Genomic DNA, 135128 nt, shown 5'->3' on the forward strand with positions numbered 1-135128 from the left:
CATTTCTCTTTTCTTCCCTCTTCCAGGCTTCTCTCTTTTCTTATACCTGGTGGGAACTCATGCCCACTCCCCTGGGATACTGTTCCCAGCCCCGCCCCACCCCCAGGGCCTCAAAGCCTGACAAATTTCCTTTTCCTGGGTCCTGCCCCTGACACCCTCCCTCTCCTGTCCTCCCATCTCCCCCCTCTCCAAGCCTGGCCAAGAGAATCAGCCAATCAGGATCCTGGAAAAGTGGGGCAGAGGGGAGGGGCTGCCTTGGGATGCAGTGAGTTTCTCATGATGGGAGGTCCTCGAGTAGAGGCTTGGAATGACCACTTGTCAGGATGTTGTAACTAGGATTCATGATTTCAGTGGGGGTTGAACTAGATGACCTTGGAGGTTCCTTCCAACTGTGAGAGTCCATGACTTTTCTTCCCTTAGGGTGCTAAGGGCTTTGGGATCCTCAGGGAGGGGGAAAAGTTCCAGATTCCTGGAAGATAGAGCTTGGGATAAAGGACATCTCAGTCCCATGCTTACCAAACACAGAGGTTTCTTTCTGGGTCTGAAAAGCGCTTAGAGATCTTGGGGGATGGGAGAGATCTGGAGAAGGGAGAAGTGAAACCAGCCCTGGGGGAAAGAAAGGGTTGCACCCTCCCTGTTTCTGTCACCATATATAGCACACTTATAGCTGAAGCCCCATGGAGCGTATATGGAGGGGTGGGGGTGGGGGGGTGGATGAACAGGACAGACAAGGTGGCTGCAGTCGGGGAGGGCAGAGACCACAACTGTTACCACCCAACCTCCCCTCACCCCCAATAACCTACCTTCTCCCTGCTACAGGAAGCCTGAGCCGAGCGGGGCCCCTCCCTCTGCTTCACCCGCCCCCCATCATGCAGCCCCCCCTCGACCTCAAGCAGATCTTGCCCTTCCCAATGGAGCCAGCCCCCACCCTGAGTCTCTTCAGCAACTTCGGCACGGTAAGGATGGCCCTGCACCCTCTCAAACCCCCTCCCCTCCCCACCCTTCCCTTAGTTCCTACCTCTAACCCCCTTCTCTTTCTTCTAACTCCACCTCTTCCTCTCCCCCTCTTGCCAGCCTTCAGACCCCACCCCTTCTCAGATCCCCGTTTCTCCCCCTCAAGCTTCATTCACACTCTCCCCTTAGGCCAAGGCATACTTTCCTCTCAATCTCAATTCAGTGCTACTTTTATTAAAGACCTACTTAATAAAGATACAAAAAACAAATGATAGTAACTCTAGCCTAAAGCAGTTTACAATTCAGCGAGGAGATGTGAAGCCCCTACTTGATTCCTCAGACCTCATTCCCCACTCTCTCTTTCAGAGCCTGCCATATTTTCTTCCTTCACTGTCCATCTCTCCTCAGGTCTCTTTTCTGTATTAAAAATAGTCATTCCCATTTCTCCAGCACTATGAGGTATACAGAATGCTTTCCTCACAACTCTGACAGGAAGGTATCACTGCCACCATTTAACAGATGGGAAAACAGCTTTAGGAAGGTTAAGTAATTTGCCCATGAGCACAGAGCTAGTATACATATAGGACTTGGGGTTTGAATTCCATTCTCTGGATTTAAAATCCAGCACTGTTAGTACTATTTGAAGCTTATAATGTACCCAGCCCAGTTATAAAGAGTTATAAGAGAAAGGAAGGGAAGGAGCATTTATTTAAAGCTTACTGTGTGCAAGGCTCTGCGCTAAGTACTTTTTTGTCTCACAAATATCTCATTTGATCCTTTTGATTTGAGATATAAGAATAGGTCTTGACTTCAAGGAGTTAAAAGAGATCCAGTTAGCCTAAATGAAACACCAGCATGCAATCGAGCAAACAGTTGCCAGTTAAGTTCCAAATTTTGTGATACACACTACAAGTCCTGAAAAAGTTCAAAGGAAAGGGGAAACCATGAGCAATCTGAGAGGACTTCCTAGAGGAGGAAGGCTTTCAAACAAAGGCTGGATGATTACTGGTCCAGAAGGTGGGAGATGCAATTCTTATTTGGGTACTATTTGAGCCAGACAGCCTCTGAGGACCCTCCCAACATCGAGGTTCTTAAAAAGCTCAATGTTAGTGCCAACCGTATTACAGGAAATAGTTCCATAGGAACTTATTTAAATGGGTGATCAGACTACAAGGTGAGGTTTTGTATTTTTACATTTTTTACATTGGTGTCTGGTTATGTAACGCACAGGGTGAGCTTTAATTAGCTTGAAACTACTCTAAGACTTTAGGGAACCCCTGTACAATCCCAGCTCGTACGTTTCTCTGGGTCTTTACTTCCTGCTCTGTAAAATGAGAGAATTGAACTAGATGACCTTTTACAGTCCCTTCTGGTTCCAAACTCCAAGATTCTACAGGGTTGAAATGTCGAGCATGATTGCTAGGGCCTGAAATTCCCACCCTCAGAATGGCCAGCGTGTTAAACTAGTGATATTCTCAACCCCAATACCTTGTAACCCTTGAAGTTCAAGACTATCACGTGTTAACAGTATTCTCTTTGTTATGCAGAGGGTAGCTAGTCCTAGAGTATAAGTGGGCAAAAAAACCTGGGTTCAAATTCCCCCGCACTTACCAGCTGTGTTACCAATGAGAAATTACTTAACCTCTAATCTGCAAAATGAAGGTGAAACTGCTTGTTGTAACCCTTGTAACCCTTAAAGGGTTGGAAATGTGAGATACACGATGTCTAGGTAGCATGGCTAGAATTCAGGACTGAATTATTAGGTGGGTGACCTGGCAATTGACCACGGAGCCTCAGGAAACTCTACACACTACACTTGTACGCATAATATTTACACTTACACACACATACATTACACATGTATGTATGATATTTATTCATGTCAAAGAAATAGGTTCAAATCCCTGAACTGTTAACGCTGTGTGACCCTAGGGATGTCACTTAAACTTTATATGCCTCAGGCAATTCCTCGGGCCTTATTATTATTTTTTTTGGAGGGGGGAAGGCAGGGTAATTGGGGTTAAGTGACTTGCCCAAGGTCACACAGCTAGTAAGTGTGTCAAGGGTCTGAGGTCGATTTTGAACTCAGGTCCTCCTCACTCCAGAGCCAGTGCGCCACCTAGCTGCCCCCGGCCTTATTATTAAGATCTGCACTTGTGTATTTCTGGAAGGATTTCCCATATCTCAAGTTCTCTATGTGAATGAAACCACAGATTGTGTATTTGTGTATTAAAGTTGGTGAAGGCAACTGTAGAAGAAGTTTACTTACACACTTATCTTTGTACATGTCAGCTAGAGGCTGCTTAAATTGATGGGTCTGGAGTCAGGAAGATCTGAGTTCAAACCATACATCAATTTACTACTTGTGGCACCCTAGGCAAGTCATTTAATCTCTCTCAGCCTCAGTTTCCTCAGATTTAAATGGGGATAAATTATGGCACCTCCCTCCCAGTGTTGTTGCTGTGAAGGTCAAATGAGGTCACATGGGTAAAGTGCTCAGGCGCTTAATAAATACTCACCAACTCCTTGAGGGCAGTGCCATGCTTTATTTCATCTTTGCATCGCCATCCCCTAGCATACTGTCTTTCACAGACAGACTTGGTACTTCATAAGAGTTAAATTGTTCTGGTGACAGAGAGGGAGGTGTCCAAGATGATTGATTACTGGTCTCCATCTTGAATGAAACAGTGGAGGTGACAATAACAGAAAGAGGGGAATTGAGAAGTAGGTACCATGGTGCGGGGCAAGGGGAGCAAGATGATACGCTTAGTTTCAGGCACATTGAGTTTGGGGCGTTGAAAGGACATAGAAGTAAAAAAGGACCCAGAAGACCATTAGAAATTCAGGACTGAGGGCAGTGCTACAGAGGCTGTGTGATGTCTTCAATCTAAAGTCAAAAGATCATGAGACCTTTAGCTGGGGGATCATTCAGACCAAACCCCTCATTTTATACATTAAGAAACTAGGGTCCAAAGATGTTAAGTGGTTTGTTCACGATAACAACAGAGCCAAGATTTCTTTAAAAAAAAAAACAAACCCAACAACAAAACCCACAATTCTCATTCATGTAGCTTGTTTTTAAATCCCCTCCATTTCCAAATCTCTCTCTCACTCTCTCCCTCCCACCCCATGTCTCTCTGTCTCTGTATCTCTGTCTCTGTCTCTCTCTCCCCTGTGTCTCTCTCTCTGTCTCTGTCACTGTCTCTCTCTGTGTCTCTCTCTGTCTCTGTCTCTCTCTGTGTCTCTGTCTGTGTGTGTGTCTCTCTGTATCTCTCTGTCTCTGTCTGTCTCTCCCCTGTGTCTCTCTCTCTCTGTGTCTCTCTCTGTCTCTCTGTCTTTCTCTCTCTTCCTATCCCAGGACAGCTATCTCTTTCTTATCACAAGGAATAAAAATGAAATAAAATGAGAAAGAAAAGCATCTCAATTAGTTCTGACTAACCAATGTATGGATTAAGGCTGAGAGTACTGTGTATACGATATTCTATACCTGTAGTCCCCACCTGTGCAAAGAAGGGAGTCAGGATTCAAACCCAGACCCTCAGACAGCAGATCCTCTGCTTTTCCCATTGTTTCATAAGTCAGAAGAGCTAGTTATTATACTGTAACTGGTCACAAATATCTAATGGAATAAATAAGACATTTGGAGCCAGGAAAGACCCAAGGACAAATCTGTTCTCTGAAGTTCAATAGTTTGTGACTCTGGACAAGTCATTTAACATCTCTGAGCCTCAGTTTTGCACCTGTAAAATGGGAATAAGGATACAAACACTATCTACTCTGTAGAGCTATTGTGGGGGAAAAAAGTTACATAAATCAGAAGCATCAAACATGAAGCCTGTCACAACACTCCTGAGTGGCCTGAACCAGATTAAAATGTAATTGGGAAATGGAAATAAAAATGCAATAAAACACAGATAATATACTTTAAAACTAAGTCAATGTGGGGATTAGTGGCCCCCCATTTCCATTTGACTTTGACACCATTGTGTAAACTATTAAACCTATGGACATATGGACTATTATTGATTTAAACTGCATAGAGGTAATAGTTAATGCCTGGAACATGGAGAGAGAGTGAGCCTTCCAAAACAGGCCCCTTAACAGGAGATGGAAATAGGAAAAAAGAGCTAGCTAAGAGGAAACAGAGAAGGAGAAGCCGGGGATTGGGGGGTGGGGCGGGGCGTGGAGGCAATGCCAGAAGAGAGGAGGGTCAAAGAAGACCAGGAGGAGAGGGTATTGTCAGCAGTATCAGATGCCCCAGAGAAGTCAAGGAGGATTGGGGGAGGGGGGAGGGCAGCACTGGTTAGAAAAGATCAGTGGCTTTAACAATAGGGATTTTCCTACTCTTTCCTGTCAGCTCCTCCTCAGATAGTAGTCAGCTCTTGAGTAGAATACACTAGTATTGGGTTAGAGATGAAAGGCACCTTAGGCCCACCCTATCATTTTACAGATCAGGAAACAGAGACCTACAGAGAGGAAGTAAATTGCCAGGTCATTGGCACATAACGAGGTCACACAATTTATTATTTATTAAACACCTACTATGTACCAGAAGCAGCTTGGTGTAGTAAATAGAGAACAGGCTTTGAAACCAGGAAGACCCGGGTTCAAATCTTTCCTCCGACTATTTACTGGTTATGTGACCCCGGGCAAGAGCAGTTACCCTCCCAGTTCTCTTGGCAACTCTTAAGACTCTAAGTTCTGCAGAGAAGGGGTTGACCTGCATTGATAAAAGGAGCTTCCTTCATCTGGGAGATCTCTATACCTATGAAATCACAGGTTCAGTCTCTATGCCTATCTATCCCATGTGCTTGGCGTTTGGGATCCAAAGACAAAAATGCAACAATCCCTGAGTCCCTGCCCTCAAGGAGCTTACCTTCACAGGTTAATAAGTTGAAGAGCTGGAGTTATTCTGACCCCCAAATCTAATTTATTTTCCAGACCTTTTGGGGGGGGGGGTCCAAGTGATGAGGTCACAACCATTTTCTTTTTTTTTTTTTTTGGAGGGGGGAAGGCAGGGCAATTGGGGTTAAGTGACTTGCTCAAGGTCACACTGTGTCAAGTGTCTGAGGTGAAATTTGAACTCAGGTCCTCCTGACTCCAGGGCCAGTGCTCTACTCACTGCGCCACCTAGCTGCCCATCACAACCATTTTCACAACAATGCTAAGACATTTTAATTTCTAACATAATCAGTAGACAGAACCCACATAAACAAAACCTCTTTGAAGGGTCCTCAACAATTTTAAAATAATTTTAAGACCAAAAAGTTTGTGAGCCGCTCTGCTACCCGATCTGTCAGCTCATTTTCCCTGACCGACTCACTCCAGTTCACACCTGACAAAGGACCCTGGGTCGACAGCCTTTGCTTAACTCCATGCCCTTCCCAAACACCAGCTATCTTCCAGTTCCTAGCCTTCCTTTTCTTCTGTCTCTGCTTTAGGAAGTGATGAAATGAGATCCAAAAATACAGGTTAGGGAGCCTCTATGGTCGAGGTATGGGAAAAGGGGGTGGGGATTGGCCAGGTGCAGATCTGAAGATGTGCATTGGGGGAGGGAAAGAGGTCTTAGGTGATCTGAGGTTACCCTCTGTTGGTTCTGTCTTCCTCCAACACCCCCTCCTCGGGTCCCCGCCCCGCGCCCTGCCACATGTGGCCGCCAGAGGGCAGCACCTGCACAGATCCAGAAGCTTGGTTGGGTCTTCAGCCTGGCTGCTGACCCAGCCAGGATAAGGGAGCCCTAGCCAGTTCGGTGTCTTAGGTCTTCTGCGGCGTGGCTCCCCCAGATCTACCTGACAAGGGGCGGCTCAGGGAGGGGCAGGGGACCTGGATACCTGAGTTCCGTTTCCATCTTCCTCGCCTACAGGTGAAGGATGGTGCGCTCCTCTTTTGTGCCTGTTTCCTCCAATTTAACCGGGGAGCAAAAGGACCCCCAAGGGGAAGCCGCGGCTTGCGTCCCCGTCCCAGAGGGGAGTCAGGGCCGGACAATGGATGGGGAGGATGATCGTGGTGAGAGGAATGAAGGGCAGGGTTCGAGCATGAGAAACAGGGACGTCAGAGGGGAGTGCAGTGCAAGCAGGCTGGACGCCAGACATCAGACAGAGAAGGGTCATTATCGCAGGACGCGGAGGTGCCTGGGTCCGTCCGCCTGCAGTGGACCCCTCTTTGGCTGAGATCTGGGAGGAGAATGAGACCCTGCATCCCCATCCCCTTGTCCGGGGCTTCTGCGGTCCCAGTTCCCGCCCCCGGCCCGGGCCCGCCTTCAGCCCCTCCTCCGAGGCGGGGCTCAGTCCCCGGCCGGTACCGCCTCCCTCTACCCCGGCCGGCCCGGCCGCACAGCCCCGAGCCGCACGGGCAGCGAGCGCCGCGTCCCTGGCCCGGCCCGGCCCCCCTCCGCCCGGGTCCTCCCACCCCGGGCCATGGAGTCGCGGCCCCCGGGGTCCCGCAGGGTAAGCGACCCCGGACCCCCCCGCTCCCCTCCGCTCCCCTCGGCTCCCGCCGCTGCCGCAACCCCCGCCTGCCCCTCCCCTACAAGCTGCCTCTCCCATCCATTGAACCCCTGGTTCCCCCACAGGCCCCCACAGCCCTGAATCGCTCCCCACCCCCACATCAGATCTCCCGATCCCGAAGAATCCCGCCCAAACTGCCCCCTCCACACTGGATTCCCCAGCAGTCCCCCCAAGATCTCTTTCGGAGCACTCCAGATCTTCAGGCTGCTGCCACCACATCACCAGATTCTCTACCCTTCTGCAGATTCCCATGCCTTCCAGACCCCAGTGCATCTTCTTTTTCTTCCATTCCAGATTCTCACCCCAAACCTGCCCTCTTTGTGCCCTCTACATTTCCCAGGATTCCTTCCTACCCCTCCAAGTCTCCCACCTGCTTCTCTCATACAAGCCCCTCACCCATCCTCCCTTATCTCAAATCTCGATGTCCTTCTCCTCCAGGCCCCCGATCTCTGGCCTTCTCTCTTCCCTTCCTATCTAACCTCCTTCCTGGTCTGTTTGTTTTTAATTCTGTGGGGGTTTTGGTCTGGGAAAAGGGTGAAGAAACCTATAGAGGGGCACCTGGCTTTATCAGTTAAAGGCGATGGAAAGAAATGTAATCAAAGCCCCCCTCCTCAATTTCCCTTTCTGGTTCCTCCCTGCTTTCTTCCCTCCCCCCACCCCAACACACATAGCGCCTTTCCTGATTTATTCCTCCCTAGCTTCTCAAGAAGACAATCCACTTTGATTTTTAATCTTTGAGAGCATCTAGGTGGAATATATTTTGGGAGCCCCCCATGGAGAAGGACCCTGTAACTCAGGAAGAGGCTCAGGGGTGGGGATGGGCTTTGGAATATTCAGAACTGGGAGCTAGGTCACTTAAGTCCCCCTGACCTTGGCCTGAACCATTCCTTCTCTGTGGATAGAATTGGGCCCAGGCATTCTAACACCAAGGCTGACATTTATTCCAGTTTCCTAGGAAGGAAGATACACAGAAGGGAATTGTATGACTTGGGTGTCACTCAGCTTTCCCTCACCACCTCCCTCCTCATCCCCTGCCCCAATCTGGCATTTACACAGTTAAACTAGACCTTTCCTAGAACCTGGGAGTAGAATGGGGGAGCTTCTGAAAAGAAGGTTCTGTCACCCTAGAGAGGAGAAAGAGAATTAGACAGAGCCAGCTGCGGGTCAAGAAAGGTCAAGGGAGGGTAGTTGGGAAGAGATGAAGAAAGGACAGTGTCGAAATCATTGTCAGTACTGTGGGAGTTTAGCATCTAGGATAGAGAACAGGAACCGGTAGGATCATCACCCTGTCTCCTTCACTCCCTCTCCATCCCCATTCCTGTCCCCCCAACACACACACACACACACACACACACTATTCTCTCTACCCCAGCTCATCTGACTTGGGTTTCTTGGCCCATATTGAGTTTCAGGTTGGGCTGAATCTCCAACCCCCACCCTGCATGTAAAGAAGCAGAGAACTCAGGGGGCCAAGGGGCCAGGGTCCCATCTGACAGGGGGAAGGGAAGGGTTTCGGGTCTCAGGGTGAGATGGGTTTAGTTCTGAAGGCCTAGGTCTAGCAAGGGAGTCTGTGTCACTTCTATATTTTCTCTGTCTCTCTCTTTCTCTCTCACTCTCTCACTGGCACACACACACACACACACACACACACACACACACACAGAAATTCATACACTTATATGAATGTCAAATACACATTATACATATACTCAGATAAACACATATGTAGATTACACAACACAGCCGTTCACCCATGTCTATAGCCCTGCACACACAGAGATGGATGTAGATAAGCAGCTGACGTATAAAGAGCACATGATACCCATTCACGTCCCACCCATACACAAAGACTCATCACGGCATGCTTAATACATACCCACACACACCCCCTTCCATTGGTTGGCTTTTCCATCAATGTGGGCTTGGTCTTTTGGGGGGGGGTAGGGAAGGTAAATATTGACACCTGTCAATCAAACCCCCCCTTTTTTTCCTGGATGAAGCTAAGACTTTTTAGCACTACCATTACCAAAACTTGAGGAGAAGACACTGAATGGTGATCACCATGAGTGACCTTTCTCTCTAGTGATCCCGAAGCCCCTATTCCAGCTGTAAATTTCTTCCCTCCTCTTCTGGCAGTTACTGGGGATAGGTAGGTGGGAGCCAAGCTGCCTGGGTTCTCTCGGATCATCTCCCTGATTCACTTTTCAAACTCAGAATCTCTCTGGAAAGAGTGAAATCAAGGCAAGGGGAGTTCAGCCGTGGAGCTGAGGATCTTGGAACCCCGAGCTGCCCGCCCTCACTTGACCCCTCCATCTGGATGATTATGCATCAACCCCAGCTTGGCCCCATTCCTATGGGTGGTCCCTGTCACCACCCATTCCTCCCTATTCCCAGCTGCATTCCAGGCCTGCCACTCCCAGGCCCCCTTCAGAAGAGAAGGGCTAGAAATGGGGGCAGTGGGGAGAAGCTATTGTTCAGTGCTGGGGGGTCCCCTTGCTCCATCCTTTGGCCTCTCCTGGCCCCCTGTGGCAGAAGACAACTTCACAGGAACTCCCATCTCCTCTCCTCCCCTCCCCATGTGGCCTCTTGGCAGGCAGATGAAGAGACATCTGCTGGCCCATCTCTCCCAGGGTAGGGAGAGATGCTTTTCAAATCCTGACCAGGACAACAGTTTGGGCCCTGGGGGCCCTGCTGCTCAGGGAGAGAGATGGCTCCCAAGATCCCTAGCTTTCTCTCTTTAGCCAGAGGGAACTCTGAGGAAGGGCTGAGGCTCCAGGCTTTCCCCTCCCAACCTAGTCTCTTTGCTGAATTCCAGCTACAGATACATTTTAGGAGTTACTCTGGTCACCAACTTTATTGTTGAGACTAAAAAGCCTCAGACGGGGTCATTGGTAACTTATTTTGCCATTCTGCTACCACGTATCCAAGGTCCCCAAGGCATTCCTGGTCCAGAGCAGGGCCTGGAATGAGATGAGGCTGGGAAGAAGGATCTTAATCGGTTCACTTAGGTTCAGTGGGAACTGGTCTGGAAGTTCACCGGCCATGGCTGATGGCAGAGGAGTTGGGAATGACAAGGTTGGGGATGTTGGGGTTGGGAACACTAGGGCTGAAAGTAGGAGAGGACATTGAAATTGGGAGTATTGGGGTCAAACATAGTTGGGGGGGCTGAGAAGGCCAATGTGGAAATTGTAGTATGGAGATGCTGAAAGAGGAGATCCTTTTTGGGCCTTTGGAGACTGGCGCAGTTTGCTAGGGTCCATGACTCATCCCCTGCCTCTGTCCTCAGATGGATCCCGTGCAGAAGGCTGTTCTGTCTCACACCTTTGGCGGACCTCTGCTCAAGACCAAGCGGCCAATCATTTCCTGTAACGTCTGTCAGATCCGATTTAATTCCCAGGTGAGAGGTCCAAATCAGCTAAAGGGAGAAAGAAAGGCAGGAGCTCAGGGGACTTTAGGGTGACAAGGATGGAGGCTGGTGGGACTTTGGTGGGAGAGAGGAGGGATCCGGAAGGACAGTGGGGCAAACTTGGGACAAGAGAAGTGGGAAATGGGGGGACACTGAAGAGAGAGGGTCAAGGACTACATTACTTTGGATATGAAGTTGATAATACATTCTTGATACACAAATAACTATGCCAATTAACTTGCATTATTTCTTGGTCCCAGTAGGCAAGGCTTCTCCCAGGCCCCCTTCAGGCAAGCTGGCCCTTCCAAAGATCATCCTTCCATTCCTTCTAGCTATAATCTTCATGGAAGGCTGGGGAATTTCCAGAAGAAGAGAGATTAGGTTTTGGAAAAAAAAGGAGTCATATGGAGTAAAGGCAGGGGGCTGGCCAGAATGACCCTTCTGGACGTGGCTGGGTCTTCCTGTCTGATAACAAGGAGAGTCTGTGACCTATGATTGCCTCTTCCCTATGTAACTTCTATTTCCTCCATGCACCACCTCTCCCCTCCATCCCCTCAAACCCACTAACACACACACACAAACACAAACACACATATTCCACCCTCCCCAAGGACCCAGTAAGGGCCACCCACAACCCAGGTATCTGATCTTCCCTGACAATCTCCTTTCTGAGTTTCTGCTATGTGAGACAGAAAAGAGATTTTTGTAGGATACAAGTGCTTTGAGATCTTTTAGGGGAAAACAGCAAAATTTCATTCTGCTGAACATCTGAACAGAGGATAGAATGTTTAGTTTCCGTCTATCTTTCTTCTCTTCTTCCTTCTTTGTGCTGCTGGGTTTTGTCTTCTTACTACCCCTCTACACGCAGCCTGCTGAGTCTGTTCTCTCCTCCCCACCCCTTACATTCCTACTTCTATCCCAGGGACCTTGTGGCTCCTGGGATCTTGTTCACCCAGCAGGAGGTTACTGTATTGGGGGAGGGGAGGAAGACAGAGGAAATGGTAGAGAAAGTCCAGGGTATGAGGAGTTCACTCACTCGGAGTCAGGGACAGGACCCAGGCATCCAGTTCCCCTGAACCTCTTGCCCTGGTCACCAGTGGTATGTGGAGATCTAGACGGTGGGGAAACAGCTCCCCTTTCCCCCCATTGCCTTCTCTATCTCACCCTCACCCTCCCACCCCTACTGTGGGTTCTGTTTTGACAGCTGTCTCTGTTTCTGTATCTGTCTTTTGAGCTAGAGCTAGAAAGCTGATCTAGAGGGCCAGTGGCCAGGGTCCTCCAGGGTCTCTGCCATGGAGACCTCAGGGGAAACAAAACCCAGGGCAATTGGGACAGGGACCCAGGCGTATGTGTGTGTGGGGGGGAGGTGTATATATATACACCCCAGACCCAATCCTTGAACCTTATGCTGAAAAAGGACTAGGCATGAGGGGTGGGGATATCTGGGAGTTGGGGAAGGTACCAGCTAGAGTGCCATCCAGGCCCTTCCCAAGAATAGATTAGCATTCTGCTCTTGGGGAGGCATGTACTTCCCCCCTCTCCAAGGACTAGGGAGGGGGTAGTAGTCTGAGGCAGGCCAGGGTACAGGAGTGGTATAGGAACAAGATGGGGCTAGGGTGTTACTAACTTCTAGGTAAAGATATTCTTAACTGGGGGTCCTTCAATGTGTGTGTGTGTGTGTGTGTGTGTACACTCACACATAGATAATAACTGTATTTAATATAACTGATTTCCTTTGTGATTCCATGTATTTTACTTAGGGGTCCAAAGACGCCCCTAGCTGGCCAAAGCAGCCCAGGAAAAACAAAAACGGTTAAGAACTCCCATTATAGGACCTGAGAACATGAATTTCTGGGTTCAAGAAGTATTCCTACTTCTTTTCCATCGACTGAACACCCAAAAAAGAATTGGGATAATTTGCAATCATTTGTAAATACAGAGGTCAAAATGATTCTCTAGATTCTCTCTTCCTCTCTCACCTAGTCCCCTAGCAGCGAGACCTCTGGGGGAAGAGAGGGATGGAGAGTGAGGAGGAGACCTAGGCTCTGAGGGAAAGAATGGATTCTCAACCCTTCTTCTGATTTCCCTATTCTTCAGAGCCAGGCAGAGGCACACTACAAGGGCAACCGGCATGCCCGACGTGTCAAAGGCATTGAGGCAGCCAAGACCCGGGGCAAAGAGCCTGCTGTCAAAGAACCTGGAGACTCAGCACCATCAGGCACCAGCCCTCCCAGTGAGGATGGAGGGACCCTTCGTCCAGGTGTGTCTGTCATTCCCATGATACACATACACGTGTACATATCATACACACTTATCCGTATTATATATTATATACATATACATGTTATATATTATATATACATATAAGTTTCTCTGCATCTTTCTGGTTGTCTGTCTCTGCTTGACTCTGTATCTCTATGTCTCAAGTACAAGGAGGGAGAGACATATTAGACATCATTTTATCTGAGGAAAAAAAGATCTGGGGATTTCAGTGGACTCCAAGTGCCATATGTGGCTACAGTGTGATTTGGCAGGCAAAAAGCTAATAGGGTTAAATTTAGAGAGGCCTATCTTCCAGGAAAACAGGAGCTGATAGTGCCACTGTACTCTGCTCTCACCAGACCATATCTCAAGTGGTAATGGCGTTCAGAGTGGATGTTGATAAGCTGAAGACCATCCACAGGAGGGCAACCAGAATGATGAAGCTCCTTGAGACTAGGCCATAGGAGGATCACTTGAAAGAACTGGTGACATTTAGCAAGGAGCAGACTCGGGGGATAGTGTATCTGTCTTCAAACACTTGAAAGGCTGTCCAGAGGAAGAGGGATTAAGTTTGTTCTGCTTGGTCCTAGAAGACAGAACTAGGGACCATAGGTGGAAGTTATAGAGGTACTCGTAAGTGTTAGAGCTGGCCAGTAGTGTGAAGGGCTGTCTTGGGAAGGAATGGTTTTCACCTCATTGGAGAGCTTCAAGAAAAGGTTAGATGACCACATGTTGGGTGTGTGGAATTTTGTGGTGGGGGGGGAGGGAGAATGAGTTTGACTAGATGGTCTTTGAGGTCCCCTTCCAACTCTGAAATTCTGATCTTGGTCATGCTTGGTCTTTTTTTGCCTCTATTTCTTTGTATTCCCTTTCAGCTTCGATCACTCTATCCTCCCCCCACCCCCAACTCTCTCCCTCTCTTTCAGTCTCCGTCTTTGTTTTCCCCTTGCCTCTCTCCCTTCTCTGTTTCTCTCCCACTTCTGTCTCTGTTTCTATCTCTCCTGTTTCTCTCCCCCGTCTCTCTCCCTCTTTTTCTCTCCCTTCTTTTCTCTCCCCCATCCTCTCTCCCTTCATCCCTTATCTCTGTTTCTCTCCCCACTTCTTTCTCTTTTTCCTTCTCTCTCTTTCCCTCTGCATTTCTTTCTCCCCTCCTCTCTCTCCCTCCCCCTCTCTCTATTTTTCCTCCTTCTCTCTCTCTGTCTCTCTCATTCTCTCCTGTTTCTCTCCCCACTTCTTTTTCCCTCTCTCCCTCTTTCTCTTCTGTTTCTCTCCCCATCCTCTCTCTTCACTCCTTAACTGTTTCTCTCCTTTGCTTCTTTCTCTCTCATTACTTTTCTCACTTTGCTTCTGTGTTTCTTTCCCCCCTCCCTCCTCTCTTTCTCTCCCCCCTCTCTCTCTAGCCTCTTCTCTATTTCTTCCACCTCCTCTCTCTGTCTCTCTCTGTCCTCTCTCTACCTCCCTCCCTTTCTCTCTCTCTCCCTTCTCTGTTCTGTCCCCCCTTCTCTCACTCCCTCCCTCTTTCTCCTTTCTGTTTGTCTCCCTTTCTCTCTTGCTCTGTTTCTCTCCCCTTTCTTTCTCTCTCTTTCCCTCACTCTCACTTTCCCCCTCCTCTCTTTCCACCTCCTTTTCTCTCTGTTTCTCTCATCCTTTTCTTCTTCCCTCTTTCTCTTTCTCCCCCCTCTTCTCTACCTTGCTCCACCTTCCCTTCTTTCCCTCTGTCATCAAATATACACACGTATACACATAGAGATAGGAAGTATGCATATAGATATAGAGAGGAAAACACTATATTTATGCATATCTGTATGTACAGTGGTGTGTAAATTGGGATGAAGTAAAATAATAAAATTTATTGGCTCATACTGTTACCCTTACAACTTTCTACATCTTTAAAAAACTTTTAATATGCAAATGTCCCTTTGCTGTAATCACTCGTTTTACATGATTCTGCAATGAGTTTATAAGATTTTGACACATATTCTTTAATTTCTTATTATAAAACTACATTTTAATCACATTGAACATTAAGTTGCCTTACGAGGAACAATCCGTATTTCTAAGTTCAGCCTTAATTATAGACCATAGGTTTTCAGTGGAGTTTCTATCAGGTGAGTTCCTAGGCCACTGAGGCACATACATCTCCATCTCTAGGATAAATTTCTTATCCTTTCAGGATGTGTCATGGCACAAAGTTTGCGTGGAGGTATTCCATTTCCATTTAAGAATTTACGTAATTCCAGAATGATTCCACTTCTCAAGTATATCAATATATTTAATAAAGAATTCATCATTCCCTTAATGGGGACAAGACTTTAGGGCCACTAGAAGTAAAAAACAAAAAAAAAACCCCAAAACCCAAAATATTTTTTTGGTGGATATTTTACAGTCTGGTGAGGAAGCCTAGATTGTACAGGCTCACTCAGACTTCTAATGACAGTTTTGAATGAATGAATGAATTTAGTGAATGAATTCATCCTTGAATGAAAAAGAGTTTCATCAGTAAAAATCACATTTTCCCCAGTTATCTGTAATCCAGTCTTTATATTGTCTTGCCTGTGACAAGCATTTTTTCTTCAGAGCAATGGTTAGCAGCTGTTTTTTTTTTTTAACTTGTCTTCTCGTTTTTCTTCCAAGTTCAAGAAGCCTTCAGAGCGCTAGAGAGGAATCAATAACAACCCATCCAGCTGCCAGGTCTCTCTGAAGGTCTTTGCTTGTTTTTTGAGAATTAATTAGGCTGTTTCACAGCGATAGTTTTTCCATTTCTTGGCATTGATTTTTGTTGTTGACCTCACTTTCCTTTGCGCTTCAGTGCAGCTGATCTTGTTTCATTGTGGGCTTGAATGAATCTTGAAATGCTTGGCTTCCCCACACCAACAGCTTGCTGTAATATCTCTAACAGTCGTTGAAGTGTGCTCATTAAGAGTGACACTTTTGCATGTTTCCTTGGAGTGATATCCACTCTTAAAAACCACAGAATTAAAAACACAACAAAAGATAACAATAAAATATGTATATATAATATGAAATTTAGCATTCAGCTGACAGAATTAACTAAAGGTGGGAAAACCAGCCCCGTCAGGTTTCATGTGATCAAGGTCAGGCATACTGAGGCAGCCCAGAGCCAGCAAAAGCACACAAGAATGATCAGCTCTGTCACAAAATGAAAACACACATCAAAATTATTGCTTGTCCCAAGTAATTTGCACACCACTGCCCATATATAATGAGTGGTTTATCCTCTCTACATTTCTGTTTCAGTCTCTCTCTATTCCCAGCTCTCCCCACCCAGGTAAGCCCATGAGCCAAGCCCAGAGACCCCAGTGATCTAGACTTTCCATCCTGTCACCCCCTAGCCCCACCACACCCCACTCCAGCTTTTCCTAGCACAGAGTCCCTTCTGTCTTCCCTGAAGCCCAACCCAATGACTCAGAGGAGAAGGAGGTAGAATTGGCAATGTCTTGACCTGGCTCCCCTCCCCAAGAAGAGAGGCCCCTTCACAGGGGAGGGGAAATTCAGAAGTCCTGAGTTGTCTTTCCTCTGTACCCCATTCTTCTCTCTTCAGGAACAGTGAAAAAAAGGCAACTAGACTGGCAGTCAGGAGACCTGGGTTCTGGATCTGGCTCTTCTATTAACTAGCTGTGTGACCTTGGGCAAGTCACTTGTCTACGGACCTCACTTCCTCATCTGTTAAAATGGCCTCCAAGGTCCCCTTCAGCTTAAAATCTATGATCCTATGATCTTGAAGGTCTCTCCCAGTTCTGCCTGCCAGCTGCCATTCCAAGCACAGTTTAGAGTCAGAAATCTGAGAGAGAGAGGAATGGGGAGCAGGGGCGAGGAAGGAGACACGTGGACCGGGCATCCTCTCCACCATTATCCAGATATCACAGCATCAGATATCAGTAACAATCTGATCTGAAGGAACCCAGGCATCCCTATGCCTCCTCCCTCTCCTTGACTCAACATCCCCAAGCTAGGTGTGCAGAAGGAATCTAGGCTTGGAGCTGAGAGACTAAAGGAAACTAAATGGGGGAGAGAGATAGAAGGCCTGTGTTTTCCTGCTGCCTCTTCCAGCAGTAAAAGCCTCATGACCTTGGGCCTCGGTGCTCTCATCTGTTAAAAAGAAAAGAGGGGGGGAGGGGGACATAGAGAGGGAGGGCGACGACGCCTTCCTTGTCTACCTCTCAGGACTGTTGTGGAGATCAAATGAGATCATGGGAAATAAAGCTTCGAAAATGGTAAAGTTTGATCCAAATGTCAGCTATGATTATTGTTATTATTAGAGGAGACAACAACAGGGAGAGGAGGGGAGAAACAGTAGGCTGGCTGGACGGACTCTTGCCCTGGAATGCTTCTCTAGGGTTCCCTTCTTCACTCAACCTCCTTCACCCCCAGTCCCGGCCTCCCTCTGACCCGGAAACTGGATCATCTGTAGGAGCTGGAGTTTCCCTGTTGAGAGTTGAGAGGCTGGAGCCCAGACCCAGGACTAGACCCTGTGCATCTTTAATGGAACCATGAATTATAGAGCAGCCCAGCCCGGTCCCTGTTCCTTCGCTCTCTCTGTGTATCTTTGTCTATCAGGTCTCTCGGTCTCTATCCCTGATCTCCCATCTCTATCTCCTTGATCCCATCTCCCCCTTTCTCAGTGCCTCTCCATGCATCTCCCCTTCCTGCCCCCCCCTTCTAGCTTTCCTCTTTGGGGGTGGGGCAGGGCCCTAGGGATCAACCAGGCCCGGAGCCGAGTGAGGCCAGGCCGGGCGGGTCCCGGATCAGCAGTGCTTCTCCAGCCTAGCCAGGCAGCCTGCCAGGACTCTGCTAAGCAGGGAGGGATGTGCTCATTCCCTGCAGGGGAGAACAGTGGAGGGAAGAGGGGAACCACTTGGTCATTACCAATTAGTAGGGTCGAAACCTTGAAAGTCAAGCTAGGTGCATACCCCAGAGAGCCAGGAGCTCCAGCCAGGAGGTGGGGGGACTGGGTTCTTTTGTCTGAAGAAATTCAGGGTAAGAAATGGAAGCTCAACTTTTCCCTGGTGCCAGAGCCTTTTCTTCAGAGGCAAACCCTCGTGACCCCTGTGTTTCTTTCCCCATCCTCCTAGTTGTGGTGGAGAACGGGCTGGGCCTGGCCCCCAGATCCCCTGAGAAGCAACCTGGTGTCCCCTCCCCACCCAATGTCCCAGAAACTGGACGGGCAGGGGCCAAGGGAGAGGGGAGACCTCCAGTGCCAGCCTCACTGCCAGGGGGCAGCAAGGAGGAAGAAGAAAAGGCCAAGAGGCTACTATACTGTGCTCTGTGCAAGGTGGCTGTGAACTCCTTGTCCCAGCTTGAGGCGCATAACAAAGGTAAAGTCCCCACCAACCTTTTGACCTTCCCAGTCCCCTGACCTCAGCTGACCCTGGTCCAGGACCCTCCTCCAGGCTTGGACCTTGGTTACCACATTGGTCCAGCCTTATCCTCAGCTTCCCTGGGTCACCACCTCCTCACTTCTGTTATGACCCTGAAATGTCTTATGTTCTCACTCTGAACTCTCAGCAGTCTCTCTGGCTGTCTGAATTCTCTGCAGTAGGTCAGTCAGTCAGTCAATAAACATTTATTAAGTGCCTAAGATGTACCAGGTGTTGTGTTCCCCCAACCCCAGTGAGGGCCTCCCCTTCCCTCCCTGACATCCTTAGTCTCAAAATTGAGGTACCTAAGGTAACAAGGCCTCAGGAGTTAGGAGGGAGGCGCTGAGGTGTTCATTAGGAACCTGTATTCCCTGTTCTCCCTGGAAGGACTTTAGAGAAGAAATCAGGGGGCCTAGGGGAATCTAACCTCCAGTCTCCTCTCTCCACGCCCCCCCCCAATCTCAAATGCAGGTACCAAGCACAAGACAATCCTGGAGGCACGCAGTGGGCTGGGCCCCATCAAAGCGTACCCCAGGCTGGGGCCCCCCACCCCTGGGGAACCTGAGGCCCCTTCCCAGGACCGGACCTTCCACTGTGAAATCTGCAATGTTAAGGTCAATTCTGAGATCCAGTTAAAACAGGTAAGTTAGCCTTCCGCATTGTCTATTCCCCAGGTTTGGGGAAGAAGTCCTCCCTAGGAAGGATTAAACCCCCTAAAAGTAGAGCTCGGGTGGCCTCGATTTCCATTCTCCAGGGCTAGCATCTTTTTCCTTAAAGAGTAATGAGTGGGTGACTCCACCCTCTCCACACCCCAACATTCTGGGCCAAAGCTCCCTCCTCCCTCATTCTTACCCCCGGCCCAATTTCCTGTTGAAATTCTGACCCACCCCCTATACGCCCCTCTCGTCTTTCCTTCAGCACATCTCCAGCCGGCGGCACCGGGACGGCATGGCTGGTAAACCTAACCCCCTGCTGAGCCGCCACAAGAAGCCACGAGGCGTTGGGGAACTGGCGGTGAGGCAGGGTGCTCAGACGAGCCAGAGGATGAGAGTAATGGGAAGGGTGGGGGGAAGAGGTCCCTAAGGGGAGGGACAGAGGGGCATTCCGAGGCCTGAGGGTGGAGAGGGACCTTCTGCGGGTAGATAATGGATTGGGGAAAGGGTGCCAGGGCTCCAGCAGGCAAGGGGTAACCCCTGCCTCTCCTTCCTGCAGGGCACGCTGACTTTCTCAAAGGAGCTGCCTAAGTCCTTGGCCGGCGGTCTTCTCCCCAGCCCCCTGGCGGTGGCCGCAGTGATGGCGGCAGCGGCTGGCTCCCCGCTGTCCCTGCGTCCAGCCCCAGCTGCCCCGCTCCTCCAGGGACCCCCCCTCACTCACCCTCTGCTCCACCCGGCCCCTGGGCCCATCCGAACTGCGCACGGACCCATCCTCTTCTCCCCCTACTGACCCCAACCCTGAACCCCCAACCTCCCCCCCATTCCTATTGGGACCCAGGCTCTGGGCCCCCCCAAGCCCGCCCCCCTCCTGGCTTTTCCTGGGAAGGGGTCTCTCTTTCCTCCCCCAGACCACCCCGAGGTACGGGGTTCCAGGAATGGGAAGGGGGAAGCGGGGGAGGGGGGCTTCAGAAGGGGGGGCACCCCAGATCTCAGGGAACCCCACCCCTGCCCCTCCCTCTCCCTCATAAAAGGGGGGGCCTCTCATCCCTAGCCCTTTTGGAGATTACCCCCTCTCCCAAAAGCCATGTCCATCCAGTCCCTACCCCCAAACCTAGCACAAAAACGGGGTTCACAAGCCATGTCCAGGGTCGGGGTCAGGGGTGAGGGTCAGGAACGGATTTTCTTGGCAATAATCGGACTCTGGGACTCTGGATCCCATACCCCCAAACCGAAGCGCTTCCGTGAACATCCCCATGGGGGGGGCAGGTGAGATCCGGGGTCCCTCATAAGCACTTTGGCATTTTGGCCTGCAGCCTCACTGTGTCCACCTGGCCCATCCTTCACCCTACCCCCACACCTGTTCCAACCCGTACTGGGGGCAGTATTTGTGGGTGGTGGACACATCCGGTGACACCCCCGCCCTCCCCCCTTATACACACCCAATCCCTAGCCTGTACTCTCTCCTCCAGCCCGGGTTTCCACTGTCTTCTCACCAGCACCCATGGTCCATGGGGGTATTGAGGGGGGCAGGGGGTGTCCGTCCAATCCGAATCCACCCCGGCCCTGCCTTCCGCAAAACTGTGAGCGAGCAAAAAGCAATAGAAGCCCCTTCCCCCCGCTCCCCCGCCGAAGGATTCGCACCCAGAGCTGTAGCCCTGCTCCCTGACCCCTAGCCCAATTACCTCACTCCCCTCCCCACCAGCTCCCTCAACTGCACAACTTGGGCGGGGGCGGGGCCTCTGTGTTTCTCTGTCCTCGGTGTTGTCAAATTCCTGCTGTCCTTGGGGAGGCGGCCCCCCTTCTGCACCACCACCATCACCTGTTTCTGCTTGATGATGTAGCATCTTCCGCCTCCCAACAATAAAGTCCAGATTCGTTCTGCCCTTCGCTCCCCAAACCTCAGTCTCTTAATTTCCTTCTCTTATCCCCACCCCCGGTGACCATTCTCTTGCGTGGTTGTTCCTTGGAGGGGCTACTGAGTCGGGGGAGGTGGTGGTGGGGCGTCCGGGAACCAGAGGGTGGTGGGGGTGGGGATGGTTGGTATCTCCAGCTGAGCATTTGAGTGAGGACCACCTCCCCTTTTCTCCCCACTCCTCCCGCAACTTCTAGTACTTAAGCTCAACCATCCAGGAAAGGCAACTGCCTGCTTTAAGAGACACAGCGGTTCCACAAGGCGGCGTCAGAGACACACAAATAGAGACGAGCTCCAGCCTTTCGAGGCACCGGCGGGTGGAGAAGCCTAGTTAACGTAGTAAAACAGTTACGCCCCCAATTCTAGCAGAAGCTTCTTATCCCTCCAGAGATGCACAACTTCTGAGAGACTGGATAGGGACACACGAGTGACTGAGTTTCTTGTGGGAGACACAATCACACACAGCGATCCACCAGGATCCGCATTCATCTCTACCTAACACAATCAACACACTTTCAGACACTGTGCGTGTGTTTGTGTGCAGGCATGTAACCAGAAGCGCACAAGCACACATTCAGGTTTTGTGAGAATACCCTAATAGTGTCTTCAACCAGGTTCTCTTTCAGAATTCAGCCCTATCTTCTCCCCACCCTGTTTGTCTAGACCCAGGATTCTCGAACTCTTTGGTCTCAGGATCCTTTTACTCTCTTAAAAATCATTGAAGACCCCCAAAGAGCTTTTGCTTATGTGGGTTAAATCTTTCAATATTTTCTCTATTAAAAATTAAAACTAATTATTAAAAATATCCATTAAGTCATTAAAGATGAGCAATAAGAAACCCATTACATGTTGACATAACATTTTTCTAAAACAAAAAAAATTAATGGGAGGAGTGGCATTGTTTTTACATGTTTTTGCAAATTTCTTTAATGACTGACTTAATGGAAGACAGTTGGATTAACTGCTCATATTTGCTCCTGCATGCAATCTGTTGCAATGTGTTGTTTTGGTTGTAATATACGAAGAAAACCACACAGATATGTAGTTGGAAAGGGGATGAGTATTTTAATAGCCTTAGCATCATTATGAAAATAGTTTAACCTGTAGGACTCCCTCAAAGGGTCCAAGGGCTACACTTTGAAAACCACTGCTAAGGATTCTCAAACATTTTGTCTGCTTCCTGGCTTTCAGTAATCTTCCCATATCCTCTGTTCAATATGAAATGAATACATTTTAGAATTTACCATTCATATGCACATGAAATGCAAAGATTGATTTCAATAAGATCATAGTGAGTTGCAAATATTCCCTGACCCCTCTGATAAACTTCTTGATGCCCCTTTGGGGTACTCCAACCATAGATTGGGAGCCCTTGATCAGGGAGATTGGAAACAGAGAGCTTAACTCAGAGCCTCACAAATACTCCTTTACTCATGCCTTAGTGTTAGAGAAAGGGGAATAGGACCAGTGAGGTAGAAAGAGGAAAAACTAGGGGAAAGAGAAAGCAGTAAGGTAAGAACCTTCTCTGTGCTCTTGAGAGAAGGGGGACTTTGTGCCCAGAAATAAAGTCCAGCTATGCATTTGTTCAACCCTACAACGAGAACTAGGACATTGGAGAAAAACAGGAAGGAGCTGAGGGGAGAAGGAGGGACAAGGGCTAGAGAGCTTTGGGGTGGGGATGAAGAGAGGAAAGAAAGGACAAAGAATACTGGAGGAGAAAGTTAGGGGCTGGAGAAATGCCAGTGAGACAGAGGGTAAAGGCTTGAAAATATCCTGGGGAGAGATGGTGAGACACTTCAAAGTGAGGCTGAAGAAAGGACATTTCTGGACACTTGGCTTAGGGCTTGCTCTTCTGTGGAAGCACATAGCATATTGCTGAATGTTTAATAAATGCTCTTTGATTGTGGAGAGAGATGCCAGATTCCTGAATCTTGCCTTAATTTACCATCTTACTGGATCTCCTTCACTAGAAGGACAGGAGGAGGGATTATCCTGGCCCCAGGGAAATGGAAGTCAAAGCTTCCTTAGGAGAGGAACCTATGATAACATCTCAGTGTAATTGGAAAAAAACTGGATTTGGAGGCACCAGTTCAGTTCAGTCGTTTTTCAGTTGTGTCTGACTCTTCATGACCCATTTGAGATTTTCTTGGCAAAAATAATGGAGTGGTTTGCCATTTCCTTCTCCAGTTCACTTTACAGATGAGACAATTGAAGAAAACAGAGTTAAGTGACTTGTCCAGTCACACAACTAGTAAGTGTCTGAGGCCAGATTTCAGGAAGATGAGTCTTCCTGACTCCAGGCCTGGCACTCTATCTGCTGTGCCATCAAGCTGCCATTTTTTTCAGCCTTAAATATTGACTCTGCTATGTATTACCTATGTGACCTTGAGTAATTCACTTTTCTGGACCTTTGTTTCCTCATATATAAAATGAGTCGAGGTAAAGCCTTCTCATGTTGGAAAGACACCTAGTGACCTCCCTTTTCTAGAAGTCTTCAAGCAAAGACTGGATGACCATATGTTGGAAGAGGAGCTATAGAGGGCCCCCCCCCCCCCACACACACAGGTATAGGTTGGACTAGATGGCCTCTGCCACTTTGAGATGTAATTGAACTTAGGAGTCCTACTTTATGAGGTTGGGGTGGGAGGAGAAAGTGGTTATTAAGGGAATGAAGAGTCTGGTTTCTAAGAAGGAAGCAGGGAAGAATTGGAGGGGTCTGGAGTAAGGAAGTGGGTGAGGGGATTTCAACAGAGAAGCCAGCCAGTACTTCATCAGCCCTACCGGAATAGAGGAAAGAGGCCGTCGATGGGGGAAGAGGAAGAAGGATGTGACCAGAGAATTTGGCAACTTTGGAGTGTCCAGATACTTTCTTGGTATAAAATCCATTTCAGATGCTGGAGACTAGACATCATTCACTGTTGTTAATCACCAGTAGATTGTAACTTCGGTAAGTTGGCTTTACATTATATTTGTGTAAAAAGAGGAAATAGAGGAAGTATACTGGGGTACTGGAGCCTATTGGGGAAGATCTATATGTCTATTCTATTCTACATTTTATTCCCCAAGGGGGGGACAGATCTGGGCTCACTGAGGCACTGGAGGTTCTGGTAGAACCTGGGGAATAGTTAGAGGGCATCCTGACTCCATTCCATTGGATGCAGTATTGAGGGAGGGAAGAAGAAAGCATTGGAAATTCAAGGAGTTAATTAGGGAGTCTCTGACGATAAAGAGAATCCTCAGGAAGATGAGAGGGTTAAGGATCTTGGGAGGAATTAGGAAGGGAGAAGAAAGAAGAAAAGGCCTAGGAAGAGGTGTGAGGGAATTTTTGAGTTGTAAAATTTGGATACAATTTGGGTGAATAATGTCAGTGAATTGCAAAAATGGGATATATACAGGATGAGAGCCTGTGCCCCCAACTTCTGATTTCTTCTCCCCTCTGTAGATACTCAGTTCTGACCCTCTGGCCTCTGCACTATGTTGAATACCTCTGATGATGCCAACTTTTCTTGCTACCACCCATCAGTAGTGGACTATCGTTATGTCGCTGTAGTCTGGGGTGTGGTGGTGGCTGTGACTGGCACTGCTGGCAACCTGCTTACCCTGATGATTGTGGGTGCCCAGCCCAAGCTTCGTACCCATTTCAACCTTCTCATTGCCAACCTCACATTGGCCGACCTCATCTACTGTGCTCTTCTGCAACCATTTTCTGTGGATTCCTACCTCTATCTTCGTTGGCGGGCTGGGGCTACTTTTTGCCGAGTCTTTGGTCTCCTCCTCTTTGCAACCAACTCTGTTGCCATCCTCACCCTCTGCCTCATTGCCTTTGGCAGATACCTTCTCATAGCCCACCCTACCCTCTTTCCTCGGATCTTCACAGCCAAGGGAGTGGCATTGGCATTGTTTGGTACATGGGTGTTGGGCATGGCGAGCTTTGCCCCGCTCTGGCCCATCTACATCCTGGTGCCTGTCGTCTGTACATGTAGCTTTGACCGAATCCGGGGGCGTCCTTACACCACCATCCTGATGGGCATCTACTTTGTGCTTGGGCTCAGTTGTATTGGCATTTTCTATTGCCTCATTCACCGTCAAGTGAGGCGGGCAGCCCAGGCACTGGACCAGTACAAACTACGTCAAACCAGCTTCCGACCTGGAAATGTAGCTGGGGCTGGAGAAGCCCTACCTGGGCACTTTCAAGAGCTGGACAGTGGTCTGGCATCAGGGGTGACCAGCCAGGGGACATCATCTGAGCCAGGCAGTACCCTGGAGAGTGACTCATCTAAGATAGGAAGCCAAGAAAACAATAGATTATCTAGAGTAGAAAAGAACAGCCAAAGGGTGGCTACCCACATGCTACCTGCTAAAGTGCCAAAGAAGGCCCAGGATGGCTCATCGGAGTTTGGGAAGGTGACTCGGATGTGTTTTGTGGTGTTCCTCTTTTTTTCCCTCAGTTATATCCCTTTTCTGCTTCTTAATATATTTGATGCTCGGGTTCAAGCCCCACGAGTCCTGCACATGCTTGCAGCCAATCTCACCTGGCTCAATGGTTGTATCAACCCTGTACTTTATGCAGCCATGAACCGTCAATTCCGTGAGGCATATGGGTCCATCCTGAGACGGGGACCTCAGAGTTTCCGAAGACTCCGCTAACACTTTAGGCACTGGCAGGAAATGGGTCCCACCTACACTACCAACAAAGTGGGCATCATGGCCATAGGCACAAGCAGGACATGTGGAGATCTTCATGGCCTGAGTCCCTTCTGTGCCCATCTTTCTCACTTCTCTACCCTCTTTCTTTGTATCAGCATTACTATTAATAAACAGACTTTGTGGTGTTTGTCTCTCCAATTTGGGTCCTGACAAAGAGGAACCAGGATTGGGGCTCAAGCTGGGTTAAAGTTGGGAAGCCTGACCCTGAGACCATCACTTTACCTTTCATTTATATAATCTCTAAGGCCCCTTCCAGTTCTAAAATCCTATAATCTTAGGAGGGCAAGGGAAAGATAACCAGGATTCACAGCTGGAAGATTTCAAAGCCTAATTAAAGCCAATTTGCATAACCATTTGCATACAGTTGCAAGTTTTTTCATTAAAATTTCCAGAATGCCCCACCTTGCAGCTTTAACTCCTTTTCTCCTAAGGTCCCCCAGATGGAAATATCCTGGAAATACCCCGGTCCTGCTCTGGTGTCACTGGCCCTAGTCACAACCTATTCACTTGGGGGTAGGATGTTTAAGTTGTGTCTTTGGAAACTGAGCAAGAAATTTCTGGGTATAGATATTGGGGGGAGGCATGTTAGGGTTAGAAGGTAGAATGTCAAGCTTCCAGCCCTCATTCTGGCCTTCTCATCAGTTTACCCCACCCCCATCGGCTGCAGTCAGCACTCTCTCTTGTGAAAGAGGAACAGTTGGAAAGGAACCTTAGGGGCCAGGGGAGTCTATATAGGGGGCCAGGGCCTCGCTATCCGGAGAAGAAGGAAGTAGAAGGTAGTGTGTCCATGGACCACATGTGGCCACTAGATGATGCTGGTTTCACATTTTCCCACCTACGGGGGTGGGGGTGGGAGTGGGCATCTGCTCAGAAGTTCCACCACCTTACTCAGTTCTTTTCCCATTTCTCAAAGACTGGGGGTGGGGGGGTGGGGGGAAGAAGGTTCCTATTCTGAGACAGGGAGTTGCTGAGGAAGAAAGGTGATTCTCATAATCAAAGTAAAGTTAAACAGACACCAAGATATACCTCTTTTAAACAATCCCAAGGCCCCCCCAGGGTTAGGAAGACTTGAACTCATAGAGAGAAGCCAATTCAGGGAGAATGGAGACAGACACAGACCTTCCTGCCTTCTTTTCTCCACTCCCCACCCCTCCCCCCAACATATAGATAGAATCATATCCAGGAAATCTGAGAAACTCAAGGATCTGACCTCCCAATCTATGGCTTTATCTTCTAGATTCCCCCTTCTCAAAATAAATTACTCATAAACACAGTAGAATCTTCGCTCTTGGGAAAGGTGTGAGAAAAAGAAGAGGAAAAGGGAAGAGAGGAGAGAAGAGAAAGGTGGACAGGGGAATCATGAAGTCTCCAAAGGGCTATTTGGTAGAAACAAGAGAACATGATCTTCCATTGCAGCAAGAGGCTTTGGGGTTAGACTCCAGAAAAGATATCTCAGTTGGCAGGGAGATTCTGAAGCCAACACGGGATAAGAAAGTAAAGTAAAGGGCATAGAATGGCCCTTCCACCCCTTCTTGGGAAACTCCGAAGGAGGATGCCTAGGAAGCAGCAGCACCCTTCCCAGCTTCAAATGGCTGGAGCCTATGTGACCAGGGTGAAAATATGGATGGGAGTGAATGTATGCATGCATGCATAAGTGTAAGCATTATGGATAATGGATGAACTCATTTAGTTCCGTGCGGTTCGGCGTGCATATGTGTTTGTGTGGTGGGAGCATGGCACAGGGTTTTTTTGTGAGGGGCATGTTAATTCCTCTTTGTCTCTGTTTCTTATTTTGTTAGTAGTTCTATGTCTTTTCATCAGAGTCCTTCTCATGCTTTGCCTTTCTTTTTCTTCTCAGCATATGTACATTTCTCTCAGTTAGTCTATCTCTGCATCTCTCTCTCTCTCTCTCTCTCTCTCTCTCTCTCTCTCTCTCCTTCCCTCTCCCCCTCCCTCTTCTCTCTCTCTCTCCCCCTCCCTTCTACCCTCTTCCCCTCTCTCTGCTGCTTTCTCTCTCTCTTTCTCTGTCTCTCTCTGGCAGATTTATGGTCCTTTCAGGGACTGCCATTGGCTAAGCTCTGACAGAGCCTGATTTAGCGCCCTGCCCCATTGGTTGAGCCTGACAGGCCGATTTACGAGTTGTTCTGCCATTGGCCGAGCTTCCCAGGCTCTGATTTATGGTTCTATGGCTGGGGGAGTGGGGGTGGGGGTGAAGGGAGGGGGGCTGGAGAGAGGGTGCTCCTCCTTTCCTCCCCTCCCCCCTCCTTTCTCCCGTCTTGCTCCTCTTTCCTCTCCCTCCCTTTTCAAACACAATCCCCTCCTCAGTTCCCTCCTCCTTTCTCTCAGGGAGAAATATGGAAGGACTTAGGAAGCAAGATGGGGGTAATATAGAGGTGGGGGCTAGAAGAGAGAGATGGAAGAGTAAAGGAAGGCTGAAGGAAGGAGATGAGGGAACTGAAAAGAAAAGATAGGGATTCTGAGGCTGGGAAGGAAAAATGGGGAAATTAAAGGGCAGAGACAAGGGAATTGAAGAAAGATGGGGAGACTGAAGGAAGCTAGCATGGGGGAGGATGCGATTTCGGGGGACTGATGAGGGGGAGAAAAGGAATTTAGAAGGCTGAAGATTTAGTCCCTTCCCATACCCTAGAAATAGACCGGCAGACCAATACTTTGCTTTTCAGATCTGTTAATTCTCCATATACACACCTTCCACTCTGAGAAACAAGGCAGAGATACACAGACACAGAGATAGGAGGGAGCAACAGGGGAGATGAGAAAAGAGAGAGACACAAGGGGGAGAGAGAGAGAGAGAGAGAGAGAGAGAGAGAGAGAGAGAGAATTTAATTAGGTTTGGAAAGCAACTTGATAAGAAGAGGTCAGATTGCAGGGGGTAGAACTCCCCTACCCCCAAACAACCTCCCTCCTCCTTCCCTCCCAAAGATACCCAGTGGGATTTTTCAGACCCCTTGACGCCAGGAGGCTTGGTGAGGGGAGGGGTCTTAGCACCATACCCCTGAACTCCTCTGTTCTGTCCTCTTCTCAGTTAAATGTATGACTTCAAGTTTAGTCTACAGGATTTGGGAATATTTGTGTTCTAGCAATCAATAAGCATTTCTTATTCACTGCAATACTAAGAGTTAGAAATACAAAGAACAATGCTCACCCTCAAGGAGCTGGCAGGAAACAGGGCAAACGACACGTACATAGAGAAAAGCATATAAAATGTGTACCAAATGAAGAGAAGGTAGTTTGGGAAGGGAGGCCTTTGGCAGCTGGGGAGTTCAGGTATTACTTGAGTTTTAAAGGATTCCTAAGAGAAAGAAGGGAGGAGGGAATCACTCCAAATGTGAGGGACAGCTGGTTCAAAGGCAGAGAGGTGCGAGATGGAGCATCATCTTTAAAGACCAAACAGAGGAATTTTCTATCTGATCTTAGTGGTAACAGGAACCTTTACTGAGGAGCAGGGTGATGTAGTCAGATCTGCACGTTAGGAAAATCACTTTGGCAGCTGTGTGGCAAAGAGATAAAAACTTGAGACCCAGAGACCAAATGGGAAAATAGCCTCCTTTTTATAATAAATAGTCCAGGTGAGAAGTGATGAGGGCCTGACCTAGAGTGGTACCTGTGTGAAAAGATTGGCTGTATTGGAGGGATGTTGCAGAATTAGAAATGAAAAAATTTGGCATTCTGTGGTTGGATACCTTGATTCAAAGTTGGGAACATAGGTGATGGGAAAGGTGGTGATTCCTTTGACAGTAAAGGGAAGTTTAGAAGAGGAGTTTGAGAGGGAAAAAATAGTTTAAACATGTTAAGTTGGAGATGCCTCCTAGACACCCATTTTGAAATGTCTGAAGAGAGATTAGGGCTGAAAATATGGATTTGGGAGTTGTCTGCATAAAGAGGATAATGATGATGATGATACTAGGTGTTGAGAGAGAAGAAAAAAGGGTGCAGGATAGAATCTTGGGCTATACTCACATATATCAGGAATGACCATTTTGGCTGTCACAAGAAGCCTTTCTCCCGACCCCCAGACTCTTGGGGCATACTCACACATATCAGCAATGATGTGTTATGATGATCCAACCAAACAGACTGATAATGAGCAGTCAAACAGGTAGGAGAAGAACCAGGAGGGAGTGGTGTCATGCAAATCCAGACAGGGGGGATTATCCAGGAAGAGAAGGTAATCAATAATGTTGAATACTGTAGAGAGACCCAGAAGGATGAGGATTGAGAAAAGACTGTCAGATCTGGCCATCTGAGATCGTTGGTAATTTTGGAAAGAGCCATTTGAGTGATAAAGGAAGCCAGATTGAAAATGGTTTAGAAGAGAGTTGAAAGGACAGAAAGTGGATGTACTTGGAGCAGATGGCCTTTTCAGGGTGTCTTCACGGAGAAAGACAGGAGACCTTTAAGATAATAGCTGCATGTTGGTTGGGGGGCGGGGTGGGCAGTGCTGGAGGGAAACAAATAGCGGGCCATTGTGGGAGTCCCTAGTTGGGGCTCTAACTTAGCTGCTTGCCCCTTCTTCTACTGGCCAGAGAAGTGAAAACCTTGGCTCATTGTGGGGACTGTGGAACTATGGCAGAGGAGGGCATGAGGGGTCTTCATTCCAGAAAATTCCCCAGTGGGACATGGGAACTCTTGGAGCAAGCAAAATTGAAGGTAGAACCAGAGACTTTTCATGGTCCCTCAGCTTGCCGATAGGATGAGGACTGGGCTTTCCAGTTCCCCTCTATCCTCGGAGTTGTGGTTGCTGAGGAGCTGAGAAGAGGCTAGAAACACAGTCGTGGCCTTTTCTGCTGTTGCCCCTCTGTCTCCATAGGAGAGGAAGGTTTGAAACACCTTCTTATGGTCTGGTCCCTGGGAAAAGAGAATGGGAATGTGGGGCCCAGGGCGTGCACCTCCTACAAGTCCACACCTCCCCCCTCTCCCCAGCCCTATGTGACACTGTAACACCACACACACACACACACACACACACACACACACACACACACACACCAACCCATCATCTCCTACTACTGAGAGAAATGGAAAAAAGACGAAGGTCTTTCCACACCTCTGTTTTTGTGTCCAGGTATCCCTGATTCTCCCAATCTAGCCCTTTCTAACCCAAATAGGACTTTTTCTGGGACTGGGCAAACAATGGTGGTGGTAGGAGGCAGATAGATTGGTGAGAAAAGGTACAAAGAAAGAGCCTGGGGCGACGCACTACCGGTGCTTTCGGCCATGTCTGGCGTCTTACTCAGACAGGTCCTCCAGAAAATGATCATCCTCACCCCTAATCCCAACCTTCTCAGTCCCTGAGGCAGGTCAGTACACACAAGAAAACTGGGTTACCAGGGAATGGAAGAGGAGAGTTGGGATCCGGGCTGGCCCTTTAAGAGCCACTTAGGGTCAGAGAGCCTGGGCTACAGGGAAGGGAAGGAGCTGATGTCAGAAGATAGATGGGCAGCAAGATGGGGATTGATGCTAATGGGGGAGCTAAAGCTAAGTACCCAGACACTCTAAGGGCAGAACTGCAGATTTGTCTTCCTTATGCTCACCCCCACCCCACTGCAAACCAGGGCTGTAAATCTGCTGCCTAGATTGGGGAGGGGACCAGACACGTGTCCCTCTCCCTTTCCTTCTCCCTCTCCCTTTCCTTTCCTATCCTCCTTTCCGATTCCCCTCAACTTCTTTTGTCTTTTCCCAACCCTCTCCACTAACACACACATCCATCCATACTCAACCCTACATCCATTGAAATTCCCAGTCTCCAAGGGATCATTAACAGTAGAAAGATTTGAGGGTAGACTGCAGGGAGAACCGATAACTGTAGGTCTGCGACAAGATGAGAGGGGAGGTGAGGATAATTTCTTCCTCTGAGAAGAGGGACCTGAAGGGTCTGTTGAATTCAGTTTCCTCATACTTTTTTTCCCCAGGCCATTTTGACTGGATCACAAGCAGCCTTTCCCCCTGACCCCCAGACTCTTCATAGCTCCACTATGGTGGCTAGAGGGAAAAAAACGGTCTGGCCCCCAAGGTCAAGGGCCAAGGAAAGGGGGAACAGTCTTCAGGAAGCTGATTGTGCATAGAGGGGGCAGGGAGCCTCAGGTCTGCTCAATCACAAAAGTGGGGGGAGGGGGTGGACGGGTGTTGGGGTGGAGGAAAAAGGTGTGTGTGGCTGGAAAAGGTGCGTGTGTGTATGTGTGTGTGTGTATGTATGTGTGCATGTGCGTGCGTGTGTGCATGTGCGTGGGCGTGTGTGTGTGTGTGTGTGTGTGTGTGTGTGTGTGTGTGTGTGAGAAACATTTCCATTCTCGAGCTCTGGACGGTGTGGGAGGGACTCTAGAGGCTGGTTTGATTTGGGAGCCAGCTCGGGAAAAGGCGTGAGCCATCCAGAGAGAGATATATAGTCCAGTTTCTTGGAAACTCCCAGACCAACCCATCTCCCTCCTCCCTGTCCCCCTCCCATTCCCACCCTCACGCCCCCCACCCAGCCTGCTGACAAGAGAATATTCAGGCCAACATTCTATTTACTGTAAAGGCACAGACTCTCCAGCGGCTCCTTTCCCCTTGCCTAGGATCTGGGTGGGGGGGGCTGGGTGTTTGTGGGCTTCTTCTAGGTGACTAAGGTTTGGCCCCAACAAAACCAATTCTATCCCTTTGCCAGCATCCAGGCAGGACCGTCTCTCAGCTTTTAGGGTTCTGGGGTGATCTTGAGAAGCCCCCACCCCAAACCTCCCCTGACTCTCTCACTGCTGCATTACCCTTATTTCTTTTGCCCAGTGTCTCTTTCCTTGTCACGTTCCACTGATGCCATGCTTTGGAAAGCCAGAGGCTGTCATGGTAATACTCTCCCCCTCCATTTCTGCCACCCCGGTCTGAAATCACTCTGGCACCTTTGGCTTTCTAGCCTGGCTTCTTGTGCACCATTGAGTCATTCTCTCCACCCCGCTCCCCCAGACTTCAGGAGTAAGGGAGGGAATGAGACAGGAAGGAATGAGCTATTAGAAGGGAGTAGGAGGCATGCAGTCTCCCAGTATCCCGATCAGTTTCCCCAACCCCAGTCAGGGTCACTGCCCCCAACCCTTTTCTCCAGTCCACTTCCCCACCCCCAACAATAAATCCTGCCTTTGTCTTTCTCTCCCAGCCGCCCCAGTAGGCTGGGGGTCAGAGGTTGGAAGTGAGTGTGTATGTGCAGGGGGAGGGGTCAGTGTGTGTAGAAGAAACAGAAGCAAAAGAAGGAAGGGGGAACAAGAGGGAGAGATGGTCAGGAACAGCTGGTGGGCAGGCACTGAGGGGCTAGGGAGGAGAGGGGGAAAGGGAAGTGCACCCCCTCCCACAGGGAATGGGGCCTCTCTGCTTCATTGATTCAGGCTGCAGCATTTGGCCTGCCAACATTCCTAAAGTGTGGCCCGAAATTTCTGGGAAGAGATGGGAAAACAAGGGAATGGCCCCCATAGCATGAGGAATGCCAGGGAGATGAGGGGAGAGGGGTGGCCTTGAGGCAAAAAAGCTAAGGAAGGTCACCATATAATGGGAATGCTGTGGGAATGTGCTGCCCCTTCCCCCAAAATACACATAGGATTTATGGGCCATCAGAAGTAGTCTGCCCCAGGAGAGCCAACTTTCCCACTGGGCCTTCAAGTCCCTTTTCTGCCTCCTTTCTCAGACTTCCCCTTTCTTTGGTGTTTCTCTCTACCCTATGCCTTCTCAATCTATTCCTTTCCCAATCTCTTTTGTATTTTTTCTCTTCCCTCTACACCCTTTCTTCCTGTTTCTCCATCTGGTAGTTTGCCTCTTCCTTACTCAAACCATCCCCTAACCTTTTCCTCCCTTTCTAACCCCTTTCAACCTTCGCTTCTTCCTTTTTGCTACTCTAGCACCTCCAGCTTCAGGGAGACCCCAAGAATCAGGCACCAAAGGAGAACTTTCATGTTGGAGTCATACAAGGGGTTCAGGCCAGGAGAGTCTGGATCGGAGATTCTTAACCTTTTTTCTGTGTAGTGGTCTGGTAAAACCAATAAACCCCTTCTCAGAATCGTGTTTTTAAACAATTGAAGAAAATGCTAAATTTCAGTTAGAGGTTATTGAAAAAGAAAATGTAATTTTCTTTTCCCATTTAAGTTCTTGGACTCCTGAAATCTATCCATTAACTCCTTAGGGATCCATGGATCCTTGGTTAGGAATGCTCGTCCTAATGGAAGTAGGGAGGCAGAAAACTTAGAGAGGGGTAAGAAAGAAGAGTGGAATAAGAGATGAAGCAGAGTCAGGGTCCAATGGGGTGGGAGGTGATCCCCCAGAGATAGGGGCTGAGAGATATCCTCTGAGTCAGACTGAGACCTAGGTAGACAAACACAAATAGAGAACACAAACCCAGACTCTGCTAGAAGCCAGATGCCAGGTCTGAAGAGAGGCAGGTTTTGGCTGGGTCTGGCTAAACTCCAGACATCCTTGTCTCCTCTGCAGACAGAAACTAAAGCTGCTTGTCCCCTTCCAGACTCCCCCCCCCCCTGCCCTATTCCCCCTCCCCACCCCAATGACATCAGCTTTGGCTGCTTCTGCCCCCAGTGGCCCACTGGCTCTGCTGATGACACATCACTGGGGTGAACTAAAGGCAAAGGAAAGACTTCACCAGAGGGAAGAGCAGGGGCTTGGGGAGCCCTTGGGGGATAATGGTAAAGAGGAAGAGGGGCCAGCAGCACTGGAAGCAGAGGGCCTAGGGCTAAGGGACACTGGGGAAAGGGGTAGGGGCTGTGGGGGAACTTGAGGAAAAAGATCTAAGGGGTTTAGGGAGCATTAAATCACCCTGTGGGGGGGATCACCCTGTCTGTGCTCAGTAGGGTGGGGAAAGGGTAGAATTGGGGAGGGGGGGAGATGAACGGGGGGAATTGCCACATCTGGCAGGCAGGTGTTTGGCACAATTAAATCTGCAGTTGATTTCCCAGCCAAAAAAGCTGGGGGTGGGGAAAGGACCTGCCAAAGTCCCCTCAGGGTTGATGGAGGCTGAGTTTATAAAGCTGAATTGAGGAAGGGTGAGAAGACATCCACAGAGACAGGCAGAGATGCAGTGAGATGGAAAAGAAAAAAAAAAACCCTGAAACAGTGAGACAAAGGCAAACTGAAGATGAAAGGCACTTAGTGAGCTGGAACCCAGGCATTCTGTTCTTGTCTCCTTCCTTGATCCACTGTGGACAGACCTATTTGGCAATACTGACAGCTAAAGTAAGACACAGGTGCCACAATACTGGGGTTCTAGTCCTGGCGAGGGAGGGGAGGCAGGAAAGGGCAGTCAAGGTTTGACTCAGTTAGGAAACTGAGGACAGGTCTGATCAGAACCTAGATGTCTGGGCCTCAAGACTTGATCTTCTATGGCCATAAGTGCAGGGCTTTGGGGGAAGGAGGGGGGCCCTCCACAGGGCAAATCAGAGTCGGGGTTGAAGATGTTTGGAGGGAAGAGTTGCATTTCCTAAGCTCAGACAGGAGAGGGCACTGGTAGCTAACCATCAACCCTGTGGAGCAGCGCCTACCCCATCTTGAGCCCCACATTTCAGATACAGGAGAGGTGGGGAGGGTAATGGGAGTTGGTCCAATTCCTAAGGCTTCCTCAGCTTGCCTCCTGGCCCAGCTATGAGGCTTCAGAACGAGCAGAGTCAACTGCTCAGAAAGCAGTGAGCCCAAATAATTAAGGGCACCCAAGGCGGATCTTGCCCAGGTTCCCCCTTACTGCTGCTCTTCACCCACAGCGGTTTCTCAAAGATCGCCGAATCCTAAATCCAGCCAGCTTTGCGCACCCTCGATGCCAGTCTCATAGTTCCTGTGTGGGGGAGATCCAACTCTACAACTAAATCAGTACTATGGGGGGGGATGGTTTCCCCCCAAAACAGAGAAGAGGGAGAAAAGGAGTGGGAAGAGAAACAAAGCTTACTCTGTCACCGAGGCAACCATAAAACCTCCAGCTAAATCTATCTTGTGAGCTCACCGCCCCATTAACATGCAGGGCCAGGCTCTGCGCCAGCCCGAGCCACATTCATTTGTGAGAAATAAAGGTGGGGGGAGGGAGCTGGCGAGGAGGGGGAAGCAGGGCTCAGGAGGCACAGGGGAGCTTGTGAGAAGAGGTTATTTACACCACCATCCTGACCTTCTGGAGCAGTGCTGGCTCCGATAAATAACCCGCTCAGCACCGTTTTAGGGGGGGTAGTGGGCTCAGAGAAGGGGAGCCTGTCTGCTGGAGCAGCCCCCATGCAGGTGCATGTCTCCTGGTTACTGATGGCACAGGAAGGAGGCAGCTGGGGGTGGGGGGAGGAGGTAGAGGAGAAGGGAAGATGGGAGGAAGTTCTTTGGACCCCAGATAGAGGAAAACGCCACCTCCACCCCACCCCTCCAGCTCATTTCTAGGTGAAGGGACAGTGGGATGCCGAGGGGAAAAAACCCTGTAAATTATGTTTAGAGAAAGGGGTAAGGGGAATTCCTGAGGTGGGAGGAAAGAATGTTGAAAGGTTAGAGCGTGAGGGCTGGAAGAGTGAGCACAGCAGCTATCCAAAAGAGGGGCACCTTCCCCCAAAAATACACCAAAGGCAATTCGGAAAAAAAAGATGCTTTATTCCCAGTCTTTTGTGCAGGGCAGGGTCCTTGGGCAGCTGCCCTCCATTTCCCACGAGCCTGCCCCATCCCCATCTCTTTCTCCAGGTCTTCTTTTCCACTAAGAATGTAGCAAATTAGGGGTGGGCAGCTGTGAATGTTTCAGACTTAGGACAATGGCAGGACAGGGATCAGAGGTCTGTTTCTTAAGGGAAGCTGAGAAGCAAGGTCACACCAAAAGGTGGTGGTCGATGTTCTACCTTCCCAGGAAACCTCAAAACTCACTGATTTAACTGAAGGTCACGTATTTGACAGAGGCTTAGCAATGGGAGAACAAAGCTCCAAACCAGCCCCCTCTACTGTCCTTGAAGATAAATCTTTACTTTGCCCCAAACTGACTCTCCTAAGGTTAATCCAACTTTTTCTCACTGCCTTTATCCGGCCCCCAAAAGAACCCTATACCCTGCTGCCCAGCAGGCCTGAGGAAAGGCCAGTAAGATGGGGAAAGGGTTAAGATCAGGGTCTATAGACACAAGACTGAAACGTTTATCTCAAATGTGCAGGGCCACGATGGGGTCTGAAGGAACCCAGAGGATGAGAGACATAAATCTAGCCCCCACCCAAATCCTAAGCAGAAAACCCTTCTTCCAGAGACTGGAGGCTGAGCTTTCTCATCCAGGAGACTGGCTCTGTCCCAGAATTAGGGAACATGGTGTACAAGACCCCATTTGTGGAGAGTGGAAATTTACTGGAGATTGACTAGGCGAGAGACCCCCAAGATGCAATCTGTTCTCGGCCATGGAATAGCGTGGGCCTATAAATTAGGCCTGGAATTGGGATTAGGGAGAGTTACAGTGAGTAACTGAGGAAAAGCAGTGTCCACCTCTACTGCCACCCTCCTCTCCCAACCCAGTTAGAGATTGTTTCAGATGTCTTGCCTACCTCTCTCTCCAAGCTGCTTTTCTCCTTTCTTTAGAAGGCTGGGGCAGGAATAAGAGGAAATACACAAGAATGATAAAATCTGGAGGCCTCCGGATAGAACTATTCCTCTTCTCCCTGTGTTGGGATGATGGCCAGGGCACATGCAGGGTGAGACCAGAAGAGGAGAACAGCATATTCTTTCTAAAGCTTTGATCTGGGGGCACCATCCTGGTCCCCCTGTTCTGTTCCCAGCTCTGCTAGGGCCTGGGCCACTTCCAGAAACCTCACTGCTTGAATGATAGGAGAGATGAGAAAGCTGGAAAGGACATGACCCCTCTCTTTGTTCAGTCCTAGTTTTTGGTCTTCAGGATAATTTTGAGGAGAGGAGGAAAAGAGGAGAGAAGGCAAAGAAAAGTGGTGAAAAGAATAGAAGGCCCTTAGTCCTCTGAAATGGCCCTGAGACCATCGGTGCAGTGCAAGAAGGGTGAGGATGGGGGGGTGGGAGCATCACAGTAGACAAGTGGTTTGGGGAGGGATGATGGGAGCGGGGGTGTGGGATGGGGCCCAGGGGTAACGAAATCTTCATCGAAGCAGTGACCATTTGATTTGCTCCTTCGCTGATTGTAATACCTGCAGACACAGTGAGAACTTGGTTAGGGAAATGGGGGCCTTCCCATTTTCCTTGGGGTTAAGTTTCCTACTCTCTTTGCCTCCCTCTGAAGTCTAGTTCCCTTGGTTTATAATGGGATATTAAAAAATACCACGAGGGTTATGGGAAGCCATATCCAGCTCTAAGATGCAGGGCAATTGTAGATAGCCTATTAGTTTTCTGAACCCTTCAATGAAAAAACCTTGAGGGAAAAAACCATATAAGCTGGGGAAAATGCCAAGAAAAATGGGCTCTAAGGTACAATTCCTGATAAAAATTCCCAGCAGGCAGAAAACAAAGTCCCTCCCCTGTATCAGGTAAGACAAGTGATAGCTGAAACCAAGGAAGGATGGATCTGTCAAACCCGCACATTCTGGAATGTGCATTCCCAGCTTTGCCCTCATTTGAATAATAAGAGAGAGAGAGCACAAAGACCATCTGCTTAAGGCAAGCCTCTGCTGGGGAGTAAATCACAGGGTGAGGCTGCAGGCTGGGGAGGTTTGAAGGGTACAGAGGAAGGCTGAGAGCCATCGGTCACAGAAACTGGGGTGTGGGTTATAGGGGAAGGAGACTGGGCGATCCCAGTGGAAAGCACATCTAACGTCTCTGCAACGGTGCCGGCTGGGGGGAGGATGGAGGCTGTCTTACTCTGGGGCAGAGATTCCTCATCTCCCATCTCCCCCTCAGACTGGTGAGTGGGAGGTAGAGTACCTAGTCCTAGGTAGAGGTAAAGGAGGGAAGCCAGGAACATACCTGAGACACAGTCTGCTCTGTAAGGGGGACATCTTCACCCTATGACAGAGATAGGCAGTCAGAGCAGAAAGCAACAACAAAACCTCCTGGGGGAAAGGAAAGGAACCTAACAGACTGGGGAGGTTGGGGGGGGGGGGAGAAAAATGTCCTTAAAGTCTAGTTGGAAGATAGATAGCTTTGACTCCATCCCTCTCCCCATCCCAAAGAAAGGGGTATAAAACAGGCTGTACCTTCTCATAGGGACAGATCTGATTAAAGGAATTTATTTTACCCATCCCCCTGCTTTAGGGGCCGATGACCTTATAAAAGAACCAGCCCACCTGGGTTTTCTGATCTCCATTTCCCTCAGCTTATGGTGGGAGGGTGGTGCTGACTTCCCAGTTAGAGAAAATTTTTCCATGAATATCAATCTCACTTGGGGAAGGGAATGAGGGGAAGGCTAGGAGAGCTGGGGGGGGGGGTACAGTTTAATGAATCCTGCAAGGCCTAATGGGTAACGACAGCATGTTAATTTGAATAAACTGCTGCACCAGCAGCCCAAGAAGGGAAGGGGGGAGTGAGGGTGGGGTGGGGGAAGACCCTCCCTCTTCCCACATGGAGACATATGTTAGAGAAGAAGATTAAACTATGCAAATGGAGCCTGTGGCAGTTAAGGGAGAAGATGTTTCCCATTACCCAGCATTGTCAGCTTCTGCTTTTCAGAGGTCAGAGTCGGGACACTCCTAGAATGGGGAGTCAAATTTGCCTCCCCAACCCCTCCATTTCTTCACTATAACTTGCTGTTGTGACGTTCTTGCACCTGCCCCCAGTGCTAAGTACAAGCATACATCCCCTATACTCTAGATGTCCCCTTTCTAGGATTTCTAGCAAAAGGAAAGATGCAGAGAAAGACTTCTTGCTAGAAAGGCTAGAAAAGGTAATTCAGCAGGCCCCTCTGAGCTTCTATCTCAGAAGATTTGTAAACAAAGGAAGAGGTCCCATTTGTCTGGGATGGTTGGGATGCTGTCCCATCTCTGAGTACTGAGATTAACTGTCAAGTTCCCTTTTAGCTCCTTAGATTCACTCATTCATTTAAACATTCATTGAGCAGCTAAGACATGCAAGAGAATGGGATTTAAGTGAGGGAGGGCTGTGCAGAGTCACAAGCCACTTTCTCCCGTGGGGCCAGATGTGGATCAGGAGAACTGGAGAATTCACATGCATGACAAGGGACAAGGCATCACCTCCCCGCCCCCCACTCCCATGTCATGGTCCTCTTTGAGAATGAAGGACAAACAGCAACCTCTGTGAGTTTTTCTCTCTCAATACCCCTCCTCCAACTCTCCACATACGGTATCACCATACCTTCTGGTGTTCTGCCCAAAGGGAATGTAAATTTTAATCTCTGAAACTTTTTGTCTTTGTTTTTTCTTTTAAAGACCAGCCTTAACCCCAAATCACTCTGGTTCCAGACCAAGCCCTACTTGGTCAGTTTGGGCCCGAATTGACTCAGAACAATTGTTTCTGTTTTGGCCAGAAAGCCTGAAGGTCTTCCCCTCCCAGATCTATTTTTTTTTTTTGAAAGAGACCATTCTTTCCTTCATTTTTTTTATTAAGCCTTAATCACTGAAAGGGTGTTGCCTCAGTCAAACTGAGACCTGTTAAAGAGTCTTAGCTCAAAAAGGCCAAGGTCCCCTACTGCATGCTGGGCCATCTTCAGTTGTCCTGATCCATATCTGGCCACTGGACCCAGATGGCTCCAAAGGAGAAAATGAGGCAGGTGACTTTGCACAGCCCTCCCTCACTTAAATCCAATTCACTTGCACGTCATGGCATCACCTCCCTGATGTCATGATCCTCTTTGAGAATGAAGGACAAACAGCAGCAAGCAACAGCAAGCACTGGGCAGCTACTACGTGTAAGGTGCCTTAGCTTTGTAAAGCATTAAAGAGAAACTCCTTCCTTTACCCTTCTATGTGGCACTGAAGGAGAGGGGAACTGAAATGTAGGAAGGGAAGTTTTTTGAGTCTAGGGTCTCAAATAGGGTTAAATCAGAATGTGTTCAGGTGTGGAATGAGTCTGGCCCTACAGGGCAGGAAGGCACTTACCCGTAATGCTACTCTGTGTACCACCTGCTGGGGGTCACTCTCTAGAATCACCCTGTGGAGAGAAAAAGGAAACTTCCACCTACTGTGCCCAGGACAAGACCCACCCAGGAAAGAAAGGGACATCTCTGCTGACACAATGCCTTATTATCAGAGGAGAATTAAGGGTCTCTGATTTGAGAATCAGAACAAACCCAGAGCCAGCCCATAAGACTCACCCTCCATCTACGATCTCATCTACAGCCAGGAAGAGTCCTTCCATGTTCTCTAGCAATGCTCGCTTCTCAACATTCTTCCTGGATCAAAAAGAAGAGAAGGAAGACAGGTCATAGGAAGGAGGAATCTGGGGATGCAAACTGTAATGAGGCCCCCAAACTAGGCTGAAGAGTTCCTCAATCTTTTCAAGATGGGCAAAGCACCCCTCACCCACCACCTACCCAGATGGGGATGGGGGCAAGAAGAGAAAGAGAATGTGCTTTCTCACAGCTGAGCAAGTTGGCATCTAGTTCTGCCCTTTCTCAGACACTAGGATCATATGATTTAGAGCTGGGAAGGACTCTGAAGATCATCCAATTGAAGCCAAGCCCCAAAGTGCTTTCCAGAATGGCTGCACCAATGCATGGCTCTACCAACTGCACATTAATATGCCTGTTTTCCTGAAGCCCCTCCAACACTTGTCATTTTCCCTTTCTGTCAACTCTGCCAGTCTGATGGGAGTGAGGTGGAACCTCAGCACTGCTGCATTTGTATTTCTCTAATTATTAGTGATCTGGCGCATTTTTTTTTTCATGTGGCTAGAGATAGCTTGGATTTCTTCCCTCAAGAACTGCCTGTTCATACTCTTTATCCATTTATCAACTGGGGAGTGGCTGTTGTCCTAATAAATTTGAGTTACAAACCACTTCATTTTACAGATAAAGAAACTGAGGCCAGGGGAAGGTGACCAACTTGCCCCAGGTCAAACGCCTTAGATATCAATAGCCAGCACTTATACAGCACTCTAAGAAGTAGGTACTATTATTATCCCCAGTTTACCAGGAGGGAACAGAGAGTGCCGAAGGTAAAGGGACTTGCCCAGGGTCCCAAGCTCAGGCTTCCTGCCTCTTATCCCCAGGCAGCCTGGCTGCCTTTGGCGACAGAATGAGGATACAAATGCAGAGCTCCTTCCACCATGGCCCCCTGCTTTTCCTTCTCTTCTTCACCTTCCAAACACAGAATCAGGGATCATCAAGCCCGTCCTACTGAAGACGAGGCTGGTCCCTCGCTCTGCCCCTTTCTGCCCCACGAACGCTGCTATCTCTCAAGATCCCTTCTAGGACATTTACGAAAGATGGTTGTTTGGCGTCTGCTCGAGCATTCCAAGAGCCTGAGGTGGTCCAGCTGATTTCAGCCCATTATTCTTGTTCCTTCTGCTACCCCAAGGCCTGCCTCTCTACAGCCTCTGCTCACCGGCCTTACTTCCATCTTCTGTAGCGACCCAGAGAATTCCTTTTCACGGGACAGCCTTTCAACTCTCTATCTGCACACACAGGGCCCCTCATTCTTTGCTTTTCTAGACTAAACACCTCCAGGGTGTCAGCTCATCTTCCTAAGATAGGATTCCGACTCGTAATCATCCTGATGACCCTCCAGTGTGTCAGCATCCTCCTCGGAATGTGGCCCTCAGCTAAATACAATGCTCCAGATGTGACCTGCCTAGGGAAGACTGTTCTGGACTTGCTACTTTTGTCATCATCACCTATGACCAAGTTAAACCTTTTAGCTGCCAGATCATACTGTGGACTCAAAGTGAGCTTGTGGTAACCTACCCTAAGTGGGCATAGAGGGAAAATAAAATTTTCATTTATTTACACTACCCCCCACATGTAGCTCCCCAAAGACCTTATTCAAAAGCGGGGTCTCAGAAGCCCAAATAAGCCTCTAAGCACATTGGTCAGGTTTATGCAAAGTATGAAGGACTCCCAAGTGACACCGGAGTGAAGGCTCCCTGGCCGAACTGAATTTGGTGCTGGGCATATCTGGCCAGTAGCATCAGTCCACTGAATTCTGTCTTTGGCCCTCTCCCCATCTACTCTTTCGCCTGGAAGCCGAATTACCACCTTCCAGAACAAAAGGAGTCATATACCTCCCTGCTTTGTCTATAGTGGACAAAGATAGAACTGAGGACCCTAGAGATTTTAAGGAAAGAAGCCAATGTCTCTCCCTACCCATCTGCTTGATAATGTGGGGCTGAAAGGAAATGGAGGCTATCTATTGAGGAGAGAGACCAGTAGTGGGTACCAAAGATTTATGGGTGCTAATCAGATCACTGTCAACCTCCCCTCCTAAGTCCTGGACTTCCTATTTTCCTACCCCAAACCACAGCCTTATTCTAACCTACATCTTCTAATTCTAAATCTTCCTTTAAAAGGCTTCATGTCCTCCTGTTCAGATCCATATCCTCCACATGAATTCAGCTAGGCAAGAAGAGCTGGGTAAAGGGCATCCCTATTCTACTAAAGGGGAAAACTGAGTGTCAGAAGGCAGAAATGACACAGCCAGATCAGGCCGAGGCTCAAAGTATCAAACCCTAGCTCTTTAATGATTTCTTTGTAACAATCTTTCTTTTTCTTTCCCCGGGACATCACAGGGGAGAGACTGAGACCTAGGGAAAAGGAAGTAGCAGGTAATACAACGAATCTCATAGCAACTTTCAGAGCTGAGACTTATTTTCCTCGTTCATAAAATCGGGATACTAACGATATTACCTCCTTAAAGCATTGGGGAACGAGAGCATATGTAAAACACTCCAGAAACATGAAACATTATTCTTTAAGTTAGGAGGAGCGCTGATTGGGACATACAAAGGATGATGCAGATTCAGCTCGCTGCCGTTCCTGCCTTTAGATGGAAGACTATCTTCATGGCAGATGACACTCTGTCACATCTGAATTGATGGGGTAGGTCCACCTCATCCCTAGGAACTTCATCTGAAACAGTTCCCAGTAGGGCCCTCGGGGTCCTAGAGGAGTCACATGCTTTCCCCCAAACCCCCAGAGATGGCCTGGCTTACCTCAGCATCTGGCTCAAAGAGTCAAAGAGGCAGTTCAGAACAGCCATTAGCATCAGCTGTAGGAGCAAACAGAGGAAGGCAGAAGTTTGAAGAAACCACCAGCTCTTTCTGAGAACTAAATCCTCTAATGTTGTTGAAAAAGAGAAATGGTTGACACAGAGAAATCCCGAAGCATGGGGATTGGGGATCCTCTCATGCAGAACATCTAGGCTGAACCCTCCAGTCATGCCTTAGCCTTCATGGGGGCCCTCAACTGCAGTGACTGGATGGAAGGGCTGACCTCAGCCTGTGAGGAACATTTAACTATTCTCCCCATGTCCCCCCCATCCATGAGATGATATGTTAGGGTGAAACATCATGCTGCAATGAGAGGGGGAGGATTCATCACCAGCATGAACCAAGGAGTAGCCAAACTGACCCAGATTCCAGCAATAGGATCCAAGGGTGGCCATTTCAAAGTCTGGAAAAGACTCATTCATCACTTTACCTTCCTTATCCTGATAAAACATTCTGGTGGTCACTCACCATCAGAGAGCTTGTATATTGTACACAGAAGTAAATGGTTACAATATGGACAGTGCTCAGAGTGTTTTGGGAAGACCTTTCTGGTTGGTCCATTTTCTAAATTTATGAGGCTGACTTCTATTAATGTGGCATAATGGAAGAAACACCAAACAAGGAGTCAGAAGACACGGGCTCACAGCCTGACTGCCATTTATTAGCTACAAGATATCTGGACTCGATTTCCTCATCTGTAAAATGGACAAGATACTACTTGCATTCTTATACCTCCCATAGATCAGATAAGAGAACGAATACAAAGTACTCTATAAGCCATCACGTTGACATAGTGATAGTTATCAATAAAGGCTCTTACAATGTCTCATTCTGGTGGGGAGGTGACCCCCAAAGGTCATGCTAGTAGAGCACAAGTTAGGCCAGTTTGATGAACTCCATCATCCAAGGACCTGACTGATTAAGTCTGAAGAGGCTTGTTAGCAGAAGGTGGGTCATGGCAATTAACGAAGAACAGACAGCAGCTATAATCTAAGAAAGAGCTCACATTTCTATGGTACTCTGAAGGTTTACAAACTGTTTTTCTTACAATCATCTAGTGAGGTAGATGTTATTATATGAATATTATTATCCCCATTCTACAGATTTTTGGAAACTATGCTCAGAGAGGTTAAGGACCTGCTGGTGACTGCTCCAGACAGCTCCTAATCTCCAGCTTCCAGGCTAAACTCTGTTCCCTGGACCTTACTGCCTCTGCTAGTAAAGGCGGGGTAGGGGGGTGGGGAGGACGACCACCTCAGTTGATGAAGGGTACCTGTAACTGGGAAATCACTGATATTTCAAAGTATCGAAGGAATTGTGAGACTGGCTGTGAATACTAACTTCATGGGCCCTGTTAAAAGTAGACAGGGTGCTGAAAGTACTCCAAATTTTCTCCAGGGATGGGTCAACAGGTGGACTCACAGCTAACGATGCAGGGACTGAGGGACCTCACCTCGTTTTCATAGGAGCTGCCGATCACGTAGAAGTAGAGGTCGATGCTGCCTTTGTACACCACAGTCAGGCCTTCCAAGAGGGCAATCTCACCTGGAGAACAGAGGATGACCTGAGGGCCCACGGCAATGAAAGCAGTTGCTGAGAGGAGCTGCCAGGCAGGGACCCAAACATTTTAAGGACCTGTTGGTGTACAGCTGCCTCGAAGGGCTTGAGCAAGGCAGGGTGGAGAGCTTTAAAATCAAATTCTTTCTCCCCTTTGGAGACAGGGATTGGGGGTGGGAGGCTAGAGCCAAGGGGAGTTCAGCCAGATCCTCCCACTGCCTCCCCATATTTCCTTCCTTGTGGATGAGGTAGGAAACCAGTCAATCCTTTGGAGGTGAAAATGCAGAGCGGTCACCTTTACAGACTTCCATTTACCTGCCCTAATGGATGCGGTACAATAAGCAGAGCTGCAGTTAAATTTGTCAAGTGAGGCTCATAAATCCAGGGGGCAGACAGGTAGCTAACAGCCAACCTTCCAGTACAGTATTCCCGAGTGAGGTACACTCACCTCCCCATTCCATTTCTGAAGAGTTTATTATTGGGGAGGAATGGGCGGGGGGAGAGAAGAGAAAGAAAAAGCCAGGAGGCTGAGCAGCAGCTTCCTCTTCTCCTCTGGTGTGGCAGCCTCACCTCTCCGCCCCACTTCCCATCTGGGCTCCAGGGTTGGGGGGGTGGGTTAGGGGAGGGAAACGACCTACTGTCAGTCCGGTGGGTCTTGTTGAAAATGTTCTTCTCAAAAGCCTTCTGCTCCTTGACGCTGGGGTAGGTGTCATCATAGTACTGGCGGGAGGGAAGAGGAAGGGGCAGTTAGAAAAACTGGGGGAGGTGGGCAGGGTGCCTAGGGAAGAATGACAGAGTACTGACTGCTTTGCTTCTGGGGTCTTGGACTTCTCCATTTTAACTCCTCCTCTGTCACCCCCCCCCCCCAGCTTAGGAGAGGGAAGCAGCAAAGGGAAGAGAGGTCATTAAAAACAGAGAGAAACAGACATAACCAAAATAAAGGAGGAGCAAGGAAAAGGCAGAGTAACCTTGTACCCTTCCACTGAAGGCCACAGGGAGACAAGCCCTCCCACAAAGCCCCAACCCAGGGGTCCCACCAGAAGCAATGGCTTCATAAGGCAGTTGAAAAGGTTTGGCTCCTTCCCACACCCCAAGCAAGAGCTCCTGGGACCATTCCAGTCAAGTTTTTCCTGGGAGCTGCTGCAGTGCCGGCAGAAATGTCAGCTTGGCCCCTTCTGATTTCCAGAGAGCTCAATAAACATTGTGTCTTTGTCACCAAGAGGCACAAAAGACCCTGGGAGATAGTGATGCACGTCTCTCTCAGATCTGAGTTCCCACTCATCACTACAGGGAGCTAAGGCTTTGGGAAAGGCTTCCATAACCTCCCGAACAAGAAGCAAACCATTCTCTTTTCTTTCCCATTTCTCCAGACCTTGACTTCTAAAAGCAATTGAATCAGGAGCCAATTTGACACATTACTGAGCCCACTGACAAGGGGGCAGGGACCTGGACTGCTAAACTGTTCTGCTCTTTAGGGGCCAATCCGTCGCAGTCAGCTGAAGACCTATGACAGATCTGGCATTTAGTAACTGGATAACTGTTTCAAAAGGTGTCCTGCATAGTTACATCCAATTACAGGGAGGAACAGCTGGTGAATTCTAAACTAATCTCTACCTGCTGATTGATTTATGCTGTGCTCACCCAGAGTTAATACACCAGGGACAGAAGGAATTTCTCCAGAAGGGGGAGAAGGTGGTTGGGGGTGGAACAAGGGAAGGGAAGTGGCATCCTTTCCCTTCCTGTTCACCAGGTCCAAAACACTATGCTGGGGTGGTCAAAGGATAATTGGGCCAATGCTGATTCCAGACACAAAGCTGGAATCTTGGGCTTACAGATGAAGGGTGGAAGGCAGAGACAGGGACCCTAAAGTTCTGGGTACTTTGAGTTTCTCTACAGATGATTTTTGTTCAGACTGTGATACTTCTCTCCATTTGGAAAAAAAAAATCAAAGATGCAGCATGCATTATCTCCGGTGTGAAAGGAGAACATAAACAGGTTAAAGGAGGGGACTAAAGGGCATAGAAAATGAGGTGGGATAAGAGCACCGGTGAGGAAATATCTGGAGGGCTGCAAGGCCAGGAGGGGAAAATGCTCCAAAGCTCTGTTGCCCGAGGGAGAGGAGGGAGATGGCAGGGGTAGCATTCTCAATGTATATAAATCAGCCTATGTTCTCACCTTGGCAAAGAGCCGCTCTCCATCATTGTCCAGGATCAGGATGGCTTTGACTGTGTACAGAGAAGGTTCCTGAAGAGATAGGGATTGCTTTTAGTTGCAGGGGTTCCTACCAGTGCTGACAGCCCAGATCCCACCCATCTTCTCTACTGTCATGTTGATGGAGGATTTTAGTGTCCTGGCAAGTCCCCTAGCCCACGTTCATTCCAGCTAAAAGCCCCCAGATTACATGGAATAAGGAATCAGCAAAAAGAGATTGAGCATGACATGATCTGAGAATTGTGAGGGACCATTTTAGCAGAAAGTTCTCAATAAGCATTAGAAAAGCACATTTCCCCAGAGAAAAGCCCAAAGCAGGTCCCAGTCACCACTGAGCAATGATCAAGGCAGGTCAGAGAGGCTATTCTATTCAATAAACAAGCTGAACCTCTATTCTCAGGGCCTCTCCAACACCCCAACCTACCACCCACATACAATTGTTAAAGGTCAATCAGAAATGGTTTTTGCTGTGGGATTAACAAGGGCTACAGAGGAGTGATTTAGGGATGAGGTCGAGCATATCCAGTATGCTCTGGCTGCAGCAGCAATGCAGACCTACAGTGCGGCAGCAATGCGGAGGAGGAAAGTAACCCTGAACAAAGCCACTTCCATTCTGAGCTGAGGGGAACCAAGGTGCGTATACACACACACACTCACACTCTCTCTCTCTCTCTCTCTCTCTCTCTCTCTCTCTCTCTCTCTCTCCCCCCCCCCCTCCCTCTCCCTCTCCTCTGACGGTAGTGGCCCCCTCTAACTGTAATGCTACCTCAGATTCTTGTGGCAGTTTCTTGGGCCTCCCCTACCATCCCAGTCTTTCACTGGGGACCCTGATCACCACTGCCCAAAGTGCAGGTACAAAAGCTGGCCTGCACTTCTGCGCTATCCGAGGAAGACTGAGAGGTGGTAAGAAGGAGAGTTTCCTTTCACTTTGAGTGCACCAGTTTCTTTGTGAAGGAAGTCCAGCCTTGAAGAAGGCACCCAAGGAACCCCTTGCTCCTTTACTGCAAACCTAATACAACTCCCCATAGCCATGGAGGTCTGAGACTTACTCCCTTGAAGTTTTCAGGAAATAGGCCCACTGGGAACAGGGCAAAGAGTAAACCTTGGATGGGGCTCCTAGATTCCTACTACTTCACTCTCTAATCAGCACTCTTTTACTTTGGTGCCCCAGTGTTTGTGAAGTTGATATGACTATGAGGTAATATCAAAAGGATTCAATAAAACTTTAAGTTAAAAAAAAAAAGATATTGCTGGCCTTGCCTAGAAAATCCCCACCCGGTGCTAGAAGGGGCCAGGCACATCCTCCCAACCAACCCGGCTCTTATCAGAGGTTAACGATAACCTAGTGGAGGGAGGAGGAAAGATACAGCAAAGAGTCTCTGTGGAGGTAAACTGCCGAAACAGGATCCTCTGGGTCACCTCTGCAGCATGCCAGACCGAGGGAACAGGAATGATCTGGGAGACTGTAAAGAGCATCCAGTCTTTAAGCAGTAAGACACATGGGGCTAAAATCACAGCCCAACAAAAGGAAGAATACTGAGGTATCTAAGGGACCCTTCTACCCTAAACCTCTAAATTTAGATGAACCTGCCGGGCAGATCAACTTGTCGGGGTAAATCAAATAATTACTGTCAATCCCAATTTTGATCATGTAGAAAAGGCAACTGCTCTCCACCTCTGCCAAACCCCTAACAAAACTCCCTTAACAGCCACTTTCCAGACATTAATCCCTATGGACGTAGTATATGGGGCACAAGGGAGCTCTGTGATTGGTGAGGTCCTCAGATCTTACGGCCCTGACTCAATCTTTACCACCCTTGAGGACCCTCAAATCCTACCTACTGTTTTCAACCATGGAGAAAAGAGCCTACAATTGGCTCCTCTCTTAAGAGAGGCTGCTTCTCTGTGGAAAATTAAGAGACTGAGCTGAAAGAAAGGGGAAGGCAAAGTGTTGTGGCCAGCTGTGCCTGGCAGAGTCAACTACAGTCTTCATGGCTTCTGGGTACTCGGAGTCCAGCTGCTCACCTCGCTCAGCAGACATCTAGAAGTTGCTGCTCCTGGCTCTTAAGCTCACTGGAAGGTCTCCGCAATGTAACATAAGAAATTATACATATACTTTGTGCTCTACTATAAACAACAGGAGAAGGATAAAGAGAGCAGAGGGTAAAGTATGTGACTCTCCAAAGCTCTGTAAAGAGAGAAGGTCCTATGAAGAAGCGTGCTTGTTCAAACTGAACACAAGTTGAAACAAAGTAAAGAACTGAATTCTGCAGGTAATTCCAGCAATGTCTCCCCAATGACTTATTCCCCCCTTAATTCTCAACTTTGCTTTGAAGCAAGCAGTGTTGCCCCAAGAGCTCCCCGTGCTAGTCTGATTCTTTCCTGGTGGGCTCTTAGCCCTCAAACAGCAGAAGGACCCAGAGTTCTCCTGCCATAAAACAGACCAGCCTAAGCCTCCGGAAGTCATTACCGATAATGTCATTTCATATGGAATTCTTGCGAAAGGGCAGGTTTATAAATAACTGCCTGATATCAGGGAGGACTGTACTTCCTGCACAATGGACAAGGCTTGACCTTTGAACAGTGGCTACGGGATGGCTGGTGAGATAGCATTACTGGCCTGTGGAGATGTCTGGAGGATTCACAAGTCTGTCCTTCCACTCCACTCCCCCCAAACAGATAGCTGCTAGAAAGCTTTCGAGACAAAGTTCTGTGATGCACTGACTTTCAGAGAGCCACAGTCTGAGTGTATAACAGAACTTCACCTCAAATGCTAATGATGCCTGGAAAATGGTGGGTGGAAAGGAGTTGAGGGGGAGCCCAGGAGTCAGAGAGCTTTTCAGACAAGCATGTCCCTCTCATGGAAGCTACTAGAATGCTCTCTCCAGCAGGGCTGAAAGAATGAGCAAGTGAGGCTTTGATCTCAACTGAAGGGCTGGTGGAAAACATCAGCACCTTCCACATATGCCCTCTGCAGTACAGAGAAGGCCAGTGGGTCAGGCATTCCCAATGCTGCCCCCTATGGGTCTCACTGCCCACCTGCAACCACACTTCTTAACCCTTTCTTTGCCAGGCTTCAATAAGCAGAAGAGGAGACAGCTCTGAGATACAAGATAATTAGAGAAATCAGAAGAGACATTTAAGTTATGGTGGATCTCACTGTTTAGCATTTAAGGTGAGCCTGAGAGAGATGAGATGACTTGCTTAAAGTTAGTGTTGGTGAGCAGCACACTCAAAACTGATTTAAGTTCATTTCATGCTGTAAGTATTCAGAAAACACTGCTGAGTAGAGACCTTGATGTGACAGCTGAGAGGCCATGGGTCCATAACTAATTAACTGATCCATCCATGAGAAGACAGAGTAGTGACTGAAAAATGTGGGGATACCATCCAAACAGCAGTAGAAAAAAAGTGAGGGTTGGAGGGAGGGCTGAGTTGGCTTCCCCCCCACCCCATGAAGGCAGTTAGGTCCTACTGCAGAGCTCCCTGCTATGAGAGAAGGGACCCCCAATAGGGGGATTTATACTGCCACACCCACCTCTTCCCTTTTCTGGGCAGATGAATAAGCACTTAGGCCTGTCAAAACAATAGGAAAAGTATGTGCAGGAGCCAGGTGGGGAGTCCAGAGCTCTGATCCTAGTCCTGTGTGGCCAGGCCAAATGCTTCTCTCTTTGCCTACTTTTCTTCTACCAAATAAAAGCTCCTTCAAGTTCAGTCTTTGCTTTGCCACTCGACAGTGGTAGATCTTACACACCAGAGGCCTTTGTCCAGACACAGGAACCCCAGAAACAAGAGTCCTCATGTATCTTCTTCAATTGATACCAACTTACATCAGACCAAAGACTGGCAGAAAAAGGAAAGTGAGGAAAGGACTGCAGGAGAATGGGCACTGGGGAGAACACTGTGGGAAAACTGAATTCAAAAACACCTTCCCAGAAAGTGAGCAGATAGTTACTCACCAAATTCGATTTGAGTCACACATTTAGAGCTGGAAAGGACCTCAGAGGTTATCTAGTCCAATCCCTTCATTACACAGTTGAGGAAACTGAGGACCAAGGAGATCAGATGATTTGCCCAAGATCACACAGAGAGTAAGTGGGAGAGGCAGGATCTGAACCCAGGCTCTCTAACTTGAAAGTGAGTGTTCTTACCATTCAGCATTTGTTAAGCACCTACTATGTGCCAGGCTTTGTGCTAGTGAGTGAGATAAAGACAACAATGAATGAGTCCTTCCCCTTAAGGACTTACATTGCATTTCTTGGGGTGGGAGTGGGAGACAACACATAAATATAGAATTAAATATAAAATATATACAAAGTAATTTTCAGGGGAAAGGCAAAGATAAGGCTCCTAAAAGAGGTGGCACCTGACAGAAAGCCAAGTGCTGAGAAGGCAGCAGATTGCAGTACAAAGACAGGGAGGTGGGAGATATTAAGAGAGCGTAAGATGTAAGAGAGATGTAAGCACGCTTGCTTCTCTCTCCCTGTCTCTATGCACAGCGCGAATGCACACACACACAGAAATGTAAGCAGGCCAGGTGGGAGAACAATTAAGAGGGTAAGGGAGAGCACTATACACTAAGATGGCCAGGTAGGCTGGAGCAACAGTGCACTCCAGGCTGAGGAGCCAGATGGAGCCCTTGTAGCATTCTGAGCAGGGGGGTGACACTGTCAGACCTGTCTTAAAAATATCATTTTGGCACTGTGTGGGGGATGGATTGGGGAGGGGTGAGAGCGGAAGCAAGGAAGCCAATTAGAAGGCTATCAAAATCGTACAAGCAAGAAATGATGAGCACCTGAATTATGGTGGTGAGTGCATGAATGGAGAGAAGGGGGTATATGCAAGATACATTGTAGAGGCAGAAAGGACAAGCCTCAGCAGCTGGTAAGCCATGAAGGGGAAGACAGAGGTAGAACGGAGGCTGCAAATCTGGGTGGCTGGAGGGACTGTTGATGCTTATGGGATATCTTGTTGTAGATACAGGATCGGCATTGTGTGTGTATATATATATAGACCTAGGAAGTCATCTATGCAGAGAGGCGATAACAGATCATAATGGAGCTGTAATCAGCTAATGATCACCAACAATGGGAGGTGGGGGTGGCTCCTGCTACAGTTGGGAAAGTATTTGTAAACTTCAAAGGGCCACACAATGTGAATCATGTCTACAGTGTTTGCTGAAGGAAGGGACAGGAGGAATGAGGACTAAATGGAGGACCAGCCAGCAGAGGGAGTAAAAGCTAGCCCAGACCAGAGTGGGAGCGTGGGAGCTCTGGGCTTTCCCTTCCCACTGAGACATGGGCTTTAGGTCGACTCCAGATGGCAAGGGAAAGAACAGAGATCCTTCTCTGAAAACTTGTTTGCCACGGACTACCAATGTAGAGAGACCACCTGAAACATCTCAACTATCATAAATTTGCATAGAATCATAAAACTGAGTGGTTAAAAAAAAAAGGTGAACAGAGGAGGTAGGAGAAAATGAATTTCCACTGCAACAGGAGTAACTTAGGTTGGATAACTTGGTGATTTAGGCAGATTTTCTCAAAGGAAACTGTCTAACAATGAGGGAGAGATCAAAGATACCAGATTAGAGAAAAGCTGTTCTACCTGCAGGTGAGAAGAGACAAGAGGATTCTGGGGGGCTCTACAGCCCAAGGATATGATGGCTGGCACACATTCATGAGTCAAATCCATCAACTATCCCATGGGACTACATTCAACTTCTGCCCAGTCCTCTGTCATTCCTACTTGAGACTGGAAACTAACATGGGTAGAGAGGAGGGATTCATTATCTCTCTGCAGCCACTTACCACTACTCCACTTCATTGACCACCCCCCAGCTTTCCCTGTTAAAAACCAGAACTCTTAATGATCACATCTACATAAGAGGAGTAAAATGAAAAGCAGTGGTAAGCATGGGGATAATTCCAAGCCCAAATCTGTTATTTTCTTAATTACCTTCTCTCTCTCAGCTTTCCCTGTTCTCTCTCAACTAGTAACCCCTCCAATACCTTTCCTACCAACCCTGGATAATTCAGGCAAAGCTATCTGACTGTCTTAATTAACCAGATAATTGCCTCTACCACATAGCCAGTAGACCTGGCCCCTTAGGAGTCTGTTTTCCTCCAATCTAGAGGTCTCTCTCTCTCTCGACCATGTGACTACTTCCCTGGACCTTTGAGGTAATTTACACCTTGCCAGGGACTGGCTCCTTCCCACCACAGTGAGGGAGAGGGGAACAAAATATATAAATACGTCGGAAATCTATAACGAGGTCTTCTCGGAGGGCAAGGCATGAAGAGAGTTAGAAGCTGCATCAATTGCTCTTCAGGGGCTTTAGTTCAAGCTGAGGTCTGCTTCCAGCAATCAACCATTAAAACAAGCCGGCCAGAGTAACAGCACAGTTTATTCTGATCATTTAATTTGAAGTGTCAATAAATTAAACTTCAATCAATTAAACTAGGTGTGCAATAACCCAGATGGACACCCTGACACCAACATAATCACAATAAAAATTTTTATGGCTGCCAGGGACCTCACCGGGGGCAGTGCTGGCACCGTTCTCGCCCCAGCCAAGAAATATATCTCCACGGTGCGAGAGCGAGGAGATTACTTCTCCTAACTAAATGGAAAGGCCCGGCAGCAGCAAGGACACAGCTGGGAGAGGGGTACAGGGGGTTGCCAGCAACTAGATGGGAATGCTTTGGGGGCTTAATGTAATTGATACCTTTGCTGGATCAGGAAAAGGGGTACTCTAGGCCAAGTACCTCCACTGTTAGTGCCAAAGGAATTAGACAAAAAACCCATCAAGATGATTCAGGAACCAAGGGGCAGAGATTAACATCAACCTTTAGGTTCACTGGGTTGTTTTCAGTTTCCTTCCTCTCTATATAACACATCTTCACTGACCTTAAATGGCCTAATTTTCTGAACAAGGTCTGGAACCTTGGGTTTTGTTAACTGTTTGGAAACTATAGCACTCTTACGGGGAGAAAAAGAGTAAAAGCTTGGGCAGTCTAGAAATGGATACTAAAAGAACACAGTGAGGATTAAATACAAGAATCTGAAAGATAATGTGGTACAATAGAATGTGTTGGATTTGTGATCAGAGATCCAAGTTCAAATCTTAGCTCTGTTACTCACTACCTGGGTAAATCAGACCAAGGCCCTCTGGACCTCAGTTTACTCATTTGCAAGCTGAAGGAACTGAACTAGATGACCACTAAGGTACCTTTCTCACTCTAAACCAATGATCCCAGGTAGGATCTATAAGAAAGATGATTCACTACTTAGAAGGGAAGGGTGACGGAGAGGAGGAGGAAACTGAACTACCATCTTTAAGGTTTATCAATGGAACACAGTAACCTGTTTTTCCGTCCTTCCTTCCAATCAAAACAGAAAGGAAAGGATTGAATTAGCAGCTGAACAAGTAGTGATTAATCACAAGACTGACTAAGCCAATAAGATTGCTGAGAACTAGAAACGGGGGAGGATTTTCCTTCCAAAAATGATCTAGTATAGGTTAGATACACTCCTACTGAAAATGAGGAGGCTGGACTGTACTATTCAAGGACTCCACAAGGCTTTGATTTCCATGAATAAAAACAATGAATGAATGAAAAAGCATCAATTAAGTGCTTGTGCAGAACACCGAGTTGAGTGCTGGGAATATAAGATAGTGCCTGCTCTCAAAAAGCTCACATTGTAATAGGGAAAGACAACACACATTAAAATTCAGAAATTGCCAAAACCAGGGCAGAGCTTTACCCAGGGATCCTTTGCTGACTCTAGGTCCTCCAAATGAGCAAACCCCATAAAAACTAGGTGGTAAAGTGGATGGAGCACTGGGTCTGAAGTCAGAAAGACCTGGGCAAGTCACTTAATCCTGTTTGCCTCAGTTTCCTTATCTGTAAAATGAGCTAGAGAAAGAAATGGCAAACCACTCCAGTATCTTTGCCAAGCAAACCCCAAATGGGGTCACCAAGAGTTGGACAAGATTGAAACAACTAAACAATAACATAAAAACTGTGCTAACAGGAGTACAGACAGAAAGATATACTTAGGTTAAGCACCAAAGGTTTCTCCAGATGTTGGGTTGGGGCCCTCAAGAATCAAATCGGGAAGTAATGAGAAAGGGGAAGATGAGACGTAGTTCGGAAAGCAATCTGCCCTTTCCAGGTAGGTATGAACTAGTAAACGCTCTCCAGGTAAGACTGTTATTTAACAGCACCACAGACACCACAGACTATGAAGACAGTTCTCAAGACCAGATGGTGTTGCTCATTAGAGACAGTGAGAAAAAACAGTGGCTTACTCTTACTGGTAAATATTTCTTGAATTAAACTGAATAATCAGAAGAATCTGATGAAAGGATTCTAAAGTGAAAAAAGCAAAAATGAACTTTTTCATAGAGCAGCATTAAGGGCAAAAAAAGGGAAATTCCTTGACAGGAAAGAAAAACCTTGGCTATGGAACCAAGGAAGAGTATACATTCCAAAAGGTATTCAAACATTAAAATTTAATGCAAAAAGCAGAATATTGTGGTAATCTCTAATCCAAGGAAAGGAAAGTTTGGTAAAAACCGAAGACACTAATGACCAAACAAATAGAAAAAGGTTACAGTGCCCAGGAGCACCACATGTTAATAACGAGCTCCAAAAAAGCCTGATGTTTTGAGAGGATGAATTCAACATAGGGGGACTCAAAGGAAAGACCATTTAAATAAAAGAGAGAATATCTGAGTCTAGGAGAGGGGTGTGTGTGGTAAAACTGGGGTCTAATTCATAGTTTTACTTTTAGTGTGTTCCTTAGAAAAACTCTTTATCATATTTCAGTTTTCCTTTTTAGCCTCTATCACATAGGTATATGTCTGAATGACAAGATGAATGATTCCCAGAGTAAAGGCCAGGGACCCCCATTGCTGGAGTTGAAAAAAATAAAGAACAATTTCAGTCTTCTTATTCAACCACCACATACACTCGCGAAAGAGTTCTCTAGGCATTGTCATATTCTCAACTGTCCTTCAAGAAAGACACCTAGAAAGAAATAGAGGGAAACAGGTATCTAATATTTAAAGATCTCCATGAAAGAAGTTATCCTATTTATCAGCTAAGAACAATGATGTCCTTCAAATCTCAAGGAGCATAAAGTCTTTAAAAAACTAGCTCAATTTTCAAATTTTCTACTTGGACTCTTCCAACCCCAAACTCTTAAGTTTCACAGCTACTTCATGAAAAGAAACAGGCACCCCTCTGGACTAACCACCTTGGGAAGAAAAGAGTGGAAATGTGGTGTTCTGATACCTGAGGATGATCAGACAGTTTAGTTTTTCTCTTTGCTGGGAGTTGGAAGATTATAGCTTGATGCTTTTCTGGGAGGTGAGCTCTACAAGGAAAATTCCCAACATATGGACAAGATAACATGCTCGAGCTCTTCGAGGAGAGGATGGATGTTGATTTGGTTAACTGTCTGGAAAGTAGGCGCTGTTACGGGGAATGAGAGAAAGAACAAAGAGCGCTGGAAGTCTAGACCACCTGTACTAACTGCACTTTTGGCAGAAAAGCCATTTCTGTGTAGGGGCGACAGGCGCTTTATACCTAAATAGGAGAAGCATAAAGGTCATTATGCAGTGGAGGGAAGAAAGGAGTTTATAAAAGATGAAAGCCTGAAATCACAAGGCTTGAAGTAGGAAAGATGCAGAAACTCCATATGGTAAAACACCAGGAAATGAGGAAGATCCAGACCCCACTGGCTCGGGCATGAAGAGCAACGGGAAGCCCGTGATGACAAGCCTTTCTCCCCCTCACAATCTAGGGGGGGGGGAGTTCCGAGAAGTCCCACTCACATGGAGCCCACCCCAGGGCTCAGAACTGCTGATTAGGGGGTGGAGGAGTGGGGCGGGGGCGCCTCACCCAGCATCAGGGCTGCTGGTCCAGGAGGAGGGTTGCTCCACTGGGTCCTCCTGCTTCACCCTCCAACAACACGGCCCCCGACCTATCCAGACCCTACTGCCGGCGCGCTCCCTCCCCGGCTGGGCCTTCTACTCGAGCCCGAGGCTTCGGCCAGGGCACTAGGCCGCACCTTCCATGCAGGATACGAGACGATACCAGTCCCCTAGACAAGGGTCCTGACCATCCCTTCCCAACGCCCGCTCCAATCCTCCCGTGACTAGGGCTCGCCTCGACTCCTGACCTCCCGAGGAACCCCAGTGTCCCAGGTGTCTCCCCAACTCCTACCAGAATCAGCGCCTCCATCTTGCCCCGCAGTTGGTGCCGACGTGGAGCCACGGGGCCGACGAAGCCGCTGATTGGTTCCAGGCCCCGGCTCTCTTGACGAATCAGAAGGCAAAGCTTCCCTAGAGAAGGAAGCGCTTTCAGCCAGGTTTTTCCAAATCAAGCGCGGGTTCTTGATTGTCATCATAAAGAGTCAATAGCACAGCCTAAGCCGACCACCGAGGGGGCGGGATGATCGGGAGGGGGCGGTGATTGTTTCCATGGGGATCAGGGAAAGCGGCGACAGCTAAATTTCAATTGGAAGAAGTGAAGGCACGTGATTTCCATGAGGCAATTTCCTTCCAAGTCAGCTCAGGGGGTGTTAACTTGAGAAGTTTTAATACTTCCTTGTTCCTCGCTAAGGTGTACTTCTAGGAAGTATTCCTTGAACTCTTCTTTTGGGGCTCTTGTGGCCTTCCCATAATCCTCCTGTTATCTTGCACTTCTGCTGTAGATTTCAAACAAACAAATAAAACCTAAGTTTAAAATGTGGATCGACACCCCGCCCCGCCCCCCTCCACCAGCTTTTTTGCTGGGAAGTCCACAAATGCTGTACTTTGCCCATGTTTTCAGGCTTTTCCCACGTATTGATAATTTAGAGTGATTATGCTTCCTCTTTTCATTCATTCATTTATTTGTTTGGTCTTTAAAGTGTTACATTAAAAAATATTGTTATATGGGGTGTCTCTGTGGCAGGGGGAAGGGCAAGAAAATGGGAAAATCATGGTAAATCATGGTAATATTAAAAAAAGCCTTTTTTTTAAAGTTAAGTTTCAATGTTTTACATTTATCATTTATTAAATTCAAACTTATCTGATTCTACTCATTCCAGCCTTTCTGGATCTGTTTTCCAATTCTGTCTTCTATGTCTTAGCTATTCTTCCCAGCTCATATCATAAGCCAATTTGACAGAGCAATCTGTGTCCAAAAAAAATGTTGAACAAACAGTAGCCAGCAGAAGAAGAGTCCTGCAGCACTTCCCCAGGGAAACTGAGGCCCAGAGAGGTTGAGTGACCTGCCCAAGGTCCTACAGGTAGTAAATGGCAGAGCTTCAAAGTGAATTCACTTTCTGTAACTCGTGAGTTCATCAGGAAAATTCCATGCTTTTTGTACTGAACCAAGATGACCACAGAATGATAAAGGGAGTTTCACATATACAATAGAACAGGGATGTTATCTTCTCATATGTGACTTTTCTTCTCTGAAAACAGCTTCTGCCCTGGTGCAGGTTCTGCATCACCTCACTCCTGGACTATTGCAAGGGGCTGCTTTGTGGTCTCCCTGCCCCCAGTGGGGTCTCTCCCCACTCCGATCTACTCATCTGCAAAGATCTTTCTAGAGGTCTGACCTCATCACTGCCTGACTCAGTAACTCCAGTGACTCTCTAATTACCTCCAAGATCAATTATAAAATACTCTGCGTTTTAAAGCCCTTCACTACCTTTGCAGGCTTCTTATCCTTTACTCCCCTCCATATACTCTGTGAACAATGTCTTTCTTGCCGAGGCTTGAGTCAAATTCTTTCAAGGCAGGACCTGTGCCTTTTGCCCTTGAATTTTGGGGCTCCTAGCACACCTAGACCAAAACAGCCACATCCCTTTTTATGGGCTGACTGTTTGGCTACTAGTGGGTAAAAGGTATAAACAATCAGCAGTGTAGTACAACAGATGACTGGACTAAAGGTCAAGAGGTCTGGGCTTGGTGACTCAATAACTGAACAACTTTGAACGAATAACTTTTCAACCGGAGGTCCCAGCTTAGAATAAGGAGGTGTGGCTAAATTCCCAGCTGCTCTAACATTTCACAATTTTTAAAACTGTCCTGTGAGCTTAGAGAAGGGAGAAGTCATTGTGGGCTAGAGGGGATACTTGAGCTGGGCTTTAAGAGGTTTGGTAGGAATTAGTCAGGCAAAGAAGGGGAAGAGAATTCCAGGTGAGGAGGATGAGATGAACAAAGGCAGGGAGGAGAGACAGTACGAATCATATAGAGGAACACTAAGCTTGACTTGAAGGGAAGCTTCGATTAGGGAACCAGGACAGAAGTATGGCAAGGTAACTTTGAAGAGTGCAAACTAGTTACAACTTCTTTCTGGAGTTAATAGGGAACCAATGAAAATTTTGAGCAGAGGAGTGACTTTAAGAAAACAAGTTTCTTCTAAACTGTAATCTTCATAGATTAAATTACTTTATGTGGGATGGTGTGGAACAGCCCAGAGGGAGCAGAGAGATTGCAGAATGGGAGCCCAAGCCATTTGGCTACAGTAGCACTAGAATGGGGTGGGGGGGGTGGGGGTGGGAGGAATAATTGCTAGGACTTGGTGGCTAACAATAAAGAGTCTGGAAAGAAAGGAGTTAAAGATGTCGATGAGGTTTCAAGTAGGAGCAACTGGGAAAACAGATACAGTTATCCCTTCCATATCTCGACTTGCCCCATTCCAATTTCGATACATTTCAGGTCAGCATAAGAAATTAAAATTAAATTTAAATTAATTTATTAAATTTAATTTAATTTAAATTTAAGAAATTTAAATTTAAAAAATTTCCATTTAATTTCTTAGGCCAACCTGAGAATTTTGGGGAGAAGCCACAGATGACACAGAGCCCATAACCAAATACTTAACCCAAATTTTACAATAAGGTACTATAAACACCTCATAAAAGAAAAAGAAGAGATTCAGACTTCTTTGGTATGAAAGGAGAGCCAAAAAAATTACTCGGATTTTCCAGATTGCTGGGGGGGGTGGGGCGTGCTGTGCCCCCAACCTCTGAAATGTGGAAGGGATAACTATACTCATAACAGAAAGAGTGGAGTTAGAAAGAGGGGATTGAGATGGAATGGGGTAGAGGTAAGTTTCGTTTGGGATCCATTGAGCTTGAACTAATAGTGCTGCTTCTTGGTGAAGATGTCTTACAGGTCGTTGGAGCTGTGATTCTAGCATTTGGGAGAGACCTCACAGAGAAATTAAAGAACATTTTTATAGGGATGTCGAAAGCTTGCATTTCTTCATTTGAGTAAATTGTTGCTTATGTTTTCCTTGGAGAAGACAAGCAGCAGTATGCTGAGCTCCAGGAAAATGTCCAGAAATGTGTGGGAGGGTGTCTTGGCCCTGTCCTAAGATCCAAATCAAGAACCTGAATTTTAAAACTGGGAGAGACCTTAAAGATCATGGTCAATCATTTCGACAATGCATCCCAGGCCATCACCAGTTGTCTCGACTTTTGTCTTGTCACTGGACTTCCCTGACTGGGAAGAGAGATTGAGGCTAACTCTGTCTCACTTAAATATAATTCATGAGGAAGTCAAGACGTCACCCCATGATATCATGGGTCCTCTTCAAAAACAAAAGACCAATAACAACAGCAGTGGCAGCTTTTGCCAGCATCCTGCAATCTTGATCCTCTGTTGTATCCACCTTGCTAATCCCCAACAAGAGGAAACCTCAATTGTCCCCTTTTTATGTCCCTGTCTGAGGATTCTGGGCACTGCCAGAGGAAGTCACACTATCACACTGATTGGATCAACTATAAATCATATAATGTAGTATCATCTAGGTCCAGTTGTTGTCCAGCAATATTTTAATTCTTCACCAGTTGACTCCCTAGTGAGCTATTTGCTCGTCTGAGCAAACCTTATCCATTTTCCTTAAGTCTCTACCCTACAAATTTCTTTACAGGGCAATAAAATAACACCATTTATGTATCATAATTTGTTCAGCAATTTCTCAATTGGTGAGCACTTACTTTATTTCCAGTCCTTTGCTCAACAAAAAAAGAAATGTTTCTCTCTATCTCTGTCTCTGTTTTTGTCTCCCTTTCTCATCTTCAAACATTGTTTTTTTAAAAGCCCTTTTGGTATTGTTTAGGATTTTTCATAAGCTTTTGCTCATTCTAGGTTTTAGCTTTTGTGACATAATTCTTTTTTAAAAATTGATATCATTTGTAAGGTAAAAATCATACATAGTCAAAATTACTGTTGAAAAAAATTTCTTAATTTGCCCATGTAGTATAGCACAATATTTTTAAACAGTGGTAGCTAGACAGGGTTAGGATCTCTTTAAAAGAAGGTAGTCTGTAAGGGAAAGCAGATGGATCAGAGATGGTTGCTATGGAAACAATTGAACATAAATTTTATTTTTCCCCATTAAACTATTGACCAGGAGAAAGGCAGGAACCAGGATTTCTATTTAAATGCAGGAAAACAAAACAAGTTAAAATTTAGTTAGCAGGAAAACTGATGCTCCGGGGCCCACTCCTAGAAATTGCTATGTGGTTGCTTTAGGTGGTAGTAACTCTCCTCTTCCTCTTCCTCTTCCTCCTCCTGTTCTTCTTCTTCTACTCCTCCTCCTCCTCTTCCTCCACCTCCTTCTCCCCTTCCTCCTCCACCTCCTTGTCATGGGGCATGATAGGACACAAAGAAAAAGGGAGAATACCTCAAGGGACCTCTACTTTCTCTCTCTCCCCCTTTTCCCTCTCCCCTCTTTCCCTCTCTTTCTTTACCTCTTCCTCCTTCTTTTCCTCTTCTTCACCTCTCCCTATCTCCCTCTCTTTTCTCGTTTTTCTCTCTACTTCTCCATCTTCCCTCCTTCCCTTTCTCCTCTGTCTCTGTCTGTCTGTCTGTCTGTCTCTCTCTCTCTCTGTCTCTCTCTCTCTCTCTGTCACACACACACACACACACACACACAATACCCATTGAGCAAATTTAAAAAAAAAAAATCTCTCAATGCTTAGCTACTCAGTCCAGCAATACAAATTTCCCCATTAACTGTCCAAGGACACATATCTCTTTCTGCACTTTAAATTTATCATCTCTCTGTCAGGAGGGAGAAAGGGAGGAAGGAAGGGAAGGAGGAAGGGAGAGAGAAAGAAAGGAAGGAAAAGAAAGAAAAAGAAAGGGAGGGAAGGAATGAAAGAAGGAAAGAAGAATGAAAAAGAAAGGAAAGAAGGAAGGAAGGAAGAAAAAAGAGCAGGTCATCAAACTGAGAAACACATCAACTGAGTCTGACGGTTTATGAAATATTCCATAGCCAGAGTCCTTCATCTCTGCAGAGAAGGGAAAAAGATGCATTTGGAGAAAATTCCAATTAAATGATGAGGTCATATGCCAGGTTGCAAGGGGTTGAGAAAGTGGAGGCAAGGAACATAGACAGCTGGAAGTTTGGCTGGAAGAGTGATGGAAAGAAGAGAGGATAATAGCTTGAGGAAATGGTGGAAACTCCCTCCTCTGACAGAGATTAGGAACTCACCTGTACCTGATAGTCTTAGATCCTTGTTTGGGGGTGGATGGAGTGGGGTGGGGAACTTAGAAGTTAATTGGCTTGCCCATAGATACACTAATATGTGATCACTTGAACCTGGATCTCCCTGACACCAAGCTGCCAATCTGTGTCTGTGCCAAGTGCTGAACCTGGAGGCACCAGATTTGGGTTCCCATCCTAACTCTGCTTCTTCCTATCTGTGTTACTTTATATAAATACCTTGATCTCTCTGGGCCTCAGTTTCCTCAGCTGTAAAACAAAGAAGTTACGTGCCTCTTAAGTTCTCACCAGCTCTAATCCTCTAAACCTCATCCCCTGGGGTTCATGAATTTTCACATAAGTGAAAGTCCTTTCTCTTTTCTCTTCTGGGGATGGAGGAGGCACTGATTTCTTTTTTAAAAATGATGACAATGGACTACAAGCTCTGGTTCTCTCTCCCTCCCCACCCCCACCCCGGAATTTCTCATTTCAAAGGCTCTTTGAAGGCCAAGATTGGCTTGAAGACACCAATCCTTTCAGGTGCTTTTGAGTCAAAGAGATGAGGAATATGCATGTAGAACATTGTGTACCACGCCAGATGTTTTGGGTGCCTTAACACATGGTCCAAAGAACCAAGTCCCATTATGTGACACCATCTAGGAATCCAGGGCTTATTCTCCACATCCTCATTTCCTTTCCAAAGTCCCAGCTTTGCAATGGCAGAAGTAGTCCTGATATATGATTGCTATGGGATATTCTTCCACCATAAGAAACAACAGACATGAGGAATTCAGACAAACTCAGGAAGATTTGTTTGAATTGTTGTAGTGGGAAACAAGCAGGATGAAGAAACCAACACAGACAATGAGTACATTAATGTAACTGTCATGACCAAACTTGACTGAGATAAGATGATCAAATATATCTCCCTCCCTGCCTTAGAGTGGGGAGACTCTGAGTGCAGAATGTTGCCTAAAATTGAGATGTGGCTGGTTTTACTTAGTAATTCTTCTTTGTTAAAAAGGGAGGCTCGAGGGTGTGGCGGCCAGGATAAATCCAGAAATGATTGAGATGTAACAACAAAAGCCATCAAACTTAACATAAAGACAGAAACACAAATGAAAATCCCAGTCTTCCCCCTAGATCAGGGATGGGGAACTTCCAGGCCACATGTGGTCCTCTACGTCCTCAAGTACGGCCCTTTGTTTAAATCAAAACTTCACATTTGTTCTGTGAAGTTTGTATTCAGTCCAAGGACCACACTTGAGGACCTAGAGGGCCACATGTGGCCTGGAGGCTGCAGGTTCCCCACTCCTGCCCTAGACCAAGGGCTGAAATCACCACAGAGGATTGTAGAAGAGTTGAAATAGACCTTAAAGGCCAAATGGACCAACCCCCCTCATTTCACAAATGAGGGAAGTGAGACACAGAGTAGGAGGATGACTTACACAAGGTCATGTATATATTGAAGTGTTGGGGAAGGATCCAAACTTGGGTCTTTTGAGTATAAATACAAGACTCTTTCCAATCTGCTGCATTTCAAGTCCCAAAGTCTTTCAGTTTGTTGCCCAAGAATTTACAGGCCCCAAGGATACTCTCCAAGAGATATCATCAAGTCAAAAAGATAGCGGCAAGGAAGTTGGATGAGTCATGGCAGACTCTCTTCAACAACCTGTCATATATATTACATTCAAGAAGACATCATAACTCTGGATGGACTGTACCCAGTTACAATATCTTACGGACTTATTATTGGCAGGTGAATAACTCTTCTTAGGCTTGTTCTTTTTGGCAAGAAGGTGACTTCTATCATCTAATAGTATTTATTTAGTTACTTTTAATATCACCTTCATGTTAATTGTTGACAGGAGTGAACATTTTCAAAAATCATTAAAAATGTATTATGATGGTTTTGTCAAAATTACATTTAAAGTGAAAGGTTCTGCCCCAGCACCAAGTTTGAGAACCAAAGCATTACAGGACAGAATGAGAACCAATGGGTCAAAGTTATAGGGAGACTAATTTCAGCTCAACCTAAGAGAGAATTTACTATTACAACTGTCCAAAATGGGATAGACTTCCTCTCAAAACAGACTCAGCATCTCAGAATTGGAAGGGCCTTCCCTAGGGACCATTTAGTTTGACCAACACCAACCTGAGACATGAATCCCCATTATAACCTCTCTAATGAAGGGTCATTCAGCTTCAAATACTTTCAGTGAGGGAGAATCTACTGTCTCCCCAGGAGGTCCATTCGAGTTTGGGTCACCTCCGCTAGTCAGGAATGTTTCTTTTCATCCAAATGACAACCCCTTCATGTTGAGAAGAAAACAAATGATCTCCCTGAAAGAATTCTGCAAACTCTTGTAACTTCAGCAGCTCTCCTCTCTAAAATGAACCAGAGCAAGTCCACTTTCTCTTGTGCCAGTACTTCCCATCTTTGAAGAGACTAATTCTGAGTCTCCCTTGAATCCCACCCCAATTATTCTCTTTTTTAGACCTTTAACCTCTGAGCACTTTTAATCTTTCCTTTGTACATGTTCCCTGACTGAACTCGAGTATACGCTATTGACCCCGGGTCTCCATCCCTGTCTACCTTTCAGCAGAGAGTGGTTGACCTGGTTGGGTTTGGTCTTCCTTAGGTCAGTGGTAGATTTTCATGCAGTTGCTGCCTCCTGCTGATCTGCTCGCCACCCCCTCCTTCCAGAGAGCATAGACTGTTGTATTTTGTTCAGAAGATCTAGTTACATCCTTTAGGAGAAGATTTTCACACCTGTTCCACAACTTCAGTGGGGCCAAATTTGGTTCCTTCTCCTTCCTGTTCCTAGCTCTTCTCTACCTGCCGTCTTTGCCAGTGTGGATTTGCCATGGTCATTGCCTTTAGGCTTCCTGTCGGAAAGATCTTCAAGCTTGGCCTGGCCAATACTCTCACAGAAATTCATCTCCAACCCCTAGAGGAGAGCTAGTTGATGTTCCAACCCCAAATATCCCCACACCTGCCCAGGTCTGTTAAGGTCTCAAGGAAATAGTTACTCTGTTAACCTTTGCTCAGACTTATAGTGGCAAAGAGGCCAATAGGTTTATTAAAACTGATTTGCCATCCTAATTGCCAGAGGTTGTTAAGTCACTGTGGGGTCCAGAGGGTGGAACATCAATAGCAACAGAGATATGGAAGGGTAACAAAGGAACCTACAGGCTCTTAATGAAGGTCCTTAAAGCTTAAATGTCCCCTTGTTCTAACCTCATCTAGGCCTTCAGTACAAGGGCACATTCCTACCCTCCCCCAGCCTCACTCATTGTGTTGTCAATAATTGGTTGGTTAGTTTTTTCACCTGTTCACCTGTAGCACAATTGTGTCCATAGCCCAATCGCCCAGTCACTTTAGAAGAAGATTTTTCTCTACCCTGGATTGAGCATCAGTGTCTCAATATGCAATTCTGTGTGTGTGTGTGTGTGTGTGTGTGTGTGTGTGTGTGTCTGTGTGTCTGTGTGTGTGTGTGTGTGTGTAGAGAAAGAGTTCGGTAATGAGGGCCCAGGTGAGACTCTTTAGCCATCAATGGTTGGTTTTAAGAATGGGAGGATTTCTGAGGGCAGACATTGAGATAAGAGGCGAGAGAAGACTCTGCTTCTGAGCTTTCTTACTCTTCTGGTTGTCTTGCAGTTCATCATCAGAGACTGTGAAATTATTGTTTGTTTGATTGATTCTCCTTGTCCCCTTGGAATCGCTGGGCTATTTCAGGACCAGGAATGCCCTACGAACTCACCGGAGGCCTGGGCTGATGTTACAGGGCCGCAAGAACTAGGGGTTCCAGAACAACGGGAATTCACAATTGAATTACTCGGCAGAAATCTTACATTGGAAGACATTTCTCATGACCCCATAGGTGACATGACTCATAGATTCTTGGATATTTCGATCTGCCCAGGTTGGGGCACTGTGTCTGAGGGTAGCCAAGAGTGTTTGACAGCCATGACAGGGCCAACTCAGCCATCTTCAACAGTAGCAGTGGCTGTTACCACTCAGTCAAATCCATTACCTGTGGCAGGACCATCTCAGGCAGCCGGCAGATACGAGGAAGGGCCAGTGCAGCCAGTTTTGGGAAGGATAGTAAGATCTAGACCAACATCCATGACAGCCACTTCTGACTCCTCTTTTGCAATTCAGAGAGGTTTGGAATCTGTCGCAGGACAAGCCCCTGTATTCTTGAGCGCTCAAAGTCATGGAGCCTTGAGGCCCTCCCAGGGACCCAGCACAGGCATCTGGAGGGCCCCCCTGGGGCCCGGTTTGGCAAGTACATTATCCTGGGGGGCCCCCCTGCAGCCCAGTTTGGCAAGTACATCCTTCGGGGGGCCCACCCTGGGCCCCCATGCACCCTTCTGGGGGGCCCCCCCAGGGCCCGGGTTGGCAGACATGCTCTCCTGGGGGGCCCCCCTGGGGCCCGGGTCGGCAGACTGGGATGGTTCAACTCAAAATCTTCAGACAAGTTCCAGAGACAGCACTGGATTGTGTCAACAGGGTCCCCAAGGTACAGAGACTGAGGATGGATTACCTCCTCATATCAGAATTCCCGTAAGAAATGGATCAATGATGACCATTCTTCCAGCAGAGGGTTCAGGACTTTTTAAGAAGGGGGAACATCCATATGTGTGTGAAGACTTCCTGAGGAGGACATGCCAGAGGGGCTCAGCCTGTCCCTATTTTCATACCTTGCTACCCTTCCTCTGGCAATTTCATCATAAGCGTAATGACCTTTGGTATAGCATCTCCCTTGGAACCCAAATGCACTTGGAGATGATCCATGCTGACCCCAATTTTGAAACTGCTGATATTTCGTGAGTACAGTTTGAAGGATCCTCTAATGGGGTGAATGATTGTGGGGTCACTGGCTGAAGGCAGAGCCAGAATCTCAGCCGGGGCATAGTTAGACGTTTGGCCAATGGCTTATGGAGGAAACAGTCAGCAATGCAATGTTGTGGCACAAATGCTCTATCTTCAGTCGGGTACCTGGGCTATGATCCCCTTTTGTTTTTACATTGTTTGGTTTTGATGTTATTCCTCCCTTCTTCTTCACTGAGAGTATTGTTTTTCTTTTAATTCTAGCTGCATTGTTCTTGTTCATGCAAAAAAAAAATCAGTCATTCTTTTAATCTTCTGTGATCATTTCTGTCCCTTGCTGAATTCTTCCCTTAGCCATAGTTTTGAAACAAATGTTTTTCCCCTTCTCCTCTATTATTATAATGATTTTGTTTTGGTTTGTTTTATGATGTAACTTTCTATGTTGGGAGTAATATGCCCTTTAGGGGAGTTAGTGTGGTAGTTGGTACATTGGTTGAGATGTCACTGATTTCCTACATTACCTTGGGCAGGATACTTTACTTATCTGGGTTTCTGTTTCCTCTGTAAAATGAGGGATGTTGGTTAAATGGTCCCTAGGATCCCTTTTAGCTCTAACATTCTGTACGTTCAGGGGAAAAAAGAGACCATGTTGGATTGGAAAAGAGAAATGAGCTGGGCTTGAGTCAAGTTAAGGGCCAGCTAGGAACTGGATAAAGAAGAGAAACCCAAGTAGGGAGCACCAAACAAAGGCATGAAGCTGAGACAATTAAAAGTTTTTTTTCGTTGACAGTGACCAGTCTGGCCTAAAGTGAAGAATCAGGTATGGAGATGGAAGTTTATTTTCTAGGTTATAGGGAGCCATAGTAGACTTGGAACAAAATAGTGGAATAATAATGGTGGTGTTTTATTAAGATTAAATGGGTAAAGTAGAGAGATAGGAGGGGACAAGGAGACTGAGCTATTCACATGGTCCAAATGTAAGAAGGTCCTCGATGGATGGAACCCCTACAAATGAGTTTGAGGAAATCATTGACAGGACTTAATAACAAAGATGGGGAGAAAGAAGGAGACGTCAAAGATGACACTGATGTTTTGAGCCCATGTAACTAGAAGAATGGTGATGTCATAAACAGAAATAGGAAAATCAAGAAGAGAAGCAGGATTTGGTTTGGAGTGTTTATGGTAGTTTATGAGTGTGGAGAATAAGGAGGGATAGGGGAAGATTAGTTGAATCTAAGACATGCAAAGTAGAGTTTGAAGTAATAGTGGGACATGCAGGCAAAGATATTCCACAAGCAATAGGAGATGTGGACCTAGCATTTAGGAGAGACCACTAGAGGAAAGATGTAGATCTTGGTACAACCAAAGCCATGGGAATAGTTGTGATTCCCCAAGACTTGAATTGTTGAGAGGAATGAGCTCAGGACTAAGTCTTAAGTGGAGCTTGGGGATCACTTTTCTACCTTTTAACCAAAGCCATCTAATTTTGGTAATTACTGCTTTGTTGTATATTTTGAGATCTGACACTGTTTTTCCCCTTCCTTCTTTTTTTCATTTCCCTTGAGATGTTTGAATTTTTATTTCAGTCAGATGAATTTTGTTCTTATTTTGTCTAGTTCTACCAAGTAAACACTTGGAAAGTTGACTGGTATGACACTAATTCTGTAAATGGACTCAGATAACTTAATTTTGTCTTATATTGTCATGACTCAACTAGTTAATATCTTCCTAACTATTTCAGCCTGTCTTTATTTCTGTAAAGAGCATATTGCATTTTTATTCATTTAAATCCATGTCTTGGTTAACTACGAGATATCCAATACATTTGGTAGTTATTAAGAAATAACTTTTTCTGTCTCTTCCTGTTTGGTTAGTAATATACAGAAAAGCTGATTATTTTTGTGAGTTTATTTTCTATCCTGCTACTTTACTGAAATTATTGTTTCAATTTTTCTTAAATTCTTAGAGTATTTGCTAAGTAAATCACATATCTGGAAATAGAGATAATTTTGTTTCCTCTTTGTGCAGGCTTTTTTCATGGCTTACTGTCAGGGCTAATGCTTCTAGATCTATGTTAGGTGATAGTGGTGACAATGGATATCTTTATTCTTTTGTAAATAATGCTAGCTCTTGATTTTAGATAGATACTTTAATAAGTTTCTCATATTATAGGAAAGGTCTACTTATTCTGTGCTTTCTAATATATTTTATATGAATGAGTGTTATATTTTATCAAAGGTTTTTTATGTTTTTGTTGCTCTAATCGTGATTTCAAAATTTTGTTATGTCATACATCTTCCTAAAGTTAAACCATCTCTGCCTTCGGGGTATCAATCCAATATGGTCACAGGGAATAATAATCTTTTAATCTGTTATTATAGCCTCTCTTGCTAAAGCCTAGTGACTTTGTTCAAGTATTTCAAATTTTTAGATCAATCCACAGCTCTGCCAACAATGTATCAGTGTTCAAATCTTTAATAAAAAAAAAAAAGCACAAAAAACTAACACCTCTACTATTGGACCGTTTCTGATGAGGTAGAACGTTATAAATTGTTTGCATTTTAACTCATCAGTTGAGTTAAAAGAATTTGGGGCAGCTAGATGGCTCAGTGGATAAAGTTCACCCTGGAACTGGGAGGACTTGAGTTCAAATCTGGGCTCAAACACTTAACTGTAACCTTGGGCAAGTCACTTAATCCTGTTTGCCTCAAAAAAAAAAAAAAGAACCTATTAACAGTTGCTTTTATGTGCATTGCTCTTGGAAGTGGAGCCAAGATGGAACAGTAACAGGAAGTAATATAGTGAGTTCTTTGTCATTTCCCTCTCCCCCCTTCCCCTAGCTCTAAACAGATCTAGAAAATGTGTCAGATCAAATTCTGATCAGGGAAGTCCAAGAAAAAGTCACAGTGAGTAATTTTTCCAGTCCAGGTTAGCAAAGGGAGATAAACTGAAAGGTCTGCAAACATTGGGCACAGAATCTATTCAGGAGCTCATGGCTACCCAGCACATTGAAGGGACCAACGAGATACTGTGAAACAGATTAAAAGAAGACCCCAGACCCATACCAGGGCACTGAATGCAGGGTGCAAGAACAGGTGCCAACTGGCAGCTTTGTCGCCCACTACTCCACTCTGGGTCACAGATCCATAGTAGTCTGAGATAGAAAACTAAGTCCAGAGATCCTGGGTCCTGGGCTGCGTACCAAGGAAGGAGAAAGCTCAGAAACAAATAACTGCATTGTGAATTGGATCCCAGGAACAGATAAGCATCTCAGTTCTAGCTTCTAGCAAAGTCTGAACCCTCCAAAGGGATAACCAGGACAGAAGTCCCAACACAAAAGGGAATCTGCAATTCTAGCACTTTGAAACAACAGCTTTCTAGCTATCTCACAGTGGCTGGGTTAAGTAGCAATCTGCTATAACTAGATCCCAATCCAGGTCAGGAACCTGCAGAGCTCAAACCATGGGGGCAGTGCTCAGACTTTTCCCTAGAATAGATCACTCTTGGTGCACTGAAAGTTTGCAGGTCCCTAGCCTGAGCTGTCTTTGAGATCCTGGAACAGCAGAACATTCTACCTCAGAAATCAGCACTAGGACCACCCCCAAACCTTCCCACAAGCAATGCACAGAGACTGGCACTAACATAAAGTTTGAAGTCAGAAAGTAGGCTAGAAGAATGAGCAAGCAAAAACAGAATCTCTCCACAAAGTCATTATGGTAACAAAAATACACAAGACATAAACCCAGAAAAAGAAAATTATTCCAAAACATCTATAAGCAAAGCCTCAAAGACAAGTACAGGTTGGATATAAATTCAATTAAAATTCCTAGAAGGGCTAAAGCAAGACTTATAAAAAAATTTAAAGAACTTTTAATAAAAATGAAATGAGTACTAAAGGAAAAAAATGGAAAAGAAACGAGAGCCCTCAAAGAAAGAATTGGAAAGGGAACTAAAAGCTTGGAACAAGAGGTATAAAACTTTGTCCAAGCATCAAACTCTCTGAAAATTAGGATGGACCAAATAGGAGACAATGACTCTATGAAACAATAAGGAATATTAAAACAAAATCAAAAGACTGAAAAAATAGAAGGAAATGAAAGGTATCTCCTAGTTTAAAAAAAAATCTGATCTGGAAAACATAATGAGAAGAAAACAGAATCATTGTACTGCCCGAAAGCCATGAATAAAATAAAATTCTAAGAAATTCTAGAAAGAAAACTGCCTCAAACTCTTAGAACCAGAAGATAAAGTCAAAATAGAAAGAATCCACAAGTTACCTCCTGAAAGAAATCCCCAGATGAAAACACTAAGGAATATAGGTCAAAAGATTCAAGATTTAGAAGAGCAGAATGGACCACAGTAGGATCTAGTACAACTCTCTCATTTCATAGATGAGGGAACTGAGAAGTCAAGTAATTCTCCCAAAGTCACAAGGCTTGAGTTGAGAGGGTTAGCACATGCTTCCTGCAATTCAGTTCAGTGTTCCTTCTGATTTCATTACATGGTGAACAAAAACTTGATTTCATTAGAGAATCCTACACCAGTAATAAGGAGAGCCAGCCCAAATTCTCCCCAAGAACTGTCTAATCCATATTCATTTCTTGGAATACCATACTCTTCTACTTCTCATTTTGTAGATTCTAGGCAAGGCAGCCAGGTGGTACAGTAAGATAGAGCCCTGAGCCTGGAGTCAGGAAGATTTCTCTTCCTGAGTTCAAATCTGGGTTCAGATACTTACTAGCTGAGTGATCATAGCCAAGTCACTTTAACCCTCTTTGACTCAGTTTTCTCATCTGTAAAATGAACTGGAGATGGAAATGGCAAACCACTCCAGTATCTCTGCCAAGCAAACCCCATGACTGAAATGACTCAACAACCACAAAGATTCTAAACAATGAATGAGGTTGAATGATGGGAAGGGGATTAGATTTAAGGGGTAGGTGGGTGAAACAAGACTCCATTTTGAGGGACTGCTCATACGTAGACTTTGTTTCCTTCCCCAGGTTTTTTGGTGAAAAGATGTGTTTGGACATGAAGGAAAAGAAGTTCACAAAAGTACTTTCCAGCTTCGATTTTGCACGGCGGCTCTGCTGTAAAGATGACAGCTTTTTTACCCCACCCAATAATATTTATTTTCTTAGTGGTTCTGTATGGACTCTCTACAGCCAGGTAAAGAATACCAAAATTTAAACTAGGGGAGGAGGAAGGCAGCCTGGAGAGAACAGGAATTCTCAGTACAGTTAGACTGCTGCATAGGATAAGTAGTTCTTTGATGGCCTGTAGATTTGACCTGCTGAATAGATAAAGGGGTAGTCTTGCCTTAAATGCCTAGAAACATCAGAGGGCTTGTTAATTAATCCATGCATAATTGGTGAGATGTTTTCTCCCTGGGCTGAGGGAATATTGCTGAAATGTTCCTATGCAAAACATTGAAGGAGAATAAATTCTAAACTAGTGAGACTAGATAGGATAGCAAACCCAGAATCCAGTTAATGGATATTTAGCACTTCTAGTGTATGTCTTCTGCTGGTGTTTCATCATGGCTTGGTAGAATTCAAGTCCTTGTTTGAACTCAGGTCCTCCTGACTTAGGGCCAGTGCTCTATCTACTGTCCCCAAACCTTGAGACCTTTAAATTTAAAAAAAAAATCTATTTTTTTTACACTAGGCTCATTTCTAAAGACATCTACCTCCCTATCTACCACCCAGTGAGCCATGTGTTTAAAAAAAAAAAAGATTGAAAAGGGGGGAAAAAAGGGAAAAGGAATTGAGCAAAACTAGAATGAAACAAACCGAATTGGACAATAAGTTCTATTTCTGAGTCTCTCCAGCTCTCTACCCCTTTAAAAAAAAAAAGAGGTGGGTTTTCCCATCTCTCCTTGGGAGCCAAGCTTTTATGAACATATTTTTCCCAAAGTCTATGCCAATAGAGCATAAGCTCAGTGAGATCTTGCCAAGCTGGGAAAGGTCTAAGGAAAAGGTCAAGAAGTAGCCATGTTCTGAGGACTACCCTAGCTAAAGCTGGATGGGCTCCCTGCTCAGGTGGATCTTGGTGGTGCAGGTTGGGATTACAACTCCTCTCTATCAGTTCTAGGCAGGTTGCAATCTGTGTTGATGAAGGGAGCACCCCTAACTACATGAGTACTGAGCATTGAAGCGTTGTGGTATATAACAGTAAGGCAATAATAACAATGTAGATGATAATTGTCAAAATGCCTATGTAGTTCTGTATCACAAAGTGTAAGAGACTCTCCACATAGAAAGTAGAAGTAAACCATTTATTCAGACACCAGAGAACCATATCCCACGAGCCATTTATCCAGTCGGTCTACTTCATCATAACAGCAAGGAACCCAAAACATTCATTACATAATATAACAACCTGGAGCCTCGCCATCCCAAAACCTCTCTGACCCCCTGGTGGGGTCTTCCCCGAAACAAACTCACAATACAACTAAGTCAGCCTGCTCAGTTCTAACAATCACAAGGGTGGCCATTAGTAGCCATAACATCTCTCTGTTAGCATTTCCCATAACATAACTTCCTTTCCCTGTCAGGAAGCTCCTCCCACCACATATGTCTTAGACTTCCTGTGATGGAAGCAAGTCACATAGCCTATTAATGGGTGGGAAAGATCTTCAGATCCAAATTGCTACTAGATCTTATAACCAGCAATGTATAAGATGCAGAAGAGCACGGACCCTCTGCCCTCAGAGAACTTACTTTTACTTCTCTCAAACTAAAACAGTTGTTTCAGGTGTATCCAACTCTTCATGACCCCATTTGGGGTTTTCTTGGCAAAGATGCTAGTGTGGTTTGTCATTTCCTTCTCCAGCTCATTTTACAAATGGTCACACAGCAATAATTGTCGGAGGCCAGATTTGAACTCAGGAAGATGTGTCTTCCTGACTCTGGGCCTAGCATTATGGTGCCACCTAGCTGTCCCTCAAGCTAGGGCTTCCCAAATCTTACAAAAAGAGACAAGAAATACCACAAGGAAGTGTATGACTAAGGGTCACATAAGTGCTCTCTAAATTAAGTGCTACAGGAACTCAGAGCGGGGGACAAGTCACTGTGAGTTGGGGTGGGCTGTGAAGGAAGAAATGAATGAGGTAGAGGCCAAAGGAAGGGTAGGATTTAGATAGGGGAAGGAGGCTGCAGGTGGGGAAGGCAACAAAGACTCGGAGCTAGAGGAACCATCAGAAAATCATCTATGATTATTTTCCTACAAGAACCTTGTACGTCAAGCAAGGTTGCAAAGGTGAGGAAGGATCAGACTATAGAGGGCTTTGAATTCCAGACTAAAGAATTCGGATTTTATCCTATGGACCATGGGAGAAGGTGGAGATAAAATTTCTGGGTTGTTTGGGCATAAAGGAAAGTATAGAATTCAGAATACTGAATTGAGCATTAAGATCCAGCTCTGTGTGATTGCTGCATGACCTGGCCTCAGTTTTATTTATTTTGGGGGGGGGAGGGTTGGGGGGAACCTCTGTCTCCTTCTTTATAAAAGGAGGATTGGGGTCAGCTAGGTGGTGCAGTGAGTAGAGCACCAGCCCTGGAATCAGGAGGACCTGAGTTCAAATTCAGCCTCAGACACTTGACACACTTACTAGCTGTGTGACCTTGGGCAAGTCACTTAACTCCAAAACAAACAAAAAACCAAATAAAAGGAGGGTTGACTCTTTTCTAAGTGACAATTCTAAAATCTGATGGTTTTGAATGGAGAGAGAAGCTGAGATGTATGATGGAGAGAGGACATATAAGGCGAGGAATGAGGCACACACAAATGGAACAGGACTAAGAAAACCTAAGTGGATGCAGAAGTCAGGAAAAGTGGGCTCCCAGCAAAATGTAATGACCTGATGCAAAATAATTTTCTCTTACAGTTCATATTCATGTCACTTATTCTGATAGAGAGGAGTCGGTATAATTGGGACCCAGAAAATAGGGTTCCTTGGATTGGGCTCTGGGGCTCTTCTAGGTGTCTGCTATAGGGGTGGAACAATACAGAAAGTGCTCCTTGTAAGCTCAGTGTTAACCCAATATCTCTCCATTTCTTCTCCAGGACATCCATCAGCTGTTGAGTTCTGCATATCAGCAACCCTTGGGATTCATGAATTTCCAGGAATTAAAGATGATTGTTCGGCCTAAATACGTTCCTCTTTACCAAAATGTGAATGACCTCAGGTGAGGATTCCTGGCTTTGGATGTCTTATTTTGGAGTGGTGCTGGGATCTTTCTACTCTTTCTATGACTTACTGATTACATGTTGAAGGGACGGTAGAGAACATTGAATCCAACCCTCTATTTATATTTTTTTTTGGAAGAAGAAACTAGGGCTGAGAGAGGCTAAGCCATTTGCCCTGGGTTCCAAGGTAGTAAAGCTGCTAGTAACATCTGGGTTTAGATTTGGATTCTAGTCTTTTGATGCCAAACCCATATACTTATCCCTGAAGGCCATTGTATTTTGGCTCTGATGAATAAATCATATTTCTTTCATTGGCTGTTGGAAGCATTCTCTTTAATAGTGGGGAAATGCCCAGTTCCCCCCTTGTTCTGCAAGACACAAGTCCCATTCATTGCTCCTCTAAACATGGGAGCCATATGCTGTGTCTTTCTTTCTCCTAGGGCTAATGCTGCTTAATGTTGTGTGGACTAGATTTACGTTAGGAAATCCCTTTCTCTCTCTGGAAAAGGACTGATTCACCCAACTCTACAATTGTGGAAGACATGAATTTAGTGTCTTTTCTAAGGCAATTGCTAAGGTTTGTGCTGCTCAAGAAATATCCCTTCTTTTTCTAGAAGAGTAGATACTAAGTTCCTCCTGCCTAGGGACTCAAAAGCCTCCCTCATCTACAAATGAAGTTGATGTTCTCAAACATCATCCACTAACTGCCATCCTCTGCCATTTGGGCAACAATTTGTCTGCTTCTGCCATGTGCTTCTGTTGGAGCGAGACGACAGCTTCAGCTGCTGACATTTCTGAGGCCACCAAAGTCCATTCTCAGGATCTTCCTTCTGAGACCCTTTGAGGAATCTCATTCAATTCCCATGCACCTCTGCTCCAAGGCCATCATTACCATCCACTCCAAACTCTGTCCTCTGAGTGGGGGAAAAGGCAAAGTGCTTAGAGCTGGTTTTCCTTTTTTCTTCTTTGGCCAGGGCAGAGAAGGAGCTCCTGTAACAAGGGTCCCATTTCCCAGCCCAAGCAGCTGCAGTCCCTGATGCCCATTCAGATTCTGTCTCCTGTCCTTCTCACACATGGCCAATAGCCATGTCCACAATCCCCATGGGGAGGTGCTATCTTGACCCCAATAAAGGCTCTCTCCTTATAACCTCATCAAATCAACTGAGGTCTTCATCAGATTGATCAGGAGACTTTCTTGATTACATCCCTAGCTAAATACAAAGGAATTTTTGGAGGTGAGGAGGAGAGCCCTAACACTGGGTATCAGGAAAGTCCTCTTGTGTCAAGTGGTACTTGAGATGGGCCTTAAGGGAGATAGGGAGCCCCTATTCCTTTTCTATAAATTGAGAGGCGGGGCAGCTAGGTGGCGCCATTGTGCTCACACCAAAAAAAAAAAAGACAACAAAAAAACTCCATTGCCCTCTTCAGTTTGTCAGAGATAATATTTGAGTGTTTAGTGTCTGGCAACCATCCAATGGAAATGGGCCTTCAATTCAGGGAAACGTTTAGAGATCTTTAAAATAATTTTGTAATTTTCCCAAGGCTATCCTAGTTAAATCCTGCTCAGTTCTGATCCCAACCCATTGTCCATTTTGGTCTCGGTCCAACACATACGTATATGTATGTACATACATGTGACACATGTAACATATTAGTGTGGTTTCCATGCATCTATAACATGTTACATATAGACACGTGTATGCATACACACAGAGAGATAGAAGAGCCCTGTCCATCTAACTGAAGATCAGTCTTGATTATCGGCTATCTTCACCAAGGGGATTTGTCCTGTGTAGACCAGTGCAATTAAAGGTTACTTAAGATGGGAGACAGAACTAATAGCTGGATCAGAGTTCATGTAAGGTTTCTGCAACAAGGTAGAATCTGAACTGGGCCTTAGAGGAAGCTAGAGATTCAAGCTTGGGGCAACTGGGTAGGGCACTGGATAGAGTACTATTGGGAATAGTGGTAATAGAGGCTGGTATAGACTTATCTTGTAAACCCTGTAAGATGTAGACCAGAGCTGGGCATATCAAAGGTATTCCATAAATACAAAGAACCGTGTGAAAACAGAGCTGGTAGGGGGCTTAGAGATCGTGAAATTATAGAATCGAATATTGAATTATAGAATTAATTGAAATTATAGAATTGTAACATATTCCTTATTGGTGATTAGATGGTAATTGAGGCAAAGATAGCTCCTACCTTCCAGGGTTGTTGTGAGGATTAAGTGAAATAACATATATAAAATGCCTTACAGACCTTAAAGTATTATGTTACCTATCATCATCATCATCATCCTTTGAAATATTCTAAGCGTTTTTCTCACAACATCTCTGTGAGACATGTAGTATATTATAGTGATTCACCATGTCCTTGGCATCCCTGAAAGTTTCCTGGGGAACTCTGGACACATGCTCCATAAAATGATCCCTATAGTCCCATTCAATCTCAGCTACCTCAGGATCAAAAGTTTTAGAACAGAGAATGTCCTTAGAAAGCTTCTAGCCCTACTCCCAGCCTTTTTATTTTCTAGACAAGGAAACCCAAGGAAGTCAACGAGGTCATATAGGTAAATTAATAGCAAAACTAAGAATCAAACACAGGTTGTCCAAGGAAAAAAAATCTAGTGCTTTTTGCAAGGTTTCTACTTTCACATATGTATATGTGCACGTATGCTTATGCATCTGTCAGGTGGGAAGGGAAGTCTTACAGTATTGTGAGGAGACTTGGAGTTAGGAAGACCTAGAATATTGCCAAGGCAACATTCACAGAGGTAGCTGTTGCTATGAATGTGCCGGCACTGTGAATATTACGTTGGCGATCCACCTGGCTGTATACCCTGCCCCTAAAACTCACTAGTTGTGGGACTAGGAATAGATCAGCTCCCCCAAATCCCTGACCCCCATTTCATTTTCCTAGTCTATTGAAATGGGGATCACAATAACGGTAGTTCCTACTTTTCACAGTTGGTATGAGGTTTAAATGAGAGTGCAGTATGGAATTTTCCAAATCTTAAAACACTAGAAAAAAGCTTTGATGTTTATTCTTATCCCTCAAGCATTTGTTTTTGCATTTAGACATTTTGCTGGGAGAAAAAAAAAAGAGTCTTCCACCTCCTGCGAAGAGGCACAATGGGAATGATGTCTTTCTTTTCTGTAGTCTTTTCCCAAATCAGTATCAAATTATATTATATTGTAGGATTCCGTGTCTCCATCTCTGGTGTCACTGACCGTTTTCTGTCCTTCTTGGCCACTTTTTCTGCTTCCCAGGATATGGTTTTCTAACCCGCCAACAACCTTTGCATGGTGGGGTGAAGAACCAACAGACATCTATATCGGAAAGTTTCCATGCAAAGATCAAGTGTCTGCAACACCTGACACAGATGAGTTCTCATTAAGGGAGGTGGCACCTTCAGAGCTTGCATATCAACAGTGTTGTCAGCTCTTCCACGCTTCTGCCCCTCCGGAGCATTTCGTTGTGTTAAGAATTTACCGATACTACAACCGTTCACTCTGGGAGCTATACCTGAGGTATGTACAAAGTGGGAGGAAATGAGAGGGGCAGAGGAGGTGCCAGGACCATGAAGGATGGAGGGAATAAAGCAATAGAGATCAAGGACTCATTTTATGTAGAGGTCCTTTCCCACCGTCAGATGGTATGATTCTATGTGCTGAAAGAGTAAGCATTGTTGGCCTTTGGGGAAGGTAGAGGCAACGTTGGGAGGTGTGTGTGTGTGTGTGCGCACATAAATATAGACGTATAGACATGTATATATACATTCACACACAGTTATCCCTTCCATATCCCAGGGGTGTGGCACCCCTGCGATCTGGAAAATCCATGTAAAAATTTTTGGCCCTCCCTTTGTACCAGAAAAGAAGTTTGATATTTTTCCCCTTTTTCTTTTATGGGGTATTTACAGTACTTCATTGTAAAATTTGGGTTAAGTATTTGGTCATAGGCTATATTATATAATACCATACATATATTTTGTGCATTTGAGTTTCTAAACTTTTTCTGTGTTGTTGCTTCCACAAAACTCCCCCCCAAATTCCCATTTAATTTCTTATGCCAACCAGTGATATATTGAAACTGCAATGGGGAAAATTGTGATGTGGAAGGGATAACTGTATTTGTTTTAGTGGGATATGTTACCAAGGGAGTAAATAACAGGCTGGCAAAAGCCATGGGAAAGTAGAGTTTGTAGAGAACTGAACTGAAATGAAGATAATACACTTAAGCAAAATCTTCCCTGCCTTTATCTCCCACAGAGAGAAGAGGCGGCTAAAAAACCTGCAAATTCCTAGCCCTTTGGAGTACCACCTTTTCTACCAAGGCCACATTAGCTTGGAATATTTGACAAGTATTGGTCTATGCCCTAAAACAAGGAGTGGTGAAGGCATCTTGGGCCGAGGACTCTATTTCTCCCTAAATGCCTACCTTGCAACTTCCAATAAGAACCCTTCATCTGGATACATGACAGTGCTGGCCAAAGTGCTAGTTGGAGAAAAGACCCTTGGCCATCCATTCATATTTGATGCACCCTTTAAGCCAAATGGCCAGGAGTATGACTCCTGTGTGAACGATATAGACATGCCTACCCTATTTTGTGTGTTCCGAAAAGAGCTCATTTACCCCTACTTCATCATCACTTACAGATGTCTTACAGACGAAGTTCACATGGTCTTCTGATTTGGGAAGAAAGGGAATTAGGGGGAAATAGTGCTGGGCACCCATCCACACCCTGCACAGAGAGCCCTCTCTTTTAGCCTTCTCAGGCTTATTAAAGCCTCATATCTCATGTTCAGCTTTTTGCTGTTTTTGAGGATATTCTATCACACCCCTCATTCTCCACACACTTTGTCATGCTCAGTTCTCTTTCCCTTTTCTCTCAGTTCCCTTCCTCCTCCAGTCCTCTCTGCTACTTCTGATCTGCTCTAGTCCCTGGCCAGGGTACAAGGAGGAGAGCTGAATTAAGGAAAAGGCAGCTGGAAGTGGAGGGTCCTCCAATATCACTGTGGTCTGCCATATTTTATGTAACTTGACAACTTGAATTATTCTAATATTGCAATAAACATTTCTGATGCTGAAAATTAATTCAAATCATCTTTTTCTTAAACATCACTTCTTAAATCCTGAGTTGCTATAGGGGAGAAGACTTGGTCTTCTCTAGCTCCTTGACAATTTCAACCCAGCTCTACAATGAACTGTTTTGAGAGATGTCTGAACTTATTCTTCCCAGGCTGCAAACTTGCTTGTGGGAAATTCTGCCAGGCCCTGTGTCCCTACTAAAGGCAGGACTAACTTCTTGAAAAAGTATGCAGATGCTGTCATAATGGTCATGTCAAGGTACACAATTGAATAGCTACTTGTACCTTGTGCCTGGCACAGTGAATGTGTAAGCATGGGCAGAGATGTCTATTCCACCTCAGGGTGCTAGTTGTCACACCAGAAAGATTGAGGGGGGTTCTTTGACTTGATGATCTTGAGTGCCTCCTAAGTCCCCTGGTCTCTGCCAGGGTAATCTTTCTTCTAGATGGATCTGCTCATATGATGTTTCTCTCAAAGAATCTTTAGGTCTGTGTTGTCTAGCAGCTAAGAGCAGCTTAGCCTTTTTAAAGGCTGCTAGATGGCACAGCTCAGAGAGTGGGGGGCTCTCTGAGGAAGACTTGAGTTAAAATATGACCTCAGATCCTCAATAGCAGAGTGTTCACAGGCAAGTCACTGACTTTCTCAGTTTCTTCAGTTCTAAAATTGGTAATAATAGCACCTACCCTCCTGGGTTTTTGTAAAGATCGAATGAAATTGTGTTTTTTACAGCAAGTAGCACAGTGCCTGACATATAGTAGGAACTTAAAAATGGCTCCTTCCTCCCCTCCCCTTTCCTTACCACTCCCCTATACCTTACCCACTTAATTTTCTTTTTTTTTTTTCACTTAATTTTCTATTACTTCCCCCCCCCAGCAAAATCAGACAAATATGACCTGAGAGCACATATGATATTCTCTTGCCTCTGAACCATGGCACATTCTGTTCTCCAGGATTGGAAATGTTCTCAGTCTCATTCCTTGTTTTTGGATTCCTTCCATGGAAAGGCTCCCTGATGGACTATGTATCTTCTAAGGAGCAGCCTAGTTCATTTTGGGGAGGTGCATCAGTAAAGAGTTGACCATCAGGAGATAAATTTGGCCAGAGCAAAGGAAGAAATTGTCTCCTCAAACATGGAGGGATTTCATTTGGTTCTGTAGAGGGAGTTCCCACGTAGATGAAATCATGGATCCTTGAAGAAGTAATAACAGTAATAGCCGATTTTGATGCAGTGCCTCAGGTGAGCCTCCTGATAATCAATGGGCTGTTGTACTAGAAGCCAGTGCTAGTCTTCCTCTTTTGTCCATTTGACAAATGAAGTAATAAGTAAGGTAGTGGCTTGCTCATGACCACATAGCTAGTAAGAGGCATGGGAAGTTTTCAAATCCAAGACTTTCTGAGTCCAAATCTAATCAACTTTTTGCTTTAAGCTTCTGTGGGAGAAGAGTGTGGGAGAGGAGCAGGAGAAGAGAAGACAAGTCAGGTAAGGAGAAGGAAATATTATAAGTGACAAGGAGGGTGTGGATGAATCAGGTAGGCGAGAGTTTGACTGGGGAGAAGAAATTGGTCTAAATTTGGGAGAAATGCAGGAAAATTGAAGAAGAATTTTCAGGTCCAATAATTGGTGCAGATTCTTAGGTAAAAGAGACAGATCTAGGAGAAAAAAGGAAAATTTAAAAGGATGAAGGAGCATTAAGGAAAGGAATCTGAAAAGATAGGCTCAAGTACTAGCAGTTGTTCTGAAAAAGATTCCAGGATTTTAGTGGACTAGAAGCTCAACATAAGTCAACAAAGGGCTGATTAACCAAAAATGTCTGAGATGTAACAAAAAACAGCAAACTTGAAAATAAAAACAAACACAGAAGAAAGTCCCAGTTGACACCTAGACCAAGAGCTGAAATCATTACATAGGGTTATAGAGAGAGCTGGAAGAGACCTTGAGCCCATGTAGGCCAAACCCTTATTTCACAGATGAGGAAAATGACTTACCCAAGGTTATGCATATGGTCGGAGAAAGGATTCAAACTGAGGTCTTCTGAATGTAAATACTGGGTTCTTTCCAATCCATCACAATTCATATTCCATATCTTTCTGCTTCCTGATCAAGACTTCATAGTCCTCAAGGATACTGTTCAAGTTTCTTTTAAAGAAGCCAAAAAGATACTGCGGTGAGTAGGTTGAATGAGTCCTGGTAGACTCTCCATGACGAGCTGCATACTAGAATACAAGAAGATATCACCTCTTCTGAGAGGCCAGGTCAAGTCACAATATCTTTCAGCCTTATTATCAGCAGGTGAGTTAACTCTTCTAAGGTTTGCTGTCTTTGATAAGCTGATGGCCTCTGTTACCCAATAGTGTTTAGTTATATCTTTTATATTTTAAGATCACCTGGATGTTATTTGTTGTTAGATGTCACCATTTCACAGATCATTTAAAATGTATTACAATGTTTTCCCCAAAATTGTGTTTAAAGTGAAAGATTCAATCCCTCACACTCATAACTTTAGAGGACAGAATGAAACTCAGTAGATAGAAGTTATTGAGAAACACATTTCAGCTCAACATAAGGAGAATTTACTAACAATCAGAGCTGGCCAAATTGGGATGGATTCCTGTAAAACAGACTCGGCATCTCAGAGTTGGAAGGCAATTCTCCGGGACTCAACCTATGCTTACCTGAGGCATGGCTCTCCTCTACAATTGCCCTGCTGAGGCATCATCCAGCTGCTACCCAAACAGGGGGAATCTAGTGCTACTCAAATGCTTTCAGGGAGGGGGAATCTATTGTCTCTCTGGGCAGCTCATTCAAGTTGGGGTCACTGGCACTAGTTAGCAATGTCTCTTCTTACCCAAAAGGCACCTGCCTCACCTTAAATAGAGAACAAGGAGTGATATGCCTCAGAAAGAATTCTACAGACTCCTGGAACCTCTCCAGCTCTTTTGTCTAGGACCAACCAGAGAAAGTCTAATCTTCCCATACTTGAAGAGAGTGAGCCCGGGCTTCCACTGTATTCCTCAGTGATTGTTCTCTTTTCCAAACTAAACCCTCCTACACTCCTTTCAATTTTTGTTTGTGTAGTATGCTTCTCAATTGAGCATATTACACAAAAGGCTACCTCAGCCTACTTGGAAAGCTGTGGTAAGCACACCACAGCCCTGCAGAAGAGCTCTGGTGGGTGCCCTTCAGACTACCTGGGAGAGCCATTGTGGGTGTGTCTCAGCTTTCTTTGGGAGCCATGGTGATGCCTCTTTAGCCCTCCTGGGGTATCCTTCGGCTTTCTTCAGGAGTCATGATGGTACCCCCTTAGCCATCTTGGGGTACAGCAGCTTTCTCTGGGAGCCATGGTGGGCACCCCTTTAGCCTTCCTGGGGTACTGCTGAGCTTTCTTTTGGCGCCAAGGTGGGCATCTCTTAGCCAGACTAAGGGAGGTTCAGAGATCTATGGGGAGGTATATCAGTAAAGCGATAATAACAATGTAGATGATAATTGTCAAAATGCCTATGTAGTTCTGTATTGCAAAGTATATGAAACTGTCCACAGAGAAAGTAGAAGAAGTAAACCGTTTATTCAGACACCAGAGTACCATATCCCACAACCAAAGGCTCAGCTCCCACAGCCAGTCAGCCCACTTCATCATGACAGCAAGGAACCCAAAACATTCCATACAGGACACCACAACATGGAGCCTCACCATTATGAAACCTCTCAGCCTCCTGCTGGGATCTTCCCCAAAACAAACTCACAGTACAACTAAGTCAGCCTGTTCAGTTTTAACCATCGCAAGGGTGGCCATTAGTAGCCACTAGCAGCCATAACTGCTCTCTCTCTCTCAGCATTTCCTGTGACATAGCTTCCTTTTCCTGTCAGGAAGTTCCTCCTACCATGTAACTTAGGCTTCCTGTGATGTAAGCAGGTCACATGGCCTATTAATGGGTGGGAAAGATCTTCAAATCTAATTGCTACTATACGAGGTTGTTTCCAGATTTGCTGTCCGTGCCAGAGCAGGCATGAGTGAGCTGTAGGGCCAGCACTGGGCCATTTCTGATTCAACAGTCAAGGCTGAGCCACCTCTCAGACAAGGCCCAGAATGGGTTGTCTGTAAAACGGGAAAAAGGAGGGATCCAGATGTGCAGGAGAAGACATCCCCAAATAAGTGAAACACTGATTGTACTCTCCCTCCCCCTAGAGCAGATGAATGCAGGATCATCTCAGGAGAGGTGAGGTGGCCAAGCCTAGGCTTTTTCCAGGAGAGCCAGAAAACTATGGGCCCAAGTCAGGAAGGTTTCCAGGATACAATGACAGAGAAACCATTGCTAGAAGGTAACCAGAACCCAAGGATTTACTGCAAATATGTGAAGAGACAGAACCAAGGTCCCCCCATTTTTATTCTCCAATCATGAGACTTAGGCAGAAAGGGGCTACAGTGAACATGTATGTCAAAAGCAGAATCAGGACTTCTCAAAGTGGGGAAATGTCAATGTGTGTGTGATAAATTCCTGGTGGGGACACGCCCGAGTCTCAGCCTGCCCCCACTGTCATACCTTGCTACCTTTCCACTGGCAGGTTTGTCATAAGACTCACGACTCATGGTAAAGTGTCCCTCTTGGAACCCAAATGCATTTGGGGACGATTCATGCTGATCTCAATCATAAAATTGCTACATTTAAAGAAGCTTGAGTACAGTTGGAGGGATCTTCTCTCTAATAGGGTGACTGTAGGCTCACTGGCTGAAGGCAAGGCCAGAATCTAGGCAGAGAGATGGTTGGATGTTTGGCTAATGGCTTATGGAGGAAACAGTTAGCAATGCAATATGGTGGCATATGTGCTCTATCTTTAGAGTCAGGCACTTGGCCTTTGGTCTCGTCAGTTGCTGATTGGCCACACAACCTTGGGCATGATACTTTACCTCTCTGAGCCTCAGTTTCCACTGTAAAATGAGGGGGAATGGCTAAATGATCCTAGGGTCCCTTTTAGCTCTAACCTGTGAGTTCAGAGAAGGGAGAAACCATGTTGGATTGGAAGAGGAGCTTGGGTTGGGCTTTAAAGGATAGCTAGAAATTGGATAAGCAAAGACAAGAATCCCAGGTAGGGAGCACAGAGCAAAGACAGGAAGTAAAAGAGTTAAGTGTATTCAGTGACAGAGAGGAGACCAATCTGGCCTGAGTTGAAGAATCAAGTAGGGCAATAGTGGGAGATAAAAGCTAGAAAAGTAGCTTTGTGGAGGGCCGAGGAGATGGCATTTTGTTCTATAGGTAATAGCCACAGCTACGTGGCACAGTGGATAGAGCCCCAGGCCTAGAATCAGGAAGACCCGAGTTCAAATCCAGCCTAAGACACTTGCACACCTGGGCAAGTCATGTAACCCTGTTTGCCTCAGTTGCCTCATCTGTAAAAGGAGCCGGAGAGGTCCCCATAATGCTCATAGCTACAAAAGAGTTTGAAGAAATCATTGACAGGATTTAGTGACAAAAATGTGGGGAAAAGGAGGTGTCAAAGATACCACTGAGATTGTGACCTGTTGGAGTTAGAAGAATGGTGATGCCGTGAACCCAACTAGAGAAGCCAGGAAAAGAAGCAAGGTTTGTTTTGAGGAAGATTAGATGAATTTAAGACAGGCAAAATTGAGTTTGAAGTAATGGTGGGATATGCAGGCAAAGATTCCCACTGGTAACTGGAGATGTGGGCCTGGCATTTGGGAGAGACCACAGAAGAAGTAAAGGGTAAAACTGCACCTATAGGAATAGTTGTGCTCATACCCATGCTGAGTCTATATCCCAAAGATTTAAAAAAGGAAAAGGACCTACTTGTACAAAAATATTTATAGCAGCTCTTTTTGTGATGGCTAAGAATTGGAAATTGGGGGGATGCCCATCAGTTGGAGAATGGTTGAACAAGCTGTGGTAATGGAATATTATTGTGCTATAACAAATGATGAGCAGGGTGATTTCAGAAAAACCTTGAAAGACTTACATAAACTGATGCCAAGGGAAGTGAACAGAACCAAGAGAACATTGCACACAGTAAAGGCAATATTTTACAATGAAGAACTCAATGACTTAGGTGTTCTCAGCAATACGATGATCCAAAACAATCCCAAAGGAGTGCGGATGAAGCATACTATCTTCCTTCCAGAGAGAGAACTCATACTGTCTGAATACAAACTGAAGCATGCTATTTTTCTACTTTCTTTTCACTCAAGTCTTCTTGTACAAAATGACTTATGGAAATGTTTCACATGACAGCACATGTATAACATATCTACTTACCATCTCAGGAGAGGGGAGGGGAGTGAGGAAGGGATAGAATTTGGAAGTAAAAACTAAAAAAAAAAATGTTAAAAATTGCTTTGACATGTAATTGGGGAAAAAATAAAATATTTTATTTACATATATATATATAATACATACTATATACGTAGTTTTAAAAAAAGAATACTTGCGGTCTCCAAGACTGGGATTGTAGAGAGGAATGAGCTGAGGTATCATTCTTAGGGAGGGGCACATCTGGAACTTTGAAAAGCCATACAAGTATAGATCTGACTGACTGACTCTCTCTCTCTCTCTCTCTCTCTCTCTCTGTCTCTCTCTCTCTCTCTCTTCCTCACCCCCACCCCCCCACATTCCACAGACTCTACTGATTTCCTATCACATCCAGGATAAAATATAAAATCCTCAATTTGGAATTCAAAGTCTTTTACCACCTGAGCCCCTCCAAACTTTGTAGTCTTCTTATACCTTACTTCTCATCCTATGCTCTGAAATCCAGTGACATTGGATTTTTTTTTCCTAGGACACTCTATCTCTTGACTGTTTTTCACTGACTATTCTCCATGCCTGGAATACTCTCCAACCTCATCTCCACCACTTGGCTTCCCTTAGCTTCCTTCAAGTCCCACGTGAAATCCCATCTCTTAAGAAAAGCCTTCCCTGATTTCCCTTAAATGCTAGTGCCTTCCCTCTATTGAATCTTCTTCAAAATTTCCTGTATGTATCTTGTTTGATCATAGTTATTTTCATGTTCTTTTCCTCCTTCAGAATGTAAGCTCCTTGAAATTAGGAATTGTCTTTTACTTTTTTTTTTAATCCACAATGCTTTGCTCATGCCTGGCACATAATAGATTCTTAATAAATGCTTACTGACTGATACCCTGTCTCAAAAGCCAAGGGACAGAAGTTTAAAGTGATTTAAGATGTCAGATGCTGCTCAATATTAAGTAGCTTTCCAGTTTTCCCAGCAATTTTTGACAGTGAGTTCTTCTACATATTGCATGTCTATCTAATTAGTACCATCTAATTTTTTTTCTTTTAAACAGTATTTTATTTTTTTCAATTATATGTAAAGACAATTTTTAACGTTCTTTTTTAAATGAATTTTTGAGTTCCAAATTTTCTCCCTTCCTCCTTTCCCTCCCTCTTCTCTAAGATGGTAAACAGTTTAATATAAGTACCATATCATTTTGCTAAGTATTTTATTGTAGTATAGCTTGAAATCTGGTACTACTAGTTCCCCTTGAGATTCTTGATCTTTTGTTTCTCCAAATGAATGTCATTATTTTTTTTTCTAGCTCTCTAAAATAATCCTTTGGGTGCTTAGTATGGAATAGAATAGGGAATTTTAGTATTGTGATTTTTATTATATTTGTTCAGCCTTCCTAATAAGCAATGAATATTTCTCCAATTATTAAGGCCTCTATTTCTAGGAACAGGGTAGCCGGGTGGCATAGTAGATAGAGTGCTGGGCCTGCAGTCAAGTATAGCTGGCCTCAGACATTTATTAGCTGTATAAGGCTGGGCAAGTCAATTAACCTTATTTTCCTCAGTTTCCTCATCTGTAAAATGAGCTGGAGAAGGAAATGACAAACTACTCTAGTGTCTTTGCCAAGAAAACCCCAAATGGGACCACAGAAAGTTAAATATAACTGAAAAGACTAAACAACAATTTCTAAAAACAATGTTTTGTAGTTGTATTCACATAGTTCCTGGGTGTGTCTTGGTATGCAGACACCCCAAGATCTTAGCCATTCTGTGGTTATTTTAAATGGAATTTCTTTTTCTGTTTCTTCTGCAGAGTGTTGTTGGTACTAAACAGACATGCTGATTATTTATGTGGATTATTTTAATATCCTGTAACTTTGGTGAAGTTACTTTGTTTCAGTTTTTTAGTTGACTCTCTAAGTATGTTGTTTTATCAACTACAAAAAGTGATCATTTTGCTTCTTCTTTAACTTCTCTTATTTCCTTAGTTTCTTTTTCTTGTCTCATAACTCTAGCTAGCATTTCTAGCAGTATATTGAATAGTACTAGTAACAATGAACAGCCTTACCTTATCCATGATCTTATTGGAAAGGTCACTAGTTTATCCCCACTACACAGAATGCTGGCTCTTCGTTTTAGAGAGCTATTCCTCCTACTGATCTTAAGGGAAGGTCCTATGTTTTATATGTATACATACACATACACATATGCATATATACAAAAAATGCATGTTGTATCAAAAGCTTTTCCTGCATCTGCTATTATAATCACATGACTTTTGTTGTTCTTATAATTAATATGGGTAATAATGTTTGTAGTTTTCCTAATACTAAACCAGCTCTGTATTCCTGGCATAAATCCAATCTGATCATGTATAGCCTATATATTTCTTTGTGATATTATTGCCATAATATATTCTGTTTTTTATAATTTTATTTTTATATGTTTATATTTTATTTAAAATCTTTATCTTGATGATCATTAAGGATATTAGTCTATAGTTTCCTTTCTCCATTTTGACTCTTCCTGTTTAAGGTATCATGATGACATTTGAACCTTAGAAGAAATTTGGTAGAATTTTTTCTTTTCCTATTTTGCAAGTAATTTGTATAAAATTAGAACTAATTGTTCTTTGAGTATTTGAAGAAATTCGTCTGGTCCCAAGACATTTCTTTCTTTCTTTTTGAAAGTTTATTTATGGTTTGTTTCAATTTCCCTATCTCAAAAGCCAAGGGACACAAAGAGATCATAAAAAAAGGAGAAGAACTCACATGAACAAAAATATTTATAGAATCTCTTTTTGTGGTGGCAAAGAATTAGAAATTGAGGGCATGCCCATCAAGTGAGGAATGACTGAACATGTGAACAAGATGTGGTACGTGAATGTAATGGAATACTATTGTTTCATAAGAAATGGTGAGCAGGCAGACTTCAGAAAAACCTGGAAAGACTTGCATGAATTGATGCTAAGTAAAGAGAGCAGGACCAGGAGAACACTGTACACAGTAACAGCAACATTGTGCCCTGACTGGCTTTGTTAGACTCTTCTGAGCAATGCAATGATCTAAGACAATTCCAAAAGACTCATCATGGAAAATTCTATCTACATTCAGAGAAAGAACTATGGGGAGGGGAAATGGAAGGAGGGGGGAAAATTTAGAACTCAAAATCTTATAAAAACAAATGTTGAAAACCAAAAATAAATAAATGTCTTTTAAAAGCCAAGGGACAAAAGTTTAAAGTGGATTAGCAGGTGAGATGCTGTTCTATATTTAGATTCTGAAAGATAACTTTCCAACTTTCCCAGAAATTTTTGACAGTGAGTTCTTCTGTATGTTATATATCTAATTGGTTCCATGGATCAAATGCATTTCTGAATCAATATTTTTTTACTTTTACTTTTAATTTTAATTTAAAATGTCTTTGATAATCAGAATTTTATTTTTGTGTTTACTTGGGTTTTTTCATTGTTTTGTTGTTGTTTTAATATGTTAGCTTTTTTTAAAGTTCCCTACCCAATTCATTAATATATTCTTTCTCTCCTTAGTTGATGTAGAAAGAGTTCAAGTACAAATTTCTCCTCAATAACTGCTTTGACTACATCACACAAATTGTGGTATGTGGTCTCATTGTTGTCATAAGAAATGACCTATCATTTAAATAATTTGTTGATTTATTCTGTGGCCCACCAATTTTTTTTTTTTTGCATAGGCTGTGTTTATTAAACTGTCTGGGATGCAGTGAAAAGAGATCCAAAAACACTTGGAGTAGTGAGAATGCTTGCAATTCAATAGCAGACACTGGTAAAGACAACAGTTCTGGCCATGGAAGGAATACAGTTTGTTTTAGCCCACCAATTCTAAAGGACTAAGTTATTTTAATTAATTTTAATCCTTTATTGAATATAATTTTTATTGCATTGTGATCAGTAAAAGATTTGCTTACTATATCTACTTTTCTGGATTGTTTTATGAGGTTTATATGTTGTAATATATGATCAATTTTTATAAAGATACCATACACAGTTTAGAAATAAATGCACATACATACAAATACATTTGTTGTTGTTCAGTTGTGTCTAACTCTTCATGACCCCCATTTTAGGTTTTCTTGGCAGAGATACTGGAGTGGTTTGCCATTTCCATCTCCAGCTTGTTTTACAGGTGAGGAAATTGAGGAAAACAGGGTTAAGCGACTTGCTCTGGATCTGAGGCTAGTATCTGTGGTAAGTGTATGAGGTCAGTTTTGAACTCAGGAAGTTGAGTCTTCCTGACTCCAGGCCTGGCACTCTATCCACTGTGCCACCTAGCTACTACACAGACACGTACAGACACATGCTCTTTCTACTCTTATTCAACAATTGGCAAAGGTCTATCATAGCTAACTTTCCTAAAATGCTATTCAGACCCTTAATATCTTTTAAAAATGTTTTTGTTAGATTTGTCTAACTCTGAAACTTGTATGTTGAGATTCTCCACTATTATAGTGTTACTATATATTGCTCCCTATAGTTTGTTTTAGCTTTTCCTTTAAGTATTTAGATGCATTCAGTGCAGATAAACTAAGTATTGGAATTAATTCATTGTCTATGGTATCTTTCATTATAATGTATTATTGCTGTTTATGTTTAAAGTCTATTTTTGCTGTAGCCTTGTCTAAGATTATGATTGCTGTTCCTGCTTTTCTGAGTTCAAATAAAGGATAATAGATTCTGCTCTAGCTCCTTATTTTAAGGCCATGTGAATCTTTCTTTCAAATATATTTTTCATTTATTGAAAGTGTATTTCTTTTAAAAAATATATTGTTGGATTCCACTTTCCATTTCATTTTGCTATGCCCTTCTATTTTATAGGGGAGCTCATCTCATTGACATGTGGCTTTGAGGCTTCAGTTTCCCACCCCTACTAGACCATCAAAACAAAGGCATGGCCTGGTCACTTCCCTTCTGGGCATTCCACAGAACATAAGCCAGGTTACATCTAGGCTGATAGCTATAAATTTGCTCCTGGTTGGCACTCCAGTACATAGTAGTTGGCTGTAGCCCCCTGTTAACTAAGCGAAAGGCTTATCTGCAACCCTCTGATCTGGCTCTATTCTCAGTCCTGGGGCTCAGTCCTCAGTGCATTCTGGGCAAATGTGCACTGCTCTCTGGTGAGAGTTCTGGGGGCTAAGTTCAAGATTCTGGCCCCTCTGAGAGACTATATATTGCTGGATTGCACCAAGGAATCAATATGAGATCCCAATCTACCTTTCTTCCACAATTGCTGCCCTGGTGACTTGTGGGCCAAATTTGTGATCGTGGGCTAGAAAGATGCCACAATATGGTTTTTCATTAAATTTCAGAACTTTGTTGAATCTTGGGGGCTTTGGGCTATACTGCTTCCTCCTACTCTACCATCTTACTGGTCTCCTGAACTACATATTTTGGTGACTTAGTTCTCTGGGAATCCCTCAGCTTTATTCTACTTCACAATTTCTCTATATCTTTACCCATATTCTCTTCTTTCCTTCCTCTCATCTTTCCTTCATTCTTTTGAAGAGTAACCCCCCCATCTGTACTCTGGATCCATTTCTTCTTAACTCCTGTGAGACATTGTTTCACAACTTTAGCCTATTTTCATATTTATCTTCAGTCTAGTCTCTCCCTTTCAACTAGCTTCTTCCCCATCTATAAATGTGTTCAGGTGTCTGTAGATTCTTCCCTCCTCTTCACTGAAACATGTTTTCCCCACCATAATGTATTTCCTTGCTTCCCACTTAAGTTTTCTTATATTTTTTTCTGTCATTTTCTGGTCAAATCTCTTTAAAGGGTAAACACTTATTGGTCTATTTCCTTAAAACTCATCCACTCCTATGATCTGGTTCCCATTCTCCTTATATCCATAAAACTCCTTTTTCAAAAGTCATTAATGAGCTAATTATCTAATTCAGTATAATAATTATTATATTGTATCATTATATTTTATCATAATGTATTATTATAGTTTTCTAATTTCTCATCTTCCCTGACTACTCTGTAGTTTTGGGTTGTTTGTTGCTTGTTTTTTTAATATGGCTGAGTCTTTGTAGAAAACCAGAAATTCTACCTACTCTGGGAAAATACAGTAACTTCATGTCTTGGCTATAGGGCCCTCTGAGTTCTCAGTCCCAAATCTGGCTCTGATGATGCCCCAGGGCTAGTGTTGGACTCGCTCTTTGCACCGTACTGCTCTTTATTGAAATCAGTCTTTGTGCATGCTAGCATTCTTGCTTGCTCTGTTTTCCGTGCTTAAGAAAGTTAAATTTCAGTTAGTAATAGAATATATCTCTTATGTAAGATTCAAGCACTTTTTTCTTCTGTGGGGAGTGTGCAGAGGGTGGGGTGGGACAGAGTTATGCACTGTTTTAAATTTAGATTTGGAAAAGCATTTGTTATTGCAAACATTTAGTATTCCTATAGAGGGCTTAAAAATTGGTTTGTTTGCTAATGACTTTACCTAATGTACACTGAACATCTTACATTAATACTGTACTGTTTTACACTAATACTGTATGCTTTTCTACATAAATTGAATAAAGGATGTCTATTCCAGGACCTCCCTCTCTGACTATTCCAGTGTCTCCACCATTTTCAGATAATCTTTTTTTTCCTCCATCTTTTAAGCATAAGTGTACCCCAAGGTCTTGAGACCCAAGATTTGGAGCTGGAGGAAACCAGAAGCAGACCAAATACAACTCTCTTATTTTGCAGATGAGGAAACTGAGGCCTAGACAGGTCAAATGCTTTGTCTAAAGTCATGGAGCTAACAGGGCTAGAACATAGATCGCCTGCTTCCTGAAGTTCAGTCCAGCGTCCTTTCTCTTGTACTACATGATGAGCAAGAACTTGCTTCCATACCGTCAGAGAATACTTCATTCCACCAAAAAGGAGCCCCAGCCCAAACTCTCCCTGAGAGCTCTTTAATCCATGCTTGGAATTTCTGGGAATGCTGTACTCTTCTAATTCCCATTTTGGAGACTTTAAACAATAAATGGGATTGGAGGGTGGGGAGGTATGAGATTTACAAGGGGGTAAAATGGTGATAGAAACCCCATTTCTGAGGACTGCCTATACATCCATCTATCCATCCATGAAGGTGAAGGGGCTAGGTGGCACAAATTGGGATCACAACTCCCCTCTATGTTGATGGAGGGAACATCCATAACTACATAATTACTGCCCATCGAACCATGGTGACATAAATAGTGTAGCTCTGTCCTAAGCACCAAACAAGTTGCAAAAGAGCATGGGCCCTGCCCTCACAGAACTTGTTTATAAGGCTTGCCAAATGTTATATACCAAGACAGATAATATCACAAGGCAATGTGTGAGTAAGGGTCCTATAAGTGGTCCCTAAAGTAGATGCTACAGGAATTCAGAGCAGGGACCAATCACTGGGGATAGGGTGGGCTGTGAAGTTGTCATGGAGAAAGTAATGAATGAGATGGGACCCAAGAGAGGGGTAGGGTTTAGATGGGGGAAAAGGAGACTGTTGAAGGCAACATGAGCAAAGACTCAGAGCTAGAGCGAAGGGGTGGTTGAGGGACAGTCAGAAAACTATGATTATTTTCCTACAAGAATCCTCTGGACTTATTAAAGCTAGGAAAGTAAAGAATAGACTATGAAAAGCACTGAATGCCACACTAAGGAATTTGGATTTTACCTAATTGACCAGAGGAGACCATTGACAGTGGGGCTAAATTTTCTGAGTTTGTTTGGGTATAAGGGTGAATGTAGCAGAGAATACTGAATCGAGAGTCTAAAGCCCTAGGTTCAAGATCCAGCTCTGTTTGAAGACTTTGTGACTTGGTCTCAATCTCTTTACCTTTCTGAGGTTCTGTTTCCTTCTCTATAGAATGAAAGGGTTTGTCCTAAGTTCCCTTATGGTTCTAAAATCTGATGGTATCAAATGGAAATAGTGCTGACAGGAAGATCTGAGAAGGAACTGAGGTGTATGAGGGAGGGAGAACCCCTAAGGAAGTCAGTAGGAGACTCAAAGAAGGTAGAGGCAGGAAAGTCAGAAAAAGTGAGTTCCTCGGCAAAGTGAACTGATCTGACATGCAGTAGTCTCCTCTTATAGTTCTCAATTATATCACTTACTCTGAGAGGCAAAGAGGAGTTAACCTATTTCTTTCTCTCTCTCTCTCTCTCTCTCTCTCTCTCTCTCTCTCTCTCTCTCTCTCTCTCTCTCTCTCTCTCTCTCTTTCCCTCTCCCCCCTCCTCTCTCTCCCTCTCCCCCTTTCCCCCCCTCTTTCCATATGCATGACCAGTTATACTGTAAATGAATTTTTCAACAATCTGACTAGTCAGTTCTCCTTTCTTTTGCACATGTAGTATGAATTTCTGAAAGCCCCAAGCCAAGTAAATAAAATACCCTCCATTCACAATTAAATATCCTGAATGATTCTGTAAGAACATTTCAAAATTCTTATGTCAGGTCATTGTTTGAAATACTTGGTAAACTGCATGTTGATGCCACTGACTTTACTTTTCTCAGAAAGGTTCATTTTTCACATTGTTTATCATCCATATTTTAATAGAAAGAATGACTATTTCTCTACTTTAGAAAATTATTTTATTTTTAATTTATGGAATAAAACAAGCATTTCGATAACAGTACAACAAAAAACATGATCGTGCATGAAATTGCAAATGTACTGTGCACAACTTGCTATTTCTTTCAAATATACAACAAAATTATCATATAAATTTTTTTCCCTTCCCTTTCCCCCATCTCCCACCCTAGAGATGGCTACTATTAAATACAAATATATATGTAAAATTATTCTATACCTACTTCTATTTATCAGTTCTTTCTCTGGAGGCAGGTAGCATCTTTCTTCATTTGTCCTTTATAGTTAATTTGGATATTTATAATAGATGAAATAACTTATTTACTCAAAGTTGTTCTTAAAAACAATATTGCTGTTACTATATACAATGGGGAAATTGAGGCCCAAAAAGTAAAGCTTCTCAATGTAGGGATGAGGCTAAGATTGGGCTCTGGGACATTTCTAGGTGCCTGTAGGAATGGGGCAGCACAGAAAGCTTTTCTTAGAAACTCAGTCTTAACCCCAAATCACCCCATTTCTTCCCCAGGAAGTATAAGACCAGTTCCAAAATTTGACGGCACCTGTGACAGAGTTGAAATCCACTACAGATGGGGAACAAGTGTTATTAAATCTGATGAATTTCTTGCAAATTAGGAGTGACTTGGTACTGAAAAGTGATCCATCGACCCAAGTGCATCCTTCTCCACAAATATTTGCACAAACTCAAGTAAGGATTCCTGGCCTTTGACATTTTCTTTATGGATGGGGCCAAACTATTCTGACTCTCCCTATGGCTTGTGTCTTTCCTTCTCCCATCTTAGAGTCCATGTTCAGTAGAGTCTTGTTCTTCCAGAGAAGCTCCCTTTTGGCCACAGCTCTACTTTTCTGCCCTTCGCTGCCAAGGATTGAAGAAGAAGAGGGTCTCCCCATGTATTGCCTTCAGCACACAGCCTTGTCTCTGAATTGTGTTAGAGTTATTGGTTAGTACTGAACCATTAGCAAATTCATACTCAAGCTACCTACGAGAGTGCAAAATTAATAAGAGAAGGCAGCATGGGATAGGGAAAGAGCAAGGATTGGAGTCAGAGGAACTGAGTTTGAATCACACTGAAGTTCCCCATCTGTAGTGGGTTTAACTCTATCACAGGCATCCTCTGGACCAATCAGTTCATCTTTTAACACTTCAGTTTCTTCCTCTATGAAATGAGGAAGGTAGAGGCAGAGGATAGATAATGACTTTTTGGGAGTGAAGTATTACTTTTTAATTATAAATTGAAATAAATAACCCCTGAGATCACTTATAATATTCAGGGTTCAGTGACTCAATAGAATTCAACAAGCACTTATTAAATGATTACTGTGTGCTGTGGATACAAAGACAAAAAATCAAATTGGCCTCCAGTTCCTTGGCAATCCCAACCCTGTTCTACAACTAACTTCTTTGAGAGATGTCCAATCTTTTTCTTCCCAGGCTCCAAATCTGCCTTGTGGGAAATTCTGCCAGGCCCTCCTCACTACTAAAGGCTGGACCAGCTTCCCTTTTAAGAACACAGTAGATGCTGTCATATTTATCATGTCAGGGCACACAATTGCATGCCTTCCTACTTTATGCCTGGCACAGTGCCTATGTAGCATAGGCAGAGGTGTCTGCCACACCTCAGGGTGCTAGTTATCATTTCAGAGGGATGAGAGTGATTCATTCACTCAAATTTCTTGAGTGCCTCCTAAACTCCCCTGGGCCCCTGCCACAGTAATCTTTCTCTTATGTTGTTCTACTCATGATATTTCTGTCCAAAAATTCCTAGTAGCTGTTCATTGTCCGTCTGGTAAAGTTCCAAATTCGATGCTTAGCCTTTACTGCTGTCCAAAATCTGGCTCCACCACACCTTATCAGCCTGATCTCTTGTTATTCCCCTGAAGGAATCCTGTGCCGCAGCCAAACCAGAAAAATATGGCCTGAGAGCACACAAGGCATTTCCTTGTCTTTGCATCTTGGCACACTCTATTCTCCAGGCTTGGAGGTGTCGGCATTCTCCTTCCTTGCCTTTCTATTCCTTCCCTGGAAAGGCTCCATGATGGACATTACGTCTTCTAAGGAGCAGCCTAATGTAGTTTGGGGAGGTGACCGCCGTTTAATAAATGTTTTGGTTGGCCAAAGTAATTAACTGTCTCCTCAAACATGGAGTGGTTTCATTTGGCTTCAGTGATCCTTGAAGTAACATCAATGGTCATAGTGGATGCTGATACAGCATTTCAGGGGAGCTTCCCAATAACTGTTGGGACCCCATAACTGAACTTCCTCTTTCGCGCATTTGACAGATGAGTAAATACAAGCAAGGGAGAAAGGGAGGTGTTGGGGACTTACCCATGATCATACGGTCAGTAGGAGGTAGGGGCAGTTGTCAAAACCAAGTGTTTCTAACTCTAGGTCTAATGAACTTTCTACTTTGAGCTTCTGTGGGAGAAGGGTATAGGAGAGGAACAGGAAAAGAAAGAAGGACTTAAGCCAGAGAAGGAGAAGAAAATCTTGTAGGTGACAGGGAAGGGTTTGGAAGAATGAAGTAGCTGAGAGGTTTTCCGACCACCATCCCTCTATGGGCTTTGGTTTGGGGTTTAGAATAAGATCTGCTTTTCCCAATTGCCCTGGCGACAGAGTAGCCCCCGCATAGGAGGTAACAGCTTACTCTGGGCCCACTAAGCTCCCTTCCACCAAGTACTTGACTCTGCTTACTTCAACCTGCCCTTCCATGCTTTTTCTACATTCATCATGTTTCTCTTAGAGCACAGTAACAGATGGTCACTGAGTGTGGGCAAACATTTATTTAAACAAAGAGTAAATTGGAAATTGGGGAAGGAATACAGATCAGAGAAGATGATACAATATAACTTTGACTCAGGAGGAAGCTAAGATCTCACCTCAACCACTGGAGATGTCTGCTTTTGGCAGTCTCTGGGGTAATAGGAACTGCAAATCAAGAAACATCTTTTCTGGGGTCTTATCTCCACTTGCATGTGGCACTGGGGAGGTCTCCTTTCCACCATTCAAAGTTTGCATTTTGTCTCTCATTTGTCACCTCTTAATGATCCTCTAGTCTCTCTGAAGTGTATCTCTTAGTTGTATGATACCCGTAGTCATGCGCTCAGAGGTCTCTCAGCCAACCAGGAAATCTCATCTCCTTACATTTACATAGCATCAGAAAACTGTATTTCAGTTAACTGACCAATCCCTTTCCCCACCCTCCCCACTCCCATACTGGTGTTTTACATAAATGAGAGATTACATGTAAATGGAGAATTATGCAAATAAAGTGACTAAAATATCCATATCAGAAGCTAGGTGGTGCCATGGATAGAACAACGAGTTCTGGAATCTAGAAGACCCAAATTAAAATCAGCCTCAGACACTTACTAGCTGTATGACTCTGGACAAGTCAAATAACTTTCTTTGCCACAGTTTCCTCAACCATGAAATGGGGATAATTCCATCAACCTCACAGTGTTGTTGTGAGGATCAAAAAAGATGCTATCTGTAAAGTGTTTAGCACAGTACCTGTCACATAGTAGGCACTATATAAATGCTTATTCCCTACCCTTCCTACTCTTCGACACAGATACTATTACTAGGTAATGTTCAGGAAAGACCTTTGGTCACCTTTGGTGTCTACCTGTTACCCAATTCTCACCTGTGGCTCCAAGAAGTTGTAGCATGAGCAGTAGCCACGCCTCAGTAAACTATCTCGACAGACAGGCTGGATCAGGCTGAGGGTAGCCAACAGGCTTTAAACCCATTGGTGAGTTGGGGGATGTCTGCCCCAAGCACGTGAAGAATCTTCCTGGTGGGAATGGACAGATGAGAACAATTTGTTCCAATGGCCGCAAAGGCAGCTCAGCCTTGGGTGGTCAAGAGGCCAGCAGGTTTATTGAAACAGATTTACCATCTTGCAAGAAGCCATTGCAGTAGTTTTGGGGGCCTTCAGAGTGAGGCGTCAATGGCCACAGAAATCTAAAGGGATAAGGAGTAGATTTTATGGCTTTCCATCTGGGACTTAGCAATGCACAAAAATGAGGGTCACCCATGCAGTGAGGATTGTACTCTGAAGAAGGTCCTTGATGAAGTTTAGCTTTTCCATTGTCACAACCCCATCTGAGCCTTCAGGACAGGGGCTCATTCCTATCCACCCCCAATCTCATTTCTAACAGCATTTTGTTGTCAGTGCACATTCAAAAGAAAGCTCCATTCCTTTCGTAGACCAAGAGTTGAAATCACTAGAAGAGATCCTAGGGTCCATGTAGTCCAATGCCTGCTGCTTCACAGATGAGGGAATTTTAGTAAAACTGGGATTACAACCCAACCACTTTGGAAGAAGTAGGTTTTTCTTCACTTTCAATGAGAGCCAAGAGTTATAGAAGAGGACGAAACATGATATCCGCAGGAGCCAAAGGCTCATCCATCAATGTTCCCATGAAGAACCCACTAGGTCCAGTTATAAGTGTGTGTTTGTGTGTGTGTGTGTATGTGAAAAATGAGTTAAAAGCTCTAGTTAATGAGGGCCCAGATGAAAGGCTTTAGCCATCAATGGCTGGTCTTAAGAATCTGAGGGTTTTTGAGGATAGCTGGTAGATTATAGTAGAAGATTCAGTCTCTGAGGTTTCTATCACTTTTCTGGTTATCTTGTTGTTAATGTCAAACTTTGAAGTTTTGAGTTTGATTGATTCTCCTTGATCTCTTGGAATGGCTGGACTGTTGAGGGGCCAGGAATTACAGAGGAGAACCTATGACCTGGATGTTTAACAGAGGTCCAGACTGAAGGCTCAGAGGCCAAAGGACCTAAAGGTTGTGGGGCTGCAGAAACCCAAGTGGAATCTGTGTGACCCACAGGATGGTCTACTTCAGAGAACCTTGGATATTGGGATTCACACATCTCCTGTAGGTTTTGTAGTCATGCCACCATCGTCTCAGGCAGCATCAGGAAATACAGCATGGCCAACACAGGTACCTATGGGAGCTGTGGAAGGTCCCTGCTCCAAAGATTTTCTAGCCATTGGAGGGCAGCAATGCTGCACAGGTTTGCTAAATGTAGTGGCTCCAACCAGGGCCCCCTGTGGGAGCCCTGCCCAGACAAGAATTGGTAGGCATGGTGGGGACAAACCAAACAGGATTACTATCTGTGACAATCCCAACCCAGGCATCCGTGGAAGCTATTGAGGGGCCAACTCAAGCAGTCTCTGAAAAGGATAGATTTCCTAAGGTACTTTTGGGATCCATGTCCAAGGATCCCTCAGCAGGCTCAGGGGGTAGCAGTGGGTCATTTCTAATGGGCACAGTAGCCAACGCAGACCCATCTCTTAGAGAACAGGTCCCAGTTGTATTACCTCTGAAAAAGAGAAGAGGAGGCAGCCATGCTGGCATTTTCAAGCTAACTTTTTTTCAAAGGGTGGCACAGGAGAAGGCGTCCCAAAACACTGCAACACTGATGGGGACACTTCTCTCCAAGACATTAGAGAAGGCCCACATTAGGACATTCTAGCTAAAGCAAATTAATGCAGAATCCTCCCAGAAAGAGAAAGGGGAGGAGGCCAAGGCTGGTCCTTCCCGGAAGGCTGGTGTATGGACCAGTCAAGGGGATCTCTAAGATATAGTAAAAACTAGAAAAAAGTTAAATCAGCCTCCATGGCTATACTACAAATGTTTGAAAAGGTGTATCTAAGAATCCCCAATTTATATTATGAAACAAAGTGTACCTGGAGGAGAGGAATTAGAGTGGACATTTTTACAAATATAAAATCAGGACTTTATACAAAGAAGGAGAAAATCTGGATGCGTGATGAATTCTTTTTTTTTTTTTTTGGTGATGAATTCTTGGTGGGGAGGCAATGCCAAGGGGGCTTAATGTATCCCCATTAGCATTCCTTGCTACCCTTCTACTGGCCATTTGTTATAAGGGTGATGGCTCATGGTACAATGTCCCCATTGGAACCCAATTACACTTAGAGACAATCTATGCTGATCCCAATATCAAAATCATGACATTTAAAGGTACAATTTGAGGATCTCATCTCTAAAGAAGTGAGTGACTATGGAAGGTTAAAGGCATGGTCAGAAACTATAATTGTGTAAGAATCTGTGAATTCTTATGCAAGTTTATTTTGTTTTTAAGTGTCTACTAAACTTAGTAAGTTGGGAATAGAGTCAGCCAGGTCTAGGTTCTCTTCTGAACTTTGTTTTATTTTTAAATGTTTTACTCATGTTAGCAATATTTTCGCCTCTGACATTTGCCATTCACTTCCCAGACTTCTCTGCCTGCCCAACTAGAGACCCCCTTTGTAACAAATAAGCATATTGAAGTGAAATAAATCAGTTTTGATTGTGTCTCATTCCTCATACATAGTCTATTGCATCTCTGCCAAAAATTGGAAGTCAGTCCTCCAAGTCTGTGATTGGTCACTGCACTGATCAAAATTTTTGACACCTTTCGAAGATCTTTTTCTTGATATCATTTAGTTTTCAGATAAATTTTCTTCTGCATTTTACTTCTTTTGCTCTGCATCATTTCTTATACCTCTCCTCAAGTTAATCTAAGTTCTTAACATTCGACTTTTCCATTACATTCATATGCCATAATAGGTTCAGCCTTTCTCTGATCAATCAGCACCCGCTTCTAGTTCTTTGCCATTATAAATGTATTTGTTCCTATGGCACCTTTCCCTCAGTTTTTGACCTCTTTGGAGTAGTTGCCTATTCATGGTCAAAGAATTTGTACACTTTGCTGACTTTTTGGCTCTTGTTCTTAATTGTTTTCCAGAGTATTTGGACTGATTGGACAGCTCCACCAACAGTGCATCAGTATACCTAAGCTCTCCAATATTTGCCATTTTTAGTTTGTCATATTTGCCAACTTGATAGGAGGGTGGTAAAAACTCAGAGATGAAAACATTTTACATTCACCTTCTTATTAGTGAATTTGGATAATTTTTTTTTTCAAATGGTAGTTGATTGCCTGCATTCTTTTTCTGAGAACTTCAAGTTCATATCACTTGACTCTTTATCCATTGGGGAATGGCTTTACTTCTTATATATTGGTAATAATTCTCCATATATCTTGGTTGTCAAATCTTTTCCAGAGATTATTGCTGCAAAGATTTGTTCCCAATTAATGCTTTCTCTTCTAATTCTAGCTACATTGATTTTATTCATGCAAAAGCTTATTGATTTTACACATTTTCAGTTTAGTCTTCTGGGATCACCTTTGTCTCTTAATGAGTTAAGTCTTCCATTGTGGTAAAATATATCTCCTTCCCTGCTCCCTTACTTTTTTCAATGTGACATTTAATATTTAGATCCCATATCTTTTAGGATATATGTGGCATATGTTGGACATCTAATTTCTTCCAGATTGATTCATAGTTTTTGTCAGAGAGTTCTTAATCCAGTAGGTGGTGTCCCTTTGCTTATCAAACACTAGATTACTTTCCTTGGTTACTTCTGGATCTTATCTGTCCACTAATAAACTTTTCTATATTTTAAACAATGTCAAATAGTTTTATGATTATAGTGTTATTGTATTATTTGATAGCTGATGTTTCTAGGCCTCCTTCATGCCTACTTGTTTTTTTTTTCATTGTTTCCTTTGAAATAATGAACATAGGTGGAGAAAATCATGTAACCATGCTAACTGGATCCACTACAAATTTATGTTACATAACCTCAACTGGGCATCACTGCAAGTAGACAATCCTTTTACACCTTTCTCATTAACTAACTGTCCCACTCACTCACCATATTGGCTCTTTCAAACCTTTTCATGCTTCCTCAGACCTCCCATGGCTCCCCTTCCTCCAATATCTCAGCTGAGAACCTTGCCCATATTTTACTGAAACAACTGAGGCCATTCACCAAGAGCTCCCTCTCTTCTCTTCTGCTCTATCTCACATCACCCAGAGATGCTCAGCCACTATCTTCTTCCTTTATTCGTGTCTTGCATGATGAGGTGGCCTTTCTTGCCAAAACCTTATAAAATTGATCCCATTCCATCCCATTCCATCTTCTCCCGTAGATTGCCTCATCTATCATTCCTACTCTCTCACTTATCTTTTTTCCTTCTCTGTAATTGACTGTTTCCTACTGCCTGTGTATCCTAATCCTAAAAAAAATCCTTACTTGATATGTTCATCCCTGCTGTCTCTCATTCTAGTTCTCTCCTGTCTTTTGTGGCTAAACTTCTTGAGAAGGTCATCTACAATAGGTGCCTCCTTTCACTGTCTTCTAAACTTTCTACAATCTGGCTTCCAACCATATGATTCAACCAAAACTGCTCTCTCCAGAGTTACCAGTGATCTTTTTTTAATTCAATTTTATTTTATTTTCAGTTCCAAATTCTCCCCCTTCCACCTCCTCCTCTCCCACCGATCAGTAAGTCAAGAAAAGCAAAACCCAAACAAATTCCTTTACTGAACCATGGAAAGAAAGAAAGACGCTTAAATTTTTACTTTGGGTCCATCAGCTCTATATTTGGAGGTGGGTAATGTATTTTATCATGAGTCATTTGGAATTGTGGGTGGTCATTGTATTGATCAGAGTTCCTAAGTCTTTCAGAGTTGACTATCTTTATAATGTTATTGTTATCATATAAATTGTTCTCCTGGTCCTGCTCACTTCACTTTGCATAAGTTCATAACATTTTCCCATGTTTTTCTGAAACCATCCCCTTCATCATTTCATACAGTGCAATAGTATTTCATCATATTCATATATCATAATTTGTTCAGCTAAAGTTCCTCAATTGATGGGCACCCTCTCAGTTCCCAATTCTTTGCCACCATAACAAGAGCTGCTATAAATATTTTTGCACATATGAGTCCTTTTCTTCTTTCTTTGATCTCTTTGGGGTATAGACTTACTAGCAGTATTGCTGGGTCAAAGGGTACACACAGTTTAATAACTTTTCAGATATAGTTCCAAATTGCCTTCCAAGATGGTTGAACCAGTTCACAGCTCCACCGAAAGTGTATGAGGATATCTGTTTTTCCAACATACCCTCTAGTATTTGTCATTTTCCTTTTTTTGTCATCTTAGCCAATCTGATGTCTTTGAGGTGGTATGTCAGAGCTGTTTTAATTAACATTTCTCCAATTATTAGAGATTTAGACCATTTTTTCACACGGCTATTGATAGCTTCTTCCTCTGAAAACCACATTCTAATGACTTCTTCATTGCCAGATTGCCTTTTCTGAATCCTCGTCTTTCTTGATCTCTCTTCAGTCTTTGATCTTCGATCATCCTTTTCTTGACACTTTCTTCTCTTTTGGTTTTCATGACCTAATCACTCCTGGTTCTCCTTTTAGCTGTCTGACCACTTCTTAGTCTCTTTTCCTGGATGTCCATCCAAGTCTTACCTACTAACCCTGGGTGTCCTATTATGGGGCTCTATTTTGGTCCCTCTTTTCTTCTCTGTCTATACTATTTCACTTGGTGATCTTATCAGCTTTCATGGATTTTTTTTCATTTTTGCCTCATCTATCATTCTCACTCTCTCACTTATCTTTTTTCTTTTCTTTTTTTAAGAAATTAATTTATTTTTAGTTTTCAATGTTCACTTCCATAAGTTTTAAATTTTCTCTGCCACCCTCCCACCCCCTCCCCAAGACGGTGTGCAATCCAGTATAGACTCTACATACACATTCTTATTAAACATATTTTCACATTAGTCATGTTGTATAGAAGAATTAGAATGAATGGGAGGAACCATAAGAGAGAAAAAAACAAAACAAAAAAAGAGAACAAATAGTCTGCTTCAATCTGTTTTCAGACTCTATAGTTCTTTCTTTTGAGGCATTTTCCATCATGAGTCTTTTGGAGTTGTTTTAGGTCCCTTGCATTTCTGAGAAGAGCTAAGTCTATCAAAGTCAATCATTATCTCACTTATCTTTTATCTTTCTTTGTACATTGATTGCTTTCCTGTTGCCTACAAACCTGTCGGTGTATCCTCATCCTCAAAAAAAAAAAATCTTCGCCTGATTCATTTGTTCCTGCTAACTATCCTTCTATTTCTCTCTTGTCTTTTTGTGGCTAAACTTTTATTTTATTTCATTTTTCATGGATTCAGTGATAATCTCTATGCTGATAATTCCCAAATCTACTTATCCAGGCCTCACCTCCCCGTTGACTTCGAGACTCACATCTCCAACTGCCTTTCAGACATTTCAAACTGGATACCTTGTACATATCTATCTGATAGTCAACATGGACAAAACTGAGCTCATTATTCCTCTCCCCTCAAACTCTCCCCTCTTCCCAACTTGCCTATGATTGTTGTGGGCACCACTATTCTCCCAGTTACCCAGGCTTGCAACTTAGGTATCATCTTTGACTCCATCCCCTGCCCACATGCACCTGCAACATTTTCATTTTATTCACTCCTCCTTCAAGCAATCATATAAATCCCTTCCTTCATTTCCTGGTTAATCTTCTCCAAGGAGTGTAATATACTTAGTTGTCTATTTCCTTAATACCCACATACTCACATTGTAATCGCCCATAATCTAAAATAATTCTAAAACTGTTTTCTTAAAGGTTACCAATGAGCTAATTGTTGAGTCCAATGACCTTTACTCAATTTTTACCCTCCTTAGCCTTCTTCAGCATTAGACACTTACCAGTTGCTGACATGAACCTCTTTCTTCCCTGGGCCACCATCATGCTTCACAATGAACCAGGCCTCCTCCTGTCTCATGAAGCTTTCCAACGTCTCTTTTATCAGGTAATTTTCTTTTCCCCTGACTCCTAAGTGTAGGTGTTCCTCAATGTCATAGGATCCTAGATTTAGAATTGTAAGGGTGGGGCAGTTAGGTGGTGCAGTGAGTAGAGCACCGGCCAGGCCCTACAGTCAGGAGGACCTGAGTTCGAATTTGACCTCAGACACTTGAAACACTTATTAGCTGTGTGACCTTGGGCAAGTCACTTAATCCCAATTGCCCTGCCTTCTCCCCTCCAAAACCCTCCCCAAAAATAGCCAAAAAAAAAAAAGAATTGTAAGGGATAATAGTTGGACTTGGCGCAACACTCATATCATAGATGAGACAACTGAAGCCCAAAGAGGTTAAGCAATTTGTCCAAAGTCCCAGGACCAGTTGATAACAGGGCTAGGCCTTAAAACACATTCTTCCAGTTGCCCCTCTTTTGTGCTATACTGTTAGCAAGGACCTGATTGCATACTCTCTGAAAACCCTATACCACCAACAAGGAGCCCCATACCAAACTCCTCCTGAGGTCTAACTAATTCAAACCCACTTCTGGGAATGCCATATTCTCTCAATTCCCACTTTATAGACTTTATAAACAATGGAGTTGGATGAAGAGTAAATTGGCGAGAGAGACACTATTTCTGGGCCTACCTAGGTGTAGACCCTTTGCTTCTTTCCCCAGAGATGGTGAGATCTTCTATTTGGACAAGAAATCAAAGAAGTAGCTGAACTCTTCTCACTATGATATTACTTCTTTGCCCATGGGGGATCTTTGAAGGAGGAGCTACATTTTCTGTGTTGTTTGGGCATAAGGGTGCATGGAATCCTGAAGAAAGTCTAAAGACCTAGGTTCAAGGTCCAGTTCTGTGGGATTACTTTGTAACCTGGCATCAGTCTCCTACCTTTATGAGCCTCTGTTTCCTGCTCTGTAAAACGAGAAGATCAGACTTCTCAAAGTTTCTTTCCAGTTCTAACATCTGATAGTTTTGAGTAGAGGGAGGTGGGGCTGACAGAGGGAGTATCTGAGAAGAAGCTGAGGTATATGATGGAGAGGAGACCCCTAAGGAAGGCAACTAAGAGCTCAAAAGGGGGGAAACCAGGCAAAGAAAATCTAAGAGGAGTCAGGAGATTTGGAAAAGTGGGACCCCAAAAGTGTTTTATGGCATGTAATAATGTCCTCTTGTAGTTCTCAATTATCCTGATAGGCAGGGAAGAATCTCAGCCTATTTTCTTTTCTTTTTTTTAAATATATTTTTTTTATTTTCCCCCAATTACCTGCTAAAACAATTCTTTAACATTTTCTTAAAAAGTTTTGAGTTCCAAATTCTATTCCTCTCTCCCTCCCCTTCCCTCTCTTTGAGAACCTATTTTCTAATGGAGAAATTGGGACCCAGACAGTAGGGCTATTTGGTGTGTGGATGAAGCTAACACTGGACTGTGGGGCTCTTCTGGGTGCCTTCTATAGGAGTGAGGCAGTATAAAAGATGTTCTTTGGAACCTCAGTCTTAACCTAAAATCTCCCCATTTCTTTTCCAGGAAGTGCAGGACCAGTTCTAAAACCTGACATCTGTGACAGAGTTGAAATTCAATATGAATGGGAAACAAGTGTTAGATCTAAAGAATTTCTGGCAAATGAAGAGTGGTTCCATGCAAAATGTAATCCATCCACCCAAGTACATCCCCCCGTACAAAAATGTACGGAATCTCAGGTAAGGATTTCTATCCTTGGACACTAAGTTTTTTATGTGGCGGAGGTAATTTCTATTCTTCTTATGACTTAAAGCTTTTCTTCTCCAATCTCAGACACCACAGGGTCTTGTTCTTCCCTGGGAAGCCCCTTTTTGATTGCAGGTTTTTCTGCCATTCAACCCCCACCCCAAGGTCTAAAGGAGAAGAGGCTTTCCCTTCAGATTGGGTGTACAGCTCTGTCTCTGAATTCTCTACGTCATAGCAGCTTCATCCTCAACCTTCCTGTAAGAATACAAATCTATATCAATGAGAGGAAGCAACCTAATTTAGGGAAAGAGCCTGGGGTTGGAGTCAGAAGACTTGAGTTTGAATCCCGCCTATGTCACTGTGTGAATCTTAGCCATCAGTCCATCTTTCAATGTCTGTTTCTCCCTCTACAAAATGAGGGAAGTAGAGGTAGAGGATAGATGAGCGTTTTTGGGGAATGGAGAATTTCTCCTTAGCTAAAAACTGGAATAAATAATCCTGAGATCTCTTCTAATATCTGGGGTTCAGTGATTCAATGGCATTGACAAACAAGTAATAAATGCCTACTATGTGCTGTGGATATAAAGACAAAAGATATCTGTCCCTACCCACAAGTTTGAAGCTTATACTTTAAGGCTTATATTAAATATATATTATATTAAAGTTTATATTAAATAGATATTAAAGCTTATACTTTAATGTTAAGTATGCAAAGGTAGGAAATGTGTATATGGAGAAGTAAATAGAATACATATATAGGTGAGGGCCCTGCAAAACCTCTGGGACAGTGCTGGGGCTGACATAAGATGGTCAGTTGGCTTGTTACACTCCAACTGGGAGGTTACTCAGGAACATTCTTGAAATATAATTTCAGTAATGCCCAAGTCTTGGTTTACCCAAATATGAGTAATGGAGTCCCCAGTTCCAAAACCATCATTCAAGGTAATAAAGGTAAGTTACACTGGGACAATCTTAACTGCACTCCAGAGGAAATATAAAGGTTATCAAGGATTCATTGGAGCTCCTAAGCAGATGCAGAGAAAATGTGAAATATTCCTAGCATCACAGACTTAAAGGTGGATGGAACAAGGGCACTTAGACTACTGAATCTAACCCCACATTTTACAGAGGAAGAAACTGAGGCTGGGAGAGGCCAGGTCATTTGCTCAGCATCACAGGGTAGTAAAACCACTACTAAGGTTTGAGTCGAGATCTGAACTCTTGTTCATCATATTTTGGGTCTGATGAACAAACTGCATCCCTTCCCTCAGCATCTGTGCTGTTTAGAAACACTCACTGACTATAAGAAATGACGAGCATGCAGATTTCAGAAAAACCTGGAAAGACTTACATGAACTGATGCTGAGCAAAGTGAGCAGAACCAGAACATCGCACACAGTAACAGGAGCATTGTGTAATGATCAACTATGATTGATTTAGCTCTTCTCAGCAATACAATTCCAAAAGACTCAGGATGGAAAATGCTATCCACATCCAGAGAAAGAACTAAGGGGTCTGAATGCAGATCGAAGCATATTGTTTTCTCTTTTTTGTTTTGGTTTTTGTGGCTTCTCCCTTTTGCTCTGTTTCTTCCTTCACAGCATGACTAATGTGGAAATATGTTTACATGATTGCTTGCCATTTGAGGGAGGGGAGGTGGGAGGAAGGGAAAAAATTTGAAACTCAAAATCTTATAAAAGATGAATGTTGAAAACTATCTTCACATGGAATTAGAGAAATAAAATACCATTTACCAAAAAAAAAAAACAAAGAAACCCCAAAACACTCACTATAGTAGAGTCACGAGTCACATTTAATGTTCCTCTAGCCATGGGAGACACATGTTATCTTCTTTTTCAAGCATTAATAATGCTTAGGAAATACCTTTGTCTTTGTAGAAGTTCTGATTCACCTAATTTTCTAGTTTGGAAACTCTTGGATTTGTCATTATTTGTCAGGCAATCCCTAAGGTTATGTTGAGGTGAATCCCTCTTATGGTTAGACAGGTTGACTCTGCATTCCTGCTCCTTAGGAACTTAAAATCTTCCCTCTTTGACACAGGAGGTTGACCTCCATCTCTCCATCCATCATCCATTAACTCCCCTTTTCTTGGGTAGCAACTTGCTTTTTTTTTTCTTTGCCATATACTTCTGCTGGAACCACATGCCAGCTGCTACCGTTTCTTGGGACAGCAAAGTCACGTCCTTGAATCTCTCCTATCAGGCCACTTGGGGAATCTGATGTAACTCCCATATATCTCCGCCCCAAGGCCATCATTACCATCCACCCCAAACTCTGTCCTCTGAGTGGGGAAAAGGCAAAGGGCTGAGGGCTGGCTCTCCTTTTTTCTTCTTTGGCCTGGGCAGAGAGGGAGCTCCTATAACAAGGGTCCCATCTCTCCCTCCCAGCCCAAGTAGCTTCAGTCCCTGAAGCCCATTCAGAATCTGTCTCCAGTCCTTCCCACACACAGCCAATGGGCACGTCCTCAATCTTCATGGGGAGGTGCTATCCTGACCCCAACAGAGGCTCTCTCTGTATAACCTCATAAAATTAATTGGGGTCTTCATTAAATTGATTGAAGAACTCTATCCCCACGCAAAAGAATCTGGAGAGGTGAGAAGGAGAACATTAACACCCGGGCATCAGTGAAATCCTCTTGTAAGCTGAGCCTTAAAGGGAGCTAGGGATTCCAGGAGGCAGAATTGAGAAGAGGGGAGAGAATTCCAGGTATGGAAGAGACTTTGCAAAGACACAGAGGCAGGAAATGCAGTCCTGTGTATGGAGAACTTTAAGGAAACCAGGGTGCCTGAAATGGAGAATCCATGAAATGAAGTCATGTGAAATCATTCCATAAAGGGAGCTAAGAGCCAGGTGGAAAAGGCTTTAAATGACAAATAGAGGAGATTGCATTTTTCCCCCCAGAGGCATGAAGAGAGCCCTTGAAGCTTCCTGAACAAACATGATTTGGTGTGACCAGTGTCTAGTGAATCAATGTTTATAGAATTCAATAGAGAAGACACACAAGATCTGGTTTCCTTAAGGACCAGGAAGCTGGAGGCTGGGGTTGGTATTTAACTGGTACTGAGGGAACAATCTATATTTCTCTTAAACTGGATAAAGCCAGCTCTCTAATGTTGATATATATCTGCTATTTGTCAATCATGGGAGAAACAGTGAAGGACAAGAGAGGGAATGGAGGCATGTAGTGGAGTAGGAGGAGGAAGGAAAGCAACTGACAGTTCTGGAGTGAGGAATAAGGGCTCTGAAAATCTGCATGGGAGCAAGACACTTGACAGAGTCCTGATTTGACATACCAGAATCATCCACTGCATTACTCTGACCAGATGGAGTCAGCCCCAATTCATGTTCCCCATTGCTGCTAAATGGATATTCCTCAGGCACTGGGCACAGTGATAAAAAGATAGATAGATGTGATAGATAGATTTGACAGCTGATTGGATTTGGGTACATAAGTAAAAGAGAGCTGAGAATGACTTGGGGATTTTGGGCCTTTCTTTTTGTCCTCAGCCATGATGATAGTGACTGGAACGTAGTAATTCCTTATTTTAAGCTTGCTGACTGACTAAAGGAGTGACTTCATGGATGGTGCTTCCCTGGACAGAAACAGAGAAGAGAACAGCAGGGATAAATTGAGGGAGAAAGAGAATAAATTCTGTTTTTTTAAAATTTATTTTGTTTATTTAATTTATGGAATAAAACAAGCATTTCCATAACAGAGTATAATAAAAAGATGATTGCACATGAAATTGCACATCTGTTATGTACAACTTGCTATTCCCTCTAATGAAGTTATCATGTAAATTTTTTTCTTTTTTTCCTTTTTTTCTCTCCCTCCCCCACCCTAGAAATGGCTACCATTAGACACAAATAGGTATATAAATGTAAAATTATTCTCTTTTGTACATATCGAGTTTCAGATATGTAAGTAAAGATGTTTAACAAGCATCTGGGACTGGAACTTATCCAACAGATTAGGGTTGCAGGTTATGGAAATTTAGGAGTCAGATTCTTAGAGGTGATAGCAAAAACCATGTAGCTGATGAGATCACCAAGAATAAACCTAGAGAGTTGAAGGCTCAGGATGGAGGCCTGAGGTATACCCACACAGTGAGGTTAGACATGGGTTTGACCCAAAAAGGAGACTGAAAAGACACAGTTGAGAACAGATAGGAAGAAAATCAGGAGGGAGGACAACTCAGAAAAGAGAGGGATTCAAGAGAATTGATTGGTTAATGGTGGCAATTTCTTCAAGAGAGATCAGATAGGATGAGGATAAGAGAAGAGGCCATCTGAATTACCCACCTGGGGACCTTCGGCAATGTGAAAGAAAGCAGTTTCTTTCTTTTAAAAGAAATCTTCTATTGATATCTTCTGTTTTTACATGACTCCTGCCCCCACCAGGAAAGTCATTTCTTTTTTTTTTAATTAAGATTTTTTATTTTTAATTTACAACACTCAGTTCTGCATGATTTTGAGTTCCAGATTTTCTTCCCCCCCTCCCCCTTCCCTCCTCAAGATGGCATGGAATCCGATATATCTTCTACATATAACTTCGCATTGAACTTATTTACACAATAGTCAAGTTGTAAAGAAGAACTATGACCAATGGAAAGTCATTTCTTAAAGAAAAACAAGAAAGGCAAAAGCAACAAGTGTAGATCAGCAAAACCAAGTGACTCTTCCACTGTGTCTAGCAGTATATGACATATATTCCATACCAAGAGTCACTCAACTCTTCAGTGGAGGGATAAAGGTACGCCTGGAGAGAGAGATTTCAGTTAAGTGGTTGTGTCAGAAGCCAGATTATAAATTGTTCATTAAAAAAAAAAGTATACGGAGATTGAAGGAGTGGAAGCAAGGAATATAGACCGATAGAAGTTTGGCTGTGAGAGAGAGGACAATAGCTTGAAGGAACGGTGTGGAAAATCCTTCCACTGACAGAGATTAGCAACTCACCTGTACCTGTGGGGGAGGGAGAGGGGGAATGGACTGAGGAGGTAATTAGCTTGTCCATAGACACACTAATATATGATCACTTAAACCTGGGTCTTCCTGACTCTAAGACTGTTCCATTTAATATACCAATCTATATCTATATATTAGGGGATGGAGGAGGCACTGATGTCTTTTTAAAAATTGATGACGATGGACTACAAGCTCTTGCATCTTTCTCCTCCCCTGGAATTTTCAGCTTCAAAGGCTCTTTAAAGGCCAAGACTGACTTGAAGACACCAATCCTTTCAGGTGCTTTTGAGTCAAAGAGATGAGGAATATGCATGTAGAACATTGTGTACCACACCAGATATTTTGGGTGCCTTAACACATGGTCCAAAGAACCAAGTCCCATTCTGTGACACCATCTAGGGATCCAGGGCTTACTCTCCACAACTTCATTTCCCTTCCAAAGTCCCAACTTTGCAATGGCAGAACTAGTCCTGATATATGATTGCTATGGGATATTCCTCTACCATAAGAAACAATGGACATGAGGAATTCAGCAAACTCAGGAAGATTTGTTTGAATTGTTGTAGTAGGAAACAAGCAGGATGAGGAAACCAACACAGACAATGAGTAAGTACATTCATGTAAGGGAAAAGAATGCTAGAATGAAGCTTAACACTGTGTAACTGTCATGACCAATCTTGACCAAGATGAGATGAGCAACTATATCTCCCTCCTCTCCTTTGAGTGGGGAGACTGGATCATCTATGAAAGAGGGAACAAGAGAAAGCCAAGCTAGAATGTTTAAAGATGATGTTTTCAAGGAGATGAACAGGGGAAACTATTCCAAAATAATAAAATGCTGATAGGGGCCCTCTCCCTGAGACACTGTAGGAGGCCCAGATCATAACATTCCAGCTGAAACAGATTAATACAGCCTCATCTCAGCAGGAGAGAGAGCAGGAGGCCAAGATTGGGCCTTCCCAGGAGGACCCGAAGACTATAAGGCCCTGTCAAGAGGGTCTCCAAGATACAGCGACAGGGGAACCATTGCTCAATGAAGATAACTCAGATATCCTGTAACTATCTGAAGAGGCAGATCTAAGGGTCCCCCAATTATATTCCTCAACTGTAAAGTTCAGGCAGTGAGGAATTATACTGACCATTATGTCCGAAACAGAATCAGGACTTTTCAAAGTGGGAAAGTCAATATATATGTGTTAAATTCCTGATGGCGACATCCCCAAGGGGCTTGGTCTGCCCCCACTATCATATCTTGCTAGACTTCCATTGCCAGTTTTATCATAAGAAAAATGGTACAGTGTCCCCTTTGGAGCCCAAATACACTTGGAGATGATCCATGCTGAACCCAGGCATGAAATTGTGTGACTACAGTTTCAGGGATCCCCTCTCTAATGGGGTGACTATAGGGTGACTGGCTGAGGGCAGGGCCAGAATCTAGGCCAGGGGATAATTCATTTGGTCATTAGCCAACATGAACATTCAAACATAAGAACAAAAAAAGTTTGTATGAGAAACTGTGAAGTATTATACAGTTTTGCTTTGTTTTTTAAGTTTGTTAAATTTGACAGAATTGAGCAAGTAATAGAATCCCCTAGTTCTGGTCCTCTTTAAGTGTTTTTGTTTTAGTATGTACATTTTTAATATGTTGATATTTTAGCACTTTTTTTTGCACCTGGCCTTCCTACTAACACTCCTTTTCCATCATCTCAGTAGAGACTTCCCTTGTGGCAAACAAATATATTTAAGAAAAACAAATCCCTAACTTGGTCATATCTCATTTCTTATCACTTCTCTCCCAAGAGTTGGGAGGAGGTCCTCTGAATTAAAGTTCTGATGTTTTTCAAAGTTGTTTTCCTTTTTATTATTTTAGTTTTCATGTAAATTGTTCTCCTGGTTTTCTTTATTTTGCTGTATATAATTTCCTATAATTTTCTCCAAGTTTCACTGAATTCTTTACATTCGTCACTTCACTTACATTCAGACATCTCAGCGTGTTCAGCCATTCTCCAATTAATAGGTACCAAATTTATTTCTCATTCTTTATTGTTATAAATCTCTTCATACCATTGACTCCTTTCCCACTATCTTTCTACTCTTTAGATATTGCCTGGTATTGCCAGGTCAACGAGTTCAGATGGTCTAGTATCTCTTTGGATCTGGTTCCAAAGTATTTTTCAGAATATTTGGATTAATACACAGCTCCACTAATTAGTGCATTAGTGTGTCTAGCCTCTCCAACATTTGCTACTTTCAATTTATGTCATCTTTTCCAGTCTGACAGCTGGATAGTAACACCTCAGAGTTAAAACATTTGCATTTATCATATTAATGATTTTGGAGCATTCTTTCAAATGGTTATCAATTGCCCGTATTTCTCCTTCTGAGAAATGCTTATTCATATCATTTGACTCCTTATCCATCGGGGAATGGCTCTCATTCTTGTACAGGATATCCCAAAAGTCTTAGAGCAGTTAGTAGCTTAAAACTGCTCTAAGATTTTTGTACACCCTGTATGTTGGTAGCAGTTCTATGTATATCTTGGATATCAAGCCTTTACCAGAGATATTTGTGGCAAAGATTTTGTTCCAGATTAATAAAGTCTCTTCTAATTCTAGCTATGTTGTTTTTGTTCAAAACTTTTCCAATTTACATGATTGAAATTGTCCATTTAATCTTCTGTGGTCACATCTGTCCCTTGGTGAGTTAATTCTTCTTTTAGTCATAGCTGTAAAATTTATCTCCTTCCATATCTCACAGCTTATTTTGTATGATATTGCTTTTAATATGTAGGTCATGTTCCTTTAGGGACTTATTGTGGTACATGGTATGAAATGTTGTTCTAAAGTAATTTCCAATCACAAGTGCCCAAATAATTTTTATGTTCCCAAATCATTCTACTGATGTGCTTGACTGAAGTGTGTAGGCTTTTTGCAGAAGATCTAACTAGCTGACCTTTTTTCTGTGAACATTTGTGACTGCCCATTCTCCACCACCCTACATTTCACCTTAGCATTCTTTCTTCTTTTCTTTTTTTCTTTCTTTCTTTCTCTCCCTTCACCCCAGCCCTGTCCCTGCCCTGCCCCCAGACATAACTTTCTGTTGAAGCTGTTCTTTGGCTGGTTGGTTTTAGTACTGTAAACTGCTTCTGAGCAAACATGGAAATTTAGCAAAATTATGTAAACTCAATCCTGAAGTTTTAGAATGGCAAATAAATGTGCAATTGTGTACATAACAGAAATGGTTAAGCAGAAAGTAAATTTCAATATGTCAGTATAGAGGCTCTACTTTATGCAGACTTAAATTAATGTGAGATATGTACCTTCATATTCAGAAATCTGGATGCTTCCTGATTACATTAAACTATTAATAAGCATAAAAAAGTAATTTCTATAATATGTTTAACATGATTGCATATGTATAACCTATATCAGATTGCTTGCCATCTTGGGAAGGGGGAGTCAAAGGAGGGAGGGAGAAAGAAAAATTTGGAACTCAAAATTTATAAAAGAATTAATGTTGAAAACTATCTTTATGTGTAATTGGAAAAAATAAAATACCATTTACATAAAAGAAGTAATTTCCATGAGACTGCTTTACAACTTTCCCAGATGTTTTTGTTGGTGTTCTTAACCCACTGGTTGATGTCCTAGAGGTTATCAAAGGCTAGATTACTGCGGCTGATTGCTATCAGATCTTACTTCTCTAGTGTGTTCCAGTGATCCACTACTTTTATCATTACTATTACCAGAGCCATATAGCTTTGATGATCACCACCTTGTTGTTTATGTTGACACTGGTAGGTTCCCTTCATTCTTTTCTTTTTTTGTTCCTTCCTTTGAGATGACCTTTTGTTCCTCTGGATGAATTTTGTTATTATTCTGGCTAGTTAGAAAGCAAGCCCTTGGTAAGTGATTGGTGGTACCTCTTTAAATTAATTTACAAAATATAATTTCCACACATGACCTAACCATGAACAGTTAAGGTATCTCCATTTATTTAACCCTGTAGTTATGTCCATAAAGAGTAGTTTACATTTTTATTCACATAAGTCCTGAGCACGTCTTCTTTAACTCCTATTGTTCATCAGTTATTTCAGTCACAACCCTTTGTGACCCCATTTTGCGTTTTCTTGGCAAAGATACTGGAGTGGTTTGGAGAGGTTTGCCATTTTTTTATCCAGCTCATTTTACAGATGAAGAAACTGAGGTAAACAGGGTCAAGTGACTTGCCCAAGGTCACACAGCTAGTAAGAGTCTGAGGCTAGATTTGAATTCAGGTCTTCCTGATTCCAGGCTCAGTGCTCTATCCACTGCAACACCTAGCTGCCACATTATCAGAAAGATTTCAAGTGTTTCTATTTGCATACAATACTAGGCCTTTGGTTTAGATAGGCACTACAATAAGTTTTTTATAATTAGGAAAGGTCTACTTATTCCAATGATTTTAATGTTTTTAACATGAAAACATATTGTATTTTATAAAAGGCATTTTATGGTTCTATTTATATAATGGTGATTATTCAATTGTTTGTGATTATTTTTATATATCTTCCTAAGTTGAACCATCTCTGCTTTTCTTATATGGATACAACCTGGTCAAAGTGAACGATCTTTCGATATATTGCTATAGTTTCTCTTGTTAAGGTTTAATTACTTGTTTCAAGTAATCTCAAATTGTTGTACCAAAAAAACAGCTCCACCAACAATGTATTAGTGTTTCAGTCTTTATTAAATGCCTATACTATTAGATTGTTTCTATTAATAAAAATGAATTGATGAGGGAAAATCTCAGTTATTTTAATTTGTATTGTTCTTAATGATGCTGAGCATTTTTAATGTGTTTTTGATAGCTTGTATTTCTTCTTTGGAAAGCTTTTAGCAATATCTACTGACCACTTAGCTCTTGGGGAATCGTTCAGCTTTGTTTTTTTTTTTTATCACACGGTTTCTCTGAATCTTTACCTACCCTCTATTCTTTCATTGCCTCTCATCTCATTCGGAAGATGTGCCCCTAATTCTCTTAAAGGGAGCATTTCCACTGGCCCTGGAGTCAGGAGGACCTAAGTTTAAACACAGCCTCAGATACTTGACGTTTACCGGGTGTGTTACTCTGGTGAACTAATAGTTGTCTAATCTCATGGCCTCTTCTCAGTTATTCCCTTCCCTGACCCGTAGACAACATTTGAAACTCACTAGCTGCCTCCTTGAACTTCCTTTTTCCCTGGGCTGCCATTATGCTCTACTGTCTCACATCTCCCCCAAATTCTCTGATCATTCCAACGTCTCCTTTGTCAGACAATCCTCCCCATTTCCTAAATGTAAGTGTTCCCCAAAGTCATAGAAGCCTAGGTTTATAGCTGGAAGGGACCACAATGAACCTGCCATGATCCCATCATTTCAAACTGAGGCCCAGAGAGATCAAATGATTTGTCCAAAATCACAAAGCTAGTTAGTGACAGGCTTAAGACTTAGAAGACTTCTTAAAGCACAGTACAGAGTCCTTTCTCTTGTATTACACTGTGAGCCAGGACCTGATTTCATACCATCAGAGAACACCTCACTACTAACAAGAAGCTATCCCCCGAACCCATCCTGAGGACTACCTAAACCATCATGCCATTTCCATGATTGCTTACCATTTGATAAATTCCCATATTATAAACTCTAAACAATGAAAAGATTCAGATAAGGTGAAGGGATGACCTTTACAAGGGGTAAGTTAGTGAGAGACCCCATTTCTAGGGACTGCAAACATATTTATGATGCACATGCATACATATGTCGCATGTATGCATATGTATACTGTGTATATATGCACACATAGATACATGTGTCACATGTATATGTATGCGGTATGCATGCATGTATGTACACATATGCATATATGTATATGCATGCACGCATATGTACATATACACATATATGCATGTATGTGTATATATGTACATATATGTGCATGCATATATGTATACGTATAGATGCATATATCACTGTGTGTACATGTATGCTGTGTGTACGTACATGTATGCGCACATAGATACATATAACACATGTATGTGTGTGCTGTGTGTATGCACATATGCACACATAGATACATGTATCACATGTACGTATATGTATATTGTATACACACACATGCGCGCGCGTACACACACACACACACAGATCTTGTGTGTGTGTCTTTTTTGTTTCCTTCTCCAGAGTGGTGAAATCTTCCATTTGGACGTGACCCTAAAGCAGTTCAGAACTCTTCCCACTATCATATTGCTCAAAGACTCTTCTGTGAAAAAGACAGTTTACTTCCCTCATCATCCCATCATCCTTTACTGGGGTAGTGCTTGGGTCTGGGTTCCCTACAACCAGGTAGAGTGTAGTGGTGCTAATAGGATTTGAATCGATGGGGAGGAATGTAGCCTGGAGAGATGAAAAGGAATTCTTAGAAGGGTTGGATTGCTGCACAGGCTAATTGGACATTTCCTAGATGGCCTGTGGATGCACTCTGATCAGTGCATAAAGGGCTAGTCTTTCCTTCAATCACTGGAAGCAGATAACTGTCATGTTATGTTGTCCAGGCTTCACTGGGCTTGTGTTACCTCCTTGGGTAGGAGGACTATCAATGAAATATTCCTATTCATAACATTAAAGGGCAGAGCATGATAAACAAATGAGGTGGCTGTCAGACTAAGAACTTAGTAAATGATTATTTAACACTTATTATGTATGTCCTCCCCCAATGCCTGATCATGGAACCGTGAGCCCTTACGTTTTTAAATGTCTTTTTGTTTTTATATTACCTTAATTTCTGAAAATATTCCTCTCTCCTCCATTAGTCACTGAGTCATCCTTTTTAGCAAAGAAAGAATAAAAAAGAAAAAAAGGATGGGAAACAGTTCAGCAAAACTAACCAAGCTAGCTGCGTCTGACGCTAAGTTTCGTGTCCTCTTGTCTTCCCAAACACATACCTTCTATACAGAGAAAGAAAAGGAGTTTTCTCCTCTCTTAGGGACAAAGCCTTTGTGACCATAGGTTCTCAAAGTCTATGCCAGCAGAAGATAAGTTCCGTTAGATCTTACCAAGTTGAGAAGGGTACAAGAACAAGGCCATAATGTTCCTGAGGTCTCAGGACCACTGTCCCTAAAACAGAAGGAACTCAAATCCAGGTGGGCCCAAGGGTAACTCAGGTTAGAACCACAACTCTTCCTGACAAAGTCTAGGCATGGTATAATCTGTGTTGGTGGAGGGAACCCCTACAATTACATAAGTATCAACCATTGAAGCATAACTGGTTGGTTGTTTTCAGTCGTGTCTGTGGAGAGTCTTGAATGCCAAACTAAATTTGGACTTTATTGTCCACAGGAGACCATTGAAGTTGGGGCTAAATTTTCTGCAGTGGTTGTTAGGCATAAGGGAGAATGTGGCATAGAATACTGAATTGAGAGTCTGAAGGCCTAGATTCAAGATGAGCTCTGTGTGATTACTTTGTGACTTGGCCTCAGTCTCTTTCATCTTCTGTAAAAATAAGAGGGTCGGACTTCTCTAAGTTCCCTTGTGGTTCTAACAATTGATGTTTTTGAAATAGAAATGGCTCTGAAAGTGGAAGGATCAGAGAAGGGGTAGAGGTATTTGATAGAGGGAAGACACTTATGGATAGCAAAGAAGGGCTTCATTGGAGGAACAAAACTAAGAAAACCTAAGCGGAGGTAGAAGAGTCAGAAAAAAGTGGATCCCCCAGCAACATATGTCATGAGAATCTGACATGCAATAATCTCCACTTATAGTCCTCCATCATGTCACCTACTATAATAAGCAAGGAAGAGTTGGACTATTTTCTTGTTTGCCTTTTAGCTTTTAAAAAAGCCCAAAATTTGTTTATACGTTAATGTTGAAGATGGTGATGAGGGTTTGGGGTGAGAGGTGCTCAACGCCCCAAAGTACCGACACACCGGGTCCTGCCGAAAGAATTCGACTCAAGCTTTCTCAGCCAAAGGAAAAGATAAAGTTTATTAAGAGTTAGCCACATAGGCCTGCCCCCAAGACATCCCACCCCTTGCGACGCCTGTAAGGAAAGCGGGCCAGACCAATCTGAGCTAGATTGGATCTGACCACCTTCATGGAGGCAAGATGGAGATTATATACACAAAGGTTGTGGGAGGGATTGAGGGGTGGTCTGGGGGGACCGGAGGAGGGGTCTAGGGAGGGACTTAAGGAGGAGTCTAAGGAGGAGCTTGAAGGGACTGGGATGAGGTCAGACTCCAGGGTGGGGGAAACAGCTGAAGGCTACATGGAAATGACAGACCATAAAGGGCTGGGGTGACAGAGCTAGGGTGTAGATATTTTGATCAGGATTAAGGATGGGAAACAGGATTAAGGGTGGGAAACAGCTGGACAATGGAGGACTGGGCAAGGTAGGCATTTGGGCTTAATGGTTATAGCCTCAGGCCAAGGCCAGGTTGAGTGGGAAGATTCAAGGAAAGTTCAAGGGTTCAAGGGGTTCCCAGAGACTGTGCCCTCGTCATTGGGACTAGAGATTTAGTCAACAAAAAAATGGGGGGAAAAATCACAAGACTAGGAAAACAGTAATGAAACAGAATCCTGTACAGAAGAAAGAAAAGAGAGAATACAGGTCATGAGGAAGGGAAAAAGACACACACACACACACACACACACACACACACACACACCACAGAAGATGAAGGGAAAGAAGTTTGGGCAGCCAGAGTCAGAGATCTTCTCTAATCACTTGTAAGTCTCCAGCATGTATTTTTCAAAGATGTGGAGTTTGTGCAGAGCTCAGCAGTATGCATTTCACTGGGCTGTCAATTTTGGGTTTTTCCAGCAGGTTTCGGATAGATACTAGGATAGTCCTGATGTGATACAGGGTATTGTGATCAGTAAAGGATGTGTTAATATCTGATTTTCTGGTCTATTTTGTGAGGTTTTATGCCTTGATATATGGTCAATTTTTTTTAAATGCCATGCACAGCATACATACATACATACATATATACATACATACACACGTACACACACATTGATTTCTTTTCCTATTCAACAACTGCCAGAAGTCTATCATAGTTAACTTTTCTAAAATTCTGTTCAGATTTTAATGTCTTTTGTATTTTTTATTACATTTGTCTAGCTCAAAAAGCTAGACATTAAGATTCTCCACTATTATAGTGTTGTAAAATATAAAACTGATTTTAATCCTATTTTGCTAAGACTTACTCAGTCCAGATTTAATATTACCTTTCCTGTTTCCTTCCTCTTATAAACTTCACCCACCCCTCACACTCCAGAGAAACTTGCAAAATGTCAAGCCTTTGTCTTGTAATTATCTCTACCTTTGTATTCCACCTATCACCTACTTTCCAGAGAAACTTGATTAACCTAAAAGGTCAAATCTCAACAATTTAAACTATTTTAACAATTCCCATTGCCTGCAGACTACGCCCATCACCTGAGAACTTTTGTCTTATGACTCAGATCATATCTTGGCTATAGTGAAGAAGAGCTCAGAAGGGGAGGTCCAAATTATGTAATCTCAATTCTAATTATGTCATTGATTACCAGTCAGAAGAAGACACACCTAAATTGTTAGAAAAGACCCTGTGAACCCTCACTTAAGGTCTTTGCTCATTGAGAGAGGTCATTGATCCAATTTATTGGTTGTTGCTAGCCTAACTAATAAATTGCTTGTGCTCAGAACCTCGTCTCCTAGTTTACCCTAATTTCTACCGTTACTGTTGCTCCCCATATTTTGTTTAGCTTTTCTCTTGTCATGTCATTTAGTGTATGTATTGAGGTTTAGGGGGTTAGGGGTGCTAAGGACCCCTAAATACCATGTCGGGTGCTGGGTCCTGCCTAAATGAATTCAACTCAAGCCTTCTTTCAGCCAAAGAGAAACACAAAGTTTATTAAAGATTCACCATATCAGGTAGACTTAAGGAATCTGAGCCTTGGCTAGACTCTTAGGGAATTTGAGCCTTTGTGACTAGTAGGCCAGATTGAATCTGAGAGCCTTCATGGAGTCAAGATGGATCTTATAAAGAGTGTGGGAGGGATCTTGGGGTAGCCAAGTAGTCTGGGATGATGGGAGGAGGGGTTTAAGGAGGATGACTAGAGGTCAGCCTCCGGGAATCAAAAAAAATGGGATTAAGGGTGGGAAGTAGCTGAAGGTTACCAGGAGATAACAGACAATGGAGGGCTAGGCTAGGTTAAGGGTAATAGATTTGGGCCTATGGATAACAGAAAGCTTGTGGCCTCAGGCAAATGCCAGATCTTCAAGGAGAGTTCAAGGGGGCTCCCTGAGCCAATACCCCATCATATATATGTTAAGTATTGCAATTAGTTCATTGTCTATGGTACCTTTCATTGTGATGTATTTTTGCTTATAGGTTTTAAAGTCTATTTTTGCTGTGGCCTTGGCTGAGATCATCACTGGTGTCTTTGCTTTTCTGAGTTCAGCTGAAGCATAATAGATTTTGCTCCAGGTCCTTATTTTAATGCTGTATGAATCATTTCAAGTGTTTCAAGTTAATCATGTTTCAAGTGCTTCTTTTAAACAGCATATTGTGAGGTTCTGCTTGCCAATCCATTCTGCCATGCTCTTCTGTTTTATAAGGGGAGTTCATGCCATTCACATTCACAGTTATGATTGTTAGTTGTGTTCTTCAGTTCATCATAGTTCCTTATATTTTGTTCTCTGAAGAAGATTATGAAGATGGTGAAGTGGAACAGGAGTCTTCTACACAGCTTCTGTTTCTCCGTTCTTCTTCTCTTCCCCCCACTCAGAAGACAATCACAGGTTCTTTCCAGGTCTTTTCTTTTAAACTACTCTTCACAATCCTCTCTCTGAGTTTAGGATTTGTTTTGCTTATGACTAATTTCTTCCTAAATCTACCATCCTTCTCATTCAAATCCTTCCTCTGTCAGTCTTGTGGTTCACTGTTAAGTGTATTTCTGTGACAAATTTTGTATATGTGCTCTATCCTTCTTTAAGCTGTTCAGATGAAAGTGAGGTTCCAGGGATGTTTACTCCCTCATCCCTAATTTTTAGCGACATTTACTTTCACACCCCCCCCCCCAATTACATGAGGTAAGTCTCTCCCCACTTCTTCTCTAATGTATCTTCCCCTCTCCCTTTTCTTTTTTCTTTTGAGATCATCAAATATAACAAAATCACACCCAAGCTCTCTGTCATATTTAACTCCTCCTCTGACCTTTGATGACACTAAGGTTCTGATGGGTTACTTGTCTCGTTTGCCCTCCAAATATACCCCTTAGAATAGAAATATATCATCTTGATAAAGTCTCTTCTGGTTGTTACTTGCATTTACCTTTTTATATTTCTCTTTACTCCTGTTTTTGTATTTCAGAGTTTATACTCTTGTGTGGGATGAAAGACCCTCACCAATTAAAAGTTAATTTATAATAAGGAGCCATTTCAGGGTGGGAAGAGAAATAAATTTTATTCCATTCTCGAGAATAGGGTGTCCTCTGCTAGTATAGAACAGAACCAGCAAAAGAGGCAAAGTACAAGGGGCAAAGCACCAATAATTATACCTAACACAAGAGACTTCCCGCCCACCTCTGACCCTTCTCACCATGGGCTGGGAGGCGGGCTTACAATCTGAGCACAAAAGCTAGACAAAGAACCGGGAAATCAAGGCACAGAAACTCCAATTCCCATTCCCTTAGTTAATGATTACAACTGAGGTGACATCTATAAATCTAAAGAAGAATAGGATAAGGGAAGGGGGAGACCCTCTCCATTCTTTTACAGTACTTTTACAGTAAAGGAAAGCAGGTCACAGTGACCCTATTCTTACTGAGCAAATCTTTAAACCAGAACCAGAAGAAAGAACAAAAAGTTTCAGGGTAAACTTTCCCAGAGGCTGAGCCATCAGACTCTCACGGCCTCAGAATTTTTCCACTTCCCTATTTCCCTATTTCCTGATTTTTAAACATTTCTTAGTATAGATATAGATACATATATATTTATACATATCTTCCCTGTGAAGTCTTCACATTTTATTTACCTCACACACTCTACTCTGATATTTTCGTCAGGAATGCTTGGGGGCAGCTAGGTATCACGGTGAGTAGAGCACAAGCCCTGGAGTCAGGAGGACCTGAGTTCAAATGTGACCTCAGACACTTGACAAACTTACTAGCTGTGTGACCTTGGGCAAGTCACTTAACCCCAATTGCCCTGCCTTTCCCCCTGCAAAAGAAAGAAAGAAAGGAAGTTAGGAAGGAAGGAAGGAAGGAAGGAAGGAAGGAAGGAAGGAAGGAAGGAAGGAAGGAAGGAAGGAAGGAAGAAAAAGAGGAAAGAATTGCTTGGAAGCTCTCTGTTTCATTATAAATCCAATTCCTTTTCTGCCAACCTCCTTTTGCTCAGGTTTTGCAGGAAAGTTATTCTTGGTTGTATGCCTAGCTCGTTTGCCTTTTGGAATATCATACTCCATGTTTTCCCCTTTCTTAAGGTGGTAGCTGCTAAATTTTGTGTGATATTGACTGTGGTTCACCAGTACTTGAACTCTATTTCTGACTGCTTGTATTATTTTTTCTTTGACTTGGAAGCTCTAGATTTTGGCTATGACATTCCTGGAAGTTAGTCTTAGCTCCTATTAGTTATGTGAAAGGCTCAGCAGGATCACAACAATGCATTCTTCTGATCTGGTTCTGTTCTTTGCCAACTCCTTCATTTTGTTGATGAAGAAACTGAGGTCCAGAGAGGTCAAATGATTTGTCCAAAGTCACAGAACTAGAGAATTTTGTACTTAGAACACATTCGTCTTTTGTTTGTTTTTGTTTTAGTTTTTTGGGAGACAATCGGGGTTAAATGACTTGCTTAGGGTCACACATCTTGTGAGTGTGTGAGGCTAGATTTGAACTCAGGTCCTCCTGACTCCAGAACCACTGCATATCCATTGAGCCATCTAGCTGCCCCAGAATGCATACCTCTTGTAGCTTAACCCAGTGTCCTTTCTCTTATATTCTACCTTTCTGGGGGAAGCTAGGTGGCACAATGGATAGAGTGCCAGCCCTAGAGTCAGGAGGACCTGAGTTCAAGTCTGGCCTCAGACACTTGACACATGTACTTGCTGTGTGACCTTGGGCAAGTCGCTTAACCCCAATTGCCCTGCCAAAAAAAAAACAAAACAAAAAGCAAATATTCTACCCTTCTCTAGAACCTTTGCCATACTACCAACAAATAGCCCCAACCCAAACTCTCCCTGAGAGCTCTTTAATCCATACCTATTTCTTGAAATGCCATTCTTTTCTTTGGGGGAAATTCTGATTTTTATGATAATCGATATGATGTGTGTAATGAATATACTAATAGATTAGCTTTTTCAAAATCGCTTTTTCCAGCATGTGACTCAGACTCATAACGCAGCTTGAACTGGTCACTCAAACCTTGACAAGGCTTACAATCACTGGTATCCTTCTGCCTGCGTACCTGAAGTGAAGCAAATAAAAGATTGTAGAACCTGTTCCCATTGCAGAACTCCAGTCCTGTGACCCACCAAGTAACAACCTCCAAGGACTGAGCAATATTGCTCCCATAAGACTCCAGAATTGTTGTATTGTCTTTCATTTGTGGGTTTGTCGTGGGAAAGCACCCTGATTGTTTGTAATCCACCTTCCCCTCCTCCCTTCCCACTTGTGATTTATGTATGTAATCTCTGTCTTCACTTCAGCAAGGTGGAATTCTTATCAGGAGAATTTCTGATTTGCAAATCTGTTCCTCATAATGAAACTAATTAATTAAACACCTACCTACCTGATTACTGGCGCTTTGTCTCTGGCCTGCTGTTTTGTCATTCTCAGGTTAGAGACTGGCTCAGTAAAATCCTGTTAACACTTCCAATTCCCATTTTGGAGACTTCAAATGGGAATGGGGTTGGATGAGGGAAAGGGATGAGATTTAGAAGGGATATGTTGATGATAGAAATCCCATTTCTGGAGACTGCTTATATATTTTATTTATTTCCTTTGTTGCCCCTTCCCTTGTTTCTTCCCCCAGATATGGTAAATTCTTCCACTTGAACATGAACTTGAAGAGCCTCCAGAACTCAAAAATTTTAAAAGACAAATGTTAAAAAATTATTTTCATGTGTAATTAGAGAAAAAATAAAATATTTTTTAAAAAAAGAGCTTCCAGTATTCTCATTACAGTATTTCTTGGAGGCTGTTTATGTCCTCCATTGGACATTATTCATTGGAATAATCGTGCGGTCTAGGTTCCCTTAGATAAAGGCAATGAGGGACTCCATAGAGGGGAACAAGGCTAAGAAAACCTAAGTGGAGGCAGGAAAGTCAGAAAAAGTGGGTCCCCCAACAAAGTGATATGATTTTCCATGCAATAATTTCCCTTTACAATTCTCAATCATGTCACTTGTCCTGATAGAGAAGAGTCAGTCTATTTTTGAATGGGGGAATTGGGACCTACAAAGAGGAATTCCTCAGTGCAGGGACTGAGTTTAGATTGATCTTTGGGGCTTTTCTGGGTGCATGCTATGGGAATGAAGCAGCAAAGAAAGTGTTCCTTAGGACCCCAATGTTACCCTTGGTTTTGTTTTTGATTTGGTCTGTGTTTCCTTTTGCAGCATGGCTAGTATAGAAATGTTTTGCATAGCTGCACATATATAATCTGTATTAAATTGCTTGCATTCTCAAGGGGAGAGGAGGGGAGAGAGAGAATTTGGAACTCAAAAAAAATTTTTAACAAAGAATTTTTAAAAGTTTACGTGTAATTGAGAAAAAAATACAATTAAAAAGAAAGAAAAAAAGAAAAAAGAGTATCTAGTTCTAACCCCACTCTCACCCCTTATGTTACAAGCAAATTGGGGCCCACTGGGATGAAGTGATTTGCTTGACGTCATACAGGTAACTTAACAGCCAAACTAGGATTCAGACACAGGTCAGCTAGCAACAAAATCCAGTGTCTCTACTCTTTAGTTGTGTGTGTGTGTGTGTGTGTGTGTGTGTGTGTGTATCTTTCAGGTGAGGAGAGAGCTGGTAGAAGATTGTGAAAGGACTTAGAATCAGGTAGAACTGGGGTGACCAAGAACAGATCAACATCCTCCCACTTTCTGACCCTCATTTTCCTAGCCTATAATATAGGGTTCACAATTGCCTCACACAGTTACTGTGAGGTTCAAATGAGACAAACCAGAAAATACTAGAAAAAGTCTTATCCTTCTTCCTCAAGGATTTATTTCTTTTTTGAGGGGGAGGGGCAGGGATGACATATCTTTCAATGGTCTTGTCTTTTTTTAGCTCTCTTTTGGTGAGACAAGGGCAAGGAAGAGTCTCCAACTTCCTGTGAAGGGGGATAAGGGGAATGACCCATGCGCTCTCTTTCTTTCCTGTGGTCCTCTCCCAAACTGACACCAAATTTTATCCCCATGTGTGGGACTCCATGTCTCCATCTCACATTTCTCTAACCATTTTTTGTCCTTCTTGGGTCCCTCTTCTGCTTCCCAGGTCATGGTTTTTGGACAACTCAAAAGGTTAGCCATGGTTCAGTGAAGACCCAACAGATGCCTATAGTGGGGTATCCATACAAAAATTAAATCGTTACAGTGACTGGGAAAAATCGCTTCACTCTAATGGAAATGGTGCCTTTGGAACCTGCATATCACCTCTGCTGCAAGCACTTCCACTGTTCTTTCCCCATTAATGAGACGGTGGTGTTAAGAACATGCCAACTCTACAATCCTGAGCTCTAGGTTCTAGACCAGAGGTGTGTGCAAAGTGGGAGGAAATGAGAGGGGCAGAGGAGTCATCAAGTCCATGATGGAGCTGAGGGTATGGAAACAACAGCTAATGTTTAAGATGTCCTAAGGGTCCTTCCCACTCTTAGATGATAAGTTTCTAAACACTGGAGAAATGGACATTGTTGGACACAAGAGAAGGCAGAAGTGACAACAGGGAGAGACTGGGGTGAGGGTGAGGCAACAGAAACCTGAGAAAGAGAATAGGGGAGTAGAGGTGGCAGGGGGTTGGACTGAAGTGAGGATAATATGTTTAAGCAAAGTCTCCCTGTAGGCAGAAGTTGAAACTAAAACAGAAAATGAAGCACAAGACTGCTCACAGTACACTTGAGTACCATCTCTTCCATGAAGCCTTCTCAGGACTGAAGGACCTGGGATAGCCCAGTGCAAAGAGAAGTAACAAAGTCCTGGGGAAAGGAATCTATTTTGCCCTGGTTGCTAAAGCTTCATTTTCTATTTCCTTAGAATGAATACTTCCCTATGGCTGAGGCATGGTGCTAGCCAAAGTGCTGATTGGAGAAAAGTCTCTTGGTGAGCCAGACTTGAAGATTCCACCTCTTAAGCCAGATGGAGAGGAGTGTGATTCCTGTGTGGGCATCGTGGATGTACATACCCACTTCTCTGTTTGCTCTTAAAGGGTAGGGTCACCCTAATCTACACCTGCCAATTTACCTCTTTCTTCCAATCTCTGACACAAAAGACCAGTATGAATAGTGAGGAAACCCACTTATCTAAGAACAACATCAAACAGAAATTGGGAAAGTTCTATGAATTAGAAAATGCCAGAAAAGGGGCTGGAGCCAAGATTGTGGAGTAAAGGCAGGGACTTACCTGAGCTCGCCCAAATTCCCCTCTAAACAATTTAAAAATAATACCTCAAACTGAATCCTGGAAGAACCAACAAAAGGTCAGGGTGAAACAATTTTCTAGTTCAGGACAACTTAGGAGGTCAGCAGAAAAGGTCCATCTCACTGGGGTAATGGTTGGAGCCTGGATCCCAGAGTGGATTGTACAGTGAAGGTCTCAGTGGAGTCTGAGCAGCAGGACTCTGGAGATAGTTCAGCAGCAGCAGTAGCTTTGGAAGCTCTTAGCCCACAGATGGTAAGGGGGTTGGACAACTTATCAGAGGGAGATTACAAGAGACCCTTTGTTGGCACTAGGTGCAGGACTCTTGTTGCACTGCCCATACACAGTTCTGGGTCATAGTCCCAGGGTGAAGAGGAGCCTAGTTCACCAGTGCTTGGGTCTGCAGGGGTGCAGGTGCCCTGGTCACAGCCCCAGGGCAAGAAGAGTGCTTGTGGTCACTCATAGACCAGAGAACAGGCAAGGAGAATACAGACCACATCTTTCCCTAGTTCATACCACCTTGGAAGAAGCAAAAACTTGCTGATCCCCAGAACTAGCTCTGAAAACAGTAGCACAAAAAACTTGAAGCTTGGCTCAGTGCCCTCTCCATCCCAGAAGCAGAACCCAAACTTAACATAAAGCAAATAGTCTAGAAAAATGAGCAAACAACAATAACAAAAAAGAACCTGACCATAGAAAGTTACTATGATGACAAGGAAGATCAATATACATACTAAGGAGAAAACAATGAAGTCAAAACTGCTACATGCAAAACTTCAAAGAAAAACGTGAATTGGTCATAGGCCCAAAAAAAGAATTCCTGGAAGAACTCAAAAAGGATTTTAAAACTCAAATAAGAAAGGCAGAGGAAAAATTAGAAAAATAAATGACAGTGATACAAGAAAATTATAAAAAGAGAACCAATAGCTTGGCAAAGGAGTTGCCAAAACTACTGAAGAAAATAACACCTTAAAAATCAAAATTGGCCAAATGGCAAAAAAGGCACAAAAATCCACTAAAGAGAAAAACTCCTTAAAAAGCAGAATTGGCCAAATGGAAAAAGAAATACAAAAATTCACTGGAGAAAATAATTCCTTAAAAATTAGTATTGGGCAAGTGGAAACTAATGACTCCATGAGACAGCAAAAAAACAAAACAAAACAAAACAAAACAAAAAACAATAAAACAAAATCAAAAGAATGAAAAAATAGAAGAAAATGTGAAATATTTCTTTGGAAAAACAAGTAACCTGGAAAATAGATCATGTAGAAATAATGTTAAAATTATTGGACTACCTAAAACCATGATAAAAAAAAGAACCTAGACATCATATTTCAAGAAAATATCAAGGAAAACTGCCCTAATATCCTAGAACCAGAGTGTAAAATAGAAATTGAAAGAATCCCCTGATTATCTCCTGAAAGAGATCTCAAAATGAAAACTCCTGAGAATATTATGGCCAAATTCCAGAGCTCCCTGGTCAAAGGAAAAAAAATATTTCAAGCAGCCAGAAAGAAACAATTCAAGTATTGTGGAGCCAGTTAGGATAACACAAGATCTAGCTGCTTCTACATTAAAGGATCAGAGGACTTGGAATATGATATTCCAGAGGATAAAAGAGCTAGGATTACAAGCAAGAATCACCTACCCAGCAAAACTGAGTATAATCCTTCAGGGGGAATAATGGATATTCAATGAAATAGAGGACTTTCAAGCATTCCTGATGAAAAGACCGGAGCTGAATAGAAAATCTGACTTTCAAATACAGGACTCAAGAGAAACATAAAAAGAAAAGTAGGAAAGCCATAAGGAATTCAATAAGGTTAAACTATTTACATTCCTACAAAGGAAGATGATACTTATAACTCCTAAGAACTTTATCATTATTAGGGCAGTTAGAAGCACTATACGTAGACAGAGGGCACAGGTGTGAGTTGACTATGATGGGATGATTTCAAAAAAATAAAATTAAAGGATGAGAAAGAGGGATACACTGGGAGAAGGGGAAAGGGAGGGGTAGAATGGGGTAAATTGTTTCACATGAAAGAGGCTTGAAAGGAAGAGCTTTTACAGTGGAAGGGAAGAGGGTGGTGATAGGTAACATTTGAACCTTACTTTCATCGGAATTGGCTCAAAAAGGGAATAACATATGCACTCATTTGGGTGTAGAAATCTATCTTGCCCTACAGGGAAGTAGGATGGGAGGACAATAAGAGAAGGAGGGGGTGATAGGAGGGAAGGCAGATGGGCAGAGATGGTAGTTAGAAAATGCCAGAGGGGTGATAGGAGGGAGGGTAGACTGGGGAAAGGGGCAATCGGAATAAATACCATTTTGGTATGGGGGGGAGGACAGGGATGGGGAGAAAATTTGTAACTCAAAATCTTGTGGAAACGAATGTTGAAAACTAAAATAAACTTAAAAAAAGAAAAGAAAAGAAAATTCCAGAAACAGACTTCAGAAAAACCTGGAAAGACTTACATAAACTGATGCTGAGTGAAGTGAGCAGAACCAGGAGAATATTGTACATAGTAACAGCAACATTATGCAATGATCGACTTTGATGGACTTGGCTCTTCTCAGCAATACAATGATCTAAGACTATTCCAAAAGATCATGATGGGAAATATTATCCACATCCAGGGAAAGAACTATGGAGTCTGAATGCAGATCGAAGCATACTATTTTCACCTTTTTTGCTGTCATTGTTTTTTCTTTCTCTTGTTTTTTCCCTTTTGTTCTGATTCCTCTTTACAACATGAGTAACATGGAAATGTGTTTAATATGATTATACATGTATAACCTATATCAGATTGCATGCCATCTTGGGGAAGGGCCAGGGGAAGAAGGGAGGGAGGGAAGGAGAAAAAAATTCAGAACTCAAAATCTTATAAAAGTGAATGTTGAAAACTTTCTTTACATGTAATTGTAAAAAAAATACAATTTTTTAAAAAGCCCCCCCCCCAAATGCCAGAAAACATGCTGCCTACCTCCAGAGGTGATAGATGTGGAGTGTGATCAATGCAGTAATTTGTTTTTGCTTGAATATACATGTTTCTAACAGATTTTGTCTTTTCTCCTTTCTCAATGGGGGTGGGGATGAAAGGGAGAAAATTAAAAGAAAGAAAATGCAGAAAATACACAGGAGTGAATATGTTCTCTGGCTGGGAGTGATATACTACCAGAACTCAAACTAAACAAGAGGGACCAATCTCATCCAAGGAGATCCATTCTAGCAATCCCTAGGGAGGCAGGCTGGATAGTAGGAACATATTGAGAAACCAGCTTCCCCTATACATCCACTATTTCTCTCCTTATGTATTTCTCCCAAAGAATATCTGAAACCACATGTCTCCAAAAATCTCTGGAGCCCACTTGATTTCATTCCTTATGCTGGGATGCACCATCATATTACACTCAGTATTTGCCAATCTGGAGTCCCAATTCCCTCCATATAAGCAAAATGCCCTAGGCTTGATTGGAAGCCCACTAACAAAATATTTCTCCAAAAGGCCTGGGACACAGTGTCACAAATGCACACACCATCCAGAAGAAGAATGTATACATCTACCAAGAGCAATTTGTTCTGAGAACACACACACACACACACACACACACACACACACACACATGGAAGGTATATTCATTTTAAGACACGCCTGTGTGTGGACATATGTGAGAGAGGATATTCCAGGTAAGGGGATCAATGAGCCAAGATGGGAAGTTAGAACAAATAGAGCATGTGTGGCTTATATTTGGGATAAGGAAGAACGTGGCTTGACTATACACAGGTGTTCCACTTCCCAACCTCAGAGAAGGTTGACCTTTTCCAGTCAGCTCCATTTCTTGCCCCCCTCCTCTTGTGGGGGATTGCAACAGAGTAAGAGATGCTAGGGTTCCTGGAAGGTGCCTGAAGCCTGAGGCCTGGCACTATGCCTGTGGTTATGACTGGCCCTGCCCCAAATGTGGCTGGGTGTGGAGAAAGGCACTGGGTGGAGACTGGTTCCTGGAAGGTTGGGCCCCTCGGTTCCTACTGACTACTGGCCAAGCTCTCTTCTCATCCCTCAGAAAGTCATCACTCCAACTCTCTCTTTTGTCCTATCCTGTACATCCCAGCTATTCTAAACACATAGGATGGGTTCAACTCATTGGTCCCCTGGGGATTTCTGGCTTCTACCTCCTAGACTTGGAGTTCAGGCTTGTAGGTTTCTCTGCTTGGTATGTTCTAGACTTTCTCATATTGCTATAGAGCCTTTCTAAGATCAGTCGACATTTCTAGGATTAGAAGTAAATGGAAATCTTAGATATCATAAGCTGAGGACTTCAACATGGAAGTCTTCTGGCTGGGGACCAGTTGTCTCCTCCAAGCCCTGAGATCCTGAAAGTTTCAGAACGGATGACCTTTGACTTCCCTTAGACTCAAAGTTAAGGAACGTGTTTCTAATCATCCCTCCTCTCTTCATCGAACTAAACTGTTGAATCATCATCTGTAGACTTGCAAACTTCCCGGACCCCAGATCCCAGCTCTTTCTTTGTTACACAAGCTGGGATTTGAACCAGAGTGTTAGAGCCTGGGCCTCCTATCTTCTGGGTCTCCATTTTGTCCCTCCCAAAATAAGAAGGCCAACATAGTTCTAAGAGCCCTAGCTTCTCTTTCCACCACCTCCCTCTGCCCCTGGGTAACCGCCCTGGCTCTGTGCATTCAGGATAAAGCCCCAGCCCTCCCCTTGCCCCTTGTGGCTGACTCCCTTTTCCGTCTGTTGAGAGAGGAAGCCAGGGGGGAGTCAGGGCCTGCCCTGCAAGGGCACTGATAAAGAGGCAGCCCATGCTCCCACCTCCTGGGGCCACTGTGGTCAGGAAAGCAGGGACACCCTCCTCCTCCCCCACTCTAGCCCACACTCTCCACCCTTCTCGGGAAGCTGGTTGCATAACCAAGGGGGGTATTTGGCAACATTTCTTGTGGTTTGATGGCAGGGC

General features: G+C 43.9%; 4 protein-coding genes across 4 annotated transcripts; 3 read left to right on the forward strand and 1 right to left on the reverse strand.

Moving 5' to 3' along the window:
- The first annotated feature begins 824 nt into the window (after window positions 1-824).
- Window positions 825-21053, forward strand: ZNF385A (zinc finger protein 385A). The gene is made up of 7 exons (XM_036760954.1): window positions 825-956; window positions 10747-10857; window positions 12964-13126; window positions 18222-18464; window positions 18978-19147; window positions 19425-19520; window positions 19719-21053. The coding sequence occupies exons 1-7, from the start codon at window positions 870-872 to the stop codon at window positions 19947-19949; spliced, it is 1101 nt and encodes a 366-aa protein (XP_036616849.1). The 5' UTR covers window positions 825-869; the 3' UTR covers window positions 19950-21053.
- Window positions 21054-23972: 2919 nt separating this feature from the next.
- Window positions 23973-25966, forward strand: GPR84 (G protein-coupled receptor 84). Its single transcript, XM_036761430.1, has 2 exons — window positions 23973-24018; window positions 24514-25966. Exon 2 carries the CDS (start codon window positions 24546-24548, stop codon window positions 25716-25718), a length of 1173 nt encoding a protein of 390 aa, XP_036617325.1. The 5' UTR covers window positions 23973-24018; window positions 24514-24545; the 3' UTR covers window positions 25719-25966.
- Window positions 25967-36350: 10384 nt separating this feature from the next.
- COPZ1 (COPI coat complex subunit zeta 1) lies at window positions 36351-57971 on the reverse strand. The gene is made up of 9 exons (XM_036761196.1): window positions 57870-57971; window positions 47599-47667; window positions 46062-46143; window positions 45320-45411; window positions 43810-43865; window positions 40976-41053; window positions 40761-40812; window positions 38674-38712; window positions 36351-37901 (listed from the first exon to the last, which is right to left on the reverse strand). The coding sequence occupies exons 1-9, from the start codon at window positions 57885-57887 to the stop codon at window positions 37854-37856; spliced, it is 534 nt and encodes a 177-aa protein (XP_036617091.1). The 5' UTR covers window positions 57888-57971; the 3' UTR covers window positions 36351-37853.
- Window positions 57972-67859: 9888 nt separating this feature from the next.
- On the forward strand, window positions 67860-80859 carry LOC118851319 (protein mono-ADP-ribosyltransferase TIPARP-like). Its single transcript, XM_036760774.1, has 5 exons — window positions 67860-67970; window positions 72978-73143; window positions 76042-76163; window positions 79437-79697; window positions 80439-80859. Exons 1-5 carry the CDS (start codon window positions 67918-67920, stop codon window positions 80857-80859), a joined length of 1023 nt encoding a protein of 340 aa, XP_036616669.1. The 5' UTR covers window positions 67860-67917.
- The last annotated feature ends 54269 nt before the right edge of the window (window positions 80860-135128 follow it).

Source organism: Trichosurus vulpecula, chromosome 5 (assembly GCF_011100635.1).
Source record: "Trichosurus vulpecula isolate mTriVul1 chromosome 5, mTriVul1.pri, whole genome shotgun sequence".
Taxonomy (NCBI): Eukaryota; Metazoa; Chordata; class Mammalia; order Diprotodontia; family Phalangeridae; genus Trichosurus; species Trichosurus vulpecula.

Coding starts and splice junctions, on each gene's coding strand:
- COPZ1 (XM_036761196.1), bottom strand. Junction 46,144..47,598: donor GAGAGCGGCTCTTTGCCAAG/GTGAGAACATAG, acceptor CCCTCCCGCCAG/TACTATGATGACACCTACCC. Junction 41,054..43,809: donor TCTTTGAGCCAGATGCTGAG/GTAAGCCAGGCC, acceptor TTTTTGATCCAG/GAAGAATGTTGAGAAGCGAG.
- LOC118851319 (XM_036760774.1), top strand. CDS start 67,918: ATGCACTTGGAGATGATCCATGCTGACCCCAATTTTGAAACTGCTGAT. Junction 73,144..76,041: donor TATGGACTCTCTACAGCCAG/GTAAAGAATACC, acceptor TTTCTTCTCCAG/GACATCCATCAGCTGTTGAG. Junction 79,698..80,438: donor CTCTGGGAGCTATACCTGAG/GTATGTACAAAG, acceptor TATCTCCCACAG/AGAGAAGAGGCGGCTAAAAA.
- ZNF385A (XM_036760954.1), top strand. CDS start 870: ATGCAGCCCCCCCTCGACCTCAAGCAGATCTTGCCCTTCCCAATGGAG. Junction 957..10,746: donor TCTTCAGCAACTTCGGCACG/GTAAGGATGGCC, acceptor CTCTGTCCTCAG/ATGGATCCCGTGCAGAAGGC. Junction 13,127..18,221: donor TGGAGGGACCCTTCGTCCAG/GTGTGTCTGTCA, acceptor CCATCCTCCTAG/TTGTGGTGGAGAACGGGCTG.
- GPR84 (XM_036761430.1), top strand. CDS start 24,546: ATGTTGAATACCTCTGATGATGCCAACTTTTCTTGCTACCACCCATCA.